The sequence below is a fragment of the Gallinula chloropus genome (genome assembly GCF_964237585.1).
Source record: "Gallinula chloropus genome assembly, chromosome: 1".
NCBI classification, from domain to species: domain Eukaryota; kingdom Metazoa; phylum Chordata; class Aves; order Gruiformes; family Rallidae; genus Gallinula; species Gallinula chloropus.
Window position 1 is genome coordinate 181677807 of NC_140085.1, and position 144179 is coordinate 181821985.

At 43.1% G+C, this 144179-nt stretch overlaps 1 protein-coding gene across 4 annotated transcripts; it reads right to left on the reverse strand.

Moving 5' to 3' along the window:
* Window positions 1–4636: 4636 nt before the first annotated feature.
* Window positions 4637–98453, reverse strand: TSC22D1 (TSC22 domain family member 1). Of its 4 annotated transcripts, XM_084276200.1 has the most exons (4): window positions 98177–98453; window positions 94664–97527; window positions 7251–7302; window positions 4637–6074 (listed from the first exon to the last, which is right to left on the reverse strand). In XM_084276200.1, the coding sequence occupies exons 2-4, from the start codon at window positions 97492–97494 to the stop codon at window positions 5817–5819; spliced, it is 3141 nt and encodes a 1046-aa protein (XP_084132326.1). In that variant the 5' UTR covers window positions 97495–97527; window positions 98177–98453; the 3' UTR covers window positions 4637–5816. The 4 variants fall into 4 exon arrangements, with proteins under 4 accessions (XP_084132326.1, XP_084132327.1, XP_084132329.1 ...); XM_084276201.1 differs by lacking the exons at window positions 94664–97527; window positions 98177–98453 and adding an exon at window positions 7742–7931; XM_084276203.1 differs by lacking the exons at window positions 94664–97527; window positions 98177–98453 and adding an exon at window positions 7746–7799.
* Window positions 98454–144179: the final 45726 nt, after the last annotated feature.

The following is a 144179-nucleotide window of genomic DNA, read 5'->3' on the forward strand; positions in this document are numbered from 1 at the left end:
GAAAGATGCTATACTGCAGCAACCATTTCTAATATGTTAGAGAGCAGATTCTGCATCCCCTGAGCAGTGCCAAGCGTCCAGCTTCTCTCCTGCTCTGCCAGGAAGAGGAAACAAACTCCTACTAGCCTTTGATGAGGAACAGGTCCTCATTTTGAGCAACTGTAAACAGGGCCAGCAGAGCAGGAGGGATGAGGAGCCAGTGGCAAGAGGCAGAAGTGCTGGTGCAGAGCTCGTCAGGCTGCAGCCCCAGCAAGCCCACAGCACGGAGGGCACTCTGTTCTAGCAGCAGCCAGTTTCAGAGAGATGGTGAGTTTAAGCACATGCCTAATTGAATTGCAGATGTCTTTTCTGGTGGCTATCTGGTAGCACAGCTTTGATTGAAGCAGCAGCAGAGAGGCAGAACAGGCTGGTTCTCGGTAATGAAACTAATGGAAGGAAGAATGACCACTTACTGCAGCCTGGACGGGGAGGTAACGCAGGCAGATACTTTAAACAAAAGGGTTTTGGGGGGGAGAATCTGAGAGCTCAGCGCAGATACCCGGCTTCCAACTCCCACAGATCCTGGATGTATGTCGTACTGGAAAGCAGCTGACAGTAATTTAAATAATCCACAAATAAGCTCATCTCCCTCCCTCCCCATACTCCCTGATGAACAACAGCTCTGCTTTCCTTTTTGAAAGCTGTAGAGGTTTGTTCTTCCTAACTTTGTTTCTTTAAAGGCTGACAAAGGCTAATCACTGCCCTTTTGCTCCTTCCAAGATCCAGGTGGATTTGCCCTGAGCTGGCACTTGCCAGATCTCAACCTCTTGTTTCCTTACAGTGCCTTCAGCGCTCCAAAGGGAGGGAACTTTAACAGGGCCCTCAGCCCACCCAAACTACAAAGCCGTGAATTAGTGTTATGACCTCTTTTTTTCTTGCCCGTAGACACTTTCTCATGAGGACTTGAGCTGCATCCAACGTGTATTACCACATACACATCACTGAAAAACCACCCCCACCCAACGCAGCTTAAGAATCAAAGTTTGGCTTCAAGATGACCTAAGAACCTGGCTTTTTTGAGAACTGCTTTTCCCTTTCCTTTCAGGGGCCTCTTGGCCACGTCTGACCCAAACTCTTTTACCTCTTGGCACAGCACAGCTCTCCCGGGGGCACCTCAGTGAACAACCACCACCTGGGCCATCATTTCAAGGAAAGCCATCGCAGTTCTGCTAATTCTCCCTTTTGAACTGCTGCCCTTTTCCTACATATTTACAATGTAAGGAAGTTAGTTTATTCATGGCTTGGCTTTCAACTCTGTTGTTGAGCTTGGCTTGGCTCCTGTTGGAAATTGGACCCCGACCGAGGAGGGCAGTTGCCAGTGTCTGCTGGAAGCTCCTCGCCACAGGGTTGTCGAGAGCTTTTTGTCGGCCTAGCTCGGCAGATACTAGCTGCAGTCAGAAGGGTCTGCTTACTCATCGCAGGAAAAGGGCCGTCCTAAGAGCAGGTGTTTTTTCAGAGCAGTTTCAAACAGGCATCTCAAACACCAAAGCTCTTTCCAGCCTTCCCAGGAGCTCCCCTCCAGCGCCCACTCTCCATTTTGTTTCACGCGCATCTGAAGTTACGCTGACCAGCAATGGTTGGGATCGGGCAAGCTTCCAGACTAGGCAAAGCTCTGGGTTTGTAACTCATTTCAGGTTGAATCCAGCAGAAAACACTCCAGAAAGCTAAAAAGAGTTATCCCCAAAGAGAGGGAGGGAAAAAAGGCAGAAATAATGCAACGTCTGTAAGATGCGAAGCGTTAGGCGAGTACTCAAGACACTCAAGGAGAGGGTTTGCGAATGGCATAGATTAAGCTAAACAAGCATGCCTTCACTCAGCCAGCTCGAGTACTGCTATTTCAGGAATAAATAATAATTAAAACTCTTTGTATTCAGTTTAATACATTCACTGTAGCTACAGAAATCAAGGGCGGTAATTCCTAAATAGCCTCGCCGGGTTCTTTCTCCAGTTGAAAGATGGGAAGCTGCCTCCGAGGCATTGATTTATTCCAAGGGAATTAGGGAGAGGCATCTAAGGCACTGCATTTATTCCACTGCTGCTGGGAGGTTTTGTCTGGGTGCTCTCCGAACAGTTTTTGGGCATGTTGCTGAAGCCTATTTCTCTTCCTCAAGTATGTACAGAGCGCTCAGAATTTGGACAACCTCGACTTGTATAGAATTGTTTAGAAAAACAAAATACTGCTTTTTTTTTTTTAAAAAAAAAAAGCCTCTAGGAAAAAAAATAGCAACTCAGCCTCTGTGAAAATTTGCTTAGATCAGTTTATCATATTGCTGTTAAAAATAAAGCAAGTGTGCAGCTAAATGTCAACAAGAAGCTAAATGACAAACAGCTTGAACACTGCCTAAAGAATTACTGAATTGGAGATAGGCAGAGAACAAAAAGCATGACATATAAGAAGACAGGCTACGTTTAGTTCGGTTCTCACCGCGGATGAAAACCCGAGCGCTTGGGAGTTGGTGCGAAGGAAAAACTGCGGTGGAAAAAGACGACACTATCGATAAGGCTTGATTTAGAGCGCTCTGAAAAAACAACTTGTTCCAGAACAAAAGCAAAAGTCAAAACAATTCATTCCAGGAGTATTACAACACCACCGACCGAAGCGTCTACGCTTTGTTTGGAGCCCAAGCGCAGTTTCAGTCAGTTTGAATCCGTTTCACGGAGAGAGGGGCTGCTGCTTTGACAGACCTAATGCTGAAATCTCACCAGCAGAGCACTGCTCAGCCGAAACTTCAGCAGGTAATAAACAGCTCCAAAAGACAGCTCCAGAGTTTTAAAACTATTTGGTACCTGAGACTAAATAAGCAGATTCGCCAATGTTGAAGTGTATTAAAATTATCAATGTATTACCTAAAAAAATCCCTCCAGATTTCCAGATGCCATATTAAAGAGCAGTTTAGAAAGAAAAAAATGTCTTGGATTTAGAATATACTCTTGTATATACTTTTGCTTTGAACACAAATTGTTTTAAACAAAAAATAATTCTTCGCAAATTTTGGTCAGCAAAACGGGGGGGGGGGGTGGGGGGGGGGGGGACTCATCTGCCTGTTAAGATTGACTTTTTTATATACTCAATGTTACAGCCTGGAAGAGCTAAAGAGTCATTCATAATATAAAGGCAACTGGAGACAATTAAGCCCTTTTAAAAGCACCAAAATTAGCATTCCTTTTGTCAGATCCAAATAATTCCAGCTCTGCTCTGCCACCAAAGGCTATCATCAATTTCTAATTTTAGCTTAATCCATCAAAGATGAAAAAAAAGCATCTCATCTCTGGTGTTTCCTCATTAAGAACGCTCTTAGATTACGTACTGAAATCTTGAGAACACAAACTACAAATTAAAGTTCACACTTCCACACAGACAGACACACTCATGCACGTACTCTGATATAATCCCAATAAACGTAGTGCAACCACTCGCACTGAGGTACAGCAGAGCGCTGCCTCAGCTGCCACAAGCAGAATACCCAAGAGCCAACAGCTCGCCCTCAGTCACCCAAAAAAGTGGTCTCTCTGTCCTGCCTTTGAACCCTCAGCCTCCTTGTTCCCTCTGCTACACGCAACCTCGCTCAACAGCTTTAAGTTCCACACCAACGATACCTCCCAATTTTCATGATGCAGAGTGAGTAGCATTTAAGACCACACAAAAAAAACCCCAAACCTCAACCTTTGTAATTAACTCCTTCATTTCCTTGGATTCAAATTTTTGGGCACTGCAATTACACTCAAAGTGCTCTCCTACAGCTCCTCGAAACGACTGACCACTTCATCCCATTAACTGTGAATTAAGTATCCACGATCCACGAGACTTAACACGAGTAAACAGAATCCAGGAAGACTGTACATTCCTTCACTTCCCCGGCTGCAGACTGTCACACCGTATCCAGTCTTCCACTTAGAATTTTCTAGGTTTAGATTCTGTTTTATTTTAACTATCATGACTAAAGACGAAAAAAGATTTCTGAATTGAAAGGAAAAACTGTATCATCTTTCACCCAGAAGTTCTTGCCTCTATTACAAGGCAGAACGCATACATGTTCACATGATTTCAATTCACTCACACACACAAAAAATCAAGGCAAGAGCTGTAGAGGTGAAAGTGAGACCTTCTTGGATATCAGTATTTGAGCCTGGTCTCATCACTGGCAGCCTGAGAGAAGGCGATGCTATGGCTGACCTGTGATGCCCGCTGCCTTTGTCACCCCAAATTAAGGGCGTTGGGGCTAGTGCCAGCATGGGATGCCCCACTACCAGCTGTTGCTGGTTGCACATTAGTCTGAGCTCCTGCTTACCCACTGCTCAGCTTACCACAAGCACCCAACAGCCCTGGTTGCACAGGATCGGACCAAAACAAGGCGCTTCGCTCTCAGCCAGGGCTCTTGCTTCTTCCTCCTCCTCCTCCATCTGACTTCACAACCGGTACATTTTTAAGAAACTGTGGAAAAGCAGGAGCTGCACATTTAAGCTAAAATTTTGAGAAAGCCCTGAAGCCAAGAGACCCCTAAGCTTCCTGACCTCACTAGGAACCTAAAAACTGCGCTGTAACACGTTGGGAGCGACTGCAGTTAACATCAGTACGATATACGAACAGTGATTTATCAACATTGTATGCTTTATTGAAAGTTGACAAGTGCAACAGTTAAATACATTGACGTGTTACAACTGTTTAGAGAACATGCACAAAAACATATGCATACTACTATACAGATCATATGCAAAAAATCCATACTGGGAAATCCAAATTTAGCTCTTTTTGTTGGTTTTTCAAGTTCTTTGCTAGTGGGGTTTGAGAATTTTCTTCTTTTTTTTTGAGTGGTTTTTCCTGTCTTGAATCAAACTACAATGAACAAAGATTTACTTCAAGATAATCAGCAGCCAGGGAACTTCAGAAGTTACACAAACAGCATAAATCTGTCAAATTCTGAACAGTTGCGTAGGTGCATTCTTATTTATGTAGCATAAAAAAACAAACACAAAACTCCCCCAAACTTCTTCAGATCAGCCAATGGAACAACTAAACTTCAATCTGTACAACCTAAATAGTTACAGTTTCTATTTTACAAAGTAATTACACTAAATACACAAATATACAGTAGGCAAATAACCTTCATTGTAATTAACCTATGACCCAACTGGACGTCACCTACCTGCTCTCTATATATATTACAGCTTTGTGCACCTGTCCACTGCTTCAGAAAACGGTGCAAGTATTTGCACTTAAGGTTTCAGGTGACATTTAAGTGTTAAACACTGAGTTTACCTTTCTCCCTCTTCCTCTTAAGATCCTATGCACCAGTCCTCACTTTGGAACCCCAGTGCACAATGGGGGATTGAGCCATCGCTTTTTACTCCAGTCTTTATTTCTTCATATTTCCAAGCTTGAAAAGCACTTGTACCAGTTATGTCACTGGATGAGTGGAAGATTTAAAAACAAACCAAAAGGATTCAGGCATGCAGCTTCGTTCCTCAGCCATTTGCAGAAGCTGCTCAAGTTCCCCCGTGTGCTTGTGCTAATTCTCTGGAAGAAGTTTATTTTACTCAATCAACCTAAGAGAACAAAGACTCCTTCAAGCCAAAGGGGGAAGGGAGGAAAGAGAGAGACAGATGAGTGCGTAATGCAGAGGGGAGAAACCTCTCCCGATGTATGCAGGGCATGGAGTCCTCAGTCCGGGTTGCAATGTGCATTGAAATGGATGAAAGGTGGCTGTGGCGGATTCCCGCTAGTCCCTTGCTCTGGGCAGTCCAGAGGCCAGCGATCACGATGGCAACGGCATCTTGAACTACGCTGAAGGCCCCGACCCCTGTGACGCCGGCTGCGCGGGCTGCTGTGTCGTCCCTTGTGACTGGGAAGATGAAGGCGGGGAACCAGTCTGCAGCTGTGCTTGGAACTGGGCAAGCTGCTCTGGGCTGGCAAGTGTTTTTAGCAGAGTGTTTTCTTGCTCCAGCTGGGAGTTCTTCTCTATCAGCTCTTTGATTTGCTCTTTGAGGACCTCCACTTCCTCCCTTACAGCATACATCAAGTGACTCTTTACCAGATCCTGAAACACAGAAAAGAGCACGTGCGTTACAAAAGCAGCCCAGGTTCTCGTTCAGCTCAGCGGGAGCAGCAGCGGATCCACCTACAACAGAGCGCCAGCGTGATCCCTGCATCCCAGCGAGGGCCAGGAGCCCCCAGCTCACGCCCAGCATCCTCTCGGCACAGCCGGCCGGGCAATGCTCTCCCTCGCAGCGGCCGCCCCAGCCGGGGCCCGGGTCTGGGTGACAACCCGCTGCCTACGGCCCCGCCGCACACGTGCGGCCCCGGGCCTGGCGGCGGCCCCGCCCCCGCAGCCCGGCCCCGCCCCCGGGCCCCGCCCCCCGCGCACCGGCTGCAGCCAGTTCTCAGCGCAGGTTGCCGCATTTCCCTCCCTCCCGCCGGCCGTGCGCGGCCGCGGTGACGTCAGAGCGCGTCCCGACCAATGACCGGCCGAGTTATTTATAGCCGGGAGTTAAAGGCTCGGAGTTTGCCTAGCAACAGTCGGCAGAGGCTCCCGTGAGAACGGCTCCAGGCACCGCTCCAGTAACAAAGGGCGGCCGGGCCCCAGGCGCAGCGCGGCGGGACCGCGCCGGGGGCAGGGCCGGTGGTGGACCCCGAGCGGGAGTCGCCGGCCCTGGGCGCCGGGCCGGCCTCCGGGAGAAGGGCACAGCGGCGGAGGATGACCCGGCTGCAGCCCGCGGGGGATGTGCCCGTTCGGCAGGGGCGGCCCGGAGGGGGATGCGCTTGGAGGAGAGTTAAAAAATTCAAAGTGAAAAGCCTCCCCCGAAACACCCCACCTCCGGGGGAGGGGGTGCGTGTGTGTAAAAAAACCAACCCCAAACCCCGCGTTCTGCCCCGGCTGCGCCCCTCCCCCGCCGCATGGAGCCGGGATCAATCGTTAGGGGACTCGGGAGCCAACAGCGATGCCGTCATTCCCTCCCCGGCATCGATAGTGAAACGTGCGCATTCCTCCCCGCAGGAAACCTCTGATCAATAAAGAAACAACAGCCAGGGGGCAAAAAAATAAAAAAAAAAAAAAGCAGCCCCCGCAAAGCAAACCCGTGCCTCCCCCTCCTCTCCCTCCCCGGCCCCGCTGTAAAAACGCGTCCGCGCAAGGGTTAACCCTCGCCCGCCGCAGCCCGATATTGTTTACTGCTTTAAACACGAACAGGGTTTTAAGCCCCAATCGGTTACGTACCATCGCTTGCTCGATTTTGTTGTCGATAGCTACCACGCTTGCACCAGAGGAGCTGCAAGAGAGAAAGAGAGAAAAGAAAAAAAAAACATTCAACATTAGCAGCGGTTGAATTATTTAAGAGACAAGAGACGCGGGCATTGGTAGCCAGTTGGCTGAGAAAGTCATCCTCACGCTGCCCTGCCGCCGCCTCACCGGGATGCTCCAATGCAGCAAAGCAACCTGTGAAGCCGCCCCGAACCCCCCGCCCGCAGCCCGATCAAATATCCCGACATTTTGCCCCCAACAGACCGCAAAGATGGAGCTTAATTGCAGGCTGCGGCAGAAGCGCTCCGCACCGGGGAGGGCAACCCCTCCGGGGAGGAGAGGCGAGGAGAGGCGGGCGCCCGGTGCCGCCGCTGCTGCGGCTCCCCCGGACAAAGGAGCCAGCCCGGCGTTCACCTGCCCCGCTACCACCGCGCCGGCAGAGCCCCTCGGACACAACACTTATTTACCTACTGTCGAGCCTCAGGGATGAGTTGTCGGTGCCCAGCAAGGACGATAAGAAAGAAATTGAGAAGTGTCTTAGTTGATAAACTCCTAGATCCATTGCCACTGGTCTACAACATTGGGCATTCATGCAATCGCGGCCAGAAACGCTCCCCGGAGAAATCAGGTCTCCCTCTCTCCGGACGCCTGCGTACGTGCGAGTGCCGGGCGGCGGGGCAGCTGCGCCGGGCAGCGGGGCGGCGGCAGCGGGGCCGGGCGGCGGGACCCTGCGGGGCGCGGGGCTGCGCTCGGCCAGCTCCGAGGTCAGCGCTCCGCCGCGCCGCACAAAACCTGGCCATCCCGGCCCCCCCCATAATTTATGCGGCGCCGCCGTCGCCTATTGGCTGCAAGGCAACCGGAGCCCGGCCCACCGCTCCATCGCATCTCATTAGGAGCGTTCCCCCCCCGCCCCCCGCAGCCCCGACCCCCCCCTCGCCGAGCAGCTCCCCGGGCCGGCAGCGCCCTGCCCGCTCCGCAGCGCCCACGAGGGACGGCCCCACACGCGGGGGCGGGGGAGGGAGGGGGGGGGAAGGGAAGGAGGGGGCAGGTTTCCCACCACCACCCGTGAAACCCTGACAACGCGGGGTACCGGAGCGCGGCTCACCGTGCCGATTCCCACCCAGGAGACTTGGAGGGGGAATTAAAAAAATACTAATGATGAAAGGAGCTGGGGAGCGGCGGGGAAGCCCGGCGCTGCCCGGCCGGTTGCCAGCCGCCGCCGCCGGCGGGAGCGCGGCCGCGCCGCCGAGAGGCCGCCCGTTGCCGCGCCGACATCGCCATCTATTGGCACTCGGCAGCGCCGGCCGGGCCGGGCCGGGCCCGGGCCCCGCCGCACCCGGGGGCAGCTCCTGGGGGGAAATGATTTAGCCGGCTCCCACGGCCGGGGCGAGATCCCACCTGCCCGCACCACGGCCTCTACCCGGAGCCCCTGCCGCAGCACACTGTAGCCCCGGAGACTGAAACCCGCTGGCCGGTGTGGCTGTGCAAGGCGGGGAAGGCGAGACCCACACACACGTAACACACACGGTGCAGGGAAAAGGCTTCAAGACCTCCTACAGACCTGCTAAAGCGGCAACGTTCCCCTCTTAGCCCTTACGCGGGTCCGTAAAATCATTTATTAAAAACACAACACCACACTCTGCTGTCGGATCGCCCACAAAGAGCACACACAGCACAAACCCGCAGACGCCTAGCAAGCCAGCTGATGTTCTCCCACAGTAACACGGAAAATGCCTACTGACTCATTTTTTGGATCGTACCACACGGCATTAAGACCACAAGTTGCAGCACATGCATTAATAATTTAGGAAAATATTCTTCTCCCACCTAACTGCGGTGTGTATCTCAGCAAATGTCATGGTCTCCTGTGTCACACACCACCACCACTACAGTCGCTGCCTGGTCAGTGATGCTCTCTATCTGCCCGTGACAGCTCAAGGAGGCCCAAGCCTGAATTAGACTAGTGCAAACAGTGCCACAACAAACAGCCGACCTCTAAACCCACGATTTTCTAGACCCACGCTTTCATCAGGCATTACATGATTTAAAAGGCACAAAAAAAAAAAGTCAAAAACCTCTTCAATCCTCTCCACCAAACTTCTCTGAGAACTAGAAGTCACATACATGTCACAGGTGCTGCTCCCTGAGAAGCAGGAAAGCCAGGAGGCACAGAATAATCGTCTTAAAGCTAAATTTAGCGTTTGCGTATCTGCATCATCCTTCTTAGTTTATTTATGCTGTCCTAGCCCACTATTCTTTCATTCAGTAATACCAGCAGAGTAGTACAAACTAATCCTATTCATGAGTGAGGTCACATTTAAGAGTAAGAGTTCCCCGTAGCTGCTTTCCCGGTACCACAGGCTGCACATCCCGCAAGGGCACAGACCACACCTTGCCCGTCGGGTTATTTGGGGAAGCTGCACAGCACCGTGCCTAACAGGCTGAAAATTAAAGGAAGCTTTTCGAAAAAAAATAGTAATAAAAAAATCCCTGGCCTGTATTGACTTGCAAATGTAATAGAGCAAGTAAATCAGAAGCAACACAGTAACACACACACATCGGGCTCCAGCTTCCGACCGCAAGACAAAAACCAGTAACTAACTAACTGTATGTTACACACACTCTTCACCCAACCACTTGCTTTGCAGAGGTTATTTACTACACACAGCAATAAATACATTCGGTGTAGTCAGTGACCAAGCGAGCCACTTAATAAACAGCTCCAAGAGCACCTCATATCTGTGCAGGAATCTGTATCAACTTCTGTCCTGGACTTGATCTAAATAAACACTTTATAAAGGGTTGGGCTCGAAAGTCAGTGATGTCTCAATCGACTCCTCATCATGGAGGATGTTACAATTAACTAAACTTCATCTGGACACAAGCTCAGGGGCAGTCTTGTTCCCCTGAAGCTCTTAATGAGAAGATGAGGTGTAAAAAAGCAGTTAGCCTATCTCTGCTAATTAGGTCCTCATAAAGTAACTCGCTTAGGATAGCATGCCTGAAGAGACATAGCCTTGACACGCCTGCTTTGACTGTTGCAGAACAGACAGCAGTCATCTGTACATATTCTCATCTGTACAAGTAAAAATAAAGTCATGGATGCGTTCCAGGATGGTTGTTGGTGCTGCCATAATGAGAATTACTTGCCACCACTCCACTTATGACAGAAAAATCATATTATTCTTAAAGTAACAATAAATAACATTGTCCTCTTCCAATCTGTATTTAATATATCTTGATGAAGAGATACAGATACCACCCTAAATCCAATTCCAACTGAACTCATCAAACATATTGCATTAACTTCAGTGGGCTTTTAGCAAATTCCTTCATTTATTTTTAGATGCCTACAAGCCGAGTTGTGATTCAACAGAAAGCTGTCAGCTGCATAAGCAGGACTGCGTGTTAATATGCATGTTCTGCTCTGCCCACCCCATAAAAAAGCAAGCCATAAGTCTCCCTTTATGGCTGAGAACGCTCTGAGCTCGCAGATCGTCTAGGAAACAGAAAACATGACATCTATCTACTACTTCCATCCCCAAAATGGGAGGGAGCACCACTAATCTGAAATGTTCTCACCTCAGCACCCCACGATCTGCCTGACAGCGTCTGAACACTACATTTAAAGCTTGAGGTTTTGCTGTAGCTTTTTTTTAATGTATGTTATTTATGAAACAACAATCTATGGAATGTTTAAGGCAAACGACCCTCCAAACGGCCTCTCCTCTTGCGTGCTTGTTGATTTACCTCCCCTGCTGCCTCCTCCACCATTCAACAGGCACTTCACTCAGATAATGTTGTTTTGACTCACTCTCCTTTACAGCTGGAGAAAAGAGTAGATGACTAAGGTGTTACTCAAAACCTCCCAACCATCTCTTTAACACCTCATTAACAGCCACTACACCGAACTAGCGTGAACTCCCGCAAAAGCTCCCGATTTTACCATCCCGGGAGCCGAGGTGAGAAAGGCCCCGGGCTCACACCCGGCGGGACCGATTCACACCCCGGGTAGGTGCGCCCGGAGGGACGCTCGTCCCCTCACACGGAGGATCACAGGCTTTGGAAACCTGCACGTCTGTGGGGCACCCCCCAGGTGTTCACAAACCGCATCAAGCATAAGAGAAAGATGCGAGATGGGTTACTGAAAAACAAGGAGGGCAGAGCACAATACGGTGCCAAACAAGTCGCTCACCAGTAACTTTGATCCTCAAATAAATTAACTGCTGCAGCTGAAACGTCGGCGGTAGTCAAAGACTTTTTATCATGCTTCACCTTTTGTAGTGTTTCAGTTCTTAAACACTGTTTCTCCCACTAAATAATTTCCTCTTGTCTCAATTTAATCATGCTAAGCACTTGAAGAAAGTGCTTTTCATCTTAAGCACATGAGGTAAGCTGCAGCACAGAAGCATTTTGTCCCTGTGCAAGTCTGGGTTGGCACATTTCTACATGCGGGTAAAAAATTCCTTCACTGAAAAATTATCTTTCAAGCACCTTGTCAGGGTATGCTCCCTTGAGATGCCAACATTAAAAGCTCTAGACAAGCATCTCCTGAACTTAAAACAGATCTTGTCTCTTCACTAAGCTGCAAAGAGACCACACCACAAACCGTATTAGGAAACGGCAATTTCTGTCACAGCACCCTTTCATCTGACACTACAAACGGGCCCAGAGCCCGTGGACTTCAACTGCAGTTTTCAGCTACAAAATAAAAGTAATTCAAGAGGTTAAAAATCCAAGAAAAAGTCTACAGTAATTAGATGCTATGTGACATCTGACTTTACATTTCACTTGGCATCTAAAAACAGTCAATAAATGGCAAAGAACTATTCTGCCTTAAAATCCACAACCTCAAAATTATTTGTGTGTTGACAGCAAAACCCCAGTACCAAAACTTAGGCAAATTTGCTCCCAAGCTGAATAGCCTAAAGAAACAACTCTGGATGCAGCTAAAATCTAGGACTAAAGGATCATTTATTTCACTAGTCCATGACATTTTTCATCTCAACAAAGGCACAATCCAGGCTGGAGAAGCTGCCCACGGAGTTCCCCCTCTCGGTAAATAACAATTTTTCAAAAAACTAAAGGTAAAAGAAAACCCCAACCCAAACAAAACATGTTCAGATCACAGAAACTCCATCAACTTCCTGTTCCAGCCCTAAACTTTGCAGCTAAGACCCTGATTTAAAGAAACCGAAGAACTGAGAACTTACTCCTGATCAATTTACATATCTCTGCTAAAATGAAGAACCTCTTGCTCCCAGATACTACTCTATCAGTTTTAAGTGTGGGCTTTTCCTCCCCTACAGTAAAACGTTATTTGCATCTATAATTTGGCTTGCTAGGCACTGGGATTTAGAGCTCCATGAGAAGCAGATAAAAGAGAAAGCTATGCAAGATGCTAGTGAAACGAAGTGCTATATTTGTAAATCATTATTTTTTTTCCCCAGATGTGCAAGCATAGCTAAATAAATATTCAGCAGAAAGAATACATACACCCTACTGGGGTTCTGGAAATAACCTGACAGTATCTCTAATCACAAGGCATACACAGAAGTATCACGCTGTGTGCTCAGCACAGGAGACAGAAGGCTGCATTTAAAAGCAAGAAGATATTACCATGTAAGATCAAAAGACAAACAAGGAGCAGTTCTCCCCGCTCCTCTGAGGATATCCTCTTTCTCTTTTACAGGCAACTAATTGCTAAGTCAACACCAGTTGTTTTTAATGAGAATTATAATGATTCTACCAATTTTAATGTTGACAAAATAAAACATAAGGTCTACATCAAGTATCTGGATATAGACAAATGCAGAGATAATCCACAGAGAGAACTCTGCAAGGAAATATGCCCCATCTTAAAGGAATTTTGACGCTTGAAGAAGGACATGTGGCATCCTCTTTCCCAAGATCATCCACAGGTGACCATCCAGCATTATGGTTGGGGTGAAGGACCCTGTTCTGTGCACATCTGCTGCGTTTTGAACTCCGGTCACATAGAGAAGTGAGGGCTATCATAACTCAGAACCAGAAACTGCATCCAGATGCAGCACCATCTAAATTTAAAGAGTTGTACCTTTGCAGTAACATCTAGTTGGGAATCACAGCCTTCCCTAATTTCATACCCAAGCTTAAAACAAATATCTATAAATATTCAGCTGCTTTAAAGGTGAAAGCCTTCCTCAGTATCCCATAAACTGCCCTTGATCAAGGACTGCAAGTGGGAAGAGATCCACCAACCATGTTAGCATCCTGAAAGTTTTAAGTGGGACATCTGAGCCAGGAATTGATTTTCTTTCCTGCAGAAAGCTGCCCCCAACATCACTCTGTGTGCTGTCTCTGTCCCCAGGATGGAAGGGAAGGAAAAAACCAGAAGTTTAGTGACATGAAGCAGCACATGTAGAAAACTGGTAAAATCTTAGAATCTGTAAGCTTCACTATGCAAAGCACAGAGCTGAAATTTAATTTTTTCCCTTATGTAAAATTTGGTTGAAATAGTTTTAGATTTAAATCACAAAACGAGCATTCAATTCCCTGCTCGTATATGTAGCTTTCACATGCAACCTTTTTTCTCAAAGCCAAGAAGAACACCTCAGAGTAAAAACCACTTATACTGGCATTTAATCCCGCTCGTTCTAGCTGTACAACATACTCCAAAATGAAATGAAGAGGGGAGGAAAAAGAAAGCCACTGCAGCATTTCAGGTTACACATAACATAATAAGTATAGGAAGTGGTTTGGCCCAGTCACACACCACCAGCATTTGGAGAGCTGAAGTTCTCTATAATAAACAGCATCTCTGACCTGGAGGGACAACAGGCCAGGAGGGACTTTGGGACAGTGGCTGACACCCACCCATCCCTTGACAGCACACAGAAGGCTTTAGCCATCAAATTAAAAACCAGTCAGTTTCACCTGTCATCACCTGCTTTGTTTTTTAAACTCTCAATATCATCTATTTCCTTAGGGCTGTGGAGAGTCACAAGTCACTTGAAGTAGGAGTATTACATTTTACTGACTGGTGCTATTTATGGAAGTGGGGAGGGGGAGAGGACATTAGGTCCATCCATGTCCCCAGTTCCCTGTAAAGCCTATGCCCATACTCTCTTCTTTTAAATCACTTAACCCCTTCCTTCCTCTTTTCCCACCTCCTCCCTTTTCTAATTGTTCCCCTTGAAACTATACTGACAATCCCAGATCAGCTAATAATTCAGGCACACTTAACATTCTCACTGAATATATTTTTCCTTTTGACAGGCACTTTTTAATTCAATATTTGAAATTAAGCCTGTATTTTCTACAGAAGCATATCACACTAGAAGCCAACTCCAGAGTTTGCTAGGAACAAAACCAAATCCCCTGAAAACCAGCATCTTCCTATGATCTTCAGTAAGTTTGAAATTAAGTTCCCTAACCCAGCTTCTATGGAAGTTATTAAAAACAATCAATGGTGATCAAAGGAGAAAGGTATAGAAACAAAACCTAAAGTAAAACCACAGTGTGGGAATGGAGCTCCAACCTGCCCTGAATGAGGATGAAGGTCTGCCTCAGCTCAACTGTTGACACAGCAGATCCCTCCTTACCACCCTGCTGTGCAGAAACATTAAGGTCATTCTGTTAAATAATAGATCCCCAAAACCACAACTCTGTCCCAGCCACAGCAGAATGAAGACAGCAAAGTGAGAGTTCAATGCCACCTCTTCCCTTGGTAAATACACTAAATCCTCAGTCCTCTATCCAGTTGTCCATTTACACTCCTAAAATTTCAGTCTCTTTTCAATCACCGGCAAACGGCTTCAAACCTATTAGCAGTATCTAATGAACAAGTAGGTGAAATGGCTTTCAAGAGTAACTCCCCTAGCTCTGACACATGCAAAGTGTATTTGTAATACCACATTTCCTAACTTCTGAGTGGCCAACATTTTTCCAGTTGTGCATGAACCCACAGATCATCATCTTTTGGTCACTTCCTAATAAACACAGAGAAAAATTCAAGACCTGCTGTTGCACCCAAGCAGGAGGGCGCTTTAAGAGGCAGATTTCACTCCAATGCCTTTAAAGGTATTTTTACATACAGAAGGGAGTTTTCATTTCTATAAATCAAACCCCATATATATCTGCCCATTCAGGAAGCACGGGGGACCTTCCAGAAACACACGAGAATGTGACCCCATTTGCTATACTGCACAGTGCAGTGTATCTCAAAGCCTTGTTCCCCTTTATCAACCACCAAGTTAGACATTCGCTGGACAACTTCCTGCCCAGCCTGTGCTTCCAGCCCTGTGGAAACGAGCATATGAGAGGAATCATATATTTCAACTCAGTACAGTGTTGAGAAGCAGGTACAGCTAGACGCTGGAGAGGGAAAGTACTCCCAGGCTTCCTAACCCAGGCATAGCTTCACTGATTTGAGGCACAACTCCTCCTGACTCAGCATCACTGAAATCCCAATGGAGTATATCTTCACAGAAAAAAACATTTAAGCTTTCCTTCCTGAAGGAAGAAATTGTAAAGCAATACTGGTTTGAAACAATGCAAGATACCTGAGAAAGCGTGTAAGATTATGGAATGACTGTGCTTAAAACTACTAAAAAATAGAATCTCTAAAGACAGATGAATAAGTATTGTAATGTGACCTGACTGTGCCTTATGGCTTTAGAGATGTATAACCCATTTCAGTACAACACTTTTCCTGTAATCCTGCAAACCAGAGAACAGTCAGAACACAGATGTGCCAGTTCAGCATGTTTTGAGCACGCCTCAAGCACCTTCCAGGCCAGAGACAGCAAATGGCTGGCATAGGTCCACATCACCTACAGAAGGCCTGTAGATTCCAAAGTCCCACTTGCCCTTCAAGTAGGCTTCAGCCTCCTCAGTACCCTACTGCTCCTCTAAAGGAACCCCTCATTTTCCACAGGACGTCTTCTATCTTACAAATGGCAAGTACCACAAGACTGCGGGGTCCACGGTGGCCACACTGGGCAGACACCACTGACATTTCACCACCTTTGAGACAGACATTCTGCAACAGCAGAAGGCACGTGCTCTTAATCTTTTAATATACAACTTGGGAAGGAAAAGTGACACCAAACTATTTTGCACCTATTCACTAAGTGGGTAATCATCTTTACGCAGAGTTGGCTAAATGTGAGTGGCCTCCTGGTCATGAAGCAGTCCCATCCGCTCCCTAACACCGTTGATGCTTGCTTTCTGGTAGATATACACCTAAAATATGCTTCAGTAGCTGTTCCAAGAGTCTTTTGTACAAAACAAGGCCTGAGCTTCAATGTGTGTGTATATACACACATGTACAGATAGTGTACCTAATGCTTGTTGAAAACAACTACCTCATCCTCCAGAAATCAATCATTAGGGTTGCACTTTGAACCTCTGTGGCTTAAAATAACCAAAGAAACAAAAAAGCCTCAAAAGAAAAACCCCACAAAACCAAACCCCAACTAACTCCTGTATCAGAAGTCAAAGATGAGTAACCCTCTTAGTTACACATTGGAATACAGAACAGCTCCCAGGGACGTTTCCTCATTCTTCTCTCACAGCCTGTTAGCCCAGACACCCAGGGGCCACCCTTCTACAGCACCAACACGCTGAGCTGCTGCACTGCTGGCAGGCTACTGTAAGGAGGGAAAACACCTGCCACGAGACAGGATTTAAAGACTGTTGCAGCTTCACTGGTGAAGCCAGAACCACGGCTGAAGACTCCCACCAAGCACAAAAGACAGGCCACCCTTTCTGAAAACCAACCTAGGTAGCTGCCCCATGCAGGGAGGCATTGCCTGCTGCCACACAAGGTACAAAGCAGGGGAATTCCTCTCTGACTCTTCTCAGCTACTATTAATGACTTGAGGCTCTGGGCAGGTAGACGGTGAGGTAATGTCAATCAGCAGTTCAAGTACAAGCAACTCACCACAGCTATAAACAAAAATATTTGTAAGTGAATGTCTGAGTCACAGGGCAGCACTGGTGCAACTGAGAGGCTTCTGCCTTGAATTAGTTTGCCCAAACCAGTTTTTCAGCCCCATTTCTGAAGAATTCAGCATTTTAGAACAAGCTGGTGATAAACAGAAACGGATAGAAAAGAACTATTGAACTGATCCAGAGATTGGGGCTGGGGAGAATTTACTGACAGACTGAAAGATGCCAGGGAAATTGAAAGGATCCTTGAAATCCTGGGAATGACTGAGACCTGATTCAATTTGAATGGGCAGTTACCTTCAAATAGAGAAAATACCAGATTTAAGGGGCTGTCAGATTTTTATTTTTCTGTATCAGAATGAATCTATTTAATATTTGCCTAATGATGAATTAATGCCTGCCTTTTAAAAACAGCAAGAAAGACAAGCTCATCAATACAGTGTTTTCTCTCCCTTGATATTATCAGGTAGATGCCGAATGCCTTTCACTAAGGTATGCTTTAAACAACCTGAAGTTCAGATAACCTAAACATGAAAGCCCAAGACACACAAGCTTTTATATCCCTACTTTCAGTATTGTCCATGGATTTTAAACTCCAGCCTGCCTTAATTATCCCAAGAGTTGGCAGGTGCACACAAGCACTCTCTTACAGCTGATGACAGAACCAAAGGCTAAAGCATCTTACAGCATGTTTGTTTTTTATCCCCAGTCTCACATCTGCAATTCTGTACTTCCTTTTGAAACCTGGAGATGTCACAATGCTTTTCTTTCAATATGAATATGCAGACATGCTGATATACACTGATCTCAAGTAGACACAGTCACCAGTCTATGGTCTTAAACTAGAATTAACAGCTTCTGTGGACCCATGTAGTCATTATTCCCAGCTGGCCAGTGCTAGACAGCTCCCCAGCAGCATATAGACATTAGGGGTGCTATGATAGCATGACTGGCTGGGTGGATGAAGGGTGAACAGTGGATGTTGTCTACCTTGACTTGGTAAAGGCTTTTGACTCTGTCTCTCATAACATCCTTATAAGCAAGCTTAGAAAGTGCGGGTTGGATAAGTGGACAGTGAGGTGAGTTGAGAACTGACTGAACAGCAGAGCCCAGAGGGTTGTGATGAGCAGTGCTGGGTCTAGTTGGAGGCCTGTAGCCAACACTGTGCCCCCAGGGTCAGTACTGGGTCCGGTCTTGTTCAACATATTCATCAGTGACCTGAATGAGGAGGAAGAGTGCACCCTCAGAAAGCCTGCTGAGGATACAAGACTGTGAGGAGTGGCTGACACAAGAAGGCTGTGCTGCCATTCAGCAAGATCTGGACAGGCTGGAGAGTAGGGCAGAGAGGAACTCAATGGAACTCAACAAGTCCTGCACCTAAGAGGGGAATAACCCCAGGCACCAGTACAAAATAGCGGTTGGCCTGCTGGGAAGAAGAGCTAAAGAAAAGGACCCGGGAGTCCTGGTGGACAGCAAGTTAAACATGAGCAAGCAGTGTGGCCTCATGGCCAAGATGGGCAATGGTATCCTGAGATGCATTAAGATGACTGTGGCCAGCAGGCCGAGTTACCCTCCCCCTCTACTCTGCCCTGTCCAGTTCTGGGCTCCCCAGTTCAAGACAGGGAACTACTGGGGAGAGTCCCCCGGAGGTCAATAAAGGTGATTAGGGGGCTGGAGCATCTCTCTCATGAGTAAAGGCTGAGAGAATTGGGACTGTTTGGCCTGGAGAACAGAAGACTGAGTAGGGATCTGATCAATATTTATAAATATTTTAAGGATGTTTGACAAGAGGGTGAGGCCAGACTCTTCTCAATGATGCCCAGTGCCAGGACATGGGGCAACGGGCACAAACTGGAACACAGACAGTCCCACCTGATTACGTGGAAAAACTTCACTGTGAGGGTGACAGAGCCCTGGCACAGGCTGCCCAGGGAGGCTGTGGAGTCTCCTTCTCTGGAGACATTCAAACCCGCCTGGACGCGATCCCATGCATCCTGCTCTAGGTGATCCTGCTTGAGCAGGTGGGTTGGACTAGGTGATCTCCAGAGCTCCCTTCCAACCCCCTGCTGTTCCATGATTCTGTGATCACTTCTCCAAAGCACTGTGGCAGAGCTCCAATGCCTAAGCTCTAGATCTTGGACTACATTCTGACAGTCATAAAAAGCATAAAATATGTAAGGCATAAAATATTTAGGTTTATGAAGAGTAAAAGCCCTTCTCAGGGCAGCCCTTGAACAAGGACTGGAAATGGGACAAGATCCACCAACTGTGTCAGTATGGTGAAAAACTTAAAAGGAGAGGCCTGCCCTGGGAATCACCCCCCTTTTCTCAAGAAAGGTGCACACAACTCCACCCACCCTCAAAAGAGATACTGTGTCTAATCTGGAAAAAGCCAAATCTTTCTTTGGGCTTGGCCCACGCATTCAGCAGGGTCAGTTTTGGAAAGAAAATCCAACCATATACCACGTTAGCCAAGAACAGCTGCAAGAGAGGTTAAAGTTTCTCCTTAATTTGCAATTTATGGCAACGTGACAGTCTGCCAGCCTTAATTCACAGAAAAACAGCTAGAGCAAAACTGGCGTGTCTGCAAAAGAAACTAGAAGAAACAAAAGCAGATGAGAAGTAAACAGGAAGTAACTTGCTCAAGAATACAGGGACAAAAATCACCGAAATTTTCTGTATAGTGTCAGCAGATACAGATTTTTGTTCAGAACTGCTACATCATGCTGCTATGTGATTCAGTAAAAAAGCAGTTCTAGCAAAACCTCTTAATAATGCGGCATGGCTAAAGAACATCCCATGTCTACTCCATCACACCTTTTTCATCACGTGTTTTGTGGAACAGATTGTTTCCTATTGGGAACCAACCTTCTCAGTACCTCCATTTCTTGTTCAGTATTGTGGAATGACACAGGTCACTGCTGTATACACACACTGATCAAGTACAACATACCTCTGCTGTCGCAACCACAGGATATTTCCATTACACTGGCTCCTTAGATGAATTAATTTAGAATTATTTTTAACATTCATTTGAAAATTCAAGCGTGTTTCCAGAAACTGTCAATTGCTGAAGAAATTAAAAATGAGTCTGTTAAAAAAAAAATTCCAATGTATAAATCTATATTCTTTAAAAGAGGCACCATTCACAGAGGAAAGCTATTCTCCCCAGGCACTACCACCAACATAACACGACAAGAATGTCAAGTGAAATGCATTAACCTGTATTTGTCAAAATCTGCACGATAAGAGCAAGGGGTTTGGATGTTAAGGGTGTGGCATAAAGAAAGCACCAGTTCAGCAATCAAGAGTTATGAAGAACACATTCTGTACTCCCTCCCACAGAAGGGTATTTGCCTTCTGCACACAGACCAGTAAGCTCTGCAACATGAAGAGTCAGGGCATTTCCCCCTCTCCCCCCACCGTCATGTATTTTTAACTCAGAAAAATAATTCTTCCCATTCATGGAGTTACTTGGGGGGTTTTTTTAAACACTAGAAAATCATGTATTTCAAAACCATGTATTTTATATTTCACTGTTTATACTGAAAAGGAGGTTAATAAATGTAACTTGCAGAAGACTAAGCTGTATTTCAGCACCTCTCCAAACATTTAACAAGACCAATTAACTACACTGTCTGTGAACAAGTGACAGGACAGAAGACAGTATATGGAAAAAATGTGAATATGAACTTGTTGATAGCAAGTCTCAAATGATGTTACAATTCTCGGGGTTTTTTTTAGCATTACAGCACTTAAGATTTGAAATAAGTGTGGGGGTTTTTTAAGGAGAAAGAAGAGTACTGTAAATAGCAAACATTTTGTAACATGGATTATTTTAATGTTGCAGTAAAGGTTTTTCAAGGCTGTAGATTTTCAGCGAATAAGCAAACCACTCTGTGTGGCACAGTCTCAACCGGTATGACACACGTAGCTTGAAATACTTTTAACGAGTGCCAAGCACCTTGGTTTAGGAGAAGCTTAAGTACTTGCTCATACAAAATGATTTAAGAAACTATTAGAAAAAAAAAAAAAAACCAGAGGAAGACAAGGAAATCAAGCACCTAGAATTGAAAACTTTATAAATACCTCTTTAGATGCTGTTCCAGATCCAAGAATAACACTTTCATGGTGATTTGGTCAGAGCCTTGTTTCTGCAGAAGTGTCACTTTCATTGATGTATCTATTTAGTACCCCTGATTAGTTTCCCCCAGATGGAGGGTCGGAAGAAATACCTCTCAGTCCTTGGCAGCCGTAAGATTAGCATTAGCATTCCACTACTAACCACGGGTCCTGAACTCTCTGCAGCACTTTCAAGAATCACAAAGCCTTGCCCGTTAAAGATTATCCACTTGCTTTATTCAAAGCTGGTCGGGTTTAATAGTGGTTGGTCACGATCAACAAAAACAAGAAGGGCGAGCGGTGACGACACTGCGTATCCTGAGACCACATGGCATTTCGTTACATAAAGCATCAAGACAGATTAGGATCTTCACGATTAGGTTTTCGGATCTCAAACAAACGCATCATCTTTCAGCAGTGCCAAATCTGCCAACTCTCAAGCTGATTCAGCCTGCTCTCACTTTTTGTAAGCACATGTTAATCGCTACAGGTAGCTAATTCTGCTCAGAGAAAGGCAGCCAAGTTGCACCGGTTCTCAAATCAAAGTTCTAGCACTGAACAGCAACTGTAATGAGACACAGAACCAGCAGTCCCTGGTTTGCCAAAAAATATTTTACACAGGCAAATGCTATCCTGACTGCTGTTAGAACAAGAACCAGTGACAAGAGTTACAAACATGCATGGTTAGTCTTTTCTGCAGACCAAATAAAGATAATTCAATATGTATCAATCAAATCAATCAAGTTGGGCATATTCTTCCTCAATAGATATACATAAGGAATTTTCAGTGTGCTGTAGTGCATCTATACCACACAGGTACAAGCCTACTTGCAGAGCTACAATTATCCAACATTGCTTCAATATAAGCATACTCCTATCATGGTGAACACTTCTCAGTGCCAATGAGCTGACTGCCCACTGTACGCTGTAGAGAAGATTCACTCTCCTAGTCTACCCATGGGCTGGAGAAGCCCCTCACCATGGAGATTGCCAGCAACCTGCAGCATGAGTGTGGGAAACCCCAGCAACCAGGGCATTTCCACTGGACTGAGTCCACAAAAATGCAGAGACAAAACCAAAGATCAAACCTATCAAACATTACCTGGGCTTGCCACTGCCCACTAATGCACCATCAGGTGTCTTTCCTCAAGTAGATTTGCCTTGTAAAACTACATAGGAAAGAAACAAACCAGAAGGGCCAAACAAGTGGGCTTGGAGCATGGCCATTTACTATTTACCTGCATTGCTGTAGTAACTTGCCACAGCACCGGAATGGTGACTGATGGCAAGAGGAGGAGGTAGTACATGACAAAAATCAAAAGTCTGGTTTGGGAGAAGGAGGAGTAAAACCAATCCTACTTATTAAAAACACAAGTCTACTATCACACAAAGGGAGTGTTTTGGTTAGGAGGTAGAAATAAAGCACAAAAAGAAATAATGAAATGATTTTTTCTTTTCCCCTTCCTGGGACTGAGGAGTGGGATTAGTTCCCCATTCCCAGACCCAGGAGGGAATTCAGATAATTTTAACTGGGCATCAGAGCTACTACCTGTGAAGCATTACAGAGTATTTCTAAAGGGTCTTAACAGAGCCTGGTACACCTGGTTTCTGAGGACCGAGCATCATGTTCTTTTTAAGTGCACCAGAGAGATTGAAGACAACAAGTTACTCTTTACAATAAGTATTTCTCTCATTACCTACACTACATCTCTCAGCACAACATGGAAACAGGTAACAGCCATGACTCCTGAGCATTCTCCCCTTGCACCAAAAAATCAGAGGTGGGACAACAGATCTTAGTCCTTGGAGAAACAACCAACCGGTCTTAACAGCCCTGTGAGAAGGGCACTGGCTCTGAAATCAGCGCTGCTCTTGAAAGCTTTAAGTGGAGACCAAGATGCTATAACCACATATTAGGAAAAAAAAAAAAGCAAGGAGGAAACAATCTGTAGAAGGAAGTGGGTTTTCAGCATGCTTTCAAGAAAGTGAGCTAGAACGAAGGGAATAGTTGTTAACTGCTACAACTTAGATAAAGTTTGACCCAGTATTACTGAATAACTTGAATATTTAAGATGAAATATTACTTGTAGCATGGAATCTTGCTTAAACTGTCAAAGTATCAAACTAAATAAATGCCATCTATTCAGAGACTGAATACGATCTTTCTCCAGAACTCTTGTGTACACAGTACATGTACTGATCACTGGTGTTTTCCAGGTTGCCTAAAACAAGGAATACACATTGAAGTTTGTTGGAGCAGGAAAGGGATAAAAGCTGTGACCTTAACCTTTCCTGTGGACAGTCTTTACTTTCTCCTTTCTATCCCAAGATGCCCACTGAACAGAAGGCTCCATCATGCTAGGGGCTGTTTCAAGACAGCCAAAACCAAGACCTAGTAAGATGTCCACATCTGACCAATACATCAATCAATTCCAATGCTCTCTGACTCAAATCTGGGTTTCCTTTACAGCCAGAAGGATCATTAAATGCTAGATTACATGAGTGGGTGGGAGTATCAATTTCTTAAGAGATATGGATCTAAACACTGAAGATAATTTATTAAAAATAAGTAGCTGTACTATCAACTCATGCCCACACACAAATAAAAACACTGTACCAAAGTTATCTTTCCAGCACCCTCCTCATGAGCTTATGGTAAAATCCCTGTAATTTGCTTTGCTTATTAAAAGGAGTCATGTCAGAGTCACTGTGAAAGGCAAATTATATATGCATGTATGATGCAGGACTGCTGAATGTATCCAGCAGCTTCATTCTGCGAAGAACTAAGTGTGCTGCTGGGCCCATAAAGAGAAGCCAGAGGTAGCTCCATCTCTGGTAACACCAAATAGCCTTTCCTTATCTTTCAACCCCAGTTCTGGTGATGACTTCACAGGAAGGTGACACTCACAGGCTTCCTCTGATGCTAATGCACCAGCTATGCCAAGAAGAATGGTTTCTATACCACAGATTTAAGAGCACATAATTCTGACTCACCACCTTTTTATTTGGGGGTTTCGTGCCCCAGGGAATTCTTCTTGGTTCCACTTATCACCTTCATGAAAAACAGCAACGGATTTGCTTTGTCAGTTACCAGACTGAAATCAAATTAACAGTTAAAACATAACCACTGCAGAGGCAGGTATTCCAATAAGCACTTGATTTTTCTTGTAAGCATTCCCATAAATTTACCAATTCTGGTTACAGTGCAGTCAACTAATTAGAAGTATTGTTCAGTTATGTGAAGGTCAACAACTTACAGGTAAATAGAAACCACAAAGAAATTGTAGAGTCAACTGGATTAACTAAGCGATGGAACATTTTTACTGGTTTGAAAAACAGCCTCTAGCTGCAACCGAAAAAATGCCTGAAGTACAAGGATCTTCTTTCTTCTCCTGTCACATTCAAGAATTCAGCACCAAGCTAAGCTTTCCTTCCTTTGTCCTGAACCATTCTGGCTGTTATATAAAGTGACAGATTGCGCACAGATGAATTATCACTATGGGTACACTAGGATGTCAGATAGGGGTATGTTTTAGCATTTAATGAAACAAAAAAACCAACAAGATTTCATGCATGATGGCATCAGGGTACCTAGGTTCCCCTCCATAGTTCTTACGCCCAAAGGGGAGGAGGGAGCGTATTTCAAGATACTTAAATTGCAGTACTCCTTTGACAGTTGGGCTTAAAAAAAATTGAATACATCAAGTTTAGATTTAACCTTGTAAGTGAATAAATCTGGCATCCAGCCAACAGAATTTACTGTTTGTGTCAGACTGAATGAAGTGCAGCACTTGAACATAAATTCCCAAGCACGTCACACATCACAGAGTGAGCTGCTGCACCTTCATGGGCTAAACATGCAGCAGGTTCGTTTTCCGCATACTACAGAGGGCTTCAGAGACAGCTTGAATAATCTAGACCTTGTCATAGGTAAAAGCAGAAGGCAAAGGGCAAGCCAACCTCAAAGCTACAGACATAAAAAGCCCGATGGTAACAGTATCAATTTTGATGCGATGCAACAAAGTAGGAACAAATTTAAAATTCTGATGTGTGTACAAATGGTTAGCCAAGCAGAAAATACACCAGACAAACATGCAAGCTTTCCTGGAATCCTTAAAATATTTAAGAGTAAAAAAATTACTAAAACAATGATGAGAGATTTATAGAAGCCACCAGTACTCAGGGTTGCCAGTTTGTTTTGTTATTACAGCAGGGTAGATTACTACTTGAGGGGTTCAAAACCAGCAAGTGAATGTTTATATGAAGTCACAGTGCGTATTGTTACAAGACATACCCCAGGTACCACTTAGGAGGGGTTTAATGCTTCATTCCCCACCCCCACAACATCTTAAACCAATCTTTACGGAGTACTTTGGCACAAAGCGTTTTGCAAGGCTGCCAGTCAGTGACAGCAGCACACAAAACCTGAACCTGACTTCAGAAAACATTCATTAGAACTCATCAGTGAGGAAAGGCATGCTGGATTACCAAAGGAAATAAAACTGACAACAAGAGGAGGTAAAAAGCACAAAAAGCTGTACAAAGAAATCTGCACCATAATGAAAACCAAAGCACTGATGTGAAAGACAACTGTGTGGATGCCAAGTTAGGAAGTATCTCATTCCCAAACACTGGCAGCAGAGATCACTGCTGTACCTTTGTTTTCCTCATATTTCAAACAGATGTAATGAAGTGCAATTAGAGAAGATAGCTTTATTTCAGTCCATCAACAACTAAAAAAAGAAACATGTCTTTAGCTATTAAGTCCTAATTGAGCACCTAAGGAATATTCCTATTCATCCTTCACAGTCATCAAAAAGCAATAGGGAAGGTAAGGTGTTCAGATACACAAAGATAACCTTTACAATTGCATAGAACTAGCCTGTTGGTTTACAATTCATTTTTATCTTCAGTTTCACTGCTACATATACAGCCTAAAAATAAATTTTCCCCATGTGAAAGATCAAGAAACACATACAGGAAAAGTCTTACTGGGTCTGAAACACCCATAAAGCCCAGGAGCCATCTCTAGGCATGGCTGGATGCGGAGGCCTGGGGGAGAACCCAAAAGGGCAAGAGATAAACACAACCTTCCTACAGTATCCTTGTACCTGGCAGCAACCAGCAGCCTGAGGAGTTCCTGCTCAAGAAGGGATGGATAACTTAGTGTTTACTAACTCAAGGGCATTTTCTTCCAAGAACCCATCCAGATGTTTTAAAGTACATCATGTAGTTCTGGAACTCTGTCTTATTTGTTACTTCTGAGTTAACTGCCCAGGGAAGAGATGGTTTTCAAACTACTAAACTATGAAGTATCAACCACCCCAGCTGCTTACAAAATACAATTCAGAATCTCTCGAGCAGACCTGATTTAAGAACACACATTAGGAACACCTGGAAGGTACTAAAGGCACAAAGCAGCAGCTACAGGGAGTCAGTCTTATCCAGGAGCTACAGTGAGCCATCTGTAAGTGAATGCTTTACATTCCACTAACAGGAAGTCACTGCACTTATAGCATTTAATCCTAAAGAACAAATGTCCTCAAAGCTTATTCAAACAGTAGAACTATGCTATTATTGGAACAAAAAAACTTGTTCAAAAAACCTCAGTAAAGTATCTTGAGGAGAAGTAGTAACCATGTACAATACTGAGTATGCACTCCCAATTAGAACATTTACTGGTTACTGCTCTTTGTATTGTGGAGATCAGTGAAATCAGGTTAAGCCTACATGAGACAAGCCTAGTATCTCTTCTGCAGGTAAGGCATCTCTTTACCCTGGCTATGCTATGTCATCCTAGTCTAACGCAAGTGTTCCTCCCCTTACTGCAGCGCCTGTGAAATCCAAACCAGCAGAATCTCTGATTAACGAGGAGCCTGATTAACATGGACTGACACAGCACAATAACAGGAGCTCAGCGTTTTTTGCTGCAAGGGATTGTCAATTTATTTTGCATGTTACATCAGCTGAATGCAAAATTAGCAGTGAAGGGTTTGCAGATATTCAGCTAGACTGGAGGGGAAGGAGCCACCTCCCCCCATGTGCACGTTGTGTTGCACTGGGGTTTCCTTTACTATGCATGGAAGGGAACACTTGAGCGCTCTGTGAAGTTGCCAGACATACAATCCATGGAACAGAGCCTCTCAGTTAAGGGCAAATTCATTTCATCAGACAAATGCAGCATGAAGCAGGACTCGCAAGGTTTCCTATTGATAAAGGCCATCCAAAACTTTCACAGGACAATTCCAGAGCCAACCTGCATCCTGCCCAAAGCCCCAAACTGAGACAAACCACCGGGTGTGGGCTAACAGGAACCAGTTACAGCTACTTCTGGATACCAGAAACTCATCAGCAATAGGGGAACTTGGAATGACAGCTGACATTCCTTGGGCATTTGCTAACATCCATATTGAAGGAGTAAGTTAAAGATTGACAACATAGTTCTAACTGTTACCAAGATAGGAAGAGTTTAACTCTACAGCTCTCCTCCCCCACATTTTTCCTTTCTTTCGGATTCCAGAGAGCTGCCTGTACTCAAGCAGCAGCTCAGCCCCAGAGAGTTTTGGGTTCTAGGACACTATTTTTAAGAAGTCAAGCAGCTTCAAAAAGGAGACAAATAGCAGAACAGTAGAGCACAGATCCATACAGGAGTAACCAAGCCCTTTTGGCACTGTGAGCACAGCAGTTGTAACGTGACCTTCAATGCTCTAAAGCAAACTGCAGAGACCAGGGAGACTGCGTTTCTCTGCTGTGCCAAACATTTTCCCATGGAGGGAGCGACACTGCCACCCAAATTCTCCTATGGACTGTGAGACTTGGTCTAGCTAAACAGTGATTCTCTAGCACATGAACTGGAACAAAGCCCTCCAGAACCATGGTCACTCCACCAGGCCTGAGCACTGGGCTTCTGCACCACGGGGACAGGTGGTACTGCAGCAGGAAGGGTGGAACTTGCTGTTGAAGCTGAAACTGAAACTTCAGGGTCTGACAAGTAGTTTGTGCATAATCCATTCCCATGTAAATAATTTTCATGGTGATGTGAAACCTACCTAAATATATATGTTCCCAGAATCAGCGTAAAGCGGCCTGACAGGAAAACAGCAGCAAGAAGCCACCACCACAGGTAAAACAAATACCATTATCATTTTAAGCCACAGATACTAGAAGATTATTTTTTTCCTGTAATGAATCCCATCAGTAGCCCACCATGAATGACTAAGCAACATTAGTTCAAGTGTCAAGAACACCCTAAAATTAAGCATTAGTTGCTTCAGCAAGCATCAGAAGACACTCACCCTACACTTTATTATTTTTACTGTGAACATTTAATCCTTGCACAGCTCGTACCCTGTATCTATTTTGGTTTTCTTCTAAATTGAATGTGTTTGGCAATATTTATTTCAGAAAAGAGTGAAAGTCACAACCTTCAATTTTCTTATCTGGCTGTGTAACAACAGCAAGCAATTCTGAAATTAGCTGCCTCTGACTAAGCATTTTCTTCAGAGACCTTCTGACTATTTTAATTTCTTCCCTTATTAGTAAGGAGCACAGAACTGACAACACTGCAGATGGGCTGAAAATGCCCCTCTTTCAAACCACAAATTGGGACTTCTCTTCTACAAACAGTAATTATCAGTCATTTTCTTGAAATTAATTGCTCTAATCAGGTAAGTAAAAGCGATGGAGGTTATTTGGGAGACCAAAATAGAGGTTTGGAAGAGTATTACTGTCTCTCAGAGGAAGAGAGAATATTTTTATACACACAATTATTAACAAGAATGAGAACTGTATTTATGAAATTCTGTATTAGGTAACAGATTCAGAGGAAAATCAGATATCTAACTACACACAGATTTGGAAACTAGAAAACACATCAGGGAACTAAGAGAGATAACAGTAAGAAGAAAGGAACAGAAATATAAAAGCATGTGCAGGCAGGGAAGGCACAGGCAGAAAAAGTAGTCAGAGAAAACAGGAAGGACAGCAAGGCATTACAGAAAGAAGGGTCAGGAACCGTATGAGGGAGTGAAGAGGATAAAGAAATTATGGGCTAAAAATATCCAAGAGAAAGGTAACAGCAGATGGAGGGGGCTTTTTGTACATTTAATACAACCTCTGAAAACCAGAAATAACATTTCTGGAAAATTGCAGATTTTTCTGGGAAAAGAAATATAGGAAGGGAAGGATTAAGAAACTAAATCTATATCAAGCAGCTGCCAAAGCCCTGCAATTTCCCTTGGCAGACCAGCACTTTGATTCATTACCCAATGCCATGACATCACTGTTTTATTATGACAACTTTTGGGAAAGAGGAAACAAGGAAAAATAAAAGGAAGTTTTAGACTCCCAATCTCTCTTCTCAGAGTAAGTCAGCAGAAGCATCCAGCCTGTGACGACTGCCTCCCTTGTACCAAACACAGTGTGCTAGAGAAATGCTTTAACCTGCCTACGGTACCCAAAGTGAAACGGTTATGTCAGCCACGGTACGTACACAGCACAGCTTACCCCATGGGAAAGGTTAACTCAACCCAAAACACATCATACCACCCTGAACTGTGCTGCCCTGCATCTTGCAGCCATGCACAAGAGCCCCTCCACCATGGGAACTCTCCTGCCAGGGCCACTGCAGCTCAGCACCGCACCAACAGCCCCTGCTCCCACCAGCACGGCAGCCGCCTTTCCGCACAGGTGGGTTACACGTGCAGCCACTACAAGCAGAACGCCAGCCTACACCCGCCTGTTCACCATCACAGCTGACTGGGTCACCGCAAGCAGTAGGAGTTTTAAGAAAGCGGCACGCTGCGTGAGCTCCAAATAACACAGTGCTATTTTCACTCCTTTTCAGAGAACAGGGAGGAAGAGAGAGTCAGCAGGCGTTGGTGGGGAGGACAGACTAGGATAGACACAAAGGTGGTTTATTGACCCTTCTGCATTTCAGATGTAGTTAAGGCTGGCTAACACTTCACATTGCTCACTGAAGATCGTAACAGAAGCAGTAAGGATGATGTGTACTCATAAAAGCCCTTGTACTTCTGGCTTTGAATATCAATTTATCAAAATATAAGAACCAAGAGTCCTTGTATCTAAGTTGCCTGAAAAAAATAACAATCAAAGTTTATTACTTTCTCCTTCAGTGAACAGTTCAATATCCCATTAAACGTTTTCAGTGATCCCTGCTGGTACCTACATACTGATCTGAGTCCAAAGACGTAAAGCAATCTGCTCAGGCGTTCATGGCAACGGGCTCTCCATTGACAAAGGCTGAACTTCCCATGTTTTAATAGAAGGTATGAACCCAGCTAACAAGACAAGTTAAATAACCTTCTTCTCCTCTCACTCCATTACACACATTCCACTATTGTATTTCACAATGGACTCCAACTAATTGCCATGAAAGGTTCTCCTACTTCATCCTGCCCACATGTTCTTGCGTTCTGGTTCTGCATTGGATCTGATGGAAACAGAAATTACTACCTGCTACACCATCTGAACAATGCGAAAGTGAGGGCAGAAGTGAGTGACTGGCAAAGCAGAGAAGAGTGGGAATATATGATATTTTTTCCCTTCATTCTAGGCTCCTTACCCCTTCTCTTTTCACATGCCAACTCCACGGTGATCATAAGCTCTTCCAGGAAACACCAGAGAAGTAGTGCTACCACCAAAAGGCAAATACCAGGGTATTTTGCTGTTATTGCCTCTCTATGTTTTGTTGCTTTTTCTAAGGGGGGGGGGGGGGGGGGGCGGAATAAGAAAGGCAGATAAGGAAGAAAGTATTAGGGTTATTTTTCTGGCTAATCATCTTTTCTAATGATGCCCATGATGGCAGTAGGATTTCCTTTCCTAGCCTACAGCTAAGTGTATGGCATGTGTGATTAAAGATTCCAAGTAGAGGGCATGGCCAGTAAATACAGATACAGACTGATATTTACCTGCATAGGACATTTATCAGAACAGTTGAAGAACCACATTCTAAAGATAAGCAGTCAGGCAGAAAAGATAGAAACAAAAAAAAAAAAGAAAGCCTAGATAATAGTCAAAGCTAGCATATTAAGAGATACACAACAGCAAGTACAATTAACGTTAAGCCTGTTACTGCAAAGTTACTTGAAAAGCAACTCAGTCATCTGTGCCTAGAGCAGAGAGGTACTGACACAGCATTACCAATTAATTTATTCAAAAGAATACGGTTGAGCCATAGATTCGTTACCTGTGACACTGTCTGGTCCTTTCAAAGGAACCCTTCAAGATAAGCACACAGTTAAAAAGAAAAGATGTCTGCTTGCAGTCTTGCTGAAAGCAATTCACATGTTGGGTATCAAGAGATGCTTCCCGAAGCTCATGGCAAGGCTAGATGTGCAGAGGGCAGTACCCAGCCTAAGGCCCACCATCCCTGCCTTTCTCCCCAAGAACCACATGAACAGCCCAACACGATGACTACTTGTTAGCCTTCATAAACATCCTCCTCTCGTGTAAAGCCGTTTTTCCAGTGGCCAGCATAAGCCAAACTCTAAAAGGGAAGCTCATTAAACCAACCAACCACACACATGCAAGGAAAAAAATAAAGCAATTCAGTGGGCTGAGAGAACTCTGGTAGCTGAAAGCCATTGTGCACAGTGCCTAACGGCACATTGATTGCACACTGTCATCCAGCCAGGGCCCTTACTGCAAAGGGGCTTTGCAGCACCATTTTCCTGTGCTTGGTTCTCCTGGCTTCTGAGCACATGCACTCCTGGAGGCTTCCCCTCCCCTCCTGTATTATTTCCCTCTGTCCTTTCCAGTCCTTTTACCTTTGGTTTAGCAATCTGACACATAGTAAACCTTCCAGGTGTTCTTCTTCCCCCACCCAGAAGACAAAGTTGGCAATCAAGTTCCAAGCAGGAGTGAAGTGTGAGAAGATGGGTAGAGGGTGAAGGCAATGGATATCAAGCGTGTGTAATTCATCTGAACTACAGCCTGGGTCTGCAGATGAGAGCAAAGGAAAAATGTTTCTTCTAGCACACCACTCAAAGGAAAGCTGAGATCCACAGCACACAAAGAGATTGGTCTGGCACCTCTAAGAAGGCAAAAAATAAGGGGGGGGGAAATCAGGGGGACAGCAAAATCATTATATATTATCCTAAATGGCACAGACTAACCCTAAAACTATTTTAGGTTCAAGTATTTTTACATTCACCTCAATAGTTCAAAAAAGGTGCTCAAAATCTGGCAACTCCCATTGCTCTCAAGAAGAACTGCTGTTCATTTGCACAGCAAAAGGTATCTGACAAACATGGAATATTATTGTCTTAATTCTATTTTACCACTTGGCTCTGTTTTCTTGCCTACCTGAATTAAGAGAAAAATCACATAGTTTTCACTCTCAAATTGCTGATTATGTTAATAAATAAAGAAGTTTTTACTAGAATTAAAAGCTATTCCACACAGTATATCTTGGTTTTAAAGCAAACAGTTACTCATGCTGACTGGAGACTCCATTCACCAATTACAATTACATCACTGCTTTTTTCCTAAAGGCCCCTCTTGTGTAATAGCTCAGCTGCCTATAAAACTCACACATCTCCATACAACCATAAAAGAGAAATGATCTATTTTTGCTACAAACACTCCTCTAAATACATAAAACAAAAACTCTTTTCTGGTTTTCTTATTCTTTACTTTTGCACCAACTGAATTTTCTAGCAAGATGAAGCTATCGTTACTGGCATTAGCACCAGAATTAGGCACCTAAAAAACCAATGCCACTTTAAAAAGAACACAAACCAAAATTATCCTCTGACCAAATGCATGTTTGAGGCCATGCATCTTCTTAAACTTCCCATACAGCACAGCACACACACACACAAAAAAGGAATCAGAAGTGCACTAAGCTTGCGTATCTGGAAAGTCCCCAGCCTCACTCAACACCATCCACACCGACTCTTCCCCGGAGGGGCTCCTTGCGTGGAATTAACTGTTGCAGTCACGCTAAGGCAGAAAACCCTCCCAGTTTACAACTGGGAGCCTGAACGAGAATGATACAAAGTGTAAGCACAGGTACTGATCACTTGCTATTTTTCTCCCAAGCATCGCTGGATTCTATGATTAACAACTCAATGATCACACAATTCAGGAGTTATTCAACAGCAGTAGTATTTAAGGATGCCTTGACAGTACCATACCCAAGTGACCTATGTTCCAACAGACTTTGAAGCTTTTTCTACCTTTCACTCCTTTGATACTTCCCTCCTGGTGGGGTCTGTGGGCTTGGGGAGGCAGTTACTTCTCCAGAGATACAGAGCTGGCTTGCAGAGCTCGGGCAAGCCCTAACGATGACTTCTCCTTAAGTCTAGCTCTAAACACGTTCCCAGTTAGAAGCTCACTAGAAATGAAATTTAAATACCAGAATTCTACAGAATCAGTCTATAAGGTGAAATAATCACCATCATACATAAATGCAAAATAGCCAGATTTGATGCCAGGAAAAGCAACCTTAATGCTATTAACCTACTTCCATCAGCTCCCACAGAAGCCCATATTTAAGGTCAGCGTAAAGCTCCCCCATTACTGTCAGTAACATTTCACAAGCGTAATATACAAGCACAGTTACATCCTCATAAATGACAGAAGAGCATCACCATTCCTTTCCCTGACCCACTCCTCACTGAACTTTACCACTGTCAGTTTGGTCGAGGCAGATACAGCTGCATCTGACTACCAACACAGACGGACACGAGTTGCCCTCGACCGCAGCCCTTCTGGTTCACACTGGCTGTCAAGCGCTCTTCAAACTGAATGTGGCTTCTACTGAAATAAGTTACCAAAGAGTAAGAACCGTATCAGTGGTTCAGAACACTAACGTCTTGAGGGAAGGGGGACATCAAAACCCCAAAACATGCAAAACCCTGACATTCTGCCCATTTTGTTTATTCTCCACTGTCAGCACCGAACTCCACTGCCTTTTCTCACGGAAATGAGAACTTGACCTCCGTGAGGCCTTCACTGCACCCACTGCAGCTGCACTACTGGAAGTAAACTTCCACGCAGGAGAAAAGCCAAGTTTCGGGCAGTTTCTCATGATTCCCGAGGACGCCGCTTCCACACAAGCGCCGCTTCTGCCAGGCAGGGCTACCCCGCTCGCATCAACTTGACAAAACTCAGGGAAGCAAAGCCTAAGGCTGCTAAAACCGTTGCAGAGACCGGGACTGACAGTTTACGAGCTGAGGAGAGAGGCAGCAGCAACCCAACCCCGCCATCTCGTGGCCGCTGCCGGAGGGACGCCGCGCTCCCCGCCGCCGGTTGCACCCTCCGCGGAGGAACGGTACTGACACCCACCTCCCCACCTCTTCCGCACCGTGAGGGGTTGGTTCCCCTCCCGCTCCCCTCCCCCGGCATGGCTACGGACTAGTGAGGGGTAAGGAAAAACCCTCCCGGGGCCGCTGAGGTGCCGCTGGGAAAGCGGCCCCCCCACCCCGAGCAGCGGGGAACGCGGCCCCGCCGCGGCCGCCAGGGAGCGCTATGGGCCCGGCCGCCGGGGCCCGGCGGCGCAGAGCGGCTCGTTCGGCGCTCGCCTCCGCGCCGCGGCGAGGCGTCCCGCCTGCGGGAACCTCGGGGCTGGGGCCCGCTCTTACCGGCACGGGAAGCTCGGCACTGAAACAAAACCATCACGAGATACCCCAATACAACGGGACGCGGCAGGCCAGGCTTCTCCGTCGGTCCTCCTGAGAAGCGTTCCACCTCCTGAACACTCAGAGAGGCCCGTGCGGCTGCACTGACAGCCGGTGCGGCTGCACTGACACTGATAACGGCTGCAAGGGAAGGGCACGATTATCGCTTTCTGCACGGTGGCTGGGGGTACGAATAAGCACATCTGGCCCCGCTCGGAGGCGGTGCGGTGAAAACCTGGCTTCCGGAAGGAGGGTTTCTGGATCATGGCAACACGCTCCAGAGACGGGAAACTGGGACCTGCTGGGTACCTTCATCCCCAGCTGCTGTACATCTCCTCAGGCCAAGACCACACACCTCCTACCTATCTTTATATCCTCCCCTAGTCATTTTCTGCACTACAGAGAACATGCAGAGGGGAAGCTCACAGGGACAGAGTCCTAGAGAAAACCTGAGACAGTAAATCTTTGCCCTGGGCCAATTTGCCATCAGCAGCATCTCTCACTGACTGCCTGGGGAGAAGGGGTGCCTCCAGGATCAGTACCAACCCTGCAGCCAGTCCCCTCCCAAGGCCATCACCCATCAGTCAACTCTACGCTTTCGGGTCTACAAAGAGCTCAGGGCCAAAACCTGTGTTGGTTTTCCCTCTGAGTAAATATTTACGGCTGTGTGCATGCAGGAGCAGCCCAGATAAATCTTCCCAGCGCTCCACATCAAGGAAGCCAGCACAGCTTTGGTTGCTGAAGCCTGCCTGTGAACGGGGGCAGAAAGAGACAGCGATGTGAGGGGGACACAGTGCACGCCGTGTTTGCCGTGGGAGAGCTAACCTCCCGAGCACCACAGCAGAGACACTGGTGGGCCCCACGCTTGCCACATGAAGTTAAACCAACACACCACCTTCCTACAGCGCTCTCATCAGCAGAGCTGCAGACAAGGGCAGCGAGTTACTGGTGGCATGACAACATCCACATTTGATTAAAAAAAAAAAAGCCATTTCACATTATGCCTCCATAATTTGAGACATGTTTTTTCTTTTTCCTCTTTCAAAACACTGAAGGGACAATGTATTTTTAAAGTCCTTCTTTCCTGACTGTAAAGCCAATGTCACTTCACAGATTAAAGTAATCCTTGTATTAATTGGATTACTAGATTCCCTCTGGTGTCTTCCTAAAAACTCCCCTAAATTTCCATTGCCAGGAGGTCATTAGCTTTCCCACAACAAACACATGCCCACTGCATTGCGGCTTTACTGAGAAGTGACCCTTATCCTTTGTGCCAGCTCTGCAGCATATGACAGGAAAAAGAAAAATCCAAAGAGTTGTTTTAACCAAAGATGCCAAAGGGTCATTGCACTCCCCCCCTCCCCCCACCCAATCCGACTTTGCTCGCTGGCAGTGACCTCTCTGAGCAAATACTGAGGCAGCAAGGCATTCATTGTGCACTCAAATTCTGCCGTTATTCCTGGGGAAGCTATGAGGGAATAAACAAGTCCTTGCCAATCCTACCTTAAGAAAATACACACAAGCCTATGCATGTGACATAGGCACACGAGTGAGGTTGGTATGTCAAAGCACATAGATTTCAGATGGTCTTCATTTCTGAGACTTTTTTACTGCTAGAAAACACTTTTAAAAATCAGATTTTATGATTTTTATGAAAAATGATTCTTCTCAAACACTCAGAACCTTAAAAAACCCACACAACAATGGGGTAGCCCACCATGCGGTTCGTTTCAGTGCCGAAGAATACACAATTCGGTGCTTTTCCTCTTTATGAGCACCCAAACACTTGAAGGTATTGTTTTTTGGTTTTTTCCTTCCTCGTTTTTAATGTTTGTTTGTTTTAACAGAGCATCAGCCAACATGGCAAAGACTTATTCTTCAACTGCCAAAAGCATCACCAGTATAAAAGTGATGTCAGCACTGTTTTGTTAGTTACATTGGCCTTCCCTCTGAAGGGGCAGAACATACACATTGCCAGGTCAAGCATTAATGGAAACTATTGTTAGTTTACTAGCCCAGCAGCATGAGAGCTTGTAAGACACGACAACATCATCCAAAAGAAAAAAAAAAAAAAAGAGAGAAAAAGAGACATGGGATCACCCCAAACTCAATCACCCCAACTCACTACTGCTGAAGGTTCACACAAGCTCAGAAATGTGAACAACTGAAGACATGGTTATTTCAAAAAAGGGAAGTCATGACTTTTTTGTGCTACTCCACCTCACCTTCCACCCCGCTGACTTACCTACACACACACAGGAGCATCTTATATTGCATAAAAAGATGTACCAGCAAGACTGTGAACTCAATGAAAAACAGGCATTTTATGCAGCTTACCCTTTCAAATTTAGTAATGAATCAACTGTCATAACAGGATTTGACACCAGTCTGAATCTTTTATTACTGTGCCAAGCTAGAGTTTTGTCTACTACTGCAGTTTTAGTACTGCACGTAGACTCCATGAGTTATCTGATCAAAACCATATTTATATTAATTATGAAAGCAATATTTTATTCAATTATAATAGTTAATTGGCTCAGTTTTCTCCTGTTACTGTCTCAAGTAGGTGAGTTCTTTCTATTGTCTACTTGATGTGAAGTTAGAAGAAAACTCTGAAAATGGACCTTGACCAGCATATACAGGAACACCAATCCTGATGGACAAGGGCTCTTAATTGACGAAGTCTTTCACTATACGTTCTACAAGTTGGAAAACTCATGTTTAGACCTTCAAAGTATGGGAGCAAGTAATGACACAACAAGTTCAATAAAAAGAAAAAGGCAATCTTGAAAACTAGGGAAAAATGGAAAACTTAGAAACCACTTAGTGAGTACTACCAAGTACCAGATAATGGAAAAGTTTAGATTGGAAGGGTTCTTTGAGTTCATCTAGACCAACCTCCTGCCCAACTGAGGGCTAATCAAAATTACATCAGGCTGCCTTCTGTAGCAAGTGAACAAGAATAGACTGCTCAAAGTTCATGAGCATCACCACTTTGGCAGACCACGACATGGAAGCCACCATCCCAAAGACTTGGCCTTAGGAACGCTGAAGAGCAGTAAGCAAGAAATGGTGCAGACCTCATACGGACCTTGCAGTTCAGATCAGTAAAGACCACATGTTCGTGACTCCCCCAGCCCCAACTTAAACAGCACAAGTTACTTTCTGAAACAGCAGAAAGAAGAACAGAGCATCAGAAGAAAAAAGCAATCAGTTCCAAAAATATTACAGCTCTAGGATAGGAGAACCAGGAGAAACTGCACTGCTCAACAAAAGTAGAGTTACAAGAGTACAGCAGGCAACTCCTCAGAACATACCTTACATTAAGCTGTATTTTGAAAGTTACTTCAGCTATTTGGCTTCCACACTCCTGGTTGGAGGCCAAACCAGAATCTCAGCTTTCCAACAGCAGTAGCCTTTAGCATGTCACACACGTTTTTCTTGCAACGATTTAAGTAAAAGATCATACTAGCCTGAGAAATGAGAAGTGTAACTAACTCCCTCCTGAATGTTTTTAAGGAGGAGAGTCACATTCCCTCAGTCTTCCACTGGTGAAGATAAACGAGGCAGCAGCTGAAGACAACAAACAAATCAGTACATGAAACCTTTCCAGAAGTGCCTACATCAAATCTGAACTGCAGAGAGGGAGTATCAGTGTGAAAAGCAACAACGAAGAGGAGACCAAATACAAGTCACACAGACAGCAACTGGTTTTATAGCACTGACCCAAATGAAACCCTGCTCGCTTGTCTCGTGCATGTGAACACAACCAAATCCTGGCTCCAAACCACCCAGAAACCTCAAGAACACAAGGCAGTGAAACTGTACTACCAGACCACGCTAATAAGATCCAATTACATATTTAAAAACAATGGTCACAATTATGTTGTAATTGGGTATGATGTCATGATCCAGGGTGCAGACAGCATTGAAAGAAGGCTATACCCAAACTGTCAAGAGAGATCGTATCTGACAAACAACCCCAAGAGACTGATCCGTCAATGTTCTGACAGGCAGCTGTAAGGAATGCAAGAAGAGGCAGGCAAAAAGTGGAATACTTCGGTCTTAACTTTATGTTAAAAACCTGCCTATGAGTCTGTATAACTTTATATACGTTTTGGAGCTGTTCTGTAACACTCAATAACACCTTCTACAAAAGTTCAACACGTGTGGATCTCAGGACCATTTCCTTTTTAATCTATCACTCTGAACCACTGCTTATGTACAAATGTTTAGACAGACATTGTCTGAATCAGACCAACATCAACAGCTACAGGGCAGAGATCACAGAATCATAGAATGGTCTGGGTTGGATGGGACCCCAAGGATCATAGAGCTCCAACCCCCCTGCCACAGGCAGGGCCACCAACCTCCAGGCCTGGATCTACACACCTCTTCGATGTGTAACTTGGTGGGTACTGCTCTTTACGTTCACTTTGGGAGCTCAAAAGCAAAATAAAGCAGGAAAGGAGAACATACACATGAAGAGATGCAGAAACGAATGGTGCCAATGTCAATAGTTCAGAGACAAAACAAGAAAGTAGGGTGTGTTAAGTGTTAAGACTATAAGTGAGCTGCAGACACATCTTCACCTTGTATTATCCCATTTAACATTATTCTCAAAGCGTCTGTCATGCAACTGCAATTTTAAGTACTTCTGAAGTCTATTAAGAGCTGGTTACTCTTTGAATCCCAAGATCTCTCGTCTGCACCAACTGCCAACAGCAGCCACACACTCAACCAAATGTCTTTCTACAGCTTCTAGAAGCAATAGACTGATGCTTCTGCTGTTTCAGTAACTCGATGGTCACAAAGTTACAACCAAATTTTGCCTTTTTTTTTTTTTTAAACGCTTCAAGTTGTACTCCAGAGTGATCTCTAACAGCAAGGTTAGAGATATGCTAGAAATGTTTGCAATACATGTTTGCTGAGGTTAAGAATAGCTCGAAGATAAGCAGTTGCCTAAACTTGGCAGTTATGAACTGGGACTCTACACAGGCACAAAACATTCTTCTGATGCTCAGACTCATTTGTTCTCAAACACTGACTGTCCCAGCTCCAAAGCCATACAAAAGTTTAATGAGGTGACAATCCCCTGCTGTCACAAAGTTTTGAGATATTCAGGTCACAGGAAAAAAAAAATAATAAAAAAATCCCATGGATAATTTGACACAACAGGAACTCACTGAAGAGAATGAGATAATAGGTGCTGGGAGTTGGGTTTTTCCCATCCAGATAATAAATCTTTTCCCCCCAACACAAAAAGAGGAGGATCACACACAGTATTAGAAAATGTCTGTGTATTTGATCCTTGAATCTTAGGAAGGATTCCAAACCATTTCTGTCCCAAAACTCTCAGAAGCTGGAAGCATCTTAAGACAGTTTTACCTTTATATACATCCATATTAAAACTAAACTTGGAGGGCCTGGCTAGCAGGGAGAGTACCAACACACATAATGTCATCAGTGACAACTGCTGATGAACAGCAGAGTCACTGACAAGGGGCATATTGAAACTATTTTCTTCACACAGCATTTCCCACAGCATTTGTGGGAAATACCAATTTTGCAACTTCAGCATTATTTGATCTCAAATGCCATCTGTACCATTTCTCCTGAAGCCACCACTGTAATCCTACAGGTTACTGGAAAAATAACTCAAAAGTCATGACAGCAATAAAAGAATTCCCTCAGCCCATAAAACTCATCCATTTTGTTTACAGTGAAACACATGGCTTATTTTTATTTTACATTTCACTTTCAAAAATAAAGTCCATTTAAGGCCTTGTATGTATGAGTAGAGCCCAGGCTCATTATTTCTATTTAAAACTTGACATAATGTTCGTAAACACCCTGAATACAGACACACAGTAATTTAAGTAAGAGTAATTGTACCTGCCTGCTCTGCATTTATTTTATTTACCACCAGTTTGCATAACAAGTTAAGGGTCCATTAAGTTCAAATGCTTCCATATTAGTAAGCTGTACCAAATCATTTTTCAACTGCTTGTAATTAAACAGGACTTTTCCCTAGAATTGGCGATCAGTTTCTGAAAGCAGACCACGCATAACAAGACAAGTTCTTCACCTAAATTAGTCAGACATTAAAATTACTTCATCTGCTTCCCTTTCTTGATAGATTCTTACTATGAAGGACCCAGATTTCCACTTATTTTAAAAGGAAACCCAGAAACAATGGCATTTTGGTCTCTGAAAATAAGAGACAGCTCTATTTTCAGCAAAATAGCACTGCTTCACATCACTATGCAAGACCATTACACTGTCATTACATTTCACAATCATTAAGAAAACAGAACTTCCAGATTAACAAAGGGCAGACACAACAGTCTGGATATCTCCTCATCGCATGTAATGGACAAAATTAAGTGATCACAATTTTAGACTGAAGCTTTACCTCAATAACTGTCTCACAGTCTGCACATGGAGAAGAATGAAAAGTCTTAATTTCTTCTAAGACAGCTGCATCTCAGAATTAGCTTTCAATGGAAAGTCACTCTAGCTGGTGATGGATACTACTATTATAAACAGTTAATGAAACTAAAGAGTTAAATTGTTTAGCTAAATGGAGACCTGCTTTATTCATCAGACCGACTCTCTAACACGCTAGCCATAATCAATACTATGATCCTCAAACATTAGCTAATAAAAATACCAAAAGAAGACATGAGAATTAAGAAAAACGTTATGACTCAGAAAGGCAGAGGTATAAATATTCAGCATATACCAAACCACAGAAAAGCATCATCACCATAAAACGGTGTGAAAAATCTCCAAGACTTTTATTCCTTTCTTACCCCAAAGAGCACACAAAAGTGTGAGAATCTCATTTAGCTTCTCTCTCCCCATATCATGGGATACAAGTTTCATGTTTTCACTTAGATAATTACTACTTTTGTCTTTTGTGAATTATAGTGTCACCCATTTCCAACTGAAACCAATGCATTGCATTTATTAACTTAAGCGAGAAGGATCTGGGCTTTGAGTCATTAAGTATTTCAGAAATATAGGTTAGCCTATCTATAATTAGCATTCCTGATGATTTAAACATGGTTTGATGATTACTAAATTCATCATCTTTAAATAAACACTTCTGACTCAGCATCAGCAGAATAGAGACATTTTCATCAACTAATTTAGCTTAAGACTGTTTGGCAAGCAAGAATAGGAAAGAACCAATAGCTTTATAGCTTTTACAAGATCAGTGAAGGCAGGAATAGGCATGCAAGCATGTTAGCAAGTAAAAGGCAAAATATTACCATGAAACTGAACCCAGAATTATTGCAGACAGTTGTTCCCATACTCCAGTGTTGTGCATTTTAAAATGAGTAATCAGTAAGCAGACACTACACAGACTGAAAAAAAATCCTTATCTAAGCATTCAGGTAAGGAGCCTACTTTTTTATTATGATTAAATACCAAGATGCTTTAGAAGTCAAGTCGCAGCTTGTAGAAGCTAACAATGTAAAATGGAAAACACTTATTTCAGTACTTAGTGGTCAGAGAGGATGAAGCTAATGACTTTTGAATCAAAGATTTAATCCTATAATGGAGTCACAGTGTTCAATTGCCAATGACGATGAGGAGTCACCTGCTAAGGAAGCCAGGAAACAACACAAACCCGAGCAGTGCCCTGCATCCAAAATAGATGAATGTATAAAGACTGAAAGGACATGTGTCCACTAAGGTCCTCAGCAAACAAACCAACCCCTAAATCAGGTACCAGAATTATTTCACCAGTTCGTTACTGTCTAGGATTGAAACCTTCCCACAAGTCTGAGATCTGGCCAGAATTTGATGGGTCATCTGAACAACAGAGTCTTGCTTCTAATACATTGGTGTCACACAAAGCTGACTGTCCATCTTTCTAAACACTCAACTTTTTTCCCCCCCAAAGATTCACATAACCTTTTACTGTAGTCTATTGATACACGTACACACACATGATAATTGCACTAGAACACGAGTCATTTTGTATATCAAGTCTTAAAGTCTGTTTTGTCTACAGACTCCCTGGAAACTTGGTTTGCATAACACATTCTTTCCAATACTCCTCAGCTGAAATTAACATATGCTTTTTCTCTTTTATTAAAGATGACACAGTTCTCCTCTGGTTTCAAAGACTTAATCTAAGGGGGTTTTTTAATCCTAAATTCAGAAAGGAACCCTTCCCTTCCACCTCTACAAAGGCAGCAAACGCACCTTTTCCACCCTACAGATTGGAAGTGAAACCAATTCTTCCCAGATTCAGCAACTCCCTTGGCTTTTATCATGTTGCACTGACTTACTCCACATTGCACATCCAGATATCAGAGACCTTTAGCTCTCTTTTCTAGCGTGTTACATCAGTCTTCAGCCACTGGGCTGCATACCGTTCCTCAAATAGCACAAGCTATTCAGGATTTTTTAGCACTACACACACACTCACACAGAGAGCAAACCGTTCCCCATTTGCTCCCCACATCCATTACTAAGCAGATGAGACCTTAGAATGATGCTGAGTGTGTCTAACACAGAGGCTTCTCCAGAGGTCTGACCGTAATGTAAAAATAAGAAAAAGGTAGCAAGTGTATCTGTACTAGGTACAAGAACATGGCTGAATACAATAGCAACCTATTGAAGTGGTGCTTGTGACACTCTCAAACAGCCTTGCAGCAAAATATCTGAGGCTCCACAGAGCACAACAGCATCAAACATTGATTCACATGCTTACTGTGAGTAGCTTTCCACTCTTCCTGGTGTTCTGTTGGGTTTTTTTGTTTTGTTTCGGGCTTTTTTTTTTTTTTTTTGGTCTGGTGGTTATTTCCTCAATCCAAATAGGTGGCTGAAAGAATTTACCAAAGCAGAAGAGTTTCTAGAAGCTGTCAACCTGCATAAGATTAGTAAAGAGCAGTTTAATTATCTAGAAGGTTTTATGAATGATGGCTTTTGTTCAGACTGAGTTTTTTACATCATTATGGAGAAACTTATTACAGGTTTAATATGGTTTGCAACCTCCACTAAATGGAAATAGAAGAACATCCCTGGAACTGGAGACACTTAATTACATGCTGCTTGTCTGGCTTTTCTTTAGGGGACACATGTGGGAAGAAGGCTTCAAGGTCAGATTTAAGACCTTGAATTTTGCCTCAGTTGTCTGAAAATGAAGTGCAACAGTAAGTTACAATATGCTATAAAAATCATTAACAGCCTGAAAATCCACTTAGGGGAACAATGCTGTTGCAGCACGCCCACTTAAAATTGCATTTTAAGCTAAATTTTACCTCCCAAACAATCTATGTTCAAAGCTCATTATAAATGGTGTAATCTCAGACTTCTGACATTCTACAAGCCAGAGCATCTGTACATCTTTACATCAAAATAATTTCCCACTACTCTATTATACTAAGATTCTTGTGCTTTTCAGCATTTGAAAACCAGAGTCAGTATCTGCTGAAGTAAATGTTCCCAGTTGGAGTTCTACTGAGGAGAGATTTTTCAAAGAGCCTCGGCATCTCTCCTCAAACCCACATCCCTTTATTGGCACCTGCTGAACCCAGCAGCCCAGCAGAAGCAATGCAGCCCCAAGTCCCTGCCCCAAGGCCCAGCCCAGTAGTGAGGCTGAGCGCACGTTCCCCGCAGGCGCGCATGCACACTGCGCACGCACACCGCGCAGCTGGTCACACAGGCAAACGCAAACTCAGCACTTCAGTAAGCACAAGCAGCACGAATGGCTGCCTCCTGCTCCTCTCTGCTCAGGGTGAAAGTCCATTAGAAGAATGAGCACATGTGTGCACACACAGAGATACGGACACCCCCGTAACCGGCCTTGGGCTCACTCTCAGCTTCCCTAACAGCTGTCCCCAGACCTTCGGCCTGTGCACCACATGGGGCCCTGTGGCCCCACTCCAGCTACTGATACTCAAGACACACTGGCAGACACACACACACACACACACACACACACACACACACTCTCACTACAGATCCCTCTAGGATCTAGCCTTGAACTCCTGGTCTAGACAGAAGCTGGACCCAGTTTCTCTCGCTCCCAGTTACTTCATGCACAGATACACACAAGCAGGAGTCTCACCAGACCCCAGATCCACAGCCTCCCCAGCAGTTGCCCTGGACCCCTGCTTCCTCCAGCAGGCAGCTCCTCCAGCTGTCTCACACAGAAGCACCCATGTTTTGCACAGACTTCACAGGTGCTCACAAGCCTCTTCTACTCCCTGGCCTGTGCTGCTGCTTCAGCCCCTAGCTATCATGCACAGATGCACTCACCCTCACTCAACTTTGCACGAGTGCTAGTCAGACTGTGGGTACTGGCCCAGCTGGCTGAGACCTCCATAAGCACACAGAATAGGCAGGCCCCTACCCAACTGCTCAGTCATCTGCTTAAACTAGCTCTCTTTCCCCCAAATCATCCTAATTCCTCCTTTCACTAAGCTTGGTCTCCCCACTAAGCATCCCACATTGAGTTGGGTTCAGTATCAAAAACCTTCTTCCCTGTATCCCACAGTAAGTCCCAGGGTGACCCTACCCCCCACCCCTTTCCAGTCTACATGCTGATCCCACAGAGCCCCTCTGCTGACTCCACCAAGGTCCCCAAGGATGATGATCTACAGTGACAACCCTGGCAGGAGCCAGGTCAGGGGGCCTGTTTCAATGATGAGGTTACTGGTGTTTCCCTGCATGGCTCTACACCTCAGGGCTTTGCTGTGCATATGGAGACAAGCCCTTCAATCACATAGCCTATCGCCCTTAATATTTCCAAGCTGAATGTCCAAAGCCACTCCAAAAGTATTTATCAAAGACATGAAAATAACATTTCAAAGTTCAAAGCTAATGCATTTGGAAAACCATCATGTTCACCACTTGGTTTAAGTTGTGAGGTTTTAAGATTAAAAAACACAAGCACATCGTCTATCAGATTTACTTAAGTTGTTTCTCTTAAGTGTCAGGTGCTTGCTCATGTGTAATCCTAACAAACATTTTCCAACAGTTATCAGGACACTTAAGTAATACAAAAAGCACCACATACCTTGTTGACCATATCATATTATATTTGCTTTATAAACACTCGTGTATGTTAATGTTATTGCTAAGCAACTGGACTATCAGCATTTGCATAGCACTGTCTATCAGCAAACAAATGATTTTGAACTCATTCAGTTCTCAATTCACAGAATTATACATGTAACAGTGAACAGATTTATTTTTTTTAAATCTCTGATAAATTATCCAAATCACTGGATGACAAAACACTCATTCAACACTAGTATTTAAAAGATTGGAACTGTAAAGAGTTTCAAAAGCATGAGAGATTTGGGTTGTATGGGAGATGACAGAAAAGCTGAAGCTTTAATTATACAGCAGCTCTTCAAGGTAGAGGAAGCAAAACTGAAGACATTATCAGGAATTTGCAAAGTACCACTTTATGCCTAGAAGGTGAGGGAACTTGGCTTCACTTACTAGCTGTTAGAGCAGATGTAAAGAGGCAAATCTGTTCACATACAAGAAAAACAGTCATCAGAAAATGGAAGAGGAACAGACAAAGAGGAACCAGGGCTGTGGTGCTCACATTATAAATGCAAAGCTGTCCTCTCTTCCATAGCCTCACACATTTTACCTTCCCTAGTAGGCCTAATTCTGTCCTCCTCTGCCAATATACAGGGTGATAGTTCCTTCAGATCCCTTATTCTATTTTCTCTAAAAAGCAGACATTTCATTTTTATTTGATTTAAAACCTCAGTATCTCTGAATTATTTCATCCAAAGGGCACAACTTGCAATCTGACAAGACCAGCTGCTGTTACTGAATTACACTCTAACACCCATCTCCAGGAGTCTCACTGACATTAACTGGTGCATTCCCGTGTGCAAGACAAAGACTCATCTTCCAGAGCACGATGAGCTTGGCCAGACAGGCTGAGTGAGGGTGCAGGGCTGGGAAACCCAAGGCCAAGCAAAGCTCATTTTACAGAATTTATACAGGGAGCGACGTTTTGACAGCTGAATTTCAGAGAGGCTGTGAACAAGCATCAGCTTAAAGAAATCACATTCTCATCACCACAACAAAGAACCAAAACCCTGTCGGACACAGCTACGGAAGGGTTAAAGATGTACAGTCACAGTGCAGCATTTTAAATGCCCCATTATTCCATGTAAAAGCTTCATCTCAGTTGAATGGTGCAAGCAGCCATTCTCCAGCTGAACAGCAGCAGGAGGAGCTCACATACTCCTGTTGCTGTCAGGTCAGAACAGTGGGTAATTTTAGAACTACTCTACAAGAGACACATTTAAAACAGACAGATGAATGATATGAATTTGGAGCAGTGGGTGAAACTACAAAAACTCCCATTACCAAATGCCTGGAATTCAGTGCTCTACTAGCTAGAGATTAACCCCAGTATTAGTTAGGCAGGTTTTCTAAGCACAGAGATTCAGGAAGTCTATAGCTGCCCACACAACCATATGGTTAGGTTATACCAGACTCTCTCAGCATAAATCACCTTACATTTTTGTTTGATCCTTCCCTCGTTGATTTCTCACCTGTACTATTATCAGGGAAGCTTTGGCATCACTGTTAGCAACACAGGGCATCCGTGCAGAGTCACACACAAGAGGATACATAATGGAGACCAAGCAAGAGAACACAGGATGGATTTAAGCTGCAGAGACACTGACCCATTAGCACTGTTTGTAAAGTTTCTAGAACAGAAAGTATCTTTTTTTGTATTGAACATGGAGGAAGCTTCAGTTTGCTTGTAAAGTCTCTGTTACAACAGCTGGTGCAGACGGAGGAAGAAGTGGCAGGAAGGATGTCATAGCCACCAAGTGGAAGTGGGTAAGCCAAAACAGAAGAATATTGCTACCCTTTCAAAAAGGGAAAAAAAGCTTCCAAGGCAACACACTTAAAAATTTGAAGCATATGGCTAACAACAAGAATTAGAAGTAAATACAGTAAGGCTAAGGAGAAAGGACACAAGTCCTTACCTCTCCATCCCTACATCTACTTAAGGTGCACTGCATTAGTAAAAACATGGTCCCTGTAGGAGAGTTTAAATAATCACCTCTTCAGGTTGAATAGTTCTATGAAACAATACACATTTAGTATCTATACAGTGACAGTGCAGGTACCAGAGAGGCCCGAAGTCTCTGGATAACTGACTACACATCAATTCTGTCTTCAATGTTAAAATATAAGTTATTCTGGAGATGATCACAGCTCTAGATTTCTACAGAGCACCAGAAGAGATGGGAGGAAGTGGTACAAAGCAGACAAGTCCTTCTAAATTTTTTTGTAAATCGTATCATAAAACCACATTAGTTTTCAACATAATAATAAAGGAAAGAACAGAAACAAAGCACATACGATTAGTACCAATGGAGAACTACAAATATAGTGATAATGGGATACTTCTAGTATTGGACAACAGCATGAAATTTCTACTGGTTTAATACCTACTACCAAAATAAAAGGGACCAAATTTAACACCTAGTCCTAGCACATCAAATTATGCTAGAACTTGGGTATCACAGTGATAGCAGAAAGCATGAAGAAGCCTTTCAAGAAGGTATCTTTAGATACATGTAACAATTACACAGAACCTAAAATTCTCAGAAGGAAATACTACAGAAATATGTAAGAGAATTTCATTAATTTCAACATTATTGATCACATTGATTTAAAAAACTCTAGTCAAACTGTTGTGGTTTCAGCACTCAGGTTACAAAGGAAATGCCTAACTTAACATCAAGTATCTCTTCTGCTTGCATCAACATTATTCTAACTATTCTGTGTGCAGATTCTTCCTCCATGCAAAATCACAAGTGCAGTACTTAGTTCAAAGTATAGATACAACAAAGAAAACAAATGCCTTTACGGCTCAAAGACCTTTTCCTATGCTCACATTTTCGGTCCTATTTTACAAGCCAGTCAGCAAGACTTCAGCAAATTACTTTGGTAAATTGAGGTTCCCTTATTGTAACAACTAATCTCCTAAGAACAACTTTTATTTGGTCCATGTGACATCAAAATAAGCTCTAGGAAAAGGATTGGTAGAAAACAGTAATTCCAGCCTCAGATTTATGTTAGCACAATTAAAGTTACAACCAAGCTGTGCAAGATGTTCTTGAAATCATGTATCTGTACAAGCAGAAAGCACATATTTCTGCATGTGAAGCACCATCTGCAAGCAATAAACTTCTCTATCTTATTCTGGCCTCCAGGAACATGAGTAATGGCCTTTCACACAAAAGATACACAGCTGGAGGGGATGCCAAGATAAACCTGGAGTACTTGTGTTTACTGTACCAAGTCCTACGTGCTCATTAAGAGTTCCCAGGAATAGCCTCTCCTGGAGGTTTGTGTCTCACTTCTCCCTACACATGACCCAAACTACACCACCTATTCTGATGTGCTACAACAAATAGGTTTCAGGTAACCCCAAAGCTGTTACTATGTCCTCAGAAGAGAGGAGATCCCCCAGATCTCCAGTTGAGACATCGCAACACACCCTCTTACCAGCACCAGCAGGACTGCTTAACAGCATTTGGGGAAAAAGCACTGTGGGATCTCATCCCTCCAGGCAACAGTGATGTTAAATGAGCACATATTTAGAGTCAGAATGTACCTAAAAATTTGCAAGACAAATAGAACAGACAAGCTCTGTCTACCAGAAATACTGCCAGTGCCCTTCAAAGGCAGATCAGCTCAGAGAGCATAAATCAAGACAAAGACTCCCAAGAGGTAAAGTAACAGAGGTTGGTAAGAGTGTTAGACAGTAACATGTTAGTCTAACCATGTGGACCACAACATCACTATGAAAATTCAGTAGCTGCCTTTCAAGGGAGGCTGCACTGCAGTAATAGGTCCTCTGCTAATGCCATACAGAGTTCCTCTGCCCCCCCCACAAACGGGAAATTCAATTAGTATTAGTGAACCCTCTTGAGTTCTTATATGAAAGCTAGATCTTTTTATAAAAAAAAAATTTTAGATGGCCTCAAGACCCAAAAGCATGTCCTCAAAACACAAATCTTGAGTTGACATCTTTGTAAATACAACACAAGTAGGATGGGACACTTCCACGTGTAAATCTACTTCTATGGCAAAAAGATTTCAGTAATTTTTTGCCCCTCCAGTGGGACCTTTGGTCTTTGTTTTCAACACTGCTATGGTTGTGACTGAGAAACACTCAAGGCCACTGTATCTTAAGTTTAGAAAATACTGGAAAATTAAGTTACAGGTTGTGTTATTCCGTTACCATTTCTAGAGGATGCGATTCCACCTTGCTCGAGCCCTAGCCCACTTTATTCCAAGTGTCACCGACTGCTCACTCAGGTACAAAGCCACAGGAGTGGCAAAGCCACCTCTTGCTAAGTAAATCTATTGTTTTGTAACGCAAGAAAATCCCTTCTGAAACAACACATTTAGAAATACTTGTTCTGAACCAGGTTTACACTCCCTTCATACTCATTTTCAACCTTCACCTCTAAACAAGTTAGTGGCCTACCTGTTCTCCATCACTGCCACAGCTACCATGAGCAGACTCAGCAACTTATTTCTTTAAACTTCACAATTAAGCACTAGAACCACCAAACACCATTTAAAAATCCACATTGCTGTCATAAGCCATCTCTTTTACTTCAGATGCAAACCAGTGATTACCAAAACCTTGTTACTACCTTATTTTAAAATGAAAGAATTAAATGACTTACTGCTTCTTTATGCCCAGCACTTAAACTTCCCTGCCCTTACAGGGCAAGTGCATTCAGGTTAAGTCAAAAAAGCAACTCACAGGACTAACAGATGCCAAACCCCCCCCTTCCTACAGACCTATCTAGTGACTGAGGACCATCGCACTGCTGCAGTGACTGATCACTCCTTACAGCGACAAAACCCTTCAATCACACACCAGTGCAGAAGCATCAAGAACAAGATACACATAGTATTGTTTTGAAAAGCTGGGGGAAAGTTATTTCAAAGCTCTTGCTTAATGATTAGACACTGGGTTTGGTGGGCTTTGAAGTCAGAAAGAAGAAAATTGAAGTTCAGTCCCCCGCCAAAGCTGTTTACAAAAGCAGCATTCTGTACAAACACACTATATATATATTTCTGTAGGAGTGTGTGTATGTAGATATATCTTATCTATATATATATAAACATATATCATCACTTGCACAGGAAAAATATACTCCAACACGTTCTTAACAGGCTGCAGTTTCAAACTGATATAAACTCATGCTTTTAGCCAACTGAGCACTTAAAAAGATATCAAGTAGTAATGGTTCAGAAGCTCTAGAAAACAATATCCACTCTCATGAACATCCTCACTTTAAAAAGTCACCTGCATCCTTAACCCAAGCTCCTTACAGCCAGAGAAACAGCTTCTCCTGGAATCCTCACAGAATTTATGTTAGCTTACTTTCTGCAGGCAATCATATTAGTTGCCTTACTTAGGGCTTATTTTGCTTTCATTTTAAAGGTCAGTAAGAGCTTTTAGTGCTATGAAGCAGCTCTTTAAATACGTTTAAGACATCAGAATTTAATCTACCACTTTTCTTTCACCCTTCAATCTAAATGTCACATAATACACAGTATCTTCCACAAAACCCTTCTTCAGTGTAAAAACACCCACCACAATATTGTGCTACTCAACTATAGGTTCCTTTATAACCTGGTATGTATTTGTGTATGTATATGCACATTCCCACACAAATAATACTCATGGGTTGGAAAGATACTATTTTGATTTCTTCTATATAAAGCATAACACTTTATATAAAACACTAAAAATAAGTATTTAATTCTCTTAGCTATAAGAATACCCTAATTTACCAAAAGCCTAACACCAACTCACATCTGAAGCTGTCAGCACAGTAGAGGAAAAACTTCTATGTGATCAATTAAAATTCTAATACCTTTAACAGGAGGAAGACACTACTACAAATCCAGGCAAAAAATAAGATCAGTGTGCTAAATAACACAGGAACTAGGTAACAAGGGCAGGGGGCTTATTAAAAGTACAAGGTTTTTGCTAGCAAGGCCTCACCCCACTTAAGCACAAGTTACTGCTCCTTGAAAAACCTCAAGCTGGGGGCAGTAGGACAAGAGGGTAAAATCCTCAGTCTCTGAAGACAATTAGTTTCATGTTATTTGATACAGAAAAACTGTAACATATGTTCCTTTACACTACAGGTCTTCAGCTCCACCTTAGTGGGATTTTTGTCTGGTGAAATCCCTGCAGGACAGCCTATGCTTAAGTCAGAATTTGCGCAGGCAAAATGCTTTGGGTGCAAATGAGGGAATTTGAGTTCACTTAGGGTGTAAAAATAGAAATAACCCCAGCCTCATAAATGTAATTAAAGTCTGTACTGAAATACCATCCATGATTCTGATTTAATAAGCAAAGTCTCCTCAGCATTGAGATAAAGGGGGAGGGGAATGACATCCTGAATTAATTTATAGAATAAAACTAACTTTCTACCTCCTCTCTCAAGTCCAAACAGCATTGATATAAACAGTACGTATATTGGCTATATATAGCCACTATAATTGTGGGTTAAATAGTAAATTCCCATATTTTGATACAAGTTGAGGTTTCTTAAGTATCAAGACTAGTGTCTTTCATAAACAAGGATATGGATCATATTGAAAGCGATTTATTTTCTAGGTTTATCTAACCTGCAAGTATTCTCTGATGGGTGGGGAGAGTTTGCTAAGTAAATAAAAATCTCTTCCTTGTGCCAGAAATTAAAGAGGAAACACAGGAGCAAAGAAGAGGGAAGAAATATAGGACTCTGGCAGTTTTATTGCATTTGCTTTTAGCTAGAGCAGGGGAAAAAAAAAAGTTCCTTTAGGCAACAAGAACACCCACCTTGCAGAAAGCCATTCACTACATGATTTACTCCACTGCAGTCCACATGAAGTTTTCCAAGGAGGAGTGTCCTGAGAATAACTGAGTATCACATGCCAATCAAACTGGTGAGACTGTATTCACTGCACCAGGGCCTTACACAACCTGGTTCTAAAATATCCCCCATCTAAAACTCTGCACCCTGTGCGAAGAAACAAATACGAGCAGCTAGTCAAGCCTCAGCATCGTGCACACACTTTGGTATTTACGTAAAGGCAGACAGGAGAGTTTCTTTATAAAGGACGCTGAATCACACAGCAAGCCAGATTTTGAAACAGTAGGCGCTCCAAAAGGGACACGAAACAGATGGTAGTTCAGGGTGACAAAATGCGGCGATATAAACCATTCACTGCCGGAGTGCACAGGCAAGTGAAGAGCCTAGATTTATCTCATCCATTCATGCATAGTGTTAAAGCCCTTAAAAATGTTTAACTCGCAGAGTCACAAGACAATTATATTGCCACCAAGATCACAGCTTTTAAATGTCTCTGAAAGAGGCAGAAAATTAATCTGAAACAATACCTTAAGTTCAACTACAGCCAGGAATTTGGGTGTTATGGATTACCTGGAGAGACAACCAAAATGCCCTGCAGCTGACACACTGGAAGCACTGGTTTGACTGCTAGCCACAGAGATACATTCACGTCTGCTAAGTAAGGTGTGTTGTTGGTGTGAGGACTGATATAGGGACGGAAGTTTCCTTAGGTTTTCTTTAAACATGTATTCCCTGAACAAACATGGTATTACCATTCACCTCATTTGCAAAACCACTTTATTAAAACAAGAGTTCTGAACTAACTAAAAAGAAGTATTACAGACTTGACTAGCGTACCCTTTCCAAAGGGATAGATGGGAAACATCTCAAAAGTGGAGGCAAGGATAGGAAAGAATAGCTAATAAAACCTCTCTAAAATTTAGCATTAATGCAAGGGAACAAAGACTTAAAAGGTATCACCTGTACAAGTAAAAAGGGAACAAAAATGTCAATATCAGAAATCACTTCTAAGAACACTCTTCAGCCTAATATCTAACAGAAGAAAATATTATGGTTCCCTAAAATACTCAAAATAATTTCATCCCGTACTTTACAAATGCTGAAAGTTCAAAGATCAGTTAAGCTATGTATAAAAAAATATTAGTTCTGTTCTAGGGTACTAGAGGTAAAATAAGAGATTAACACATTAAAAGCTAAAAAGGTCATTATAGCAAAGTCTTATTTTTACAGCTTTAATTTATTAGGAAAGGAATTAATGCAAGTTCTTTCGGTGAATGTCCCTATTCTCACACCTCCATCAATTTATTCTTTTTTACCTATTTCTAATTTTAATCAGATCCAATGGAGGGTTACCACTTCCAAAGATATAAAAGCTCAAAAGTAAATGGAGAAGTTCAGGAGTCAACAGACAAGTTCAGGAGTCCTAACTTCTCATCTGTCCTTACTTTCCCCTTAAAAAAAGCTGCACCAGTAACTTGACTATTGTAGACACTATCAGGTGATAAACATAACCAGTGCCCAAGGCATTAAGCAGCTTCAAATTGGTGCTTACACTTTACTAGACACCAAAGAACCTAATCACACAAGCTACAACTCTATAGAAGTCCAAACCTTACTATTTCCGTTGCCTATAGGGGCAATAAAGTTTAGCTGCTTCAAGTGATTTTCCGTCAAGCCTGCTGCCTGTTGAGAGCTTCCACATTAGCTTGCTGCTTGTTACTCCAGTTCCTGCGCTGTTCCAGTCCCCAACTGCGCCTCAACATCTCTGCAGTCTTGAAGTCATCCAGGAATGTCCCATCCCTACAGAGCAGCCATGCTGAAGTCAGCTGTTCCTCATTTACTTACTTCTGACTTAATCTCTTCATCATTTATACACCTAAAGACTTTGAGTTTTTCATGCTTCCTCATCTAAGGCAAAGTACTACCAGAGATCAGGAAAACATTGTAAAAAAAAAAAAAAAACTTAAAACTTCACTATTCTGAAGAGTTCTCACACACTGAATGCCAGCAGCACACGTGTGAAAATTCCCCTGGAACACTTTGCAGATAAGGATGCCTTTCCAAGTCTCAGCTTATGTGTTCAAGGTAATTTCCATAATTTCTCAGAGGTTCGCATTTCACACTCACATGGCACTTAATTTATGCTCCACGTTAAATAGTATTTCCTAGTCTTCCATAATACTCTTCATCACCTGTATCAGGATGTACAACTGCGGGACAACCTAACGAATAAGGACAGAATTAAGATTCTGCCTTACGGAATTGAGATTCCCTGATTTTGTGCCTTAGGCATGCCCTTAGCCACAGAGAACTAAGCTTTGGAAAAATAGGTAAGAATCTGTTATTTGTCAGAAACTGCTGCAAACTGACATCTCCAAACAGTCTTTCCATTCTTCCTGTAGCTCCATGCAAACAGGACAGAACAGCAAAAAGTTTACAAGTTCATGCTGCCTAGGCAGCAAAAAGAACAGTTGTAATCACTGTAGCATCCTGAAAGAAGCACATGAACTACAGAAAGCTCTGTATTTCTTAGTATTAGCATTACAAAAATACAGTGATGTACTGTTTAACCTACAGCTTCTCTGTAGTTGTCACAAGTCTTTTCATTTTTCACCAAAAAAAGCTAAAACCCAAGAGACAGACAGTTAATCTCCCTATATGTCATGCCAATAATTCTAAAGATTACTTAAAGTGACATTAATTTATCAAGAGTGCCTACCCAGAACAGCTGTACACACTTGCTGGCAATCGTTCTGCATTTATACTATGGTAACTTTAATGTGGGCTCTAAATGAAACAATTCCATATGATGAATAAACCTCAGTTCAAGTCAGCACAAAGCTATATTTCAGGGAAACTAAATCACATTTCAATCTTCAAAAGTCAATTATGACCACATCAAATATATTTATCATCATAAAAGTTTTGTTATTTGTTCAGATGCCACTTACTACAGAATTACACGTGGTATCTTCAATGAATTTGGCCAATTTGGGGTCAGATACAGGTACTATTAAAACTGTCAAAGTAGTTACTAAGAGGATAAACCACCCCAAGTCATATGTACCTCTGCAACACCTTAGAACCATCCATCAAGATAATTTTGCCTCCATGAAAGTGATATCCGTTTGTGCGATAGATTTCTTTTACTTACTGTTCTGTAACAAGCCTAAACCTGACATTTTTCCTGGCCTCCACTTGATCAGTACACAGAAAAATCAGGAAACATCTGTTTCTACCAGAAAGAAAAAAGCCACTTGTGTGAGGAGGGATCAAGAAAACTGTTTAAGAACAGTACTCTTACATTCTTCAAAAGAATTTAGCAAGAGATTAGGGAAGTGGCACTGTCATCAGTACAAAACCCCTCAAGCTCAGTAGCATCTTCCAAATCGTTTTTAGATAGTTCATTTCATAATGCCTTCTGTGCCATTTAGACAACCCAGCTTCCTAAGTAGCAAAACCCAACAGTTCCCAAAACAACCCACCAACTCACCTCATGTTGCCGATACCAACTTATGGGCCTGGCTTACGAGCTGCGCGGCCGCCAATTCTTCATAAAGTCCATGCAAGAAACAACACTGGAGGGGTTCAACCATTCGTTACCATTGCTTTCCAAGAATGCCTTTTTTCCCATTTCCAATTAAACACACTTTTCTAAACCAATCCCCAAATGACATTCATTCTTTCAGGGAGAAGTAACAGAGGTCTGCCAAACCAAAGTATCGATCTACTTTCATCAGTGAAGGGCTGAAAAGGGATTTTTGTAACTGCTACCTGCTCAGATCCCAGCGCCCTGCAATGAGGACTGGAGAAATTAAATCCAACCTGCAGCAGACCACTGCTGATGGAACCAGTCCAGCTTTCAGCTGTTCACAGTAAACTGGCAATGTTTTCTTATTCATCTACACCACTGCAAAGCAAGGGAATATATATGCCCCACAACCTCTGCTCTTTATTCTCGTTTTCTTCTTTATAAAATCAACACCATTTTCTGATTTTTAAAGAGGAACACCTTTATGAATATACCTCCCCCTTCCTTAAACTACTCTGAACTGACAGAGCATCTCAAGCGACAGTGACTGGCTCAAGTAGCAACGTTTTTTCCAAAAAAAATTCCTGATCTTTGCAGAAGGCTTCCTCACTCTCAAAGCATCCCTTAACAGATAAAGAGTTGCAACATAAGCCACAGAGGGTGGATAGAAGGTGGAACAAAGAAACCACATCTTTCAGGTTAAACAAGAGAGCTCTTCTGGGACAGGGAGAAAAAAAAAACAAAAGGTGAAAAAAGGTGTGTCAGCAGCCAGGATTTTACTGACTGGCTATGAACAATTAGGAGAAGCTGGCATCTGGTCAAGAAGATACAAAGGATTACATAAAGTGAGTTAGGTAGCTCAAATGCTCAAGGAATCTTAAAAGGAACAGAAAGAGGAAAAACAGGAACACTACAAGCTTATCTTGTGACATTCTGTTAGTACTGAGGATTAAAACCCATAAAACCATACAATGTTTTTCCATCTTTTCTGGCATTCTGGAGTCAGAAGAGAGTCACTTGATACTCATACAATTACGTTAAGTACAATATAAACAAGAAGAAAATGGTTTTAGACATCTTTATTATTTAGTAACACAAAGCCCGGAGTTATTGCTCTAAAAGTGTATCAAGAACCCAGGATTCCAGCTGCAAAACTCAGAACATGATAGTAATACGATAGCTGACAGACAAGAAGTATCAAAATACTGGCTCTAGAGAAGCAACAGGTTTTTTGTGGTGTTTTTTCTTTGTTTTGGGTTTTTTTGTTCTAATTGTGACTATGGAGAAGAAAGGGGGGAGTAAGGTCATTTCAGCAACTGAGATAACATTAGAAACATTCTCAGTGCCTGTTATTTTGCTATAATCATTTAAAGTATTTGATGTCCTAAAGTTCACCTTATACTACAGAACAGTATGACCAAAACTCTTGGTTGAAGCCATTAAACCTATTAAGGAAGGCCAAAAACGTATCAAAACCTTAAATGGTCTGGAAGTTAAAAAACCCAGGTATTTCCAACTAAAGCCACTGCTGGCACAGATCTCTAGCCACAGATTAGTATTCATTTCTGAGACTCACAGATCTTCAGCTTTAACTTCTATATTACTCCTGTTCAGCACACAATTCATGTCTGTACCTATAACAAGTACTCAATTTTAAGGTCATCACATACATATTTCCATATATTAAAAAAATACTGAATTTGATACATTAGAGTTTAACTGATGTACCTTTAAGCTTCAAAGTTCACAAGTGTTACTGCAGTTGCATAGTTTAACACATGCCTCATTACCACTTTTCTAACACCAGACTATAAACGTAGCATTTCACTTGATAACCACAGAACCGACAAGACAAAAAAGTTCGATATTCACAGAAAAAAAAAATTAAAAATTAAAAAACGCTATCCAGAGAGCCAAGTTTCAGAAAGTCTACTGAAAATGCCTCACTACATAAGTATGTACTTAAACAGCACCATCTGAACAATTATTTTTAGAATGTACAACGATTGCAGTGCATTCCAGCATAGTAAGAAGTCCCACTGCCATGAAGCAGTAGCCTCAGGGCCACGTTATGACTGTTCAACAATTTAAACGCACCGGTGAATTTAATGAAAGATCTAGGCATTAGTTTAAAAAACAATGTTTTGTGGTACCTGATTTAAGAAATTAATTGGATTCAAGTACAAGCATCTGACTAGTTTACTGCAACTGCCAGAAGCAGAAAAATAGGAAAATAAAAGTGCTCTTTACCTACTGCCAGGTCGGGTTCACCCTCCTGCCACCCCTCCTCACAGCCTCCAAACAAAGCTTTCCCCTTCCCTAACCCGAACATTAAAAGTCAGTCCTATTCTTCCAAACTAATTTCCTATAGCGTAGAGAACAAGAGCACACGGGCATGTGCCTGTGTTGTTCACTACTGCCAAACATAAGGGTTTTATTTGAGATCGCGCAAGACATTTAATTAAGTTTGACTATAGAATCCCTCAGGGGAAAAACAATTAAAGCTTTCTGCTTTCTAACAAATAACTTCTCACTCTTAAAAAAAAAAAAAATCCTAAGTTTTTCCATTTTCATAGCTCTCAACACATCCAACATACCTTTTCTTGACCCAAAACCACAGGAAACCTCAAAAGGATGCAGTACTTCCCATACTGCCATTGTGACATTTTTGGCTCAAATTTGTTTTTAAGTAAACTTGGAGAGGCAAAAGCCTAATGAAATACCATTTAAACAAGAAGCTTTATTAGTATTATTTCTAATCATTTAAATGGACTGTAAGTAGAAAAGGCTTTACAAGTATAACAGTGAGAACCACAACAGAACCCTCTTTCAGACTGACGTGGCATCTCCTACGCAGGGGACAGCAAGATCCAATCTCATTTTTAGATCTGTAAACTCTTAAATGTGGATTCATTGACTTGATCTTCAGATAGGAAGATGCCAGGTTTAGGTTTTATAAAAGAAAAAAGGACATATTTATGACATTGCAGCAAAAGCACAATGGGTGGTCAAACAAATTTCCTAAGAATGATGCATCAGAAGTAATTTTCTGCCTAGGCCTCCGTTTCTAGGGTGGCTCTGTGTGATGGAAAAAGGAGTCATTTCTTTCCCAATCCCATTTTTGTCAGGAGATCCTGCTTAATGAAGGCCAAGATCCAAACCCAGTCATCTTCCAGCAACATAAATGGCTCTCAAGATCTTCTGCTGAAGGCTTGTGATGCAGTATAAAGGTTAGAAGGTATCCTGAAGCAATTTGGAGGGAATGAAGAGGGAGAGAAGAGTCACAAGATGCACCAAAGTAATAATGCATGTAACATAGTTCCAAATGACTTCAACTTGCACGAAAGAGGAATTGGTAAAGTCTCCTTAGAATTTCATTGCCAGTTTTCAAGTGATTGCTTTTGCTAAAAATCAAAAGGAAATTCAGAATAAACTTCCTGTGCCAGCAATGACACAGCTGGAGAAAAGAACGGCCTGACTGTGGGCTACCGATGTTTGCAAGGAAGAGGCTGCTGCTCTGCACAGCGTGAAGCAAGGAAAGCAGAATTTACCTGAGCTGATTCTACTGATTCCCCTTCTCTGGACCTGGGGAACTGCCAACTATGCAGGTTAGTAACACATCCCCTTAGTCAGGGCATGCCAATCTATTTCCATCACATGGACAGAGAAACAGGACTTATCAAACCCAGCAGCCACAGGCTCCTCTGAAGGAAGAACGGATTTACACATTTAGAACTGGGCAACTTTTTCCATGCTGGGAATCAGGTTGGATTTCAAACCCATTGGGTGGCATCCATCTTACTGCACATTCAAGCCTAACACTGGTGTAAAGAGACAGGGAGGAGATGAAAATTGTGTAGAGGCCATATACAATCACTGGCCTTACCTTGGCCACAGCCACCCGTTTCTGTTCTTAAGTTTCCTGTCTAGAAAAGGGTCAGACGAAGAATGTCTAATTAGTGCTTCAAAGAACTGTAGTACGAATACGACCCATGGACAGGAAGCTTGCACAGAGGCATAAAAACATTCTTTCCAAGTGCCCAGGATATTTTTTCTCTCCTCTCTCTCTCCCCCACATTTTTTCTTTAAACTGCTCATACTCTTTCCCTCTCTCAGCCTAGAGAAGACAACATCAACAAAAAAAAGCATAGAGAGACAGCATAAAGTCCATCCTTTACACCTGAGCGGATGGCAGTTCAAAGGGGCCCTACCTACCTGCAACCCTGTTGTTTGCTTCAAGAACTCTGTTTGCCCAAGGAAAAAGAGACGAGCAAATCCTGGAAGCAGATCCTTCCCCAAAGGAAGTTTCTTTCTGAGTCTGCAACCTGGAGCTTTTGCTTGAGACTCAGTCCTCTGAGCGGATTCTTTCTTCAAACTCTCACACTGGTTTCTTTACTTTTGTGGGCAGCTGGAAAAAGAATGAAGCCGTAGGCTGAGGCAGGGACTCCATACTTCCAGGATAGGGAGGCAGAAAGACTGGAGGGGAAGGAAAAGTGCTAGTTGGTAACTTCTTGAATAATGATCTGCATTCCCTCGTTTTCTGCCACACAGAGACATACACATAGTCACTGCAATAGGGGAGGATGACAAGAGATGAGTACTAGACATGCAGGTTTTTTTCATGCTCTGATGCAAAAAAAAACCAAAACCAAAAGTGTTTTGAGCTGTGAACTTTCGAGACTTTAAGACATCTACCAGTAGATGAGATCAATCATAAGATGTTTTGTCGAGAAAGTTCTCTCAGTTTGCTACAAGTAGATGTAGGTGGGGGGAAAAAAACCACTCAAAAACATTTAAGTGCTCACTTCTTGGAAAAAATTCCCAATCTTTCCTCTGTTCATTTTTTCAAGTGAATCAAAAATAGCATCTATTGCAATGCAGTGAACATCTCCCCATAATCTCTTGGAAGAAGAAATGGTCATACTTACCTGAATGTTTCCCTCACTGTTAAATTCCTAACACCACCCCCAACTCCTTTGTAAAGGCCTTACTCCAAGCTCAAGCCTTCTGCTGTTCACAAAATCAGATCAATCCAACACTGACAGCTGTTCAATGCTCTTGTGACCACCTCTGACTTAAACTGGGCACATTATGATTGCTGTGCAATGAATGCAAGAACCTACACAAGTTCCTGAATCAGTTTTCTGTGCTTCTAGAATATACATCTCTTTCTCCTGAAAACTGAAGTGTCCTAGGCTTAATTGTCATTACTTGAACAACAAAGATAGAACTCATGCGGGTGCTGAAACTGTCATCTTCAAAAATCCTGAAAGCTGACGGACTCCTGTGAGGTTTTATCAACAGGATGGAGCCAAAACAGAACTGTAAGTCACTGGATTTCAAACACAGTTATACGCACCGCTGCTCATGGACGTGTTCCCTGGTTATTACCCATTGCATTACCTTTGCACAAGAGCAACAGTGTCTGGTATTTGCCACAGAGTCACATTGAGCCTCCGCTGAGGTAGGATCTTTTTACTTGGAGTGCTCTTCAGTGTTCTCAAGACACCAGGGAGAGTATGATCCAGTAACTAACCAAGAAGTGATGCTACTCATTATGTTTGATGCAATTTCCCTTAATTCATTTTGGGGCAATTTTGGCGGTGTTTCTTCATCCTCTCCTTTAGAGCACACACTTAAACGGAACAGCTTTATGTGGTTGGATCTCTCATGTGTCCTTCAAACATAAGCTTTCCTCTCCTCAAAGAAACTTGCCTTCATTGTGCTCCAATGGAGGGCAGGGGGGAAGCTAGGTTTTGTCATTAAGACCACAGTGATAGTAGTTGGGGTTTTTAAAGGTATCTTTAATTTTTGCAAGTTCGAGTAGCAGACAGGAAAATTTCCTCCTTCTTGTTTCTTTTCTAAACAGGTGACAGATAAAGCCATCAAGGACAGAACCTGATACCTCCAGTAATTAAAACAGAAAAATCAGCAAGTTTCTTCTAGAGAAACTGCTTGAGCATGCAGAAAGATATTCTGCTTTGCAGTTCCTATGAGGACAGTGAATATAGTAACAGTATCTCAACTTAAGGTAAACAGTTTTGCTCTAAATAGTAACAATAATTCATAGGAAAACAGGATTATTGTCCGTTAGTGGACTTTTCATGACATTTCAATGAGACCAAGATGTGTTCCTGTACCTTTAAATTTGAAAAAAAAAATCCCTTTGCCTTCATGATTATTTCAGATCACCTCTCACAGGTTGGAGAATCACGTTCAGTTCTTTACATCCCATATGCATGTTCTTGTGAAAGAATGTTTTTCTGTTTGGAAAAAATAGCTGACCAACACACATACAAATGTACTTGGCCAACAGATGTCTCCAGGATGACATTTATACTCTCCTCTTCCAGTACGGTAGAGGACACAAGATAAAAATAAAAAAAATATATAATAAACAGTCCACATTCAATGTAAACTTCTACTGCTCTAATTCCTGGGTAAGAACCTTTCATAGAAGGACAGTATAACTAGAAGTGCACTTCTTAAGAAGGTTCTTTTTTAACAGGCAACTTGCAATACCTTGAAAAATTGTGAAGTTGCTAGTACTTGGTACTTACAATTCATACCTATGATGCCATAATACAGCATTATAGGCTTAACTTCATATGATGCACTGAAGTCTGCAAATACTATTATTGCTTCTGAAGTGAACAAGTCTTTCCAGCTCAAAGCAATAGAATCTATCAGAACAAATCAACCCAGACTAAGCAACACTGCCCACCTTGCTGCAGGTTCCCTTCAAACAGGAGATCTGCTTAGGGTCTCATAATATTCTTGCAATATCAAGAGAAGGCTGCCTTTGAGACATCCTCTTTCACCAAGGACAGATACTATTCACTGGGAAAAAAGACTCCAGATCAGCCTCACTAGACAGTATGAAATCACCCGTTGATATTTCAGTGGTGTAGAAGGGAGGATTACTTGGTCTTATTCATGCAGCAGTTCAGCGGAAGAAAAAAGATCCAATGTAAAATTTAAAGGAAAAAAAGCATTTATGAGGACTTTGACCATTGGTGTATTCCTTATGGAAATAGCTGAACAACAAAACGGTTGCTGGAAGATCAATCTGAAACATGCTGCTAGGAGTAACTTGTTTTTAAATTCCTTTCCTTATATCAAGGTCGTAGTATTGCTCCTTTTCGAAGAAAGGGAAGAACCTTTTAGTTCTTACTTTTATCTTTTCATACTTCTTCCCTTGAACAGACTTGTCCTGAGTTCTAAAGCATAACTGAAGATTTTTGTGCTTCAGCCTGATTGATTCCTATATACAGGTATGTATTTCAGGGTGAAACAGGAACATCTTTCTGCATTCTGAGATGAGAAATTCTCGTAACATTCCTTTGGTCTTCTAAAGGTTTACAAGAATGGAAAAAATTATCTAGGACAGACCATCCAAAGTACTTGAATCCCTCTCGCGGGAATTTTGTGGGAGGTTTTTTGTTGCCTCACATCAATCACCAGAAGTGATTCCTACTACTGAGATGGGACTTCAGACCAGCTTAAGTGAGCTGAATATACAACAGTTCTTCTCTCAGTCACCGTATCGTAGAGTTTGCTTGATTTACCTCAAGTGCAGGCTGTGGTGGGATCCTTCTAGTTGGAGCAGGAAGAAATTATGGCTGTGAGGACACAAGAACAACATACGTTGATGATCTTCAGATATAGATGAAGTCAGGAAAGGCACTGGTAGTTCTGTTTGTGAGCATACAGAAGACAGTAAGGAATCCTATAATCAATGTTCTCATCTCCTTTAGACAAAGGAAAGAATCTCTGCAATGTCTTTCCATGTGACCTGACTGTTGACAGATACTCTGGGAGGAAAACTCCCTTAACTGCTTTCTTCCACCTTCTCTACAGGGCAGGTTTTACTGCCACTCATTGCTTCAAGAGCCAGTGAAGAATGATCCCCATTTTTTTTTTTTGCATCAGTGTGGTTCTGCTCAATAGCCAGTAAAGAAAACTTTGAACAATGGTGTGTAAATTCTACAGAATACCATCTGCAAAATAAGCACAAAACTGAATGTGTATTTGGTGTTAGAGAGTATAAACAACAATACTTTATTTAAAGTACTGCAGCTCCAACAGCTGCAAGGTCCAAGTGAAAGACCATGGAAACCAAATGCAAACTTGTCACATCTGATTCATTGCCTACAGTTGGGCCAACTATTTCTCAACCCTCAAACTGAAACTGTAAAGCATCATGCAATTATTTTATATATAAAGTGCAACTAGTCATATGGAGTATATGCAGTTCCTGAAGTGAAACTTGTTCTCGATTAAGTAGTTGTTGGCCTTACTGCTATTAAGCCATACCTCTAGAAATACATGAAGGCTGCAAACCCACTGCAGGATCTATGCACCAGCATCCAGTTGAACTGTTATTCAAAATAAACATTACAAGAACAACAAATTTTAGTAAAGTACCTTTTTCCTGGAAACTAGCACCAAGGTGACATGCATATTAAAGTATCAACAAAACCAATGTAAGGTTGACTGTTTAAATTCCAAGCTACTGACACTATGGAAAAAAACGCTGGTTTCCCAAAATTTTTTTTTTGGGGGGGAGGGGAGGAGGGGAATTGATAAGAGAGAAGGGAAGACGTCATTGAGCATTGCAACAGCTATACCAGATAATGTTATCAAGCTCCAAGATGGGAGAAAAGGCAGCCAAACAATTGATCAACGTGTTGATTTTAGAAGATTAAGTGTCATGCAATCCATCACTAAAAGTTAACTTGCAGACAAACAGCAATGGCAGGAATCTCGACTTTCTGGATTTCAGAATTTGTTTTAAAGCATTTGGCTTCTCTCCAGAAACAGCCTGTGCTCAACATGTCTAAAGCCCTACTAAAAACCAGAAAGGGCCATAGAGTTGTCTAGATTATCAGACAAGGTGTAGGACAACACCTCCTCGGGACTGGCAGAGGTTACCGATCCCAGGAAGACCCTTCCTATTGCCAGTACAGCTTTTTACTTGGCATGAAAGAGAATTCCCAAATTCTATACAGCTGTCACAGCAACGCACAACTGAGAAACACAACCAGGATTTCTTGGCCCATATGTAACAGCAAGAAAACGCCAGGGGTATAAAATGGAATGTTCAGCTGATTACAGAAAAATGCTACCTTGTAAAAATAATTCCCATTAACAGACTCACCCATTTTATAAAATTTTAAAAAAATGGATGTTTGTTAAACAATGTTAATTATTTCTCATTTTTTAAAACAGTTTAGATAACGGGAATATTTTTCAATGTCTTTATTTGTTTCTGGTCAACTTTGTGCGCCAAGTACAATTGAAAGTCAGAATTTCTTTTGGCCTAACTAAAACACACTTTAAATCAGATTAATAGACTACGCTGGCACTAATATAAATTTCTGTCATGAAGACAAGCCTTGCACTCAGCCTTAGGGAAATTCAATGCCTTCAGGCAGAGTACATCAGCAGATATAAAAAAAAAAACCCCAAACACCAACAAAAAGCCAACCAACAACTAAGTGTTTTTAAGAAATCACAATGCCAGGTTGTTTGGTTTTTCCCCTCCTTAAAAAAGCCAACAAACTTTAGTAGCAAAATTTACAGTATTTACGTATACCTTGAATTTACTTGAAACAGCTATGCAAACTGTGCAGTTTGTGTCTTTGCTCTTTCATTTAGCTTTTAATACATGGTTTGCTTGATTTAATTTTATTCCATTTGCATGCAATTAGCTTGCATAAATTTCTATTTTTTGTTTCAAGCATCGTTTTTCTTACTGAGTTCTCAATTTTCACATAATCCCGACACTTCCCTAGCCAAGATCTTTCAGCCAGTCTATCTGCAGAACCTGGAAGCTGAAATACTCCGTATGTGCAATGCTAAGACGAGTGGTTCCAGTATTGTTCAACAGTCACACCAGACTGGACGACTGCGATTTTGGAGGGTTTCTTTGGGTGTTGGGTAAGGTCCAAAGTGAATTTTCAGGTGAGACTAGCTCAAGGTTTTTCTCTGTAGGTTTTGACCCCTGATCACCATCTTCACTACTTTCCTCTGGTGTTTGGATCTCTGGATAACTCAAACACAACAAAAATGCCCCTTCCATGCAATAATTTCTCAAATACATGTATTTAATGGATTGGTGTTAGTGGAGGGGAACAGCAACATGGATGCACTGGAAAACAAAAGCTTTTTTAAAGTTACCTGTTTTAAGAATCACAGAATTGTAGGGGTTGGAAGGGACCTCGAGAGATCATCGGGTCCAACCCCCAAGAAGTTCTGCTTTGGAAAGTGCTTAAAACACACATTTCAGAATCCAGCACTTCTGCTACTTTCCATATCAGATACTAATTTCTACTTCTTGGGGGGTTTTTTGAACATTACTGCCTGACTCTAAAGTTAAAAAAATTACATCTAACCAACAGGCTCGATTCCTTTCCTCATTTTCAATAGTAATAAAAACTCTATAGTCAAAACTGGACTGAGTTTTCCAGTAGCTGTTACTGATGAGACACTGATGTGAAACACTACTGTAAGCCATGTTAGTTCTCCAGCACTAAGACACATGTGATGGAACCAAGGCTTATTTTTGTCTAACACAAGACAGAGGAGACAAACAGATTGAGATGTGACTTGCAAATCATGTGCAAGCACACCATGACACCCTGCAATATAAAGTCTCTTAGGTTCAAGACTTAAATTTCAAAAGTCTCATGTGCAGTTATGTTTTAGATTAGAATTGCTCTTTTTAACCTAGTAGGTGTTAACAGTACATGGGATATGCATTCTAGATTATCGTGTACTGCTACCACTGCACAAAACATGTAGTCTTTAATTAGCTAATTAAAGGCTTTCTTAAGATTTGCTGAATTATCTTTCCTTACTTGAACAGTGCCTCAAATTCACCCGTATTTTAGCATCAAATTAAAATTGTGTCATTCTCTCAAATGCAACTTGGATTAAGACCACCACAAGTTTTATAACAAAAATGTTCCTAAGTCAGCTGAGGTGAAGGCCATTTGAAATCTGTCATTTGGCTCTGCTTAAATAAAACCATTTGCGTTGAGTTGTCCCTCTATCTTCTCTCCATGCAAGCACCTTCACACCTACCTGTGTTGATCAGCCAGAACTCCCAGCTTTTGCACTAGACACAATTAACTTTGGCAGTGCCTCTTCACAGGCATACCAGTGTGCAATGTTTGACTGTCACTCTGTATCTGTTGAAATATTAGCACTTGGTTTAGGTTGTGTGCAAGAAGAAAAACAGCATCAAGTCATACATAAAAAAATACATATGAAAACACATAAAGATCTATTTCTAGCCTAGGCTTACTACTGACACAAAATTATTCAGAACAGGGGAAAGAGACAGACATCATACATCTATATCAAAATAGTAACTTACCCCACTGACTGATCTAGGTTGGAGAGTGTTTAACCATGCCCTGAATCTCACAGGACCCTCTTTCCTCTGTTTGAGTCAAGACTTCATTGACAAAAATAAACACTATCCAGGGCAGATAAAAAAAGAGCTCCCCACGCACTCAGGCAAACATGCAAGACACCCTGAGCCTTCTCCATAAAAACACATTTGAATCATTACTGAACACTTCTGTATTAATACATACAACATAGTTTATTTTGAAGCAGGTTTGACAACAGCATACACCAAAGATACTCTTCATGTGACTCTCTCAGCATGAAATCAGTTGCCTGAGTTGCAGTATCTGTGCCCAAACGTAAAGGCTGGTGTTTCCTAAAAAGAGCTGTTACAGTTAATAAAATGCTTCTAAGTTCCTAAGATCAGCTCTCCTATAAAAGACCACCAAGGCTCCTTTCTTTCCATCACATTTTCTTTTTAAGGCAAGATTCTAAAATTAGTTTGCACCAGGACAGAGAGGGATCTACAGTAAGTTCTCAGGTTTTAGCAGCACACCACAAGCAAACCAACATACTTTCTAGTTAACGGCTTTCTAGCCACCAAAAAAGAAAAGAAGTTAAATGTCACAAGCATTCCACGTTGATCTTTTATACATACAAAAAAGTTCCTATTAGAAAACGTTCTTGCTCATACTTTTAGCTTACTAAAGTGTACAACAATGAAGGCACGGTGCGTGTGACAAAGCTTTACATAGCCAACGTAAAGAAAACTGCAACACAGATGCCTAATAAAGTAAAAGCCTTTCACTGTTGGCATGGGTTCAGAATCAGCTCTCTAGAGGCTGTACAGTCAAGCATTACGTTATACAGAGTTCAGCTGAGAAGGAGTCTCTGTAAGTGTATTCTTCCCAACAGTCACATCCCCAAGTTTTAAATCATTCTCAATTCATAGTTTCGTATCTGCGTAACTGAAATCCCCGCAAGCATTCCAGTATTAAACTAGACCAGAGTTTAATGCTGCCTAACTGCTTTTTCCCCTCCCTTTTTTTTTTTTGCTGGACAAGCATTACATTCAAGTTATTATTTCATGTATTAATTTTACATGTGCACATCAAGTAATTTTCTACTCTTTCCTAACCATTTTTATTGTAGGCTTCGTTCCAACAGGAAAAACATCTTCAAACAGAACTGCCAGCTTCATACTTACTGTAAGAATCTACTCTTCCTAGCCTGGGCAATCTCTTCATGTCCTTTTGTCAATTCATCAGGGATTTGCCATTTACCAGTCAACTTCTTTCATTCTATTTTATAAATTAAAGCATGCATATATATTTAAGCAGCCTGCATGACAGAAAAGTCATATGATACCTACTAAAATGCATTCTAATGGTACTTGCATAGGCAACTGCACAACTTTCTTGGAAAGATGCTACAGGAAGTACAGGGGTGAGCACTAAATGGCACACTACAATGCAGCATTAAATTTTTTTCCCATGTTAACTGAATGACAGTTTTGGAAATAGGTACATTCAAGACTATGCTAAAAGTTTGCTTTTCCAACAATGTATCCTGGAGTAATAATTTTTCTCTCTTGTACATTTAAATACGTAGAATGAAAAAAAAAAAGGGTATAGTAGAAAAACCAAAAGCACTAAGAAAATATCAAGTCTGTCATTAGCACAATCAAGTAGTACTTAATTAATGAAGTTTGTTACAAAACCACATAATGAAATGTATATTGTGAATTCAACAAAACTATGTGGAAGATGCTTCCCATCTCCAAAGTGGGCGCAGAGAGGAAAGGGGGAGCAGTGCATGGGGAAGGGGATACTCCACAACACCAGCAAAATCACATGAACACCTGTTAATAGCAAGTACATTGGCAGTCCCATCTCAAAAAGGCAGTAGTTTAGTCACAATAACCTTGGCCGTTAAGGAAATGAATCATTAACTGGGCTGTACAGATTTTTTTGAGTTGCCCATTCAGAGCTCTAACCGGAGCAAAATAATACCCAGTACAGAGTTAAAATGTATGCAAATATATGATGTATCATTAACTGCAACTTAGCCACCAGTGGTAAAAAGGTATTGAGAAAGTGTAAATACTTTCAAAACAGACAAAATGTAAATCTTAACATTCCTCTCCCTACAGTCAACCTTTTCACGTCTCTTCCCCACCCATTCCCCAGCTCATATTCCTTCCCTAATGCCCAGCTTTCCATCTATAAGGCAAATTTTAGCTACTATTACGTGTTCATTTGGAGCATGAATACACAGTGTTAACAAAGTTAATCTGAGGTAAAAACATGACACTATGGACAAGGACATGAGTCTCGAGTAATCCATCTCCACGTGGCCTAGTCATAAAGTACACAATTCAAAGGGAGGAACCAGTTATCACGAGGAAGCCAAACTCACACCAGCTTAACAATCCATTTCAGAATTGCAGTAACATTAAACAAAAAGTACAGCTTGTAAGAAGCCTCAGTTACAATAAACTCATCTCCATATTTTATTACAATTATTAATTTCGTTAGTAAATGACTAAAAGTTACCAGAAATTTAAGTTTACATACACAGTTTAAAACTCCATAAATTTACAAATTCCTAGCTATTACACTTAAATGGTTTGCAATGAGAAACCACTCAGAAGCCACAAGATTAGTACCCACTATATATAGTTCTATCAATTTTGATCAGGTCTTCAAATAAACAAAACACAAGTATTTCTGCTCCGTGTTCCCTACAAAACAACTGTGAAGCCACTTTTCAATTTAAACCTAGTTTGACAATGCAAAAAATAAGTGTCATGAAAGCAATGGAGTAGATGAGTACAGTGTCTGTTTGTACCTTCACAAGCATAAGGCAAGGGATGGCAAACAGCACCCCAACACTCCTCATTCTGGGAGACAAGGACCAGCTATCCAGGAGGCAAATCCCTGTGCCTGTTTATTTTCAGGTAGCCAGCAAGTTGAAAGGCACAAGCAAAAGGGGAAGGCAGAGGAAAGAGAAAAGCAACAACTGACATTATTGGGGGCAAAGAGCAGAGTGGAAATAGGAAAAGGACAACTTCAGTGCTTGAGGCAAGGAGACTTCTGAGAGAAATCCCTAGAAGCCCTACTTAAACACAGCTTCCCTCTAGTTAAAAAAACAACCAACCCAGAGAAAAGCATAAAAGGAGCTTATAAGGGTGGTTCTACCCGACACTCCCCTCGGAGCAGAACCACTGACTGGCATGAACTCTGCTAACTGGAACGCTCTTACAGCATTAGCTTCCTTCACTTATGAAGCCATTGGCAGGACTGGAGCCAAAGTTACATGTAAAATACTTAGGCTTCAACATTAGCCTGACTATTGCATCAGCCATGCTACTTTTAAGTATAATTCAGCTTTTCTTTCACAATCTGATGCAAGCCTATACGCTTTTTGGTTTTAAAACACTATTTAAATGTGGTTTGTTCAATACCACCTTATTAGCCAAATATTTAGGAGCCATTCTCATGTATCACAACAATTTCTACCATTGAGAATGCTTATTAAAAACAGTAATTGTTAAGTTTGACAAGATAGCTGTTAGTATTACATTTATCCTTCTAAATAATATGCAAAGTTGGCAAAGCATTTTTTGTTATTACTTGCATTTTATTACTTGAGGCTACATGAAAGAGCCTCAAAATGTTTGGCATCACTGTGCAAAAATGTTAAGTCAACACAGGTACTAAACCCTGAAACCAAAGCTTTTTGTAACCACGGCAGACATAAATGAACAGATAAAAAGCATAACAATTTAAAATGGAAACTTTGAGAAAAGCAGATTATCAGAGTTTGTACTATCAGAGCTGGGCTCTCAGAAAGACAGTTTTCAGTCTTCAAAATTTTTAACCAATGCACACTTACTTGTGCTGTATTTCAACAAGCTTGTTCAGCTAAATTTTTAAGTTGATGTTTCAAAGTAATTTTTTTTTCCATCATTACCAATGCACACATTAGCACTTACCAGAACTGGAAATCGAACATTTAAAAATTAGGCCCTAACAAGAATTTTTTGCAACAGATATAATTGCTCTTCCCCCCACTTCTTTTAATTGCCTGTATTGGGGAAAAAGAACATAAAGTTCCCAGTTTCCAAGCAGCCAACATTTTAGGAATCCCTTTCTCTTTCCCTTTAACCAACCAAAGCACAGACAAATGTTTCAGAAGTGTTCTCCAACTGCAAAAAGGTTCAAGTGCCCAGTTTGAAGGATCTCTGGCTCAGTTTCAGGAGCATTCTTCTTTTGAGACCACCAATACAAATACATTTTAGAAAAATATCAAGTGAGACCAGTTTGTGTTAGAATAAATACCATCCAAGAGACAGCACAAAATACAGAATTCCCTAAAACCAAAGAGGTTTTATCAGAACATGAAGCTGCAATGAAATGGAAAGCAACAGATTAGTCAAAAGTACAAGCAAGAGAACTACACTGGACAAAAAAATGTTTCTCACTAAAACTTTGGGGTTGGGGAGGAACAAGAGCCCCTCACTACATTTATTTTTTTTTTTTGGACCTAACACAAACCAAACTTCAAAATATTTCCACTGAAGTAAATCAGATGCCATGATCTGACCCTGGCTTGGAGGCCAGGTGCCCCCAAAGCTCACTCTAATCACCCCCACTCCTCAGCTGGGCAGGGGAGGCAAAAATATACCAAGAGGCTCATGGACTGAGATAAGGACAGGGAGAGATCACTCACCAATTACCCTCACCAGCAAAACAGACTTGACGCAAGGAAAACTGTTTGATTTATCACCAATGAAATCAGAGTTGGGCAGTGAGAAGCAACAAATTTTAACACACCTCCCCTCACTACTCTCCTCTTTCCAGGCTCAACTTCACTCCCAGTTTCTCTACCTGCTTCCCTCCAGCAGCACATGGGGATGGGGTCAGTTCATCACAGGTAGCCTCTCACACTCCGTCCTCCTCAGGGGAAAGACTCCTCACACCCTTCCCCTGCTCCTGACTGGGGTCCCTCTCACAGGAGACAGTCCTCCACCAACTTTTCTAAGGCAAGTCCTTCCCATGGGCTGCAGTTCTTCATTGACTGCTCCATTGTGCATCACATGCCCTGCGAGGAAACCTGCTAATCAGGGAGCCAGCTGGCACTGGCTCCATCAGACATGGAGGGAGTTTCTAGCAGCTTCTCACAGAAGCCACCCCCTGCAGCCCCCTGCTACCAAAACCTTGACACGCAAGCCCAACAAAACCACACTTATGAAACTTTTATAAAAGGTAGCCCATGCCCTCTTAGAAAGAATTTATTGCAATAAAGCTTAGATGAAAGGCTGGTTGAAAGAAGAATTTGGGAGTGCTCATCCTGAGACTGCAGCAGAAATTAAGAGTTCTTTATAGAGTTTTGTTGAGCTTTCACCAGTTCTTAGGCTGGTATCTGAACACTGTAGGAAGGCACTTTTTTGATAGCTTACAACCTCCGCAAAAAAATTATGAGTCTGATTTTCTGGGTAATTTAACCCAATTAGGAGGCTACTATCCTTTGTTTGCTTCTCATGCTGACTTTATCCTTGGACTTGCAAGGAATACTGAAGATGACATTTGAAATATTGGCCATTTCTCAGCTGTAACACTACTCTATCTTAAAAATACATCACAGGAAACCAAACTTATTATTTGCGGAACTCACATTCTGATGGCGATATCATCAGACCCCAAAATACAGGATCTGGCAAGGAGAAGACAAACTTAGCAATACCTGTTCTCTCCTGTTTACCTTAATACTTAACATACCTACTTTTTTTTTTTTTTCCCAGAAAATTTCACCAAAGTTCATGCAAAGGTATTCCTCACCAGGTTCAAGAGGGGGTGTTTGAATAGACATGCAACAGCCAATTCCTCTACCTTGTTTTACCATGAGTTACCTACCAAAGCCATTTAGCAGTTAAAACAGGAAAATAAGTAGTTTGAATAAATGTGAACAAGGAGACAAAAGCACATTCCATTTTCTTGGCTCCAATACAGCCACTCTGGTCTGCACACTGGCCAAAGTAAAACCACAAAAAAATACCCAAACCCCTAACAAGTACTGAACAATGAGCACAGCAAAAGTCTGAGCATGTTATTTTCGGTCCATCGTGCAGTTATTGCCACACTCTCTACTACTTCAGCAGACACAAGATAAGGAAAGTGATGAACACAAACTTTTCACTGCTAGAGTATCTGGAAACAGCAGGTCTAGCCTAGTGATCCTTTCAGACTTAGCAAGATGCAGATCACAAGTCATATGGATACACACCTCCACCTGTGTGATAACCTATTCCCTTCCACAGCTGCTGCTGCCGGGTCTTAAGACTTTTTATTTCCTCAGACATTCACAGGTTCAGAGACTTGTAGAGGTTGGAAGGGATCTCTGGAAATAATCTAGCCTCCCCAAAATCAGGCGTAACAAAACCCCCCCAGTCCCACAGTGTTGAACTAAATGCAGCTTTGATGATGCATTGTGGGTTCCAAGACTGAAGGAGTCAGGAAAGCAGACATGATTATGGGTGAAACATGCAAGTACTAGTTATAGATCATCGAAGAAGCAGCAACTTTCCTTATGGTCTTTCTAGAAATGTATTACTCAAAGCTAGATGTTCTCTCCCTCTCAAACTGTAGCGTAGTCAATTAAATTCATTTAAGAATAAATACCCATCATACTAACACTTAAGAATCAAAACTACATATAAAATCTAGCTTGTTATTAAGTCAAACTGGCCATCATATAATATATTAGAATAAACTAAATATGAGCAATAGCCAGTACCAAAACCATGGGCTGGAAAGGCATAAAAATACTGCCGTGAATGCACCACACATGCTTTCCCCTTGCTGGAACATCCCATCTGAAGCAAAGATGGAAGGCAAAGATGCTGAGACAGGTAAGGGACCTTCTGAAGGAAGCAAGCTGTCTGAAACTAAGCAGACACTGGAATTTACAGCATTATCTACATCCAGTTTCTTGAAAAATATTTCAGGGTAGGGACTAAATAAAATGCAGGGGGTGTTGGGAATAAGTTAAAGATGTTCCACAGAACAAGAATTAACTGTAACCTTATGAGAAGTAATACAACTGAGGCATGCAACTACACATCAACATAAGATATTTAAGGTTTTCAGTTTCAGTCCTGTGATGGAGGAAGAATGTTATCTCTGTTTTAGCAAAGCACCGCCTTCAGTTCCTGTTTTACCATCATAGGACCCAATTATGTTCATTTCTTTAAAAAAAACCACCATACTTCCTTGCTGCATAAAGTAATGCATTTTTACAATTTTTTTTAATTAAATTTCTTAAAATCTCTCCTATTGTCAACTACTGGTTGAAGTTGGAAGGGATCTCTGGAGATCACCTAGTCCAAGCCTGCTCCTCAGAGGGGAGTCAGCTATCAGAAAGGAATAACAAGCTACAAAAGGAAGAGTAAAACTGTGAGATGTTCCAGTGTACCAACTTCTGAGACTCAGAAACAAGCAGGAGCAGCAACCAGCAGACCACCTTTTCCTCTTCATGCCCATTTTTTAAAAATTAGTAATGGTATTTGCACTTCATTATGGGAAACAAAAGCTGCATTCAAGAGACCTGCATACTAGTTTTTGTAAAAGCAGGCTTTTTCTTTACAGGAATTATCATGCATTCAGTGAAGCACAGTGTGCCACAAGACCATTAAGTAACTATATTTAACATATCACTCTTGACACCTCATTATCAAATTGGTAAACTTTCTTGTTTGCACATGTCAACGTGGTATTTCCCAATTTAGGGGAAGCCTTTCTTTATCTGTTGAGAGCCTCTTCCAGGCAATATACCATATACTTTAACTGATGGGAACAATCTACTAGAAATCTCTACGCAACAAAACTAGGGCATCATACAAAAAGCCTGCATCAAAGTTTTAGTTTCACAAGTGCAAAATGTTTTGTGAAGATGATAAATTCTTCTCCAACTGATAAGAGTTCTGAATGTGTGCAATAACTGTATTTCATATTATAACTACTTGTTTTGAAACTTAAGAGCCAGGAGATAACTGCAAAAAAATTTCTTTCATCTATCTGTATGACTTAACCCAGGAAACACCAGAAGACATGAAAAAAATAAAGTGTGAACAGAAACAGAAGCTTCAAAGAGCCAGTTCCAAAAAGAGCAAAGATAGTAAGTAATATTCAGGGACTATTTTTTTTTTAATCAACTTGAAGGGATTTTTATCAGGATGCTTTGGGACACATTGCATTTGAAGAGAGTACATGCCAAGACTACTAAATAATCCAAGAGCAACAAAGCAAATAATGTAACCCCTCCTGAAACATGAATATCAGCATGAGGGTTTTGTTTTTTTTTTTGAAATGACAAGCTGTATTAACTTAAATGCATAAGTAGAATTAGAAAGACTAAGTTCCTCCTCCCTAGTTGTCAAGTAAACAGAGTCACTTGGGACCCTTTAAATACAGTTAATTTACTTAAACTAGGCCAAAGACTTTGACATTAGCATGGGCATTTCATATCACATTTTTATATTATGTATCATAAAATATGGTTTTAAATATCAAAGATCTGGATTTTTTTTTAAAGTTACAATGTCTCTTCTTATTAACCGAACTAATAGCCACACTAATGAAAAAAACCACAGTAGAAGAGATGTAACATGACTAATGAATAATCCCACTGGCTTCAATAAATACTCTGTAAATACATGTGTTTTCAGCTAACACTACATTATTTAAAACCTTAAGGATAGAGTAAATTTCAGAAACTACTCAGGAAAGTCAAAGTTGTGAAAAATCAAAAAACCTCAAGGGGAAGGTATGTAGATTCTACTTTTGGGGATTATTGGGGCAAGAGATAGACAAGTTGTTCAAATAACTAACACAATTAGCTCTGTGGCAATTCAAATTTCCCCACCCCCCTACTCATGCTCCCTTAGAGAACCATTCAGTCAAAAAGAAATATAAAGAAGCAGTTGCAGTACAAAAATCTCAATGAATTTCTCTACAGCTGTGAGTAAATTCCAATAGAAAATTCTTCCCTGGCTATGTCACTCTTGTTTTTCCTCCAGGGAAAAATGGATACCAAATATCTATAAATAATAAGCATTTGTGAAAGGCTTTGAAATTAGTCCTGTCTAGATGCAGCACAGAAATTAACTACCATATCATAAATGCAAAATCCTTCTCCTAGATCAAGGCAGGATTGCAAGAATGAAGTAGTACCAGTTAAAAAGTTAAAGATGACATTTTTGGTCCATCTCCCTTCCCAGTTTAAACTTACATGCACCAAACTTCAGGTGTTGGGATTTTTTTTAATTATTATGTAGGCTTTCTATTACACAACTAATTATTTGAACTGATTATATTAACCTTTAGAGAACAAACCCCATTACTACAAACAAAAGAATTTAACAGCTTGTTTTGATGCTGGAACCTGATGTGAGGTACATTTGTGTGGCAGCTGAAAAGCTTTAATAACAAGGGAGATCAGATGATCCAAATCAAAACAGGAAAACAGCATTAAACAATTATCTGAATCAGGTTCCACTGTCCTTAGGACCATTCATATTTTCCATATGAATTCCAAACAATGTGAAAATATTTGTACTTCAGTTTCATTCCAATAAATATATTATTTATTGATAAGTACAATCACTGAAATTCTACTTCTGTTTTTTTCCATCTGCTATCTCCTAAAGCTTCTAGTTGGTTTATTAAGTAAATCATATGCTAACAAGAGTAACAAGTTCTTCAGTAGTGATCTACATAACAAGCAAGTATTTCTATTCCCTCTTGCATTTAAGGGCACTGTCATCAGGAGTCACTGATTTCAAAGCAACTTATGCAGTAAGAATTATGCATGCACTCAGCTGTTCTGGCTTCCTTATTTTTCCTCTGAGCCTTGCCTTCACCCTCACTCTACTTACACACTTTTTTTTTTTTACCTTAAAAGATCTCTAGTACCACTCTGGTACACAATTTTTTAAAAGTATTTAAGTCATATCAATTAACCAAAGTATTTAAATGCTCAGAGATATTAGAAACTTAATCCCTTTATAATTTTCTTCCATTAGTCTCAAACCCCTAATTACAAAAGCATGATTGTCTCCCAAATGCAAACAGCACTGGCAACTTTTCAAAGGCAAACGAGAGTCAATTTTTCTTCTCTTTAATTATTTAGAACTAAGAAGTATATCAGGAGCACCTTACCTTAAGTCCTCATCCACCAGAAGTAACATTCCATCCATCCTCACAGCCTATTAACCAGCACCACATACTTCAAGTTTCTGCTGAAATCATGACTGATTGCATAACAAGTTTTTGCAAAAGTCAACTATTCAAATTACTGGCACTAAGTTAATAGACTAATGGGATTTGTAAGCTTACCCAACCCAGTCCTACAGAACAACTTTGCAGTTCGGAGCCATTTAGACCCTTGTACTGTTTAACTGTTCATCACAGGCATATTTATCCTGCAGGAAACAGCACACACAACTCTTATATGCACATCTCAAAATGTTTGCACAGTTCCATAAGTATGGAAAAGACAAGACCAAAGATTTTTCATATCAGCAAAAACCCTCTGTCAATGAGCATGGAAAAATCCTTCTGAAAAAGGAACCAGCCAAACTAGTTAGATATATCTAAACATACAAAGTATAGCAGCTTAAGAAAGGGTTAAAACAACACATACTATTACAGAGTAACAACTGGAGAAGGAAGATACATTCACAATCAGTAGACTTGGCTTTATCTTCTTACCCTCCCTTCCTCATCCATCAGTCTTTATGAACGTTCCCCACTAGAAGGCATTTCATAAGAACGATTCCTTTTAGTCTTGATCATCAGCACCCCTTCTCTGTCCTATATTTTGACTACTTTAGCCACCTTTATGAGCACAGTCTTCCCCCTGCAGTCAGATTTCTACTCATGATCTTCAATTCAAAGGTCGTGCTGTCTTGCATTGCTCAGCAACATACCAATTGGTGTCTTTTCTACCATACACAAAGTCACAATAAAATACAGATTAATAAATTTACCACCTTCTTCAGACCCTTTTCTCCTATGATGCTTTATGGAGATATTCACAAATTTATATTAAGGAGGGTCAGGTGCATTTTCTTAAGAGTAAAGCTACACAAACTTGTATGTGTGGTTCCACCACCCTCCCCAATCCTCTGCACACAGTTTGCCTTCCATGAATGCACGATGCTCATGTTTGACCCTCTCCCAGTAGATATGAGCAAGTAGTAGTACATGGTAAGCACCAACATAAAAGCAATTATGGTTGATATTCCTTTATGGATGTTTTAATTTAATTTCCAACAACTCTGTGCCCATTTTCTGAGAAGCTTAAGATATTTCAAACTAACTGAACAATTAATTCACCACCTTAATGTTCCCATAAACACACCACCTTCTAATATCACAAATATAATAACATGATGGAAATTTCAAACCACAGACTATCCAGCACGAAGACAAAAAAATTCCTGAACAACAGTCAAAGCATAAATAGAACACTTGGCTAATCCTATTTTAGTTAAGTCTTATACAGCATTTTCTAATCTCATATTTAAGACGCTTCGTTAAAGCAATGGGAAGTTAGTCTAGATGAACTTGTTAACAGGTTCCATCCCCCCCCCCCAATGGATTCAGAAATTCATGTCAAGGCACTAAACTTCTGTGCAAAGTCTTATTTGGTAACTGATCTTTTACATCAGTTACATGCCACAGAATGACTTAGTATATTACTTTGGTTTCTGAATTTTGTATTATGCCAAACAGCAATTTTCTCCAATACTACCTGATTCTGCAGCCAACAGAGAACATCTGAGATAACAAAGACAAGTTAAGGTCACTTACTTGCTTTAGCAACTGCCGTTATTTAAAAAAATATATACAAAGTTTGGCAGAAGATCAACAGGCTTTCTGCATTTCTACATTTATTACTCATTTGACTGGTAACTTGCAACATAATTGCCTTGTGTGTATAATCCACATCACACTCCACTTTACAGTCTAATCAAACATTCTCTCCAAACACCACATACAACCCCTTGAGAAGTCTGCAGACTCCTCCAGCTCCTGAAGTCGGATTCCTGGAACAGGTGCTGCAGATGAAATACAATACTAATATTTAGCCAAAAGCCACGTGATAAGGAGAGGAAGGGGCAGATACAGCACCTGGGGCTTTTCTTAACCCAGGTTTTGATTTAAGTCTTTCCCACAATGGTACTCGTGTTAGGGATCATGCTCTGGTCTTGTCAAAGGACAAACTCATTAAGCAAAATACTAATTTCCACAGACTGAAAAAGACACACACATTCTACTCTCTGAAAGTATTCTGCTGTTGGATGGATTAAAACAAATACAACACAATGGGAAGAAAGCTATTTTCAATATATTACAAACTGCAAGTTCTAAATAAAGTCAGAAAAAAAACCCTAAGTAGATTAGTTGTCTCCTTTAGGGTTTAGTAACCTCTGACGTGCTTGCTGATCTGCAGAGCATCTGATACGCCAGCAACTCTTGAAATCTGGGAGTCCTGAAAAACGTGCCCCAGAATTTATTAGGTGTAAAGTCACATTCCCCCTCAATGCACAACAGTGCCATGAGGGAGTGTTTTGAAAATTGCGTATCATACCTCCATCCTGGTAACGCTTTTGGAAATTACTATTAGTACCCTGGTTGCAAGTGTGACCACAAAGGCACGAATCAAGCTGAACTGTCCTGGTGTCTTATTTTTTTTTTACTGTGAATACAGTTCAGAGAAACTTTGTCAACAGCATTTACCTGACAGAACTGGAAGCACAGGAAGCTTTTCACCTCTTCATTCAGAGTCCTTTTTTCAGCCTCAACCTTTACGGCTCCCTGCAGCTTCAAATGCTTGCTAGGTGCCTATTTATTCATTAGCAACCGCTAATACAGTTATGCACAGACTCCAAAAAAGGAGTTTTATCACCACAGAAGCCATCTTCCCTCCCCAAAGCTGGATAGAACTACCGAGGATGACCCTGCTCCGAGCTGGGACAGAGGCTGCTAAAGGCCATCCCTCCTCCTGGTACCTGCAACCTACTTTCAGTCCATCACATAAGCAATGAACATATCTGTATGTTTAAGCCCAGGAAAGCTTACAGTGTAGCCTGACGCACAGCCAAGCATCTGAAAAGCACGCAAGCAGGAAGAACAGAAAAATCCAGCTGCTGAAGTTTGTTTCTTTTAACCACACTGGTACAGCTACCACCTTACTGGGCACAACTTCTCCCTCCACAGCCAGCTCCTCCACACGCATTCCTATAATCAACTTCATTATTTTGTGTTGCCAGTAAGAAATGGTTTATCTTTTGTGCCTTCACAAGATTTTAAGCTTGCTCTTGTATTTTGTTAAACAGGCATAATTTTGAAATTTCACAAGATTTAAAGATCAGAAGCTGTCTTCTGAAGGTTTAACATTTAAAGCATTTTTCTTCTTTTACAGGCCTCCTGGATACTCGCCAGGGGCTCTAATGCCAGTGCTATAGCATCCAAAATGCTATTTTAAGCCGTCGCTGTGCTGACCATTACATTTTTAAAGCACGAGAACAGCTTCCTGAAAAAAAAAATTATTCTAAGTGGTTTTGTTAACAAAGACATAAATATTTTCTTTCTGCTTACACATCCTATTTTCTGACCTATGCTTTGAGGAAGTATAGTAGTTTTACACCTTCCTCTACTTTAAAGGTACAACAGCCTCTGAACCTTTGCTACTCTGTAACGTCAGTAAAACATCACTGCATCCCAGCTAGCTTTTAGCAGCCATGGGATCAATTCTAATCATTCACATTTCTAGAAAAACAGTCAAGGGATACATACAGCCACCTCCTGTGCCTCAGTTTTATCATGCTGATCGAATAGTTTCTTCTCCTGCCCTCAATACTTGCTACTGTTTTCAATAACGTTTAAGTAAGAAGAATTTTAAGTTGGAGCACATTTCTAGTTTGGAGCACATTTCTAGTTTGGAGCACAACCCTGTCTTCAACAGTTGTCAGCACTAAATACTCCCAAAGTCACCAAAAAAAGGTGAGAGTTGAAGCTACAGAAGAACTCTCTCAAAGATGTGCTTGGTTCCCCTGAATTAGCTAATAGTCCTAAAAGCTGAAGCCAAAAGTAGTTTCATTTTCCATGGACTATTATAATTCCATATTGTTTCCTATGTAACTAGATGTATATGCACACTTTCAGTGCTGCTAATTGCTAGGCCCCAACAGGACCTTCCAGCAATGAGCTCTGCAGACAAAACCGCTCTCAAAATTACCAGAGGCACTTTTACCATCTTGTTCCCAAATTATCTGAGGGCACATAAGGTCCACCTCTTGTTCCAAACTAGTTCTCATTTATAATTTAAAGCACAAAAAATTGGATATGTTATCATAGCTTTAGGCTCCTCATGAGTCATTCTCTCAATCAGAAGCCTGATATAGGTTTACCATTCAGCTTTAGAGATTTGTTTCTTGGTTTAGGTATTACTTTGCCCTTTTATTTTGAATTCCTTCTAATCCCTGTAGATCATCTTTAGTCATTTAAAGAAATATACCACCACAACTGAATTCTGAGATGTTGTAGGACAGGCTCCAGCAACACAACAGGCCATAAGTCCTTAGCTTTTTGTTTTCAAAGGCTTGCATAATTTACAAGATGGACATTCTGAGCTTTGTAAATGTCCACACCAAAAACAAATGACCATTTTGGCACATTTGGCAATAGATCTGGAACTCTTAAAACTATAAATTCACCATAGGAAGAGTGGGTAGGAGTTGAAAACCCTCAGAAAGGCAAAACTGACCAGGTAAGACACTGTGCTGTACTTGGAAAACACATACAAGAAGAGAAGAGGAAAGCCACTGGCCCTAACGCCAGCTCTACCGCTGCAGAAGCGCGCCAACCTAGCCTACAAGGATTCAAAGGGCTTTTGCTCAAAGGGAGAGACTCTCTAGGAGAACAAAGAAAGGAAAGTAATAATGCAACAGAAGGTCTTCCCACAGTCTGACAAGAAGAAGTAGCAGCACAAAAACTTACCATTTAATTACTGGTACCATCCTTTTTCTTATCCCCTTCACTGCTCCTTCTGTAAAGGCTCACCTACAGCCAGCCTCATTTGCCTGAGCCAAAGTATCTATCATTCATCAAGAGCTCTCAAGCAAAGAACAGCAGGTGCTGAACCCAACTGGAGAACTGGAAAAAAACACTGGACAGTGCTAAAGCAGAACAACTGAAAGACACCATTACTGGCTGAGAAACAGGATGCTCTAGTTCAAGCAGCATAACCTAGCTTTCCAAGTGTGCCATTTCACCAAAATTATCATGAGAGGAGCAGAGCAAAGTTTTGTAGCCTGTTCTTAGGTATATAAACAGAGCAATGCCGTGAAACTACAATAGAAACATTTCACATGAAGAAAAGCAAATACATTAGTAAATCTTACGATGCAAGCTGCATGCACATGAAATACGTTAACCCAGTAATCGTATAATTAACATCAGCCAGTAATAATTCCATTGTAACTCTGGAAGGTGTTGGCCTCAACAGTTAAGCATCAATGAAAACACTCACTGCCAAGGATATGCAGCACCACCACACCACTCGGTCACACTAGCCAGACTACAAAACCCGCTTCAGCTGGCCAAAAGCTTCTCCACCAGTCACTACTACTTACAGCAGTGGGCCACTGTCCAAAAGCCATCAAGAGGAGCAGAAACTCTTCTATCCATTCCCAAGAAATCACACTGAAGAAGCACACAGATTCCTCAATATCCTTCTTGCCAAAGTCTAAAGGTTCAGAATCTCCATCTCTCTAATGAATAACAGGTTTGTGTGGATTTCTTAAATACTTTTTAGGTCAATAAATATAAAGACAGTCTTCTATTTGAAAATACACGTGAACACTTAACACAATTACTATGTCCTTTACAGAATTTTTAGAGGACTGTTTGTGATGCTTCCAGAATAAACATGTTAATCCAATCACTTCATAGGCATTTAAAAAGTATGTTCTAAATATTTTATATATGTGGACAGTAAATATCCACATTAAATATTCCAAGAGATTGAATTCTGATGGTCAAATACAAAAAATGAAGGTAACTATTACTAGCCACAAGTCTGCTATAACATGTTAAATATTTTCTTCCCCTTCCACTGATCACAGCACTCTCCAGAAGCTGAAAATATCTTCACACAAATCAGCTACTATTTACATGTCAAATTGCAATGAAATAAAAAGGCTGCTCAATTACTTCACAGTGCTACAGCATAAGCAAGCAGCACTAAGAATCTACACATCCCAAGAGAAACCTTACAGTCAGTGAAACCTTAGAGCAGAGGCTAGCTCATGACAGAAGGGTGACTCAGTTTTCAACACAGTAGTACCCCAGAGATGGCGTACCTCATTATTCACAGGGTACATCTCTACAGGAATGTACAGATCACCAGCCTGATTTGCTGCTCTGTTTTTTCATAGAGCACTAAAAACATATAGGATTTAACATGCTTTAAGGTGTCACTATCTTAGAATAAACTTACAAATTACATGGCCATCAGACAAAGTCCTTTAGGACCATCTTTTCTGCCCTTTGTTTTCAAGCAGCCTGCAAAGTGGAGCCCCAACTCACAACCAGGCCTTTTAACTACTACCCCATCAATAACAGGCTCGATTGCCAACAACTGCATATACTTGGCTCTAACACACACATGCCTGATACCATTTCAAAAATTGAAACCCCTTTCCCCATCAGCAGGAGAAAACCAAAACCAGCATCATAAGCATTTCACACCCTCCTTCCTCCCTCCTCTCTCTCTCCAATCAAATACGTGCTGGGGAACTTCTCTTTCACAAGCAATTAGGGATCTGGAAGGAGTCTCACCAACTTGGAAAGAAAGGAAGGTACATGGAGGCACATGCATAGCCTGCACCATTCTGCAAAGAGTTATGAGTAACTTGCCATTTCACCCAATGTATTATATTAGGCCTACTAAAGAAACACTTGGCAGTGCGATATGCTGATCCATTCTTAACGTAATAACCTCATTCAGGAGATTAAAGAGGTACATTTATACATTGAATTCATTTGAGTGCTACAGTAAATTATTTAACAAGTACTTAAAGTAAGTAGTCATTAACTCATGGTTCCCTTTATTTTATTTTCACTTGGTCTTATTTTGTAAGAATGCAAGAAATGAAACTGTAAGAGCAGCAATTGCTCCTCTCACCACCAGATTTGTTTTGGGGTTTGCAGGGTATTTTAAAGAATTAAGTTTTATATGTTCTCATATACATGTATACAGATACACAACATTCAAAAATTTAGATCAAATAATTTAAAAAACCAAACACATTAATCAAAATGTTTAGTAGACATTTCAAGCTAGGGCCAGGTCAAGATTATCACTAAATAGCTTTCAGTATAAACAAACCATAATGGTGAATATAAACTATTTATTACTACAAAATCCTTCCAAAGATGCTCAGTTTGTCATTGTCCTTTGATGTCATTTATGGTACAGGATTCTCAATTCATGCCTCACAAGTTTACACACACACACACACACACACACCCCAATCATAAAACATCCTGAGCGGTTCGCCTTCCGCTTACATGCCCTCCTACAGGACAGGCACTGCTGCACGAACGCTCATGAAATCCTAGAGGAAACGAAAGCCTTCACTTCTGTCAGGCTCAACCTGAAAGAATTTGAGTGCTGTTTAGAAGCCAGAAACAGACCTCCTCAGAAAAACACAGAAGCTTTTCACACAGTGCAAAAAGACATTAAGATCCTTTGACCCCTATACATACATACAGTAAAATTACCAAGCTGAAGACAACCTTCCACGAAATTTACAGAAGTTCTTTTTTGTACTGTGCTTATCCCATCTCAGGCACAATGTATCTGCCAAACAAGTTGCAATTCAGATTCTGCCTGAGAAACTTTTGCTTCTTGCTCTTTAAGAGAAGTATTTCAAAATTGCAGTCACAATAGAAGTCAGAGCAATCATACAGACTTGCTGGGTTTGTTTTTAATCACAATCTTCCTTACTAACTATAACAACACTAAATAAACCCACAAGTTGAATATGGTTACGTTTGTAATTCTTTGATTTCTTCAGTTTCTTTTATGTAAGTTACAACTGCCAGTCATCATCTCTTTCATCTGTACACGACTGTGACAGTTTGTGAAGTGAAGGTCAGAGGAAGCTTAAAAAGCATTTAAAGTTTTCTCTCATCTTGACAGGGATTTCATCCCTCCACATTGCACAGGGAGTTCAAAGGTACTGGAAAAACAGTAAAAGGTATTTCTATACCATACATTTGTTTACAATTATTTAAAGAAAAATACCATTTCTAAGCCAAGTGCAAGCAACTTGCAACAGATAAAGCTCAGAAACTTAACGCTTTATGCAGTTAAAAGGACTGCTGACAAGATACTAAGCACCAAAGAAGATTAACACTCAGTTACCAATAACCAGGACTGTTACTGACCTGTGAGACAGTGAATTACAAATAAAAGATCAATGTCAGCAAAAATACAGTGTAACTTACACTGTATTTGAACCTTCTGATCTTAAAGGAATGAAGTAACACTGAACACACAGATATAAGCATACACTAATGTAACTGTGTGCTGAAATTACCTTGTGTGTGTAACTCATCTTTAGGAACTAGACTGCAGTATACCAGCCAAAAAAGCTACTAAATGTATTAAGATACTAAGATTATTGTTGAATGCATATCCACTTTTTCATCAGCTTTCAGTACTGTCCATAATACTCAGCACAGTGCTTTGATACTGTTGCTTAAGCAACTGCTGAAGTAGTTCAAATCTTACACACAATGAAATCAGAGCCCCGAAAAGCATATCCATACTAATTAAAACAACAAAAAAGTCCCACAGAAAGAAAAACAGAAGGTTGTACAAGTAACCAAGTCACATACATGCTCAAACAATTCACCTGTCCAAGTGGTCTAGGACACTTAAGCAACATGTTATGAGACACTCAACTGGAAGTTGTTTGTCATCAAATCTATAGCTTACTAGAAATAACTGCCTATTTCTTCTGACAGACTGTGGGTTCATCCATATTTTTCTGTTAAGCCTAAACCTATGGAAGATCTGGTGCCTGTTTTAGCAGTCTACAAAAACGTACTCCTCAACTGTACTCCAAAGAGCACGTTATTCAAAGGTCCATGAACAGATGATAGAGACACACCTCGAGTTTAGAAAAATACAAATCAGTTTTTCAAAAGTTTCCTTGTGGAAAAAAAACCCCAGACATCAGTGGTACTTGCATTTGTGCTACAAGGAATACAGTCAGCTACAAAAAAAAAAGCTACATCTCTAACCCTTAGTGATTAAAAAAACCCTTCCAATTGCTTTACTTCCTACTCTGCTATTCTGACATTCTTTCAAAGTTCCATATCAATTTCAGCTCATACCCCCTCCCCACAGCAAGGAAGGCCAGTAACAACAACAAAAGACAGTATGCCAAGGTAGCAGCTCTTCACTGACAAAAAAAAGAAATTACTTTGACTCTCCTGGACCATTGCTAGCCCTGCACTGCAAGAAGAAATATAAATCGGGACACGAACTTCAAGCTTGAATGCCTACTTAAAGAGATGTCCTAACTGTCAAAGGTACTCAATATATGAAGCTTCAACAACACTACAAACCTCAAACCAGTATAATAAACACTTAAACACACACACAAAATACATTTAAAACACACATGACAACACACATTGGCCTAAGTGCCCAAATATAGACATACCTAGATATTGATTTTTCATGCTTAGCACAGTGGTGAAAGCTTGACTTCATATATACATACAGAGCACCACAGATCCAAACATATTCCTATGTTTATACAAATTCACATAGCATTATTTCAAACTTACAGCAGTAATATTTAGGCTCAACGTACCCTCTTTCAAACAGTGTGACAAAGACCAGTGAAATTCTGGAAAACTACTAACTGAAGAAAGAAGGTTAAATTACCAACAGCTTTAGAACAACTTAGATGAAATCAAGACTAGCAAGCGTACTTAAGACTATGGAGCAGCAGAAGAAAATATTTCAGGGGTAATTTCTGAAGTATGGAAAAATAATGCCAAAATAATTTCAATGGCGTGTAATAACCAATTAATTCATTGCTCAAAAAAAAAAAAAAAGGTCAACAAGTTTACAGTGACTTTTCCTCTCTACCAAAACGGGCGCTTAAGATTTTTACTTTGAAGTCTAATAAAATTTCATTAAATTTCACAAGTTCAGTTATTAAAGCATAATCTGTAGTTGACCCACAATGAGTATTATTTGTAAGTTCTGCGTGGCACCGAAGTCAGAAGCCCTCATTTAGAAGGCATTAGCAAGTCATTTAGTCCATCAGGTAACCAGCAATGATGGAACACCCAAACTATCACAGGCACTACACTCTAGTACTTGCATGTAGGGGATCATTAGAATCCCTGCCTGCCAAACACATACAGTCTCTGAACATCTCGCTCAGGAATGTTTATCCAGCTTCAGTGGAAGATTGAGACCTTTGCATATAACTGCAACCACAAACCAAACCCTGTTTCCAAGGCTGGTAATGCATAATAGGCATTTGGAGGCTTGCACAAAATGAGCTGATAAGGGTTTCTACCATCACAGCACTCCTTAGCACAACTACTGTCTTTGTTAGCAAATTCCAAAGAGCCCAAGTGTTGCAAGACATTACAGCCAGAAGGATGATCAGTTGCTGCAGGTTGATACCATAATTACGTCGCATTTCCACCGTGCCCTTCCTAACTCTGTGAATGCTTTAGAACAGGCTAAAATACAGTGGCTGTCTCCAGTCACTCCAGAGATCTTTCCATCTTAGCTTTAGGCTATGGTTTCTTGTACAATCACATTGAGAATAAACTAGTTCCTTATTTATGGTGATCATTACCATGAAATAATTTACTGAATAATCTTCCCCTTAGTGCCTGCTTAGTATGCTGTTAAAGCATGCTTTTGCTTAATGGCATTGCCTTTGGTGGCCTAAGTGCAGTAAATGAAAGGTACAGGCCCACTTTAAAAAAAATAATCATTTGTTACAATATAATACATATTGCACACAACATATTTTAGTCTCATAAATTAATCAAGAATACAAAGCAACAAGTGCATTAAATCAATGAGAATGAAGATGCTGTTTTCTTCTTTTATTCTTGTTTACATTTCACCTACACCGAATTGCAAACCAAGACAGCAGATTAATCCCAAAAAAGTCATATTCCAAGAAACACTTGCTATTATTACATCAATATTCAGGTGTGTGTAGTTTCTACTTCTAAAAGACCATACCTGTGATACCACCATTTACAACTTGATCTACTTCCTAAGCTGTTAAGACACAGGTCTGAAAAGGTTTATTTACTTTATTATCATCTGTAAAGCCAACAGCATTATTATAGGCTTTTTGGTAGCACAGGTGTGCCATCCAAACATCTTTTAACTTACACTTAAGCAAGGTACATTAATGTTTTGGGGTTTTATTATTACTTGCTCCTCCTATCCTCATAACTATGCTAGCTTACCACCAACCTACAGTCATCACTGTATTGTGGCATTACTGAGATCACAGTAACTTGTGAAGGCTGAAACACTTCACTACCGAAACACAGACTGACAAACGGAGCCTGTAACGTAAAGAACACAAATCATGATACAGCAGGACTGCTTTTCAACACTAAGTTTTTTAAAACTTTCTGGCTGTTTTTCAGCTTGTATGTTTTAGCATGCAGGTGATTTTAGGCTACTTACCCATTTACAATTTCCAAAGAGAAGAAAAAAAAAACAAAACCACAGTGCTAAGGAACATTTTCTGGAGATCAGGCTACCAGTCAGAGAGGTACATTTCTCAGTATCTCCAACAATTTGCCTTAAGTGCTAAATTACTATTTTTACAACCCCTGAAATCTGCTGGCTCTTCCTGTCTTTAAAGACAATGCTATACCAAGCACTGTAGCAATGCTTAGTTCAAAGCGTATCACAGCATGCAGAAAGAGCATCTATAAAAAGGTCCATCCAAACAGGTATTGCCACCTATAGCCAGTCAGCAGACACACAGTGTGCAGCTCCTAAATTCTTCATTGTTCGTCGCTTAGAGTGGAGAGCTAACAAATTCAATGCTGCCAACAGCAAGTATTTTATTTCACCAGATGAAAGCTGGACTTGTCAACATGATACAACAGCAACCACATTTTCTTCACCAAAGTGCTCTCTTTTACTCATGTGACTTGTCATTACTGAGAGTAACTATTTTTTCAAGTTCCATAAATAGCCAAATTGAAGATATGAATAGACTTTTTTAAAAGAGAAATCTCCTAGAATTCAGGTTATGCAATCTTCAGATTGGTGGCAAGACTAAAGCAAGTTTAAAATCTGAAAAACGTAAGATAGCAACACTGTGACTTAAAAAAACCCCACCATAAATCCATGCTACAGCACCACAAATTCTTTGTTGTAAAGTATCTTCTCCCTTTTTCATCAAATACACAGGAGCAAAACTTAAACCAAATTAAAGTCCATATAAACTCTAAAACAGCTTACAAAATTAGGTATGCAAAATAGTTACTGCATCAAAAATGTTTAATTCAAACTTCCCATTCTACTTTGGATTCATTCACTGCTGCTTACTAATATCTTCAACAAGTATTGACTACATCTGTAAAAATCTTTTACGTACTTGATCAATGTTCCTTCTATATACTTGTTCACGCAATCAAAACTACTCCTATTTTCTGGCTGCACTCCTGCATTACAGGCTAGCACTAGTTAGTACTTACTACTAAGAGATTCTCCAAGGCTGTTCACAAGTCTTTCAATTCTCACATTCAGCTCTAATCATCCAGCTTGCCCACAGATTTAATAACAAGCCAAAACACACACCTTCCATGTATTTACTCCACGTTTTTCCCCTCTGTCCAGCTGTAAAGGGATCTTTTAATAAAAAATTCACTTCAAGAAGAAAATTATGAGATTGTCAGATAACAAAGACTACTTAAAATATCTAAGTCAGTTTTACATGTTCATCATCACTTTTTCTTCCTTTCTTATGCTTCACTGCTGGATGAAACACAAAAACAGATGAGAACAACTTGCATCAGACCAAAGAACGAAAGCAACTCTACAGGAAACGCTGTCAAGGACAGGGAGACAGTTATTAGTTCTCTTATCCTTCATTCACAGAATCTGCTTTTGAGTAATGGTAAACAGCATTTCAGACTAAGCTATTTTTAAATACACTTACAGCAGCCTTTATAAATGCTCTAGAATACATTGATTTCAGTTTTCACTTTACGAGTAAAGAATTATGTAAGTCTGTACAAAAATCTTATCACAAGCAATTACAGTGTAATAAAGCATAGTCTAGGAAGATGTAAAACTTATTTGCAATATTAAGTATAAATACACAAAATAATTCACTGCAATATAAATATGTATCCTTCCATATTTATGGTTCAAGAAAGAAATCCTCTTCTATAGTTCTAGAAATTAAATACTAAGCTCAAAAGACAATGTCTAAAATTGATAGGATTTTATAAGTGAATGAAATAAATTGAGGTAACTGCTGCAAATCCAATAAGCTATATGAGAATCATGCACTAAAACAAATCCATACCGTAATTGAAGCTAAAAAATAGATACTAATACCAAAAAATGGCCTGCATTTTTGTAGATTGACATATCAGAAGAGATGACGAATCTACAAACATCTACAGTATACCCAGCAGGCTTAAAGACTACTCAGAACTAGGGTGGGGTTTTTTGATGGAGGGATTGTTTGGGGTTGGAGATTTTTAATTTTTGTTTCTAAATACAGAAAACAACAGTATTATTTGTATCCTCTCTTTAATAAAAAATTCTGCAAATCAATTCTCCGTAGAGCCTTTTGCCAAGCCGCTATTTTTTAGTATCCCTTATTTCATGTCATAGTGACAATTAAAAACACACAACATTCATATTGGGGAAATAAAGGTGACTGTTTTCAAAGTAGATACACTCCATGCCATCTGTATTTAAAAGGCCAAGCCCTGGTAACAGGCACTGAAAGACCTATAAATAGTGTTTTAAAAACTGAACAGGGTTGAAGACTTAAAGATACTGGCACGTCTTGAAACATACAAGTTTAACAAAAGCTGGGAGTTAATCTAAACAAGGTATTACATGGGTCAGATGCTTTTTCAAAAGCAAATGGAATTTTACAGCTTCTCCACTGTCCCAATTATGTCATCACTTACTACTTTCTCCTACCTTTTCCCTTGCCAGGTTTAGAATCACTTGGGATGTATTGATATAAATCTTCAGTGACATATGCATGTGCACAAAACAGAGAAATGGGGATTTTATACACACACACACTTACAATATACCTGTTTCTTAAAGGTTCATACACTTTTACAATGTATTACCCTTTAGCTCCTGCGAATGAGAGGATAATCTAACAAACAGACAAAAAATACTCTCAAGAGAACTCTAGTTAGAGATATCGGATAGCCTGATAAATGAGGAGACAAGCAGAATAAGAACCTATCTTGCACCACCTCTAGTGAGTGATGAGGTCTAAGCTCCAGACCAGAAGAAATTCCAGTCAAGATGACAATACAAGTAACACTTTGCCCTGAGATCCCCTGGAAGCGGAAACAGAAGTAATCTCACTTAGCTTTTAATGTTACAGGCAGATATACAGGGAGAAGTGCTGCTGTAAATTATCTAACTGTACACAAAAGTGACCTGACCACTACTTCCACACACACAAAAAAACAGCCCATGATTATTTTTGGTCTCCATTTAATAGAGTCATATCCTGCTCTATGTAAAGCACCTAAATGCTTTTCCAACTGCAGCTAAACTAAAGTACAGTCTACCTGGAGATGACAAATTGAACAAAGGCGCAACATTCATGGAAGAAGAAAGGATATGATCTTCAGCTAGCCAAATAACAGAGGAAGAAGGTATTTCTGGCTATTGTTACCCTGGGGGATTTAAACATTCTGGGAAAAACTACCAATCGTGACAAACAGCTCTAACATATGCTCTTAAAATCATGGTACAGTCACGTGCTAGATGTAATTTTCCAAAACACTGATTATCAATGAGCTTATGATGATCATACTCAGCTAGGATCCCCATACAGCTTAGGGGGCTTTTTTTCCATGGTTAAAGAAGAAAAAACACACATAGCCAAACACAAACAAGACCCATGAAGAGAAGGATTAGTGTTCTGGTCTAGAAAAATGAAGGAAAACAAAAAAATCATTTCTGAGAAAATTGACTGGTAAGAGCATAATGGTAACATCGTGGGCTTCAACACCTTCATCTGTCTTCTACCACCTTCATCTGTCTTCTACCACCTTCACATACTTACTGACTAAAAAACATAAATCAGAATCAAACAGTGTTGGAACTTGTCTCCAGCACTCCTGGAAGACAAGCTGATACTCATTATAGCTCTCTGGCATCTTAGAAGGACATGATGAAAGCCACTAAGGCAGTCAACACCTCATCATCAACATAATCAGAGACTGCTGATAGAGTTAGTATTTTCAATATTAAGAAAAGAATCCGGCCTCTCCCACCAACCTGAGTTTTTTGCCTGTTTTTTGTTTTAAGTCAAGTGTGGCCAACGATATTAGTCCTGATTTCAGTTACAGTACTGAGAAGATACTTAAGCTCTTCACGTCCTATTGGTATGGCATTTTTCCCACCCCTAAGCATTTAATGCTTTATTTGGCCTTCTCACCTGAGTCTCAGTTTTCCTTTTCTAGTGTTCTCTGTCCACTCCTGCTTTCTCAAGGTAGGTTATTTATCTTATTCTCCTGTTGACATAGCTTCTCAGACAAGTGCTTTGGGAGAAGCATCGCAATTTTCATGCCCATTTGTAAATGCATATCAGGAGTACTACTCAACATAGTGAGAAATCTCCACACGTAATTAATATCAAACAATTGTATTTGAAAACTTGTTTGGATCGCTTCAGCCTGCACACGCAACAGCCCTTCACAAACGACACGGTTTCTCTGCACACACTGTCAAAGAAATGGGAATATTCACATGCACATACTTTTAAGACCAGCCAGTGGTCATTTATTTGAGAAGATGAACGTGGGAGAGCATGTGCAGTTCCTTGCTCTGACTGCACAGAATGGGTGCACCAGATTGAAAGGCTTACCACTCCTCCGCAGGCCTGAGCGGCGCTCACAATGGATTAATGCTTTGAAGCAAAACCACCAAGACCAAAAGTGCCTCAAGTTCAATTTAAAGAGCCACAACGGTGTTGCTGAACCTCCCTTTTCCCACCATACTCGTTTGCCTAAAGCGTCTCTTGGCTGTCACAGAGAAGGCTTCTACATACACCACAGACTTGCAACTGGTTCGACCTGAGTAAAGTCAATACTTGAAAAAAAGAAGCCAAGGCAGGATGAAGTCTAGGCTTGTGAAGAAAAAAAAACACGCTACCAAAGAATAAATATTAATTATTTCAGTATAATAAACAATCTAAACTACAACCACCACTCACATACCCACACTCCACCGTATTCTTTTGTCTTCCTCTATACAATGGGAATATACACACTGTTACAGATTGTTAAACACAATTTACCCACGCAACAGTTTCAGAGCATAATCAATACAACCCACCCCTCAAGAAACAAGGATTTCAATACAATACCTATATGTATTGGGACCCGACATACGTATTTTTAATTAACCAAAACCACCACACTTTATTTCACAGAATGGCTGTAGAGAGACCTGCAAGTTAGTGCAAATCAAACTATCAGACAGTGTATCTTTCAATAAAGTTACAGGCAGTCTTACCTCTCATCCTCACCATCTACAAGGGGCGTCGTCAACGGCAGCACCTTCAGTGGAAAGAGGGAAGCAGAGGACGGCATGCTGCTGCTACCACCATCCGAAACAGCCGATGCTCCAACACCACTCTCGCCACTGGCAGCTTGAGGTAAACCCACTAAGGAAGGTTCTGTAGGGCGCCTGCCATCTTCAGTTTGGGTTACAATTGGCTGAGCTAGTGATTGTGCGGGGAACTGGGTAGAGCTTAGCGGTATCTGCTGTGGCACACTCTGTGCCACTGGCATACCTATACTCGTTGATATCAAGGGAGGCTGGCTAACACTTTGAGCCAAATTCCCATTCTGCATGGCCGAAGCTTGTGCTATATTCTGTGGCTGTCCCAAGCCTATAGAAGCTGAAGGTATGCCAGGGGGCACAGCTGAACCAGCTTGACTTGGTGCAGGAACAGTACTAGCAGAAGGTATAGGGCTAACCGCAGGCAGCTGCTGGCCAGTCATTCCTTGGACTACAGATTCCACTCCTTGTGCCTGTGGCTGTACAGGTAACAAGGTGCTTTGCTGAGCAATGACCACTTGCTGAGGGAGGCCTGAAGCACTAGCCTGCAATCCCTGCTGCATTATTCCTGCCTGCACAGGCTGCACTACTTGCGAAGATGGAGGAGCAGCCGTCGACGGCATGACTGGAGGTGGAATTTGGTTTGCAGCAGACGGTGGTTGCACCACAGCGGCTACACTTCCTTGCTGCCCAACATTCAGCATCTGACCACCGGCACCTACACCTGGTATCGCTGGCGGTGCATGTGCAACAGGCTGAGCTGGGGCAGCAGCTGGATGTGCTGGTACTGAAGGCTGCATGCTCTGCGCCTGGGCAACAGGAACCGGTTGCCCTGCTCCTACTCCGGTGGAACTGGGCTGCATGGCAGGGGCTGGAGTCTGAAGGATCTGCTGATGTTGAATGTAGTCTGGCATAGCCCCCGTAACAGAGTTTTGGTTCACCGGCTTAACGTGACCCGCGGCCATCTGCGTAGGAACTGTCTGTTGCGGCTGCTGTTGCTGTTGTCCATACTGCAATTGCTGCTGCTGCACAACCGGCAACGTCGGCACAGGCTGCGCCGGCTGAGAGTACGGTAGCTGCTGTTGAGCCATACTTTGAACGGCAGGTTGCTGGTGGCCCAGAGATGGGGATACACCTAACATATTAACCGGGGCTGGCTGAACCCCAGTAACAGTGGTTAAACTGGCCTGTGCAGGAGGCTGGACCCCTGGCTTTTGCTGTGGATAGTTTACTTCTTGAGAATGCAGCTGGACTTGTGCAAGCTGCGATTGAGAAACACTCTGTGGTATACTAGATGCTGGAATTGCCGGAGGAGCAGCACTGCTAAAATCCATCTGCTGCAGACCCACACCTTGAAACGCTTGCTGCTGTACCACAGTAGGTGCTCCCATTTCTCCACTTCCCACACTTTCTGTATAGTGACTCAGTGTGCTTACATTGCTGCTAACAGAACTCCCACTGGTGCTCTCCCTTTCAGAAGTCACTTCAAGCGGGTTTTGTTTTATCGTCTCTACTGCTTTGTTTACTGCTACTCCTTCTGAAACTGCAACGGTGTTTTCTTTATCATAGAATTCAGTGCATGTCCATCTACCTTTTTTGAAAGGTTCGGAACTAGAATCTAATTTTACAACCCTAAACCTTGAGGTGCCAGATGCAGGCTGCTGCTGGCTCGATCCCACTGCCATTCCTGCAGTCGGATTAGTAACATTGTTAATGACACTAGAGGAAGCACTCGTACCATTGCCAACACCACTCAAGATATTCACATTAACATTGCTGCTAGTTCCAGACAAAGCATTTACATTACCAGTACTTGTGATGTTGCTTAAATTTATAGTACCAAGCATGCTGCTTGCCACACTAGAACTACCACCACCCATATTATTTAAGGTACTAGTTCCAGTAGCAGGACTTACACCTAAATTGCCAGGAGTACTTGTAGTGCGGATATTAGACACAACAGATGCTGGGGAACCAGTGGATGATGCAGCAGAAACTGGTGCAGTTGATATAACATTGTCAGAGCTTCCAGTTGTTGATAGTTTTCTAAATGATGGACTGGGTGGCGGTCCTCCAGAAATCGGGGCACTGCCCACCCCAGGATGCGATGGATGGTGGTGTCCATGATGGTGGTGGTGAAGATGGTGGTGGTGATGAACATGATGGGGGTGAACACTTCCATTGATCACAACACTCTGCGGCGGGTGATGAGGCAGAGGAGCATGCTGCTGAGGAAGATGAGGCTGGTTTGGAGAAACAGCCCCAGGAGTCTCTGCCTCTTGGAAGTTATTTAAAGTCTCTTCAGAGGAGCTCCTCTCGGGTTCTCCCAAGTCAGTGGCCCTGGATAAAGAAACATCCAAGATTTCTGAAGACGACAGGTCTTCAGTGTGGGACTCATCCAGGTCATCGTAGCTTTCTGTATCCTCAGCTATGCTGTTATTAGAGCTCATACTTGCTGATATTTGAGCAGGGGTCACACTGGTAATTTGGAAGCCACTTTTCTTTTTCATTTGAGCTCCAGTCTGTGCAAGAGGCTGTGGCTGAAGCGGAGACTGCGAGAGGAGGTTCAGGCTTTGTGGAGGAGGGGGTGTCGGCTGTGGACCCGCTGATGAAGATACCGCAGGAGATGGAGGCGGCGGCTGGACCAGCAAAGGCGGCTGATAATCCTCGGCGGAGAGGGCAGCGCTCCCAACGCCGGTACCTGGTGCAGTGGGAGCAGTAACGCAGCTGCTGCCGCTGCTACTGCTGCTGCCCCTTCTAGGAAACACTGCCGGGTGCGCCATCTTCCTAGCACTAATGTCTGCGGCTGAGTCAGGCTGGTGCATTGTATCGCGTGTATTTTAAGAGTGCAATCCCCCGGTATGGAGAGAGACAGACAGACAGACACACACACACAGTTAGCTTTGCGCTCATGGCAGGGCAGAGAGACACCACGCACAACGCCCCCCCCCCCCCCACCCCCGGCTCCCGCAGAGCACAGGCTGAGGCGCCTCGGCACCGCCGCTAACCACCCCCCTCCCCTCCGAGACAGGGAGGGGGCGAGGACGGGTCCTCCGCCGCCCCTAGATTAGCGCCTCTGAATGTGACACTTTCAATCCTCCGCCATTCACTTTCTTTCTCCTTCTCCCCCCCCCCCTTTTCGTCTCCACCACCCCCCTTCACGGCCGCCCCCCCACCCCCCCGTCCCCGACTGCGCCTCTCCCGGGAGGTGGGCAGCGGGCGGAGGAATGCCCGCGGCAGACGGCCGGCCCCAGGGGCGAGCCCCTTCCTCCCCGCCGCTCACCCGGCTCACCGGCAGCCGGCAGAACCGCCCTCCCCTCAGCGGGCGCCGCCGGCGCCGCCGGGCCGCCGCCTCCTCGGCGGGGCGAGAGCAACCGGCGGGCCCTCAGGGCAGCCCGGCGAGGCGGACGGCGCCCCTCGCCATCGCCGCTGTAGTAGTAGTAGTAGGAGAGCGCAGATACGTACAGGACTGGCGCACAGCAGGGCGGCAGCGGCAGGCTGAGCCGGGCAGGGACATCCCCATCAGTGGCAGCCATGGAGCTGAATCATTTTGGGTATTAAAGAGACGGAATAAGGAGGGAAGAAAAGCAGCAGCCCAACAAGAGAGTCCATGAAAAGGAGGGAGGGAGGAAGGGGGAGCCAGCCAGGCAACCTCTCTCTCTCTCTCTCTCCTCCCTCTGTGTCTGGCTGTCTCTGGAGGAGGCTCCGCTCCGCACGCTCTTCCTTCCCCCTCCGCCTCCTCCCCTTTATAACAGGCGGCACCCACTCTTCCTCCGCAGAACCGCGCCTGGGATCAGTCCTCCTCCTCCTCCCGCGTGCGCGTCTGCCCCGTCCTTTCTTCCCTCTGAGCCTCTCCCGGCTTCCCCGCCGCCGCGGGTCTCTCCCCCTCCCGGCCCCGTCTCCTCACGAAGCGCTGGAGGAGGGCGCTGCGCGGGGCTGCAGGGGGGAGGGGAAAACTCGCCAAAGGGGAGGGCAGGCGAGAGACAACGTAAGATGGCGGCCGCAGCGCATGCGCGCCCCGCCGGCAGACATAAAGCTCGTCTGGCCGAGCCTGACGGAAATAGGCTCGGCTCGCGTGGCGGAAATTGCCGAGCGGCGCCGAGCCCGAGGAGGGGGGAAGGGCGGGGGGTTGTCCCCACGCGGCGGCGCTCCTTTTGGGGAGGGGGCGCCGGGCAGGGCTGTGGCTATGGCGGGCGGGCGGGCGGCCAGGCAGCCCTCCCTCAGCCCGGCCGCCTCGCCGCGCCCCTTCCCCCCCCCCCCCCCCCCAGGTGCCTCTCTCTGTCTCTTCACCGGGCCCGCAGCATGACTGTGCCTCACATGACCCGCTGCCGCCGCCTCCCTCCACCTCCTCTCCGTTGCAGATTTATATTCAACTTATTCATCACCTTCTCCTTTCTCTCCTCCCTCGGTCCAGAATGTTCCTGCCCATTCTTTCCCCCGCGCGTAGGGAAAGCAGAGCTGCCTCGCGTCGGGGCCGCCTTCCCCTTTGTGCCCCCGGGGGCTCGCCTCCCCTCCCCGGGCCGGGGTCGCCACACATGACTCCCCTCACGCCCCGAAATGGCCGCCTCCCACCTCCACACATACGTCCTCCCGCCCCTCCAGTCACTCTACCCTCTCGGCCGGCCGAGCGGGAGGCTCCCTGGGGCGGTAGAACGCTGTCACCGGGCGGTGACGTGAGGCCCCGGGTGCTGCCACCGCGGCACCCGCCGTTAGTAGGGCTGGAGGTGCGAGCCCGGTGTCGGGGCCGCGGGGCGGGTGCACCGCCAGTGCCGAGGGGGGAACGAGCCCGGCGGCAGGCGGGTCAAGTGAAGTGGTTCATCTGCGTTCACAAGAGGGGGTGTGGGGATGGGGGTGTGCGTGGAGGAGCTTCTGATGGGAGCTTGAGAGGAAACCCATGGATGCGCTGCCCCAAAAATGGTGCCTTTCAAAGGTGCTTTTAGGTTACTAACCAGAACCGAGGTGAAATCCACCGATCTTCCCTCACCGTTTCAGAGCCAGCATCCCGCTGGGGAAGAAAGCCCACATAGCCCTCTGAGAGCTGGGCAGCATCGACCATCTCATCTCTAATTTAGACGCTGGTGGCGTGCATGTCAGCCAGGAGATTTCCCTTGGTGTGCTCACAGCTGCTGGCGTGCACAGAGCTGCCCAGCAGGTAGCCAGGTGCCTCATGACCACACAAGACTGGCAGATTCCCACCATCACCATTGCTTCATCTCTGCCATCAGCAGGACACTCTCAGGGCATGATAACCGGGCGTCCCGTTTTATAACGGAGAAGGGGACAGGTTCTTACTGTCTCCCCGTTTCTCTAGCAGCCTGGTGGTAGGGTGTGCATTAAAGCCCGGAGAGCTGCTCATGTGCCCAGCTGGCAGCATGTCCTCACCTCTGACACAGGCGTCCATGAGCTGGTGGAGGTGTTTCAAATTGCTGCTTTGAAATCTGCCCAGTTTGCATGAAATGTTCACAGGACTTGGCTGGCTCAAGGTAATTCTGTAAACTGACTATGAAGCCCACTGGTTAGGACAGTTAAACAAAACCAAAAAAAAAAGGAGAGAGCTTGGTATTTGCTGCAGTGGATATTTAAGCACATCATGAAAAGTAGTAGAGCTTTAACGGGAGAGAAGTTGTAAGAGTCTGAGATGTTGTATCATACAGCTGAGTCATTAGAGAGTTCTTGTGGGAGATGTAAATGTTAGTTCCTTCAGGCAGGGAGGAGATTGGAGTCTTCTATGTTCAGCGTGTGGTGGTTAATCACTGAGGTACTAAGAAAGATATATTTCTAGTTCCATTTTGTGAAAATAGAGAGGAGTCAAGGTCACAGACACAGCGGGAGCTTTTGCAGCCTGTTCCTGAATTTCACCCTTCCACCTTGCCTCTCCCTATTAACCTAGTTTATCCAGCTCTCCCTCGGTATGGGGACAGGAGTGGCTTTGAGAAAATCCTGCCTTTGCATGCCTAAGTCCTTTTATGTCTGTAATGCAGACATTTAGCTTGGCTCTCCAGGTACTGAAAGTTACAGACTTACAACCCTCACTCCTTCAGTGGCTCTAGGACACTGGCTGTATACAGACAGTGCTAAACTGTACAAAATGTTTGACACATAATTAAATAAGATTCTGCCTTGTCTAAGAGCAAAATGGTATTATTTTCATTAAAACAGATAATCAGACAGAACAGCTTGAAGACCATACTACCCTAACGTGAGCTTCCTACTGGAAGGACCCTCCATGTAACCCTCACAGATTTCAGGAAAGCATCACAAAGGTACCCACAACCTCTCTACATCTTGATGTCTGATGCAACACTGATGCCTTATATGTCTTTAATGAGATACTCACATGTGTAAACATTTTTGAGATGAGAGCCTGAGGTTGCAAGCCAACTTCCATTATACATTCCTGTTCTGTCTGCTTATAACTTTCCCAGAACAATTTCCTTGAGGAATTAAGTCTTCTATGATTAGTCCCAGCTCAAAGATAATTTTTTTGAATGTTTGAACAAAGGCCAACTACTTTAAAAGCACATAGGCTATGAATACAGATGCATCTGTTTCTAACCTCAAAAATTTGTGCAAAAGTAGCTCAAAAAGATTTGATTTTAAAAGTTTGCATGTACCTAATAGACAAGCCTGAAAAAAAGAATTGAAGTAAAACAGCAGTGTTGTCATTGGTTAGATGTTTGCTTTGCCCACACCAACTAACTTTCATTCATTTTGAATAGCTAGTAGATTTTTGGGCTACTTCTTAGTACAGGCTGCAAAACAGTTCTTTAAATTGGGTCCATATAGTTCTCTTGTTATATGAGAGATACTGAAGAAACTGAAGAAAAAAAATGAAATTTAGATAGCAGTGTTGGCTTGTCTGCATAACATGGGCATCTGTCAGCTAGCAATCCAATGACAGCATAGGCTAGACAAGGCGCATCTGAATTGGTGTGACTGAAATTGGGTTTTTAATGCTGTTGGTAAGTATAAACATTTTCACGTTACACCTTTTTTGTTTTCCTTGCTTTATCCCTTTTCCTAGGTATATGCTCACACTTCTCTCTCATTTTTTGTAATCCTTAGCCTGAGCGTGAAATTGAGATTCTCAAATTAAAGATTCTAATTCCTTTTCATATCCATTAAGGTAAGCATAATTACCCTATAGTTATTCCATACGAGGCCACCTGCTTTTTTCTTTTTTTTCTTTTTTTTTTTTTTAATGAACTTTATCAGTAGACTACCTGGAACCAGAGGTGCTTGTGTCATCACTGGCTGGATCCAGGACGTTGTTCACTGTGGTCACTGCTCATGAGTATGGGGGCAGACAGTCCTGCAATCCCTTTATTACCTCGGCTAGAGACTGAAGACTGCTGGAAGGTTGCCAGCATAGAGGAATCCCCTTGGATTGCATCTCCTACATGCATGCTTCCCGAATGAGCGAGCACAGATGGGCTTGATGCAGCCTTTGCTGCCAGGTGGGAGAGTGAGTGTCTGGAATAACTCTTACTTTAACCTTAAAATCTTATCATTCACGTTAGTGCAAGAGAACAAGACATTCACAGTGTAAATATTTAGTGATCTGTCTCCCATATATGTAATATTTCTTCAGGCAGGAAACAACAAGCTTTTTTGCCACCACAGATTCTACAAGAGTAACAGAAGAAGCAATATTGTAGCATTTCCTTGCTTGGACTCCTTTACTGTTTGACACAGTTGTTTTTGTTCATTCTGGCTATATGCAGGTAGTTTATGTCTTTGTACAAAGTAATTATAAAGCAAACAAACAGGATTACTATGGGGTTTTTACTCAAGACAGTCAGAATCATGGCCAGTCAGTCTGACGTGTGTTTTAAATCCCATGTGACTGCTTCATAAATTATTTTTCTAAAACTTTAATGAAAAGAATTTTTTTATGATAAGAATCTGCCATCATTAGTTTAGACAGAAGGCTTTTCTGTGTTCATTAATATTGCTGACTGTAGTCTCTAAGTTGATTTGCAAAGATGCGTGCAATTTTTTTCTTCCTTTGTGCAGAAGTATTCATAAGAAAATTCTCACCTTTCAGCTCTGAAAAAGTTGTAATTCTGCTTCTGCAGTTTCTTAGAAGGTTCAAGTCAAGTCTTGATTTTGACTTCAGCAAGGCTTTTGATACTGTCTCCCATGACATCCTGATAGCAAAGCTGAGAGACCATGGGATAGATGAGTGGACAGTGAGGTGGGTTGAGAATTGGCTGTCGGACTGAGCCCAGAGGATGGTGATTCGTGGAGCAGAATCTGACTGGAGGCCTGTGACTAGCGGTGTTCCCCAGGGCTCAGTGTTGGGTCCAGTTCTGTGTAATATCTTCATTGACGACCTTGATAAGGGAATAGCATCCACCCTCAGCACGTACGCCGATGATACAAAGCTGGGAGGAGTGGCTGACACGCAGGAACACTGCGCTGCCATCCAGAGAGACCTGGACAGGCTGGAGAGCTGGGCAGGGAGAAAACAGATGAAGTTCAATAAAAGCAAGTGTAGAGTCTTGCACCTGGGAGGGAATAACCCACTCTATCAGTACAGGCTGGGGGATGACCTGCTGGAGAAGAGCTCTGTGGAGAAGGACCTGGGGGTCCTGGTAGATGACAGGTTGGCCATGAACCAGCAGTGTGCCTTGATGGCTAAGAGGGCCAATGGGATCCTGGGGTACATCAGGAGGAGTGTGGCCAGCAGGTCAAAAGAGGTGATCCTCCCCCTCTACTCTGCCCTGGTCAGGCCCCACCTGGAGTATTGTGTCCAGTTCTGGGCTCCCTGGTATAAAAAGGACAGGGATCTCCTGGAGAGAGTCCAGAGAAGGGCTACGAAGATGATTAAGGGCCTGGAGCATCTCCCCTGTGAGGAGAGGCTGAATAGGCTGGGGCTGTTCAGCCTTGAGAAGACTAAGGGGGGATCTAATTAATGTCTATAAGTATGTTAAGCATGGACTGCAGGGGGAAATGGCCAGCCCCTTTTCAGTGGTCTGTGGGGACAGGACAAGGGGCAATGGCTGCAAGTTGGAGCACAGGAAGTTCCACACCAACATGCAGAAGAACTTTTTCCCAGTGAGGGTGACAGAGCCCTGGGACAGGCTGCCCAGGGAGGTGGTGGAGTCTCCTTCTCTGGAGATATTCAAGACCCGTCTGGACGCCGACCTGTGCAATATGAGCTAGGGAGCTGCTTTGGCAGGGGGGTTGGACCCGATGATCTCTGGAGGTCCCTTCCAACCCCTATGATCCTGTGATTCTGTGATTCTGTGATTCTTGTTTTGGTTTTAGTTGGATGGTTGGTTGGTTTGATTTACTGACTGATTCCAAAACACCTACCAAGACATTTTTCAGTCCTTATTTTAATTCTTAGGAAATTATGATTAAGTTTTTGGAAAAGGAAGTTTTCTCACAACTTTTTATTAAATAAATGTTTTCAGGAATTGAGAATTCTAGCAATCTTTAAAAATAAACCAGCTTCCTTTAGACTAGTCAAGTCTACTCCAGTGTCAGTGCACTCCGATGTCAGTGCACTCTGTGTCTTTCTAGATCACCTGAAAAAGTTGTTTTAAAATACACATCTTACCTTCACTTTGGGAATGTGGCCACATAGGTAGTGGGTTTTGTTGGTAGCTTGTTTCTCTTTTAATGGGCATTGCATTCAAATCTTCCAGAAGCTTTGTCATCAGTTTAGGCTGTATAGGCTGTAGGTGTATTGCAGGAGCAAGGGTTAAAAGTAAATCCTCCAGCAGAGCGTGACTGATTCATTACCAGCCAAAAGACCACCGTGACTTTATCACTGTTTTCATCTTGCTCTCCTTTACTTCTCCATTTTCACTTGTGCGAAGAAGAAATCATGTCTTAGAGAAGTGCCAAGTTCTGGAAAGTATTTCTCAGATACCACAGCCTATGACTGTAATGGACGCAGTTCCATTGTAGTCTGAGATCATTTATTTAATTGTTTGTAGAGTACAGGTCTTAGATTGTTAACTGTTTGATCTTTGATTAGTCAGCCAACTGGTATATATATAATTAAGCTGAAGATCAAATAAAATAGGTGATCAAATCATTGAAAAATGGTCCAGTTGTTAAATCAACCCTCCCTTTTTTTATCTCTAGAAAATTTATGAGCAAAGTAGCAAGTCAACCTGTATTTTATATTAGTTTTATTTTTTATGAATTAATCATAAACATGTGCATAGGACTCTTTAAAAGTGTTGGAAATGTGAGCTCTTGCTTTGTAGTTCTCAGTCACAAAGACTGTGTGGAATTGTTTTCTTTTGACTGATCCTAACCCTGATAGTGGAAAGCACTTAGAAAATGCTTTGCTTTGTTTAAATGCACTTTGTGTCCCCTGACTACACTGGGAATTCAGTGATGTCTAAAAGTTGTGGGATTTATATATGATTTTCTTGAATGATCAGAGGTGAGTGTGTCTGTTCTGATGAGGCACAATTCTTTAAAATCTCAGGCTAAGAACAAATAAAAAGATTTGGGATATTTCCTCCCCCACTCCACCCCCCTCCCCCCCATCCCCACCCCAAAGCACCAGGCTTGTTCGATGTAGAATTCTCTGGAAAAACAGAATGTGTAGCTAGTAAGTATTTAGCCTAGGCACATTTTTGTCATTATATTATCACATAGTAACTGGAGGCAGATAGGCTGTCCTAGTCATGAAGGGTACAGAGAAATCCTTCTTGAATTCATTTAATTGTCTGAATCTTGTGTATCTAATTATCATCTCCCTTTCGGCTGTGTCAACAGTATTTTTTCCCATCTAAACCATATTCTGTGGAAGCAAATATTTGTTTGCTCAAATCCAGAATCTTCTATTGGACAGGACTTGAGCAAACTTAAACTTTGGGTTTTATATGCATTAGTCGTAGTGTAACTAAACTGCTTACTGAAAGCAAGCACAGACTGGTCATGAGCCCAGCAGAAATAAACACAGTTTTTATGAGTAGTCACTTGGTGCTTTTCCATAACTCTAATAACAAAAAACACCTATACAATATTATTTCTCTGCTAAAGGACATGCAAATCTCCTCACAGTAAGAGTAAAATTAATTCCTTCTCTTCTGTGAGGTATTTGGGTTGTTTTGGGGGTGGTTTTTTTCCCTACTTTAGAAGTTTTCAGGCATCTTCTCTTTGATTATCTCTGCATTTTAAATAACTGTACGTGACACTCTTCCTCCTGTACACATACGGTGACAAGCCCTGAAAAGTCAAATTAAACATCCTTGTGACAAAAGTCAGTGGGAAACAGGTTTAGGATTTCCAGATGAAGCACCAGGGGAAAAAAAAAAAAAAAAAAGAAAGAAATTGCCTTTATCAATTTCAGTAGAACAAAAAATGTGCAAAGTCCTGACAGTTCAAACACATCGTCAGAGGCTTAACTTCAGTCATGTCAATAGTCCCTTTGACTATTACCTTTTGGCCAGTAAACCCCTAAAAACTTAACATTAAATGTGTAAATATTTGTAGGCTCAGAAAACAAAAAGAAGAGGTATGTGCTAAGGTGTGGTCTTACAGAGCCTTAGGATTATGTTGACCTTTCGTTGCTAACAGCGGTTGAGTCCCTATCAACAAGAAAGTTACTCCTTATGCTGCCAGACCTGGTATTCCCCAACATTTCATGAAAGATGTTCACTTTTTGTCTGGTTGGAGCTTTGTGTCTTAGCTTGAAATATTTCACTGCTTTAGGATCCAGCAGCATTACCTCAACTCCAGTTCTACCGCTCGCTGAGGCATTTTAACAGTTGTAAGTGAGGGGGTAGAAACTTGCCCATTTCAAACAGGGCATCAAGCAAAAACACGTGTTTCTGTTGATGGGGAAGTGCTTTATTTGCTGCTCAGTCTTAATACTTGTGTTAGTAGCTTGTCATGGAAGCACTGATGAGGGTTTACTTGCCCACATCTCACTGCCAAGTGAAGTCTTAGTTGATAAACTAGGAAAGGTAGAAATAGTGTCAAAACACGCCTCAGACTGTGCCGATCGAGTAGCCCGTCCTGCTTGAATAAGGGGCAGTGTGTCAGTGTGCCTGTCCCCTGAGACAAAACACAGCAAGGCCGTAAGCGGGGAATTGCTTCCCGCAGCTCACACCCCCATGCCCGGCGTCTCCCCAGTGGCTCCACCGCCTCTTTTAAACCATCTGTAGGAAGCGGGAGACAAATCGTGGTCAACAGGCATGCTAAATCTAGCCCAGAAGCACCCGGAGCGCTTGGTCTCGGGTTGGCAGGTGTCTTCTCAGCAGCTAGCAAGGATGGTCAAAGGGGAATCCGCGGTGAGAGGACTCCTAACAACTCCCCGCTGGCGTGGGCTGCGGGAGACGGTGCTTTTTTCACTTTGTGCATAGAGGAGAAGTTAATGGGATGCAAATGAAATTCACAGACGCGAAGATGAGAGGTGATGTAGAAACCAGACAGGTCCAGGAAATAACACGCAGACCTAATATTTCCAGAAAAGGTACATTTGCTTAGTTCACACGCTTAGTAAAAACAAAATTAGATATAACTTTGGAATATAAAATTGGTATAAAGTAACATTTTTTTAATGTTTGGTGGCATTTACAAAGATGCTGTTGCTGGTATGCCATAGGAATTGTAATAATTTAAGGACACTGAAGTACCAGAAGTATATTGGAAAACTGGAAATAGTCCAGAGAAATGCAACAAAAGTGATGTTGGAAAAAGCTGGAAAAAGCTACAGTCATTATGTGTGTTTGTTTTGCAAGTGCCTGCAGGTCGAGGCATTAAACCACAAGATAATGATCTCTGTCTATTTAAAGGAAGGGGGTGACGTTTCAGACCCGAATTCAAATCCCCTGCCCCTCAACGAGGTACCTGAATTAGAAGTGTTGCTGCAGATTTTCTTGTAGAGGACAGGAACCTTCACTTACAACCTCTGCATCCTCTGGAGCTGCTCATTTCTGTCCCATTCTCTGCTAAGAGAGCCCAGGGTAATGAGATAGATCTCTAGCATGTGTCTCTCAGTGGGGACCTAGAGTAAGGCTGGAGGTATGTGAGCAAATGGCTTAAGAAAAAGTATATTTAGAGTGAACATCAGAACAAACCATTTTGAAGATAGACTGGACGTGAACAGTGAAATACAGCCTGCGAGAAAGTGATAGAAAGTCGATTACAAGGACACTCAAATGTAGCCAGGATGAAATACAAAAGAATTGCCTGTAGAGAGTAAACCTGTGCTCATCAAGAGAGGGTTTATGTTGTCTGATAGAATACCATTAATATATACAATACTTTTATCTGGCAAAGGACAATAATCTGTAATTTAAGGCTCTTACCAGATACCTGGATTAAAGTGACAGGTAATTATCCAGTTCAGGAAAGAATGTGATTTTATTCCTCAACATTACTCTGGGGAATCAAATCACATTCTTTATATAGGTAAATATATGTATGGGTATACAGATATATCTATGAATATTTATATACGTGGGTTTATATATGAATATATACATTATACATTTATTTATCTTTTTCCTAACTGAAGCTTGGTGGCTCCTTCAGTGTTTGCTGACTGACACTTCTGCATGCCCTTGCTGTCAGATACCATTAGCTGGGGGTGCTCTGAGCCGGGTTGGCCTGCCCTGGGCAGCCACAAGCTCCTTCCCCTGGTTCTTGTCTTCATTCTCACAGTTCACTACAGTCCATGCAAACGTGACCTCCCAGACCAAACGTTGGCAGGTAGATGGAAACTGCTTTGTGGGTTTATCCCTGGCTTCGTATTGCAGACATTGCCTGCTCTTCTTTGCTCTGACACCAGCTGCATTTGGAGGTGGTGATGCTTCATACTGATTTAGGTTGGATGTTAGGAAGAGGTTCTTTACTGAGAGGGCAGTTGGCCATTGGAACAGGGAAGTGGTCACAGCTCCGAGCTTGACTGAGTTCAGGAAGCGTCTGGACAATGCACTTAGTCCCATGCTCTGACTTGTCTGGTCCTGCGTGGAGCCAGGAGTTGGACTCAATGATTCTTATGGGTCCCTTCCCACTTAGGATATTCTATGATTCTAAAAACTTTTAAAAGACCAGATCTGTATTCTGCAAATTCCTTCATCATTCAGCTTCTGCCACCTGTCCTAACATAACTTCAACCTGTCATTTAAATTGTATACCATGTTCCTCAACACACTGAAACACACTTGTTGCTGCGCTGATTCTGTTCGGGTTTTTTCCCTACTTTGTATTCAGTCCTGCTTTTCACTACTTCTCTTTCACTCTTTCTCATTTCCAATACCTGGATTATTCTCTTTCTCTGTAAAACTTCCCCTTAGTTCAGATCAGCTCTAGCACATCTCTGTGTAGCTGCCACCACCTTCAAAATACTGCTTTTGGACTTCCAGTTAGACCAGCTTCTTCTCTGGTAGGGTCACAGAGAGGTTATGCTGCTTCTCAGCTAATCCTCTGAGGCCTAGAAACAGGTTTTTCAAGCAGAATAAATAACTCTGCTGAGCCATTATGCTTGTTACAAAGTGTTAAATAGCTGATTTCAGTGGTTTTGTAGACAATGATGAGTGAACACTGCATTTTGTTTCCTTTTTTAGCCTGCTTTCCTAAGGAAACAAAGCTTACACAACTGTTCTGCCTGGCTGTCCGTCTGCTTGTCTGTCATCCTCTCTTTAATAACTCTGAACCTGTTGTTTGATTTCAGGCTGGGATAGAGATCGTGGAGGTATGTTGGCCCTAAAGTTTGTGCGTCGCTAGAGCTTAGGAGAGGACAAAGCCCTAACACAGCATCCCTGCAGCCTTTCGGGGCAGCAGTGGCCACAGCGTCACAGTCCAGCCTGTGGGCTCCGGGCAAAGAGGAGGGATATCTTGGTGAGGGGAAAGGCATTTATGAAGCAGAAAGGAAGGAGGTCCACTCTGTATGGGGGACTAAGGTCTGTAGGCAACCGAGTTTCATTATGGCTGCTGTTTGTGGAACAAGCGTGCATATGACAAAGAAGAAAGCATGCAAAAAGAGTTTCCTTTGCAGGACTCTCTCTCTTCTTGGAAAGAGTGTACGCATGTAATAGGCTCACAGTGCGTGTGTATTCATTTTTCAGTTGCCTAGCTCGGTCTTGGATTTGGGTCACTAGGTGCCACCGCAATACAAACAGGAAAAATTAATAATATTGCATCAGGAACGTTAGACTTTGTTCTTTGGTACCCTAGAGATGGAGCCGACAGCTTGTAATTTTCAGAGTCCTCCTGGGCATTCAAGTTTCCAGCTCCTCAGAGTCTTAATCTTCTTCTCAGCATTGCTACAATTTTCAGCTGTTTATTCTTGCAGGAGATTGGTTTCCAGATATCAAGTATCCAGATACTCAGTATTTGTCCTCTATCTCTCTTTGTGCTGTGGAAGATGAGACTTTGCAGCTGCTGGTTAACAGGCTTCATAGTTTAAGATTTTAACGCCTTTGTGCTTTAGCTCTGGAAGTCATGGTCTGAATTGTCCTTCATGACCACTAATAGAAAATAAAGGAAATAATCTGATTCACATGTTAAGCAATAAAGATGCACATAATTACAGTGTCTCAAAAAAAAATAATCACGGTGGCAGCTAATACAAACAAACTAGAGAACAAAATATGAACAGCTAAATGAATGCTGAAAAGCCCAACTCATGCAGCTGACATCCAGGGCTGATGCTTCCTATGTCGCATCTGAAAAGGGTTGCTGATGGGAGTAAATTCTAAACAAGGTGCCATCAGCTAGACTTGTCATTCTGTCAGCAATACATTTAACAAGGCCTATTTCCTGGGGGTTTGCATGTCATACTTGGATTCTCCATTGTCTCATACATTAGCGACCTTGATCCAAGCTTTTCTTGTGGATGAGGCACTCCCAACCCCCTTTCCTGTGGAGTTTCTCTGCCAGCAGCTTTACTAAATCACACAGTCCCAGGGAACATTTCTGGCCACTTGAGTCAGTCCTCTGTACTGTCAAGCTGTCCGAATGGTGCTTGGCACTGTGTTGGCCTGTGGCCATTGCAGTCTCCCAGATGGCTCCTGAACGCAGCTTGGGAGTGACCTTTGGCCAAGGCCATTTCCAGCAGGTAGTTTGCATTTGGCCACCCTGTTTTGGTGGGCAACAGCACTTAGTAGTACATGGCATGGACTACTCGCTGCCTGCTGCCCTTAATGTCAAAAAATGATCCTGGAAAATCTAACGTAGGAGTGTGGACATAGTTCTTGGTATCTGATAGGAGTTACACCTTTTCCTCGGGACTGCTGATACACTAATAGCACTTTTTATCCATTAACTACCTGCCTATTTCTACAGGCCCATAGGAAGCAAGTGTGTTAGAAATCTCTGCTCAGCTGACACGTTGGGCTGGAAGTGCCTGAGAGCTTCAAAGTTACTAGCAGGTGATGGACAGTGATGGGATGGGGAACTCAGAGGCATGCAAAGATACACATGCATTTGTACATGCATGTGTGCTTTGCATAAAGGCTGCAATTGCACACCTTTCTGAAGGAAAGCATTCTAGAAATGTGGTGGAGTAGCACAAACTGTTCAAATCTGACAGGGTGTGCTCTGTACCCAGTCTTGGCTATTTTTGGTGGGGTTTAAGTAAGGTGAGCTGTAATTTCTCAGGGAACATGGCCCTTTGGAGCTCTACAGTTATTTCAGTTGAACTCAATTTTAAGCAGAAGAAAGGCCACTGAGAACTAGCACATGTTTTTTGAAGACATTGGACTATATTGTGTAGCAAGCAATCTGTGACTGTGGGTGTGCACAGATGTACAAGAAGCTACCATTAAACCAGCCTGGGGACTCTCAGAGGTGGAGTAATCTGAAGCTCAACACAGATAGCAGAAGCCACTTGAGTGATGGGGTAAATTCTTGGTTGGTGAGCTTATCCTGAGCTAATGCATATGTTAACATATGCAAGGTGGCTCATACAGGGTAGGTCAAGGATATCGCAATGTGTCAGAATGGCCTGCACACAAACTTTGCACAGTCTAAAGCTTGTCCATTTCCAGCCTGAAGCTGCAAAGAAAACCTAAAAAATGTGATCCACTGTAAACTTGGGCAGCAAATCCTTCTGTGTCTGCAGGCAACTGAACCAAAAGTTGCAAGTGGCAAGAAAGTCGCTTGTACTTGCCCTAGCATGAAATCGTCAAGAGGAGGGTTTAAGAGGTCGACAGCATTAGCTGTTTCACATCTGGTCTCTTCAGTAGACACAGTTTATGTTCACAGCCTGAAACTGCTTCTAGTGCTTCCACTGATATACTATCCCCCCCTTCATCCTGCTCTCCCAGTGCCTGAACGTGGAATTGTTGATACGCTAGCAGCTGGGGGTGGTTTATTTATCCTGCACAAGGGGAAGAAAGAACACGTGAACGTTGGTTTTTCACCTGCATTCTGAGCAATTTCCAAAGAGGAAAAGATTCCTCATGAATTTCCACAAGGACTCATGAAAATCACGGTTCTCCATGATTTGGATGGTGACTATGGATTTTTTTTCTATCAGGAAACAACAGCAGATCTAAGTGGCAGCTTTAAAGAGAGGGTGGAGCAGCTCGCAGTGGTACAAGGCAGTACAGGCTGTCAAGATGGTATTGTTCTGGGCTGTCAAAATTAAAGGCAATTTATGCATCGCAAGGGCAGGCTAAAATCAAGGCCTTGCAACTACAGAAGAACCTAAACATTATAGTAGTCGAGCTGCTAGAAATATCTCATTGACTGAATGTTAATGCATCTGTGGGATTTTCAGGAGTGCGCGTTGAGGGCAGCAGAAAATGGAATGGAGTTTAATCTGGAAGGAGACAAGAAAATGATGTCTTTCTCTGTTAGAATCAAAGCCAAGGAGAATTTGGACGCTTTCCATTACTTAGGACTGACTCAGCCTCTTTTTTTGAATTTAGTGTAGTATCTATTGCAGAGATGCCAACAAAGCTATCCATCAAAACGCTGGGAGGAAAAAGCACAGGTGCTCTCCTGTCCCAGCTATTTATAGGAAAGGCTTGCAATCACATGTGATACAAATGCCCTGGTTGAGTTTTTACATTCCAGAGCCCTAAGTCCAGCTCTTTGGCTGAAAACACAGATCAAAACTTAAAATTGACTATCAGTTGTGGCTGTTTAGCAAAGCTGAAAAAAACCCAGGAATTAAATTTAGCTATGGAAGACTGGGAAAGGAGAATTAAATTTACAAGTCTTTGTAGAAAACATACTTGTTGAGAGAAAGCCATTAGGACACCAAAGAATTTGCATTATATATGAGTACAAGTATAATAATATTTTATGAAAACCTGTACATCCAGTCATATGCATACTTGGGATGCAGAAAATGCTGAGGCTCCTAGATACAGACCAGGAGTTGGATTTGGCACATCTTTCACAAAACTTTCCAGAAGTTTTCTATATTGTTCTCTCGCTGTCTGAGGCAATCCCAGGTAAACTCATTTTTTTTCTAAGATGATTAATGTTGCTATGAGCTTCTGAAAGTTCTCATAATTTGTTGATTCTTAAGGCTAAAAATTATAACAATCATTGGAAATTCCTGGTATTAAATCAGAAATGCTTGCAGCCTTCCACAGGAATCATTTCCAGCTTCACATAATGATATGAACATGTTGCTTCTCTTCTCAACGTGACTGCTGTTGTCTCAGTTACCATGATAATTGTTTCAGTATATTTTTAACCACTTCTTGAAATAAGTCAAAGCAGATCACAAAACCAGCAAGAAATTAAGCAATTTCAGATTTTTGCCTCTCTCAGGAATATTCCAGCAGTTCTGCTAAAACTGATGTGCAAACGCATTGACCTACTTTGGCAGAGATCTCCACAAGAGTCTTACAGAACTTACAGTCTCTGCTTTGTTGTTGTTTCTCTGTGTATTCTTTGAGCCAGTGGTTTGTTAGAAATATGTTAAATTGCTGCTAGACAAAAAAGTGCATATTTAGCAAAAAAAGAAAACACAACCCAACACCACAAGTCCCTATTCTGTGTAGTGAGGGATTCTCCCTGTCCAAAGGCAGCTGATTCTATGCAGGCTGCCTGCTCACTGTAGAGGTTAGTAAAAAGGATGGCATAAGCAAACAAATCCCAGGACATTCAGTTTTGTAGGAATACCAGACATCTTAGAGCCTTGTCCCCCTCTGATCTAAAGACATTACATCCCAGCAGCACTCTGCTCTGTCTTGCAGAAAACCCCCTCTTTCAAGAAGGTGTTCAAATACCTTGGAGGAGCTACTAAGGTGAGTATGAGTTCACTCAGATTGTGGTGGCAACAGGATTTAATGCTCCAGTGTGCCCATGAGCTGGAAACGTTGCTATAGGGAACCGATGAAGACTGGCTTCCTACTGATGAAAGGCTTTTTTCTACAGAGCACCAGTGCCCCAGCCAGCGAGTGCCCAGCAGCACTGTGCCTATAAATAAAGTTCTGTGACCATTTTACTCCTTTTGTTCAGCCATATAGTAGAAAGCAAAAGCCCTACATCTAATGCATTCATTTTTTTTAACCTAGTTTCCAGAAGATTTGAAACTTGGAAAGTCATCTTTTGCAAGTATTTTCCCCCTTTTCTTCCTCTAGACCCTGGCAATTATTTCTGAATGATAGGCAATTTCTACCGTATTTGACAAAAAAGGCAAGAGGTTCATGTGGTGGTTCAGCCCCGAACAGTGGCTGGGCACCACACACCACTCACTCCCAGAAGAGAAAGAGACAGAGTCTCCATGGGTTGGGATAAGGACAGTTTGATGACAGAAGTACAGTGAAAGTAGAACAATAACAGCCAATTACACTCACACCCAGTGATAACACAGAGTACCTTACTGACCCAACACAAGGGAGTGCTACCCAGGGAGGGGGTTGAGTCACCATCCCTAGATGTGTTTAAGAGACAGGTAGATGAGGTACTTAGAGATATGGTTTAGTAGAGGACAGGAACAGTTGGATTCAATGATCTTAAAGGTCTTTTCCAACCTAGTCATTCTATGATTCTGCAACTCATCCATCACCCCAGCCACACTCAGACTACCCTGGAACCACCCAACCTATGTCCCTCCCCAACCAGCCCCTTTTATGGGGGAATGATGTCAGGTGGTGTGGAAAACAGCACAGGACACCTCAGCTCACCTGGGCTAACTCATCTCACCTGTGCTGGCTGTTTGGGAAGGCTGACTCTGGCTGGCCAGAACCAGGTCAGTCCCAAACACCTTTAGTTAGTACAAGCTTAGTGCGAGTAGGGGAGAAAGGTTATAGTGTAACTTTCACTCCTGGTATGACATCAGCATGGAGAGGAGAGTGTAAGAGAAAGAGAGAAGCTAAGGATATTGCCTAGACGCCCCATAGCCATAGCTCTCCTGAATTTCACATCTGCAGCTGGGAGGCACACCAGGCTCCCCTAGCCCTGCTGCAGACCAGCTTGCAATCCTGTGCAGCAGCAGCTGTGGAGGGTGGTTGTACAGCTATTACAAATACAACAGCGTGTGTGATGATGACTTTATGATACTGACGTAAGGTAGGTGGGGAGGTGACACGCCAAGCCCCACACCTACCATAACGTCATAAGGTCACTACAGGAGGCCAGGGCAAGTCTCCCAAAAAGCCAGAGGTTGTCAAAACGCTCTGTAATTCTCCGCGTGGTAAGCAGTGTGTACATTGCTGTGAGGCTATCAGAAATTCTCCGTGCAAGTCATGCCTTCTGGGAAGGGCAGTCCCGTTCTGGAGCAGGAGGGTAAGCCTGGCACTGGCTGTGCATCCTGCATCCAGGATGTTTTAAAGCATTCCTAAAGGCTTGCAAAAAAGAGTACAGCTTAGTAGAAGAGAGGATCCTGCGAACTCTGGGATGCACTGGCACACAGTGAAACTCTGGCACTGTTGGGTACAATGGGAGTTTGGGGTACCAAACAAAACAGGACCTCAGAAAACAGCCGAGTGTCACTGTTTCTGGCCCAGACTCGTGTGGTTAATTAACATCCTGCTTCTGAGAAAGTTTAAATGACAGCTTGGGCATAAGCAGTGATTTCTTGGATTGTTTTGGGGGTTTTTAATGCTTTGCTTCCATAGCGATGTTTCCAACTCATAACCGAAGGTGCAAACCTTTGCTTAGCTATAGTAAAACTACCTGATTTCATCTGGAGAGTGTTCGAAGTGTCCAAAATGGATTTGAGTGAATCTGAAGGGGTGTGGCACAATTTTTTTTTCCTCTGTTGGAGCTGAGCCAAGGAGGCATTTGCAGGAAGAGTCTGCAGGTACCTTCAACCCCTGAACAGTTCAGCAGTCCCAAGGCACATCTGCTGTCGGAAAGGTCCATTTAAGACCTGGTCTTGCTTTACACAGAGTCCCTCAGAAGTTTTTTTGCCTGACTTACCTAGTGTGTTTCTGGTGAGGGGCAAGCAGTAAAATGACATCCCACAGCTCGGAGAAATGTATATCATCACACCATATGTTCGTAGTGTTTATGATGAGTTACTTGAAATACACAGACCAAGAAATGCACAATTTTGAAAATAAAAATTACTAATATTGGTTTCTTGCAGTCCTGAAATAGCACAAGATAAGCTTATCAAAATGAAAGCCTAGCTCCACTGAAATCAGTAGGAGTTTTGTTTGTGACTTCAGGAAAAAAAGAAAAAAAAAGGATAATGTCACTGTAAACTAGTTTATAGCTTTGCTTCAGTAGGGACTACAAAGTGGAACCATATCCCTGTACAGGTATTTGCCAGATGGGTTTGGGTTGGGATTAGAAAGAAATAAAATTTGCTCTGTACTTTCCTTTCAGTCCTCTAATTATTTTCTGCTTAGTTCCACGCTGCCTTCTGCTGCTGCAAAGGGCAGGCATCGGACTGGGATTGTATGTGTTGACAGCCCCGGCTTGAGCCTTCCCACAGGTTGGCCGAGATTTAACAATACATTTTTTCCCCATGGTATTTTCTGTCACATATTTGTTTAAACAAACAGAAAAGACGCGCTGCAAAACAGCAAACAAAAGGCAATTTCAGCTTCAGCATTTGCAATATTACATAATTATACTGGCAACTCTCCTTTTCTGTAATCTCTTTATGAAATGTATATGCTATTTACTGTGCTATTCAGAAGAATGAAGGCAATTAAGGAACGTTTCATTAAAAAGAATGAGTCCATTTACCTTTGACCACAGACACATAAGCTCTGCCGGCATTTTATAGAGTCACTGCCAACAGATCTGGACTTTGGCTGCAATCTAGAGGAAACGGACACCTGAAAATGAGCTCAGCAGTGCATCTACTCGCTGCCACGCTAGCTGAGAAAGCTCCAAGGAAGTGTGCAGAGCAGGATGACATCACAGGGCAAACATTTGGTGCCATCACACGTACCGTGGTACTTTGTGGTCAGAAGTAACCCGGTGGGATAGCCCATTTTTTCCAGGAGAGTAGCCTGGTGGTGCAGTTGGCATCGACACCATTGCTCTAAGCTTGTTCCCTTTGAAATCAGTGATAAAATTCCTGTTGTCTTCAACAGGAGCAGTACGGAGCCAGGAAGCCATCGAGCTAAAACACCACACACGGCTTTGAAAGGTAAGGAAGCATTAAGTCAGAATAACAACTTCCATTGAGCATGACACAAATCGATGCAATTTGCGCTGTCCGGCTATTCAGCTGGTTGTGCACGCAGATTATCTGCATCTGGTTATCACCCTTAGTAATCCCAGCCTGGCACCGCCTGAAAAAATGCTTTACAAAACATACAGCCCAGGGCAGGACACTCCATAAAGTCAATGTTTTTATGGCTTCTCTTATTGATGTAACAACCCTCGTGTTGTGTAGCTTTTCTTTTCGGTCTTTTTTTTTTTAAGAGAGGGGGAAAAAAAATTAGATGGCATGTGATGATAAGTAAATGCAATGATTGCTGGTTGTCCATGGAGAAGCATAAACTTGACCCAGGATTGGGAATACAGCCAAGAAAACTGCTGAGAAGACATATCCTTGTTATCACGTGCTGCAGGCCGTCATGGGACCCATTGCAGAGCCTGCCTGTGGGTGTCCCCCCCCCGCCTCTGAAGGCACCAGTGTCTCACTGTACATGATTCACTGTGTTGGACACCAGGAACTAGTATGGACAGCTCTTGAGATGGCAGAAAGGTGCTTGCAATTAAAAGCTGCAGGCATGGTGGGTGTTACAAAATGAAACACTGATGGGGCAGGTGATGCTGGAACCATTGTAAAAGAAGCACTTGGATTCCTGCCACCCTAAAAACCTACCTGAAACTGAAGAATGAGAATAGCTGAATCAAGTCCTACTCCAAAAGGTCTGTCTGTTGGGGTTGCTGGTCCATTAGCTCCCACACTGCTACAGTGCTGTGATCACTGATGGCATCAACACTTAGTTTAGGATGCTGTGCCTGCACGGAGGAGGGAGGGGCAATTTTGTTTGCTGCAGCTTGCAGGAACCTTTTGGGTCCCCATGTCCCCATTCTGTGATCTGTTACCTCCAGAAGAAGCATTTTTCTGGGCTTATTTGCGAGCATTTGCCCATGGGCTTGCAGGTTGAAGGGGGCTTGCAGGTCCCTTCCCCCTAGACAGTTTTTAAAAGGTAAAGTGACGCAGTGTGTGCTGCAGAATGACCACATGTGCTGGACTGAGGGAGCTGCCACCGGCCTGTGGAGGATAGATTGGCCACGATGGAATTGGCCCTTCTGCCCAGCAGCACCAGTTGTCCCTGCAGTTCCCATTTCTGCTTCTGGGGAGGAGGTGAGGGGTGCCAGGAATGTGGAGGGAGAAGATCAAGCAGCTTCAGGTTGCGGATCAAGGAGAAACTGGGTGCATTGCAAAGTGGGGATGAGTAGCCCCACATAGCATAATAGAATCATAGAATGGCATGGGTTGGAAGGGACTCCAAGGACCATATAGTTCCAGCCCCCCTGCCACAGGCAGGGCCACCAACCTCCAGGCCTGGATCTACACAAGGTTGCCCAGGGCCCCATCCAACTTGGCCTTGAACACCTCCAGGGACGGGGCATCCACCACCTCTCTGGGCAGCCTGTTCCAGCACCTCACCACTCTCTCTGTAAAAAACTTCCCCCTAATATCTAATTTAAACATTCCTTGCTTTAGCTTTAATACATTCCCCCTTGTCCTGCGACACAGAGCGAGCTGTGTTGGCTTCTGAAGTTGGGCTCCTTCCTGGATAAGAAGGTCAGCACTGGACGGCGTTGTTCAAACTTCATTGACAGGAAACCTAGCTAATCACAAGTGATAAGAAAAGACTCGTGGGGCAGGGTCAGAAGGAGGAACAAACCTCTAAAATGTTTTGGGCAAAGCCTGACTGTCTGCTTCCCTGCTTGGCCCGCTGCAAGGGAAAATGTGCAGTACGTGCATCTGAGCTCTCCTTCCAGAGGTCACACGCTGCAGTAGTCTTTTGAGAGGATTTACACAAGCTGAATGGCTAGATTTTTATTTTTTTTTCCCTAATAATACTAGTATTTGAACCCAACTGCCATAAAACCTGTAGTATAAAATATGGTGGCCCGCTACTCAGGATCCATCATAGCAAATGCGTCCACGCGAGCGGGTTATGATTTTATGTGCCAGGAACCTGCTTGCTGTAGGAGGTATTAAGTTACAGTGAACATAATGAAATGCTAAAACGTATGAGCCTGGACAGACAGGGCATTTCCAAGCCAATATCCCACCAGCAGCAGGATTCAGGCTGCTAACAGGCACTGTGACACCCAGCCTTTTTGCTCTCCTCAGCTCTCAGATAAATTAGCTTGTTATTGCTTCTTCCCCAGGCACAGCAGAAAGTCCTTACTGCGTATGTCTCTTAGCTGAATTAGGCTGGTACTTGGCCAGCCTTGGTCACAGAATTTTATTGAAGAAATCTCATGCTGTTGGCTGCAATAAGTGCTTCATAAGTGGGTGATCATTACCGAAACACATTAGATAATAGAGGAGCTATCGTTCAAACATTGTACTCAATAAAGATAACTGATCAGGCACGGTTATAACATTGGTGTAAATATAAAAATGTATCTGTTGCAAGTTGCTCTTTTTCTAGTGCCAAAAAATAGGAGATGAAATGTAACATTTATTTAATGTAACAGAAGAAAAATAGCTTAAATAGTAGTAGTAAAGGTGTTCATTCTTCAAAACCCACCTATTATTCACTTATCATAAAAAAACCCCAAACTATCAGTTATTTATGGTCCCACCAGCATTGGGTACTGTCTGACCATGCAGCACAGCTTGCCTCTTAGGAGGTGGAAAACATCTTTGCACCTCGATCTAGAAGAGTTCAAACCCAAAGCATCAACATCCCTGGGTGTTCTGTACGTGGGCCCGTTTCTGCTCTTGCTGAATATAAACCACCCTGCAGCACAGGTTCATGGAAGCAAGATGGTGGGACAGGCTGGCAGATAGCTTTGAAGGCTCAGGATTTGGGAATGTAGGATCTTAGGACTGGTTTTGTCATTAAATGCAGATGCTGCCTTGGGATCAAGGACTTGAACCTCAGGCTCTCCTCTCCCATACAAGTTCTTTGCTCACTGGTGTTACGCCATTTCATATGTGACCAGCAGAAACCAACTATCTACCCAAGGTCATTGATTACAGTAGAGCCTAAATAGTCAGTATTCCCTGGGGGGAGTGGTGGTGGTGGTGTGTGTATGATCATTTAAGCTAGAAATAGTATTTATTCAATTGTACCTCTCCTACTTCTGGCTCCTAGGAAGTGCACATTCAGCTCTCAGTTTGAGGAAAACAACAGCTTTGTCTCCAGACTACAGGCCAGGGGTTTATCCATGATGTTGACCAGAGTATTTTCCATTGGTATGGGTATAAACTCAGAATTACTTGGCTAAGATATAGTGATTTATAATACAGAGGCTGATTTACACGGTTCTAACCAATACCCGTCTCCATCCCAATATTTTCGCACTGTTTTAGAGACAATATTCCACAGGAGGCTGAATATCCTCCCTTTCGGCTCAGGGTCCAGCTCGCTGCAGTCTCTAGGAAGTTTTCCATGGCTTCAGGATGCACCAGAGCTGGCTGGCAGTCTGTTCCTTTAAAGCAGCAAACTGGTTTAGCTAGCACAACCAGCGCTTTGCAGACAACTCAGCAATTATGGGATCATATAACTACAGTAAGAGGCTGAGCTGCAAATTACTGTAATTATGAATATTTCTGTTGCAAGGCAAATTTACAGCCAGATATGTCACATCAAAATTATTTTATTTTGTGGGTAATTCTAATTTTGCAATACATTTCTAGAACTTCATTTTCCTGTTAAACAGCATTTTAATTTGAAGAGCCTATTACAGCGGTTGTGGTGGATTATTGTTAGAATTCAGAGGCAGATTATGAAATGCAAACATGCTCCATCACAGGCTAAATCCTGATCCCAGACAGAAGAGCACGGTTGGGAAGGGCGATTAATGCCATTATAAGGGTATTGGACAGTGTCTCGGGAGAGGATTGGTTGTCTCCAGTTCCTTCCACGTACCCAAATAAGGTTCCTTCTACAATAAAAGGTTCCTTCTACAATAAAAGGAGAGAGACAAGCACCTCCAGAGATGTCAGCCTTTTGGGATGTTCATCTCAGGAAACAGAAGGTGAGACTGCTCCCAATGCGGGTATGTGGCTTCAATGCCAAAAGCAAGGCAGTGGGTCTCTTGTCTGGCCTTCTGTAAATCACGTTATCTGCCAGTGCCCTGTTTTTATAGTTCTTCACCTATACAGGGAACGATACAGGCATGTTTGGGGAGGATATATTCACTGACAGCATTTAGGTTCCCAGAAACTTTGGTAAAATGATCTTGCTCATTAATAAGGTGGCAATTTTGGGGGGTGTTGATAGAAAGCTGGCTGAATATGAGCCAGCAGAGTGCCCAGCTGGCCAAGAAGGCAAACAGGGGGTTGTAGAGATGTGGGGGCTGATCTCTTCTCCCTAGTGACAAGTGATGGGACAAGAGGAAATAGCCTCAAGTTATGCCAGGGTAGGTTTAGATTGGATGTTAAGAAATATTTCTTCAGAGAGGGTTTAGTAGTGGATGGCATGTTAGGGTGATGGTTGGACTTGATGATCTGAAAGGTCTCTTCCAACCAAGATAAGTCTATGAATCTGTGATTTATTTGTCTCAACCAAACATCAGGCAATCTACACCACAGCTAATACCACGTTTGGCCTTAGGTCCAGGATTCTGAACGTGGTACAGGCTGCAAAATTATGATTTCCACAGTTTTAAGTCTTGCGGAGCACACACAGGTTCCAGCTATGGTAACATTTTTTAAAGTAGACCTCCCTATTTTCAAAATACCAGCCTCTTTAAACTACTCCTGAAGCTTCAGGCGCTACCCAGGAGTTACTAAGGAAGCTGGGTAACATGGCCTGTCTCGGGGTGAGGGGAGGATGGCCTGAATGGGCATGTAGCCTTTCCCTGACCCGTCCCTGATTGACATCGGGCAAGTGTGTCAGCTTCACCCGTCTCTCCGGTCAGCACAGGCTGTGACCCAGCACCAGTGGAAAGAGTTGTGACCTGGGGCCGCCAAAAGCAGGCATGACCTTGTCACCTCTGTCTTCATATCTAGTTACTGTTAGGCTCCCTCTCAGGGAGGAAGCCAAAACACACACCCCTCCCTTGCCAGCTTGTTCATTAGCAGTTAATGGGACGAGCTTGACCCTTGTTCCCCCCACCCACCCCCTCAGCCGCCTCCCCATGGATTTCAGGGGGCTTGAGGCATGTGTGGCATGCAGGGCCAGGCTTGGGGCACACTCCCAGCCAGTCCCAGGTGGAGCCAGTGACCTGGACTGGTTTTTTTTGGGAACAGCTGCAGGCTGGGGCCGTAGCTGGGAGCTGGCGGCAGCAGCAGTGCACTGCATTCAGAGGGCTTGCACCACCAAGGTATGAGCAAGGGGTGCTACAAGGCCCAGGGCCTGTGATGGGGGGGTACTTTTGCCCTGTGTCCCTAAAAGTTTTGGTTGCAGCAGTCATCTCTATGATATTATTATGTGACCTTATTAATGTTTATATATATGTAAAGGGTGAGAGTCAGGAGGATGGAGCCGGGTTCTTCTCAGTGATGGCCAGTGATAGGACAAGGGGCAATGGGTGCAAGATGGAGCAGAGGAAGTTTCATGTGAATGTAAGAGGAACTTTTTCACTGTGAGGGTGTCAGAGCACTGGCACAGGCTGCCCAGAGGGGCTGTGGAGTCTCTTTCTCTGGAGACATTCAAACCTGCCTAGATGCATTCCTGTGTGATTTAGTCTGGGTGATCCTGCTCTGGCAGGGAGGTTGGACTAGATGATCTTGCAAGGTCCCTTCCAACTCCTAATGTTCTGTGTTTCTGTGATTTAGGAGCTGCCAGGTCTAACTGTGTGTCCCTGAGAAATTAAAACTTCATTTTGTCTTCTTTTTCTGATGCAGAGGTAGCTGCTAAAGATAAAGGCTGCAGATCTTCTTCCACTGGACTCTGGTTTCCTGCTGGCTCAGTTATGTGGCAGAATCTCTCATCTACATTTTAGGTGCCTGCAGACAGATCCAGAGCATGGGAGCGAGGACTCAGTCCCAGACATGCAGCCATTTCACAGACGAGCCTCGCTCACTGCCGTCTGCGTTGTACTCGCAGATTATTTTCACATACTGCATCCAGGCTTCAAGTTGAGCAGCAAGGCACTGACTCTAGCCAAAGAGCTTGGGCTTGCACCACCAAGGTATGAACAAGAGGTACTGCAAGCCCCCTGGCCTGTGATGGGGGGTACTTTTGCCACTGACTCTAGCCAAAGAGTCAGTGATGGGATTTTTCTCTCGGTGAAGTGTTTGCCCCCACACCAGCACGTATGAGCCACAGGCATTCCTGGAACATGGCCATACAACCAGCCTACCCCTCCAAAGACAGGACCTTACCCACAAACCAGCGGTGTCGCTGAACCCATCCTACCCTTGCAAACCCTGAGTCTTTATTTTTAAAGATAAATTTCAGTCCTTTCACTCGCGAACGCTGTGACATACAAGAAGCTCCACAGCAGAGCTGGAAATAGCCTTTGCTGGTCCCTCTTGCCTGCACAAACACTTTCCAGAGAGATGCTTTGTTCCAGCAGGAAAATCATGAGACCTTGTCGGAGAGTGAGCCTTGTCCTCGCCTAGGACAGGGGCCTCTAACAAGTGCGGTGGCGACTGGGAAAAATGATTTTTCCGACACCGACAGGGTTTAATGAAGAGCAGGAGGTAAAATGGTATAACAAAGCACTGACATGTCCTTAACTTCTGCATTATGTCGTAGTCAGATCACTTAGCACTAGAATTGCCTATGGTCCAGCCTTATAAACATCCCTTCCAATGAGGCTAATTCCCATCAGCTTGACGGCTGAGACCGATGGTCCCCTTCACGAGGTATCAGTTAGTTATTCTGTGCACTCCAAAAGTCAGTGGGTCCTTTTGATACATGAGATGGCTGTTAAATTAGCAACTGAAGGACTGCTGCTGGCTTTTCAAGCTCCAGCCTCCTCAAGAGATGTTCCCAGCTCATCAGTCCTTAGCTCGTTCCTTTCCTCTTGTGGCAAAGCTGATTTAAGCAATTCCTGCCCCGGCAATTCCAGGCTGCAATTCACTTGTACGGGTGCAATGGTTTGGTGGGGTCAAGCAGTAGATCAGGTCGCTGAAATGCTAGTGCTCCTCAATGAGATGCTGTCAATGACTTAATCCAGGAGCTAGTCAAGAAGGTGGTTGACCCAGCATTTCCTTCTGATGTTTCTCTGCATGGGCAGTTCTCAAAGGTGTCCTTCCACCACCAAGGAGGTCCACTCAAAAACACCAGGCAGAAAACTGCACCTGCACAAACTGCTGTCCTTCTTTCTCATATATGACAAGCTAGATTAAGATCCTCATGAAATTCACTAGCAATTAAAGTTATAATTGATGTAAATAGCCAATTTCAAATACACCCAAGAGAAGATATTTAAATACGCACTTACTGTTCTTTTATATTCTATTTCATTATATTAAGCTGGAAGACCCATCTGTTATTGAGCTTGCCCAGGACTTCTCATTAAATAAAACTTCAACAGTTGTTATAATGCAGAGTTTGTTCATGCTGGTTATCACCTCAAGTGAAAGAGATAAGCATTTAGTTACCTATAAGAGTAAAGACAGAGAAATGCACGTGATCTCCCACGATATAGACATTCCCTCTATTTCCTTTGAAAATGGGAGGTTAAAGCATAAGCACTTTTCAAGTTTAAGAAGTGTAAATGAGACCGGTCTTGTTTCTGTCTCAGGACTCAGATATGCACTGGACTGAGACTGAGGGATAGGTACCATGGCAGCTATTTTAGGTCTGTAAAAATTGCTAACCTAAGGATGCATCAACAGCACAGCTTTTGTTTGCACTGGGACAGTGCTTCTGAAATGCACCCCCCAGGCACCCACACTTTCCATGCTGTGGTGCGCATCACTGAATGTTCTCAGAGGCACCAGCTGGATCCCTTGCTGGTGAAACTAAACCAAAAGATGTGCCCCAGGGGTACATCTGGTGTGCTAATGGGACAAGAGAAGAGCGAGGCTGTTCTGTGTAGCGTAAACACCAAGTTTGCAGCACCCCTTCACCCTCTCTCAGCGTGCTCCTATTGCACTGCGCTGCTTGCTCAAGTGCAGGTGGCTTAAATCAAGGCTGGTCACCAAAGCTCACCTGCCTTTGTGGAAATGCCTCGATACACCCCAGATAACTGATGTAGAAAACCCACTTCTTTGCAGTTCAGGGTTCTCCACCCCAGCCATTTGTCTGTATGTCTGTCTGTCTATCCATCCACGTACCTACCAACCTACCTACCTACCATTTAGGACCATGCCTATGGAAGCAGCTTAACCTGCTTTCAGGCTCCAAAAAGTGCTTCCGCACGCCATGTGTCTGCAAGTAAAAACCCTCTGCTCTGAAAAGTGGAGTTGCAGCTCCCGAGTCCTATCCCTCTTACATCCTGGCAATGCCCAGAAACCTGTTTACTGGCACAGCACAGCGTATTGTGCAGGCACAAAAAGTAGCTAGGAGTCAGGCCTCGAATAGAAACACTTCCTAACGATGCTGTGTGCACTGGAAAGTAATTTCTGGAACCCAAACTATGTAAATAAAGTCTTCTACTGACCTCTTTCTCCCCTCTAAATTCCCAACCTTATAAATAACTCTTACTTCCACCTTCAGAATTTTTCCAGAGCTGTGCTGAGGCTTTTGGTCTGCCTATTTTTAGCTTTGCATTTATTGACAGTGGTTTCCTCCTTCTCTGCCTATTCAGGCTGCAGCCTAGAAAACGCAAATGTTATTTGATTCCCCAGTTGTCTTTCCATGGACAGATCTGTGAAGTTTCTGAAGACAGAAAGGAGAGGTCATCGTTTCTTTCCTTCACGGCTGGCATATGCATCCTCTGTGAGTCACCAGGGGAGCTGCATACTGGCTGCCTCTAGAAACTCTCCAAGACCGGGGGACATGCTCTCTGATACTCTGGTGCAGTCACTCATCTCTGGGGAAGCCAGTGAGGAAGACTCTAATGCACATATCAAGGAGCGGGAGGGCAAGATGCATGTTAAATAACACCAGTCGAAAAATACTGTTACTAAACGCATAGGAAAACTGCTAGATTTTAATAATACAGATGATTTCCCCCCCATTTCTCATCAGACAGCAGTGTATCACTAGCTTTGTACCATGAGCTAGATATAAAACTGCTAGCTGAGCAAACTTCTAGCCGTGTGGTTGGATGGAGTACATGATAAAGCCGTGTGGGATCATGCTGGTTTGGCGTGCTTGAAAAGCACAAACAGACTTGTGAAGCTGCATGGCATGCCCACGCAGCTTAAGACAGAAAGGTAGATAAATCCCATGAAAGGGGGCTTTTTCTGGTGTCTAGTTTTATTCTCATTAACCAGAAGGTGGTAAAAAAAACCCCAAACCATGGGAAGCCTTAGCAGCAGATTGATTTCATTTTTTTTTTCCACAGTGGTAGTTATTTCTTGTGGGGTAATAACGCAGAAAAATGGAAAACGATGTTAGTGTCACTTTAAGCCATAAAAAGATAACTGTTTGACAAACATGATCATTTATATGGAGTTTTATGTTTGTTTGATGTTCTGCTTCAGGCATGGAATTTCAGGCAAATCCAACAAGAGAGATAAAATGACAGGAAAAAGCTGCAAATTGCTATGAAAATTGATTTTTTCGGAGGTACGTGACATAAGGCCCAATTTTCAGACACATGCTTACAGTGGGGCACGTGATTAAAGAACTTGCTGAATCAGAGATTTTGTGTACAAAAGACCAGTTATGCAGCTAACAGGCTGTGCAAATAGGCTGCGTGATTTCCTCCTGCAGTTGTAACTGCATACAGAGGAGACAGATAGGCGTTCATTGCTCGTACAACGTACATGATGGCTACCCAGGAAAATACACCACTTCATATGGCTGTAGCTCCAAAGGTTTTCCATTGTGTATTGAATTTTAGTTTCCACCATGTCTCCACGGGTAAGGTCTACCTTGAAAACCCAGTAGGTTAGATGTGGTGTGAGGTAGATTGATCCTCCAAAACTTGAAGTGACTCAGACACTTGATCAGAGGGAGTTAATTGATAGCAGCGACAGGTTGCCAGCCACTCCATGACACCCACTCCACCACGGGTTTCTCCACGGGCTGCAGGGGCATCACTCTCTCCAGTACCTGGGGTACCTTCTCCCCCACCCTCCCTGGCCTTGCTGTCTGCACAGCTCGTTACATCTTCTCACTCCCTTCTCTGGTGGCAAAATGCAGCTGTTTGTGGGGTTCTTTTTCTCCTATATGTGATTCACAGAGATGCTGTGACCAACACCATTTGGCTTGCCCTTGGCCAGCAGCAACTTTGGCCTTGATGTTCACTTTCTGAGGCCTGCAAGGAGCTTTTAGCTGCTTTTTGCAGTTCTCTAACAGCACCCAGCTACACAAAACTGCGACACCTTTCCAGCCTTTCCTATTTTTGCAACCTGTGCATTATTTATCCTTCACCCAGCCTCTCCTCAGTCCTTGGTGCAGACTCTGCAGCACCCCAGCCCGCAGAGCTGACCCCAGTCATAGTCTCTGTTCCTCTCTCCCTTCTTCTCACTGCAAAGCGCCTGGTCCTCAGACACTTTCCCCATCACCTTCTATCTTTGCGCTTGTTTCTTCTGCCTTTGAGGTGGGCACCTCCTTCTCCATGCAAGCTGGGCACCAGGCAGGAGAATATCAAAAGGCCAAGAGAGACAACACCATGTCCTCTGTTCATGCACTGAGAGCCAGCCTGGCCACCTACAGCAAGACATGGTGACGGTGAGGAAAGACCTGCAGCCCTGAGCTGGAATCCAACCCTCAGGGATGGTGGCTCTGCAGTGTGTTTGGTATGTGAGGGCTGGTAAAAAGGTGAAGTGTGCTTAAGGTAAGTAAGATCCTAGGAGACATGAGCAGCCATATTCAGGCAAAGTGAAGATAAAACCACTGTCTCCCCCACAAAGAGAATAAATTGATTAATAACCCCATAGCAGTGATGAGTGGCACAGAAGGGACCATGATGAAAGGAAGAAATCTGTCTCTGAGAAGCCATGGGTAACGTGTGGTCATGGGGGCATTGGGCTATGCACTGAACAATGATGGAAACCAAAATGCTGAACAGTGCTCACTTGATGGGCACCATCCTTCCTGTGCAAGGGAAGAGGCAAGGGCTTGTGACTGATGGGGGGACAGTGTGTTCGCAGGGACATCACAGCAATCTGGTTTGAGGGCAATTCAGAGGAAGAAGATAGAAGTCTAGTTGTGGAGGAGGGGCGGAGGTTGTGCCCCTGTAGCCAAAGAGGTCAGGTGTGAATACTCCTTTATCATACAGGAGGCTTCCTGCAAAGCCTCTGAACCAGAGATTTCACATTCCACTTCCATGCTGATGTTTCTTTCCCAGGTGTAGCCGGCTCTGGAGCCTCATGCTCCCTGCACACCTATTTGTGTGTGTGTGCACAGCCCTGTACAGACTCAAAGCAAGGCCTCCTGCCACCCCACAAAAGGATAGCTGGGACAAGTGACAAGGCAGATGTGTAAGACATTTGCAGTATGAAATGCTACCGAACAAGCAAGCAGCTGCATACTGATCTAGCTTCTCTTTCCAGATGGACGCAGCGAGCAGCATCCTGCAGGGACCATTGTAATGGCCGAGCTGACAAGGGCTGAGTAAGTGTAATAATATCTGCGACTCGAAAGAAAGGATTGTACAATTCCTGCCAAGAACAGATGGCAAGATAGTGTTCTTAGCCACAACCGATACCGGCCTGCTAGCAGGAACCACAGATCCTTACTGCAAACGTATTTTATGACAATTGATACAATCCCTTAATCAAAGAGCTTGGCTGTTCCTCCAGTTAATTCCCCCATCCAATCGACATTACTGGGCAGTGTCTGGTATAAGGCTTAGCCACATAAGCAACTCCTAGATTCCTGTCTTGTGAAGAAGCTGGCTAATATCGTGCATTACATCAGCCTGGTCAGATTAGAAAGAGAAAGGGGTTTTATTCGGAATGCCTATCAGCAGTGACTCATGTAGATGCTGTGACTCTTAAAGGATCAAAAGACTGATGAATGATCCAGATCCCAGACCTCATGGCATCAAGAGATGCACCTGTGGCACAAAGATTTGGCAGATCCTCTACTGAAAGTGCCTACCAGGGCCACAGCAACTACGTGTCTTATACATGTTAACATAAACTCTGGTTTGGATTTTCCATGAGAATCCCCTTTAGGAAACCACGTGAGCTCAGTATCTTGAGTAGGCACTCAACCAGTGCTGCAGATCAGCTGATGAGGGGCAACTTGATCAGCTACCACAACTGCTTGCAGCCATGGACCTGTGCCCTTAATCTAGACAAGGAAAACTTATTTTAGCACAGATTAGCAAGCTAGAGCAAAGTTAGCTCCTCATTAGCCTTCGCTTCAGTCTGAGACGTACCTTTAAATATATGATAATATATTAAAATTAAAAATAGTGTTTAATATGAATTTTAAGCGGTAGCGGCTGGGACACGCTAGCTAGCTAATGCATTTTACAGTAATACCTTTCGTCCCTAACTAAACACATACTCACCAGCCATAAGGAAATCCCCCCAGTGTTTTATTTTTCATTTGTCCTAGCTCTCCTTTTTGCTGCATGTGCACTCTCCTTTTCTTCTCCCATGAGACCTTCCATATTTATACTTGCTTCAGAAAGCTGTTGCTCTCCAGCCTACCATACATAATACCAAGCCTGTGAAAGCGAATTTGCCCTTGACCATTCACCCTGAAGCTAGCAAAGAAAGGGATGGGGAAGGTGGAGGAGAGAAGGAAAAGAGGAGTATTTTGATTTAAAGAGATACACCAGTGCTTTACCCATCCTTTACCCACTGTTTGTAATGGCTCAGGACATGCAGATACACACTGAAATGGGGTTGGGGAAAATGGTGGTCACCAAGGGGTGAAGGAAACTCCCACAAGGAGGGAATTCAAGATCTAGTCTGTCTCAATGGGCAACACCCTGAAGTATGGACAGGTGAGGTAACCATGGGGCAGTCTGAATTTGCCCTGTAAATTCATCCCTGCCAACCCCCAATCATCCCCCCAAATCTAACATGCTAGAAGAATCTTCGTGGCCTCAGGGAGAGCCTGGGGCTCATGTCTGGTTTAAAGGTCAGCCCTGGGTGCCTGGAGCAACGCCAGGCTGAGCGCCGACCTCCTTCAGGCAGTGCTTGTTCTTCTGCTCACCACCAAACTCGTCCGCTCAGCACAAGCCATCGTTTGTAATGTCAGCTAAAATGCGTTCATTTCCAAAACCCACAAATTAAAAGCGAAAGCAGCCTCTGAAATGCCAATTGCACTTTCAAGAGGGATGGGTTTTTTCCCTCTTCCATCCATATTACTTTTCATCTTTGCTGCTGCACACTTGCACAAACCGCCGGGGCTGCGGAAATGGAGGGGAGGGAGCTGCCATTGCTGCTGTTTTCTTTTCAAACAGATGAAAACTTTACCCTTTATCTGTGCCACCAGGGTCCGAACCCAGCTCCGGGGCTGCAGGCACGGCATTCGCCTGCCCCTTTGGTTAGCTCAGCGGTTCCTCGAACCCCGAGTGCTTGTCTTTGATAGTCTGCACTCTGGTTTATTAAGATGCACAGGCAGTATTGTTGCAAACACCAGTGGGGATAGGAAAAGCCTGTATATACCAGCTGAAAAGTAGTAAAGTGGCATTCACTCAGAAAATGAAATATAATCCATCCAGGAAAAAACCAGCTGAAATGCAGATGTTCAAGGGGATGAAAAACTTAGAAACTCAGATCTCCAGAGGAGAGCTGGGGGTGACAGAAAGTGAAGGGTGTGCTTTCTGGGGCAACGTGAAAGGAAACAGGGTGATTTTGAGGTGGTGCTGCATTAACCCATGAGCAGGCAGCGCGGCCTCGGTGGTATGCGCTGGAGCCCGCTACACACTCACCCACACATGATGCCAGGACCATAGAGCTGATGGCACAGGTGCTGGAGACAGGCTGCAGTTTGCTGTCCCCTGAACCTTTTCTGCTTTATACACCTACGCTCCGGCGGTCTGAGCAATCCCGTCTTCACCCAAGTGTCTTCCTGCCTGCCCATCGCTCCTGTGCCACACAGAAAGTCCTCTCCTGACACTTGGTCTTCCTTAGGGTCTGTTCTGCACTGTAACACATTCCCTTCATCCTTCTCAAATGGTGCAAAGGGAACTTTGCTGGTCAAAAAATGGTTGGGGAAGCATCGCCCTTGCCCAAAGCATCTTCCTCTGTTACCTGTTTCTCCTTCCTAACCAACCGTGACACCCAGACTGCATGTATGAGGTTCGCAGAGAATGTCTTACACGGTCCCTGTGGATAGTCTAACGCACCTAAATCATCTCATGAAATAAGGCCACCACTGAACCTCTGTGACAGCTGTAGAAGTTAGAGAAGTCCAATGAATCCTAGCCTCAAGGAGCTGCTGGCAGGTTCCCTTTGCTTCCTTCCATGCGTTTGGGCTCTGTGCAGAGAGTAAGGACCCTCATTCCCCAGGCTTACCTTAGTTCATTAAATAAAAGCATTCTTATGATGTGATAGAAAAAAGAAGAAAAAGCTGTACTGAAAGATAAGTCAGATGTGCACTCTGTCTCTCTCTTGCACCCAAAATGTAATATAAAAGGAATAAGAGATTTTGCACTGAGATTCTTTTAATTTCTTGTTTCCAGAAGTTCATCATAAGTCTCCTTCTCCTTAGTTTGCCCTTGGTGGTTCCCTCTATTCATGGCTGAGGTTCTCATGTGACACAAGCAGCTCCCTGTGTGCAGATGTCTGGATGTCTGGACGTCTTCCCCAACATCTTTAACTTTACAACAGCTTCCCTTACAACAGCCCTTCATCAGCATCTAAACCTCTTTTAGTGCGTTTCCTCATCCTGGTGCCTGTACTCAAGCTGCATGCCCATTCAGAGGGCTCTTGTTCGTTCTGAGGAAGTTTTTGAAACATTTCCAGTCCTAATCTAGTTTTAAAAGCGAAATGCATGGAAAATGTTATGTATAAACATGGTTTAAGGCACTTGATGTAGCTACCTTTGATCTCATCTTTTTTTTTCATGCCTTCTTAAAGAAGTCTGGATAATGATGTCTTTCTGGTGGATGTTTTCTGAGATTTATCTTTTTTTTTTTTTCTGTTGATACACAGTTCTATTTTCTGGATAAAGACAGAAACAGTGATTTTTTTTCCCACACTATTTTGATTTGCAGACATCTATCCTGCAACACTGAAATAAGGAGTCAAAACCCTACCAAAGGCTTGTGAGTCTTCACTGCTTTTTACGGACCCCTTCCAAGCAGACCCCTGATGTCCAGAGAAGCCCTGGGCTCAAACGTGTTTTGACAACATCTGAAGATGGCTCCATGTTGATAAACATTCAGGCCCAGGACATTTGATGAAACAACGTCCTCCTTCTTATCCCCACCATGGTGAGCGTACGTCTGGCTGTGCGGGGGTCTGGGAATCCCATAGCCCAGATTCCTTTCCTGGCTTGCAATTGTTCTGCTGCGTGACCTGTCTTTGTCATCACTCCCCATAGCCCCGACTGCTGTCGCCCTCCAGTACTGGGAGAGGCACTTAACCTCTCCAAGGTCCAGTCGTGACCTCTGCAAAAGAAATTGCTTCACAGCCTGACACAAGGAGTGCTCTGAAAGCTGGTAAACGAGCTGCTCTTGCTCATTAACGAGAGCTCAAAGGACTTAAAGCAGAGGAGGGAATAGCGTGTGACCTCGGTAATCCGTCCTGTCGTCCGAATCGTGACAGGCTGCCAAGAAGTGGTGCCCTGCTACCTGGTGTGCCTGGTTTCTGGCCCTTGAGGAACAGGAATGTCAAGAACTGGGTGACTCCCCAAGGCTTGGCAGCTGGCAGGGTCCTGAACGACGGGCAGCTGCTCACAAGGCATTTCAGCTTTTCGCCCTGTGCCCTCTAACACCCAAATACTGGTGGGGAAAACACCAAACATTTTTATGTTTTCATTTTTCCCGAGGCTTTGCTGGACAAGCCAGGTTATCCCCAACCCTCCTGGTGGAGAACAGGGCAATGCTGAAGACATCACCTTCTGGTGGCTTTTTATCATGTGAATTAAACCCCAATTTGCCCGTGCTTAAAATTTCAGGATTCATGAATGAATTCCTACCCTGACATGAAGGAAGTTGTCTCTTTTGTTTAAAGATCGCAGCACATGGACACACGTTTCACGTTAAAATGTCTCTCTCCTCCTTGGGAACCCTTCATGTTCTCTGAAACTCATCTCTTGAGCCATGCAAGGAAGGCAGATTTACATCTTGTAGTTTTGACATTTGGATAATCTCCTTCATCTCCAAGGAGCAGGCTTAATGCAAACACCAGTTACCTTAATATTTTTTTTTTCTATCAGTATTCTCGATTTCTGCATTGTGTTGTGTCTCATACAGATATGCTGCTGCTTCCCCCTTGAAGACTGAGGTGCATCTGCTGAGCGAGGAGAAGTGTGTGTTCAATTTTAGCCCTTTAGTACATTTTGAAACTAAACACAAATGCTTTTATCATGATTCCTTGTGTACAGCCTATTATTATTTATTCACTGTGTAGGAAGTCTTCCATAATATGAATATATGGTGCTACCTGATGCAGACAGAATATCTGCTGAAAATCGATCCATTACAATTTGTTAACAATATCACACTCTTTTAATGTCCTCATTTTTAAGAATTTATCAATTCTGCCACCAAGAAGCTCTCATTTTCTTCCTAACAACCGCTTACAGTAACAGGATGATGATTTATATTTTTCTGGATGACAAAATAAATATAGAAAATAATTCAGCTTTACTCACATCCCCTCTCTGTGTGTCATTTGAGTCACTACACAATGTCCTAAATATTTTTTGATAATCCCACTTCTGGAACCTCAAGTGAATGAGACCGCTGAATCTGTAATAGTGCTGGCACATTTTTGCTATACAAGCAAAAGGAAAAAATAACAATAATTATTTGAAGTGTCCACTGAGCCACAAAAACATCAAAAAAGAGAGTGGAATCTCAAACAGAGAAACAGGGGTTTTTGGGACATAACGATGATGCTGCTAGACAAGTAAATGTCACATACATGCAAGACACCTCTATTTCTGTTGCCTTTCTTTTACTCTTCCCTACTTTATCCAGCTTCAAGTGAATATCAAGGAGGCAGTCAGCCCCATCATGAATGCTAATGCTGTATTAGATGAAAGGTACCCACAAAGATGCAACATGCATGGAAAAAAACACTCTGCAAAATAAAATCCCACAACAAATAGATTTTCCTCCCACTTGAAATACGATGAAAACGTTGCACTGGCAAATAATTCAGCGCCTTATAAAGATGTGCCTCTTAGCATTAAGAGGCAGAAGAAAATACAGTATAAACCAACTCGAGGTCAATGAAGTATTACATTGCTGCTTATGGATAAAATTAAATCTCAGGCTCACGGTTTTTAAATTATGGTGCTTCTAATAAAAGTTACTCTTGTTGGTTTTTTTTAGCTTGTATTGCCTATTACATTTCAAAGAGGGAAGGACTCAACTTCTGGAGTGTCTCGTTTCAGCATGCAATCTGTGTCTTCTGTGCTTTTGCATTTTCCCCCTGATTTGCGATAGCGCCTTTGAAAAGATAATTAAAAGATATGAATTAGCTGAGGGTGAGCGTTATGACCAGCAAGCTCGCCAAGAAGAAAGTCTTTGAACCCACAAGATGGATGAGAAGCGGTACATGCGCATGATAGCATTATTATTCTTTCCATTAGGCCATTTACTGCTCTTGATCTGTGACAGAGCTCCCACTGATGTCAAATGAAGTTGTGCACATTGATCCAAAAGGAAGAAAAGGCTCTTGCAGGAGGAATATTTTTTCCCTCGCTCCCACTGTGACAGAGAATTGATCAAAGCATAAGGGCTTGGGCTGGGGAGTTCAGCACGGCAAACTCGAGGTCTGATCCAAAGGGAGACTTAGTCACCTCTGGAATAGGAGATGTGAAACACAGCACTTGGGTGGCCACCTACCAGCTACCTCTGATGGCACAAGCTATGCACCTGCATTACTCACACAGAATAGGGGTGGATTTGGTGTCTACAGCCAGGCTGGCAAACCCAAGGAACAGCCTCAGGACTGGCTACAGATTGGGTGGAAGAAGCCACCTTGCTGTGGGGAGAGGTGAAAGAGTTCATGCAGAAGGATAGAAACCGCATGTGCCATTAGTTCCCAGTGGCCCACCTCTTCCCTGCCAGTACAGATGGCACCCACTGGTGTACAGGCCACAGTCCTGCACCTGGTGAGGCCATGAGGGATCTTCAAAAGGCTCCTGCCCTTTCAGTTCTGACACTGTCAGTGGTGATGGCCACCAGCCAAGCGACTGGCTGGTCCCTGGGGTGAGGGCGTTTAAGCCACAGCTCCTTGGGAAAGGGTATTGCCATAGTATTCCTCTGCAAACTGGTCCACTAATGCAAGGGGAAATACAAGATTTGGAGGGCCAAAAGGGAAGAAAGCTAAAATTCACAGGCATGGACACCACAGCAGTGGCTGGCTGAAGCTGCTGAGGTGGGGACAGGAATGCTCAGGATCTGGATTTGGCCCTCAGGAGGATGGGAACTCTGGTGCCTACTGAGGAGGTGCCACAGCAGCTGTGGCTGGGCAGGAGAGATTCCCCACACCAGTCTTCAGGACGTGGCAGTGAGGAGCTTCATTGACTGTTGCACACGCCTCACAACCCAAACCTTATCAGATATCCCAAGCCCTTCAAAGACCAGCCCCAAAAACTTGTGTGAACTGGAAATCTGGAAATATTCAGGGTGGGACATGGCCAAAACAGTGAGGTGGGGGCACTGTGCAGCAGCACGGCGTCCCCCCCCTGCCACCATAGGCCTTGTGCTCTGAGGATCTTCAGGCCCAGCAAACTCTGTTTAGCCCCTTTGGCCTTTGAGTCATGTCTGATTTATACTCATCCCCCACATGCATAACATTTGTTTATTTCTGTAATATATTAAAATACAGTAACATTCCATACTTGGGGGGGAGCTTAGAGGGAGGGTAATGACTTACACATGTACTGTGCTACATTGGATCTTTTCCAGTATCATACATAAGAGGGAAAGCAAGATTTTACAGCTCAGCCATTAATGAGAACAGTCCACTATCACATATGGAAAAATACTTTAGTCAGTTAAAAGCTGACACAACACTGATGGCATTTAGCTGTCTGGTATGAATCATCTTCATAGAATAAATTCCAAGAGAAAATATTATATCATTAGTTGATTTGTAACCTCATTGCAGGCAGCTGCAAATAAACTTCTGCATCCGTGTGCTCTGAAACAGGCAAGCACAGTTCCAGAAACAAGTTAATTAAAGTGCAGGTAGTGGACAAACACATTCTATCAAGGGTTGTTAGGTGCTGCTTTGCATTACCTGCAGGTAACCCCCTCTGTGCTTTTTTGTTCCTCTCCATGCTAGGTGGCCTACAGAAGGAAAAACTGGCTGAGGAGTGCACAGGCATCCGCACTTTCTTCTGAAATAGGCATAACTTGAAACTTCTTCTCAGCTCCCATTAACCTCAGGAAGACACTCCAAGACTAGAATGGAAACAGTCTGAAAGGCAGAAAAGAAGGTTCAACAGCTGCCCAGCTCACAGGTTTGAGTTACACCGATGCCTCCATCCCTAGCTCCTGGAGAGTAAAGCACAGTCTGGGTTTTGTTCATGTCTTTTCTGCTCACAGAAGGGCTGTTCAATTTCTCACACAAAATTTCTCTCTGGGGTTGTTTATGGACCACACTGGTTATCTTCACCTCAGTGGTTATCTTCATTTGCTGTCTTGCAAAGCATTGGACCCACTCTCGCTTCCCCCAGGCACTTCTGGCTGTGCCCCTGGGATCCTGTTTGAAGCAGGCTTCATCCATAGAGAAGTGTGGCTTCGGGGGTGGGGGGGGTGACTGAAACCTGAATCACCCCCAAAAGCGATTTTTTTCCGCTTTGACTTGGGTGACTCAGCTCCCAGCATTAGCACCTCCATAACATGCCTAGCGTTAGGTGGGCAGAGCCTGGCTGCCAGCACCTATGTTGAAGTGCCTAAACACCTGCATGGATCCCAGCCCTTTGGCCTTCCCAGGTGTGATGGTCAGGCTTTATGCCTGCCTGCTCGTCCAACACCGTTAGTAAAGAGCTCGCAGTCATCAAAACTTCCTGCAGCTAATCATTAACATTGCCTGCATGCATTTGCCCATGCCTTGGGAGAATCAAAGGACAGGTTTTGCATAAGCATATTAGCAGAACCATCCGGTAAACTGCTGGTTTTCTTAGCATTCAGTGCATGCCTTCCTTTAAACATCCTCCAAGCTGTGCAGCTCTGAGCCGGCGCAGTCCTTGGAGTGCGGCATCTTTCCCCACCCTAAGCATAGCCAAAGCCTGAGTTTGAGCTCAGTCTTTTCCCACCAATTTATTCTTATAAGGGTATTTCCTTTCTTTAAACTATCAAAGGAAGGGGAATGCCATGCTTTAGGGAGCTGCTCATGGTGAAATGCTTGTAAATAACACCTAGCTTTTAAAAGTCAAAAAATCTGAATTACTGCCTGGGCTTCCACAGGGAGCTGATTTCACCCACAGCGAGCACTGGGCTTCAGCCTGCAGCAAACAGAGAAGCAGGTAGTGTGCTCCTTCACCCCTGTTACGTGAATTTTGGTGATACCTCAGGACTCCAGGCCCAAACCTTTCATCCCATTGAGCCTGAAGAATGAGTGACATCAGCTGTTCATGATCCAGGGTAACAAGGGAGTTGGGTTCACCAAATAATGAAAAAAAAAGAAGAAAATAGGGGTAGAGCAAGAGGAACTGCTGGGAGGTTTGAGCTTTATGTAGCACAAAAGCCATTCTCAGATATGAGGTGACCTTGAAAGCCATTCAACTCATTTTCCAAAGAGATAATTAGCCCAACTAGCTCCTGTGTGTAGGAAGGAGCTCTTACCCTGCGTGTCTAACCTGCACAGTAGGTAAAGCAACAGGAAATACTATTATTTCTGTCCCCAAGGCCTAGATGTATGGGGACTTGCAAAAGAGAGAGCAAGAAGAAAATGGGAAGGGGTGTAGCAATAAAATACAGATACTTCTGCATAGTGAGGACCCACCTCACCTTTTGTGCTGGCTCAGGCAGATCAGGATAAGGGCTGCCCTGTGGCTGTGAGTAGTCACAAGCTGAGCATTGCTAAGTAGCCAGGATAAACATGGGAGAAGTGCTGTCTCTGAAGGGCTGCATAGGTGACAAAAGCAGGAATAGAAAGGTTAGGCATATAGACAGAAACAATTACATCTGTCTCCTGGTCCAAGCTATCTCATTCAGCACAAACTTGTTGGTTCCCAAGCTGAGAGACTGATGTCTAGCGAACCTCACATGTCAGTGGGCACTGGCATCATCTCAGCCACAACCCAGAAAAGAGTGTAAAAACAAAAAAGTTCCCAAATAGCTGCTTATGTTGGATAAGAAAGTTGGGATGGCTTCCTAGCTAGCACTGGGAATTTCATCTGTGCAGGGACTGTAGAGTATTTTGGGATTCTGAAGCCTCTTGGTTCCTTTCCAGTTCACAGCTTTGCTCTGCAATAGTCTTATTAAGAAGCATGCAGCTATAATTTGTTTGGATATATAACTACATTCTGACAAGATCTCCATAAAAGGGCCTATTGTTGATTAAATTTAAAAAATAATTTTCTACAGAGGCATGTCTATATGTTACGCCAGACCTCAGGTTTGTTTTGGATACTGCCAGCAGGAAACTTTGTTAATGAAATAGAAAAGGGAATTGTATATAAATTCTTACATTGCACCATAGAAAAGGTTCCTGAGATTTGCATCCAAATCATACTGGATTTTTGAGAGATTCAAGCACTTAACCTCTCTTTGTTCCTTATCAACATATAGTAGAAAGGAGCAAATTAGCTTCCCAGAAATTGCCTGGTGGTTATAATACCGTCAATGCCAGGAGGAAATGTCAAGTAAATCAGTCATCATATTCCAGAGGAATTACTGCCTGTGAACCAGGCTATTAGACGCTCAGCCCTCCCGCGCTCCGCTTTGCGAGGATATAGGAGCTGGGGATTGACAGGAATGCATCCGTCTTTCACCCAGACCTTTTCCTCACAGACGCTGGCTAGCTAATTCACGGGGTAATTTCCACCCCTCCCTAACATGCGATTTATTAGGTGCCTGAATGCTTTCCTTCTTCGATTAAGAGTGGAAACTTTGGGAGAGAAGAACAATATTCCCTTTGTCTTTGTGCAGTACCACGCACAAGAGGAGGACTCGATAGGTAATTAGAATAATGACGGTAATGGCTTAGCAAACAGAATGAACTCTCCACTGCAATCACAAAGGATCGCTCTCCTTAGCTATTTAAGAGGGTGCTGCAGAATCGAGGTCATTGTCTCTGCAGGTGACCAGCAATTTAACAACGGCATGTTGCACATCGGTTCTATCTCTGCGATAGCTAAACACGGAGTATATTCTTTGTGGATCTCGTTGTAACAACTACAAATCTCTCTCAAAGATTCATCCAGATAAACAGAGATGTCTTGGTGTACCAGGAGTATTGTCTTTCCTCCAGACAAGTAGTTAAGTGAGGTGATACCAAGGATCATTTCGGGGCCTTTGATCTCTAATCCATTAAATATGATTTATACCTCCTCACTAGTGAGAATTGTTGTTACAGAGCCAAATGGATAGTTTCTGTGATGTCTCTGATAACATTTGCTGTTGCTCGTGGTATCAGCAGCATGAATCATTTTTGCATGTCTAGATAGTGGGGGAGAAGAGGAATGACTGTGTCTCAGACAGGGATAACTGCATTCAAACGGCAAGGCAGACATGCTCTGAATTCCTGGCCATGGTGGCTTCATGAGTAAAGTCAACGCTTGATAGGGTCTGCTCTAGTTACCATGATTCAGACTTTAAGGTGGGTGGAAGATTGTCTGGATTGGCAGAGTCAAAGGGTAGTGGGCAGGAGTCCAGATAGAGGAGTTTGTCAGGATTTGATTCAGGAACATGACAACAGGACAGATTGCCTCATCAGTGAGGTCACTAGTGGTACTAACTCAGCGGGAGCAGTCAATAAGTTGTAGAACAGGGCCATCCTTAGCAGGGACCTAGGGATCCTGGAGAAGTGATCCAACAGGAATATTATGAAGTCAAGGGAAATGCAAAGCCCTGCTCCTGGGGAGCAATAACCCCAAGTAACCCCCTGCATCAGTGGAGGCTGTGGGCAGCCAGTTGGAAAGCAGCTTTGCAGAGAAGGACCAGGAGATCCTGGTGGCCAAGAAGGTGACTGTGAGCCAGCAGCACCTCATGGCAGCAGGGGAGATCAACATCGCCCCGGACTTCATGTGCAGGAGCACCGCCAATCCTCTTTCCTTTGCTCCACGTTGGATTACTAACCCGCTGCCCATGAGCTGGGCTGCATACACATCCTCCGGATGCTGCCCTGTGTGTGGCAGTTGCCTTATGGTTTGCCCAGGTGCAATCTCTGGGTACTTAACTCATCGCAGTAGGTAACGAGGAGGAGAGAGCCACGCAGCAGGCTGCACTCACTCAGCCTGCAGATTCCTTTTGCACGAGCTAAGTTTGGGCACAGAGCTCTTAAATAAGCTCTTGTACTTTCCATTCCCTTTTTGGGCTAGATTGTCCCTGAGGCTGAAGCAAATAACTACCTGGCTCCTCTCATCAGCGGGGGATGTTCAGCATCTTGCCGGGCTCAGGTCCTTTCAGATACACAGCTGTGGTGGGGAGAGCAGGTCTTTTTTCAGCTGACGCAGGAATTTGTGCCTATTGCTCATGTGTGAGGCAGGGAAAAAAACAAACCCTATTCATATCTACCGCCAATGGGATGTCACAGAAAATATCAGACTAATGAGGCACTTTATAACAAAACTCGGTCGAGACTTTTGTTGTGGTCAAATCAGTCTCCATTTTAACAATTCCCCGTGGCTTGTCCATGCTCATGATTATCGTGGGCATGAGTGCGGTCACTGACTCCAAACACTGCCCCCCGTTTGCATACCCCACCGTGGAGGCATTCAGTCAGAAACCCCCGATCTGCTGAGAATCTGCAAATGGGAGTTAGCAACTTCTCACGTGCAAATGCAGGGAAGTGGAAAGCATTCAAAACCACTTGGGTATGCTTGCATAAACCTTTTATGGCACACACTAACAGTTTGTGAAAGGAGGGAAAGGAGGGAAAACCAGACTGACCTCATGATTCAATAGCAATGGCATTTTATAGAGTATAGGGGGACTCCAAAACTGACCTCGAGACGTGGGCAAGCAAGTAATTTGCTTTTCTATGCACACCAGAGCATACATGTTGAGATCCAGTCTGGCTAGTTGTGGTGGTCTAGCCCCAAACAGGGGCTGAGCACCACACAATACGCTTAGCTTGGCTTCAACTGCTCCAGTGTGCACTGGGGATGCCTGTGTCTCTCTAGTTGTTGGGATTCATAGAGGAGAGCAATGAGCTTTTTTTCACAGAATCACAGAATCATAGGGGTTGGAAGGGACCTCAAGAGACCATCGGGTCTTGAACCAAAGCAGGTTCCCTAGGCAGCTGCCTTTTTCTATGAGATGTGTGAAACAGGTAAGGGAATGGCTTCCTAAAAGTGCCTATCCATGCCCATTGACTATGAAAGGTGACTAGGTCTGGCCAGATGACCCACCTACTGACAGATTTTATTAGGAGACAGACCCTAGTCTCTTGAGAGTCCTGTAGTGTCAGCCCTTAAAGGATTCCAGCAGGATACCCCGTGTCCCAACACAGAGGTCTACACTTAGGTGAGATGTCTCTCTTGCCCTTGATGGGCGTCTTCTCTCTCTGTGTTGACCTTGGAGGACAGCAATATTAGCACAAGCCAAGGGCCTGGAAGAGTCAGTCTGCTTCCCAGCCATTGCCAATCCAAAACGAAGCAAACAGAAGAGCTGCATCAGCCATTCAGAGTCTTAAGTCGTGCGAGGAATTCCTACGACCTAGCAGAGGAGTTAAGAACCAGTCATAATCATAGCAGGAGTTATTGGAGAAACACCCTGTCAATGGATGACCCAGTCCTCTAGAGCACCTGCCGCACACATAGCCCTTATTCAAGGGGTTAAGTGGTTTCTTCAGCTGCACATAGGGCAGGGTTTCCTGGGCTGGATCACCTTTTCACCGAAAGGTTCGCTGTGCTCAGCAGTTTGTTATGGCATACTCTTGAGTGCAAATCATACAGTAGAAGTTGCAAAAGTAGGTTCTACTATAAAGCTTTGCTTTCATGGCATGCCAAAAGTCTTGCCTTTTCAGACAGGGCGTTCCAAGGTTAGTTGCAATCCAAAGGTCACTGCTGAGAAGTCAGAGCAAAAGGCTTTCGGTTAGTTGTGAGCTGTGATTGTGTCTGTATGTGTAGGGAATGCAGTCATTTGCAACTTCCTCTACTGTCCTCTGAAGTGTATACCACAGGCTCATGCATTAAAGCCGTGATATGGCATAAGATGAGCCACCAGGATGAGTCGGTGGCTCAATCATTGCGTTCTCAAAACACTGTCATGTTCGTAAGATTTCCCATGAACTCAGGACCAAACCTGAAATGGCAGAGAAATTAAAGTCTGGACATTTTCCAAATATTTCCTGATAAGACTGTGTTAAGACGTCGGCTTGTCTGACAGCGTGAACATCAAGGGGATGTTGCACACCAAGCATCTTTCAACATTGCATCCTTCCCATGGAAATCAGCAGTCATTCTAAAAGGACTTTAAAATGGCTTAAATGCTTTAAGCACCTAGAAGACTTAATAAGGATTTAAGTTGGCTTTAATGCTTACATTGTGCTACCTTAAAGATTTAAGGCAGCTTAAATGCTTACGTGCCTTAAGAAGTTAGGGTAACAATCACTTTGTCTACACAAAGCCCAAATAATCAGGATTTATTCAGTGAAGCACTTCAGGGAGGTCTTCAAATCACCTCTTTTCTGAGGCTACTAGATGTTTTCAACAAGGGTGACCTGGCAGAACTAGTGCAGAGTTTTGCCTGTCTGCCTAAATAGCCACCACTTTTGCCTGGCACCTAGCATCCGGGTATTTAAGGTTTACCCCATCCAGACATGTACACTGCTGCAGGCCTGACAAAAGCCCTTACCTCCCTCCTGTGCCTCTGGAGAACTGAGGAACGTCATGCTGAGGGATTTACCCAAGCTTAGTACAATATGGAAGCATGAACCCTGGTCTCCCACTCACCAGGTCCTGGGTGCCGGGTCTCTCTCCAGCCACAGCAGCTGGACTGGCTTCCCTAGGTTGTTTTCTTTCCTTTTGAAGCAGGTCCCTTAACTCAGCTCCATGGTCACGGATGAATCTGCACTGACAGGAGTTTGGACTACTACTGTTCTTCCTTGTGGCCAAAACCCATTTCCACTTCTAATCTTAGTCTCCCTTCTCTTTCTTCTTCATTATACATAAGCCATGAAGGCAATTTTTTGCCATCTGGCTAGAGCATCTTCTGAGAAGCCAGCTCTCCTCAGGAACTATTCCTGCTGCTGGAGTTTGGGACTGCAGTCTGGACATCGACCTGGGCAATCTGCCCTGTTCGAGCAGGAAGCTTGGACCAAATAATCTCCAGAGGTCCCTTCCAACCTCAACCATCCTTTGATACTGTGATATGTCCCATGTGCCTCAACATTTTCCCCTCTGAGGATTTCAAAGTAATTAAAGAGGAAACTAGTGCCTAGCCCTACTAGCTGGCAATGAAAATCCACAATATCTGTTGGATAATGATTGTGGTGGGCCTGGAGAGAAAGGCAAACAGCACGGGATGGAAATGTGGTGGGTCCGGAAGGCACAGCTCTGGGAGTAATCACTGGCAGTCGTCCCCGTTTGAATGCACTTATTTGGAGCTATAAAGTCACTTCTTCCCCTCCTCTGGCACGTTCTCTGGCTTGCTCTTCTTGGAAATATCTTTTATATAAAACAATAAACGTAGCCCCATG

Excerpts from the sequence above, each read along its gene's own strand:
- TSC22D1 (XM_084276200.1), bottom strand. The coding sequence starts at position 97,494 with ATGGCGCACCCGGCAGTGTTTCCTAGAAGGGGCAGCAGCAGTAGCAGC. Across the intron at positions 7,303-94,663 it reads GTAGATGGTGAGGATGAGAG|CTCCTCTGGTGCAAGCGTGG; the intron begins GTAAGACTGCCT and ends TCTCTCTTGCAG. Across the intron at positions 6,075-7,250 it reads ACAAAATCGAGCAAGCGATG|GATCTGGTAAAGAGTCACTT; the intron begins GTACGTAACCGA and ends TCTGTGTTTCAG.